Source organism: Rhinopithecus roxellana, chromosome 7 (assembly GCF_007565055.1).
Source record: "Rhinopithecus roxellana isolate Shanxi Qingling chromosome 7, ASM756505v1, whole genome shotgun sequence".
Taxonomy (NCBI): Eukaryota; Metazoa; Chordata; class Mammalia; order Primates; family Cercopithecidae; genus Rhinopithecus; species Rhinopithecus roxellana.
In genome coordinates this window covers 81,540,900-81,664,532 of record NC_044555.1, presented here as the reverse complement: position 1 = coordinate 81,664,532, position 123,633 = coordinate 81,540,900, and the positions used below count along the sequence as shown (strand labels likewise).

General features: G+C 40.5%; 2 protein-coding genes and 1 pseudogene across 8 annotated transcripts; 1 reads left to right on the top strand and 2 right to left on the bottom strand.

Annotated features, from left to right (window-relative positions):
• Positions 1-17,952: 17,952 nt before the first annotated feature.
• On the bottom strand, positions 17,953-18,380 carry LOC104657302 (annotated as a pseudogene). The gene has a single exon (XR_747267.1). The product of XR_747267.1 is annotated as a 28S ribosomal protein S17, mitochondrial pseudogene (transcript).
• A 35,875-nt stretch (positions 18,381-54,255) lies between these two features.
• AP1S2 (adaptor related protein complex 1 subunit sigma 2) lies at positions 54,256-84,576 on the top strand. Of its 5 annotated transcripts, XR_004058314.1 has the most exons (6): positions 54,256-54,577; positions 56,743-56,921; positions 63,619-63,727; positions 64,639-64,776; positions 69,839-69,933; positions 83,016-84,575. XR_004058314.1 is itself a non-coding variant. In XM_030933697.1 (5 exons), exons 2-5 carry the CDS (start codon positions 56,743-56,745, stop codon positions 84,399-84,401), a joined length of 429 nt encoding a protein of 142 aa, XP_030789557.1. In that variant the 5' UTR covers positions 54,256-54,577; the 3' UTR covers positions 84,402-84,576. The 5 variants fall into 5 exon arrangements, 4 of the variants coding, with proteins under 4 accessions (XP_030789557.1, XP_030789555.1, XP_030789556.1 ...); XM_030933697.1 differs by lacking the exon at positions 69,839-69,933 and having other exon boundaries at positions 84,399-84,576; XM_030933695.1 differs by lacking the exon at positions 69,839-69,933 and having other exon boundaries at positions 83,016-84,574.
• A 2,562-nt stretch (positions 84,577-87,138) lies between these two features.
• On the bottom strand, positions 87,139-122,290 carry ZRSR2 (zinc finger CCCH-type, RNA binding motif and serine/arginine rich 2). 2 transcript variants are annotated; one of them, XM_010357058.2, is made up of 11 exons: positions 121,075-122,290; positions 120,592-120,671; positions 111,657-111,738; positions 107,533-107,641; positions 106,827-106,913; positions 102,210-102,248; positions 101,115-101,233; positions 94,534-94,747; positions 91,787-91,842; positions 90,112-90,221; positions 87,139-87,542 (listed from the first exon to the last, which is right to left on the bottom strand). In XM_010357058.2, exons 1-11 carry the CDS (start codon positions 121,113-121,115, stop codon positions 87,157-87,159), a joined length of 1,323 nt encoding a protein of 440 aa, XP_010355360.1. In that variant the 5' UTR covers positions 121,116-122,290; the 3' UTR covers positions 87,139-87,156. The 2 variants fall into 2 exon arrangements, with proteins under 2 accessions (XP_010355360.1, XP_010355359.1); XM_010357057.2 differs by having other exon boundaries at positions 87,139-87,656; positions 121,075-122,288.
• Positions 122,291-123,633: the final 1,343 nt, after the last annotated feature.

The following is a 123,633-nucleotide window of genomic DNA, read 5'->3' as shown; positions in this document are numbered from 1 at the left end:
AACTTTTGATTGATCTACAACACACATGCAGGAAAGTGCACAAATTATGTAAGATCAGCTCAATGGATACTCACAAACCAATTACATTCTTTCAATCAGCACTCAAACAGGAAATGAAGCGCTACAGCATCCCGGAAGCCCCTTTCGTACCTGTTTTCAGTCACTATTCCCCAGGGGAATGACTATCCTGACTTTTAACACTCCACAGATTAGTGTACTTTCAAACTTTAAATTATTAACACCAATTTTTTTAAGTTGGGTGTTTTTTTTAATAGTAACTTAAGGATCCTAATATTGAAGTCTTTTTTTTTTAGGCCAGTCCAATTGCTATGGACCAAATCATGTCCCCCCAAAATTTATATGCTGAAGCCTCAACCCCTCAATGTGACTGTATTTGGAGTTAGGGACTTAAAGAGGAAATTAAGGTTAAATGAGCTCATAAGCGTGGAGCTCTAATCAGATAAGACTGTGACCTTTTAAGAAGAGAATAAGAGAATGAGATTTCTATCCTCCAACCCCCACCCCCACCCGAGTGAAGACACTGGGAGAAGGTGGCCATCTGTAAGCCAGGAAGGGAGCCCTCACCAGCAACCAAATCTGCAAGGGCCTTGATCTTGGACATCCCAGCCTCCAGAACTGTGAGAAATAATATTTCTGTTGTTTAAGGCACCCACTCTGTAGCACCTATTTTTTTAAAAATGTATTTTATTTTCTAAATTAATTTTATTTTTTGACATTTCTATTTGTTTTAGAGAGAGTCTCAGTCTGTCACCCAGGTTGGAATGCAGTGGCATGGTCATTGTTCACTGCAGCCTCAAACCACTGGGCTCAAGCAATCCTCCTGCCTCAGCCTCCTGAGTAACTGTATTTCACTTTTTTGAGTAAAAACTTTCGAGTAAAGTTTATTACCAAAGACCAGCCTCTACATTTCAAAATACCACATTGGTTTTTGTCAGTATTAAGAGAAGTCGGCACACAAAATTAATTTAATACTGTTCAGTAAGACAAGTGGTTTTATTAGATAAACATAATGAGACCTATGAGCAAAGTGCTGGGGTACAAAGGCAAGATCTCTCTCTTCTATGAAATTCATGCTTTACTTGGAAAGTTTCCATTATTCCACATCAATGGCAGGTATTAATGGCATTTCTAATGTAGATTTAGGTGCCCTGACTTTGAAGTAATGCAATAAAACCTGTCCTTGCCACTGCCTTTGAAATCAGGGTGGTAGCTGCAGTGCCTCACACTAAAAGTAGATATCCAACACATGTTGTTGATTAAAGAGGTGCCTGGAGGATTGTGAAGTGTAGCTGGAGTGAGAGAGGCGCCAAGAGGTGGCTCTCTTTAATTAACACTCTGTTGGGAAGAATTCCGCACTCCCAGTGGAATCACCCGTGGTACCCAACGAGAGTGCAGTGATTCTATTTGCAAGCCAGTGTGATGAGAAGTGTTTCCACTGAGTTATATTTTCAAAAGCCATCGTTTTTCCCTCCTGTAAACAAACACCAATTAATGTGTAAGATGTAACTTTCTTAGAGTTGAATAAAAATAACATAGCAATCGGGTGATATGCAATTTGCCACTTGTACTTTTAATTTACAGACCTATTGCATGCCACTTGTGTTGGTTAAAGAAACAAGAAATAATTAGAAAGGTAGGCTAATAGGGAGAATAAGATGTTTGTGATATCTGGGTCTTCCTCATAGCTCAAAAGACACTGTTTATTATACTACATCCAAATATAAAACAAATGATCTGTCTCCAACATAAACTATTTAGACTGAAAACTAGCCAAATGAAAGCAGCTGCCACTAGACTAAAAAGTCATTTTCTCAGCCAACTCAGATTAAAAAACAAACATTTTATGAACATATTTCTTCAACTCAAGCAGATTTTTATTATTCTCTGTTTCAGCTGCACATAAAAATAAAAACAGCATCTCCTGGCATGACCATTTGCTAGAAATTTAATTTCAGATAAACAGATGGTGCTGAACTAAAAATATTAGCAGGGTATCATCTGTAAAATTCAAATCATTTTAGTATATGTTGTCTTTAGTCTTTTAAAAAAAAAAAAAAGCAGAAGTTTCTTTTTATAAATCGATTACACTAAAATGTAGCAAATATTTATCTTCAAGAATGTTGAACAAGGGGCAGTTGGTATTTCTCTTGTGCCCCCTACCTCTAGGGGCTCTTTAAAAGAAATACATTTATAATATACTCTTCCTTTTCTTACTTCAGGACCCTGAGATAAATCTGGGTACAACTTTTTAAAGGCCACAAATTGAAGTTAGAATTCTCTTTACTGGTTGATTTACTTGCTATTAAAGGCTTGGACACATTTTGTGCACCTGGGGACCCAAGTTCTATATGACCAACTTCAGTGAAATGCATGGATGCAGATAAAGGAGAAAAAGGCTGGCACTGCAAAGAGCTGAAAGACAGTTCCCCAAATTCCATTAGGAATTAAAACAAAAAATTAAAATGGCCTCTCCAACTGCTCAGCAAAAGTCCTAACCCAGGACCAAAAGCTACGGCAACTCTGGGGACCAACGAAGGCTCTAACTCTAATTTGAAGCATGAATTGGATTAAAGCTCATTTTCATTTTGTGCCATCTAACTGCACAGCATACATCAGGTCAAACCATGTTAAATTGCCAGTATTCAACCAGTTTTGACCACCATATGATTCAACCTGATATCTCGGTTGCTTCCCAAGACCACTATTTCTAAGCCTGCCCGTAGTACAAGAACATTATTCAATGAACATAATTAAAGACAATTAAAGACTCAAATCTGAAATCAATAGTCTATGGTCATAAATGCTAAGGTATTTTTTAAAAATTGAGTCAACTTTTGCTGCCACCAGCATCCATTATTGTGAATTAACTAGTCCAGATAAATAAAGAGCTTTAGCATTATATTCCTGGGAAATAGAAAAAGACAAATCTTTATATGGAAATGTATTGCTAGCCTCAAAGGGATTAAATATGTATATGTATATTTAATATATATATAATACTTCTGGATGTATACTATCTTAGTATAAATAAATGTTTTTTTTATACTAAGTGATTTTTAATGCAAATTGAAGTTAGAATCCTCTTTACTGGTTGACCAGCGAAAATTTTATGGCAAGGTCGCTTAACTTTGGTACAATTGTCATTTTGGATCAGATAATTCTTTGCTGTGGAGCTGTCCTGTGCATTGTAGGGTGTTTGACAGCATCCCTGGCCTCTACCCACTAGATGCCAGTAGCACCACCTCTCTCCAGTTAGGATGCCAAAAACATCTTCACACATTGCCAAATTCCCTTGGTGGGTGGACGGGGCACGTCCTTAACCCCTTATTAAGACTTGAGAAGATTTCTTTAAGGTCTTTACTCAGTAACCAACCTATTCCATGTGTTTCTCTACCTTATGAGGGGGACAACCTCACCAGAAATAATATTTTTTCAAAGATTTTTGTTTAGGTTTGCCAGGCTTAGCAAATTAAAAATAGAGGATGCCCAGTTAAATTTGAATTTCAGATAAACAACAAATAATTTTTTACTATAAACATGTTCCAGGCTGGACACAGTGACTCATGCCTGTAATCCTAGCACTTTGGGAGGCCAAGGCAGGAGGATCGCTTGAGCCCAGGAGTTCGAGAGCAGCCTGGGTAACATAGCGAGACCCTGTCTCAACAAAAAAGAATAAAATAAAAATTAGCCAGGCATAGTGGTGCACACTTGTAGTCCCAGCTACTCAGGAGGCTGAAGTGGGAGAACCACTTGAGCCCAGGAGTTTGAAGCAACCTACGATTGCTCCACTGCACTCCAGCCTAGGAGATAGAGTGAGACTCTGCCAAAAAAAAAAAAAAAAAAAAAAAATGTTCCAAATATTGCTTAGTGTTTAATCTGGCAACCTTATTTTCAGTGAACTGCTAATACCATAAAAAAATTACTATAAATAAATCACCAATTCATGACAGAGGAAAACAGGATTAAACAAAATGACAAAGATAACAGTTCACAGTTAGTGAGTTATAGTGAAAACAGCACATATTTTGGAGCCAGGTATCTGAGGTAGAACCTGACTCTGCCATTTTGGAGATAACTTAGGGCAAGCTAACTTACCTGAGTCGCCCTTTCATCTTTTATTTTTTAACAAATGGTGGGGATTGGGGGTGGGAGAGGGAATTATAATTCTCTTACTAGTCACTGTTAAGACTAGTAAGATATGGCCGGGCGCGGTGGCTCAAGCCTGTAATCCCAGCACTTTGGGAGGCCGAGACGGGCGGATCACGAGGTCAGGAGATCGAGACCATCCTGGCTAATACGGTGAAACCCCGTCTCTACTAAAAAATATAAAAAACTAGCCGGGCGACGAGGCGGGCGCCTGTAGTCCCAGCTACTCGGGAGGCTGAGGCAGGAGAATGGCGTGAACCCGGGAGGCGGAGCTTGCAGTGAGCTGAGATCCGGCCACTGCACTCCAGCCTGGGCGGCAGAGCAAGACTCCGTCTCAAAAAAAAAAAAAAAAAAAAAAAAAAAAAAAAAAAAAAAAAAAAAAAAAAAAAAAAAAAAGACTAGTAAGATAATTACTTACTGGTATTATTATTATCATTCAAATCGCCTCCTAAATACGAATTGTATGATAAAGAGAGGTAGCTCTTTAAAGATGATGTGAATAGTATGTACCATTTTCTAAGCACTTGGTACTCTTTGGATATGGTGGGCCGTAGACCCAGACATAAACCACAACAGATGGTACATCGGCTGGCACCACACTGCCCCAGACGTAATCTAATAGGCTACAGGCAACACCTGCTGGGGTCAAGAGGGGAAGAGGAGAGATCTGAGGGTCCTGTCCGCTCCTCCCTGCCAGTCATGCCTGACTAACAGCATCTGAACCACCCACTCAGGGCCCTTTGAATAGTACTGGGAGCATACACTGAGCAGAGAGGCAAAGACCTAGAAAAAGAAACAACCTGCAATTGTAGGGCCATGGGGTTCTCCTCTTACAATTACCTTGCGGTTGGTCTGATAATGTTGAAACTTTATTAAAGCTCTTTTTTGAAAACAGTACTTCCCTAGATTTCTGTTTCTTCATCTGCTAAAGGAAGAGGTGGGGCAGATGAACTCTAACGTCCATTTCCACTTTCAAAGATTATGTGACTTCTCCCTTTGAAGACCCAACAAAAGTCTCACTTCCTCCTGAAGGGCTCTGCTATGGAAATCCTGCCAACACTAATCTCTCCCTTAGCTTTTACTGTCTTTACCATCCATTAAAGAAAAATAAAATACACTTTGAATATATGACTTGTATTTGTCAATTAAATATTTGTAAAAAAGCACAGTATGATAAAAAATTTTATGTTAGAATGACTAAATAAAAAAGCTCACTTTGTTATGCAGTAAATCAGAGTAATTTACAAGGGCATATCAACAGCCAGTAAATAGTGAACAAAACTGAATTAAAAATAATATTTATGGCAGGGCGCAGTGGCTCATGCCTGTAATCCCAGCACTTTGGGAGGCTGAGGCAGGTGGATCACCTGAGGTCAGGAGTTCAAGACCAGCCTCGCCAACATGGCAAAACCCCGTCGCTACTAAAAATATAAAAAAATTAGCTGGGCATGGTGGTGTGTGCCTGTAATCCCAGTTACTCAGGAGGCTAAGCCAAAAGAAGTGCTTGAACCCAGGAGGTGGAGGTTGCAGTAAGCTGAGATTGTACCACTGTACTCCAGCAGAGGTGACAGAGAGGGCCTCCATCTCAAAAATAATAATAATGATGATAATAATATTTATAAAAACAAAATGAGCCATGTGCAGTATCTCATACCTGTAATCCCAGTACTTTGGGAGGCTGAGATGAGTAGATTGCTTGAACCTAGGAGTTCGAGACCAACCTGGGCAACATGGCAAGACCTCATCTCTACAAAAAATACAAGAATTAGCTGGGCATGATGGTGTGCACGTGTAGTCCCAGCTACTTGGGAGGCTGAGGTGGGAGGATTTCTTGAGCGTGGGGTGTCCAGGCGGCAGTAAGGAGCAATCACACCACTGCACTCCAGCCTGAATGACAGAGCAAGAGCCTGTCTCAAATGAATAAATGAAACAAAAACCAAAACTACCGTGAATTACTTCATACAATTAGAAGATTATATTACACATATAAGGTGATATGTTTTGGCTGTGTCCCCATCCAAATCTCAAATGTAATTCCCATGTGTTGTGGGAGGGACCTGGTGGGAGGTAATTGAATCATGGGGGCAGGTCTTTCCTGTGCTGCTGTCATGGTCGTGAATAAGTCTCATGAGATCTGATCATTTTATAAGGGAAAAATTCCCTGCACAAGCTCTCTCTCTTTGCCTGCTGCCATCCATGTAAAATGTAACTCGCTCCTCCTTGCCTTCTGCCATGATTGTGAGGCCTCACCAGCCACGTGGAACTGTAAGTCCATTAAACCTCTTTCTTTTGTAAATTGCCCAGTCTCGGGTGTGTCTTTGTCAGCAGCATGAGAACAGACTAATACAGTAAATTGGTACCAGTAGAGTAAGGCACTGCTGTAGATACCAGAAAATGTGGAAATAACTTTGGAACTGGGTAGCAGGCAGGAGTTGGAATAGTTTGGAGAGCTCAGAAGAAGACAGGAAAATGTGGAAAACTTTGGAACTTCCTAGAGACTTGTTGAATGGCTTTGCCCAAAATGCTAATAGTGATATGGACAATAAAGTCCAGGCTGAGGTAGTCTCAGATGGAAATGAGGAACACGTTGGGAAGTGGAGCAAAGGTGACTCTTGTTATGTTTCAGCAAAGAGACTGCTGGCATTTTGTCCCTGCCCTAGAGATTTGTGGAACTCTGGACTTGAGAGAGATGATTTAGAGGATCTGGTGGAAGAAATTTCTAAGCAGCAAAGCATTCAAGAGGTGACTTGGATGCTGTTAAAGGCATTCAGTTTTATAAGGGAAGCAGAGCATAAAAGTTCAGAAAATTTGCAGCCTGTCAATGCTATAGAAAAGAAAATCCCATTTTCTGAGGAGAGATTCAAGCTGGCTGCAGAAATTTGCGTAAGTAGCAAGGAGCTGAATGTTAATCCCCAAGACAATGGAAAAATGTCTCCAGGGCATATCAGAGGTCTTCATGGCAGCCCCTCCCATCACAGGCCTGGAGGCCTACAAGGAAAAGTGGTTTCATGGGCCCAGCTCAGCCCCCATGCTGTGTGTAGCCTGAAGACTTGGTGCCCTGCATGCCAGCCAGTCCAGCCATGACTGAAAGGGGCCAATATAGAGCTCAGGCTGTGGCTTTAGAGGGTGGAAGCCCCAAGTTTTGGCAGCTTCCACATGGTATTGAGCCTATGAGTGCACAGAAGTCAAAAATTGGGGTTTAGGAACCTCCACCTAGATTTTAGAGGATGTATGGAAATGCCTGGATGTCCAGGCAGAAGTTTGCTGTAGGGGCAGGACCCTCATGGAGAACCTCTGCTAGGGCAGTGCAGAAGGAAAATGTAGGGCTGGAGCCCCCACACAGAGTCTCTACTGGGGCACTGCCAAGTAGACCTGTGAGATGAGGGCTATTGTCCTCCAGACCCCAGGATGGTAGATCCACTGCCAGCTTGCACCATGTGCCTGGAAAAGCCACAGGCACTCAATGCCAGCCCATGAAATCAGCCAGGAGGGAGGCTGTACCCTGCAAAGCCACAGGGGTGGAGCTGCCCAAGACCATGGGAACCCACCTCTTGCATCAGTGTGACCTAGATGTGAGACATGGAGTCAAAGAAGATCATTTTGGAGCTTTAAGATTTGACTGCCTCACTGGATTTCAGACGTGCATGGGGCCTGTAGCCCCTTTATTTTGGCCAATTTCTCCCACTTGGAATGACTGTATTTATCCAATACCTGTACCCCCATTGTGTCTAGGAAGTAACTAACTCGCTTTTGATTTTACAGGCTCATAGACAGAAGGGATTTGCCTTGTCTCCAATTAGACTTTGGACTGTGGACTTTTGAGTTTATTCTGAAATGAATTAAGAGTTTGGGGTACCATTGGGAAGGCATAATTGGTTTTGAAATGTGAAGACATGAGATTTGGGAGGGGCCAGGGACAGAATGATATGGTTTGGCTGGGTCCTGACCCAAATCTCAACCTGAATTCCTACATGTTATGGGAGGGAACTGGTGGGAGGTAACTGAATCATGGGGGCAGGTCTTTCCCATGCTGTTCTCATGGTAGTGAATAAGTCTCACGAGATCTGATGGTTTTATAAGGAGGAGAGTCCCTGCACAAGCTCTCTCTGCCTGCCACCACTGATGTAAGACGTGACTTGCTCCTCCTTTCCTTCCACCATGATTGTGAGGCCTCCCCAGCCACGTGGAACTATAAGTCCATTAAACCTCTTTCTTTTGTAAATTGCCCAGTCTCAGGTATGTCTTTATCAGCAGCATGAGAACAAACTAATACATAAGGTATACAAATTAATAAAACAAATATCTGTGTCCACCACTCAATCCAAGAAACAATATGTTACCAATGGTTTTAGGGTCCCCGTGGCATCCCACTCATCCCCAGCAGTAACTACTATCTTGAAAATCTTGAATTTTGTGAATTATTCTCTTTTTATTACTCATTTTCTTTTCTTTTCCTTTTTCTTTTCTTTCTTTCTTTTTTTTTTTTTTACAAGATATGATCTCCATATGTTGCCCAGGCTGGTCTCAAACTCCTGTGCTCAAGGGATTCTCCTGCCTTGGCCTCCCAAAGTGCTGGGATTATAGGCATGAGCCACCATGCCTGGTGTATTCATTTTCTTAATAGCTTTAGAACATATATATGTATTCCTAAAGAATACTTATTTAGGCCGGGTGTGTTGACTCATGCCTGTAATCACAACATTTTGGGAGGCCAAAGCTGACAGGTCACTTGAGCTCAGGAGTTCAAGACCAGCCTGGACAATGTGGCCAAACCCTGTCTCTACAAAAAATACTAAAATTAGCTGGACATGGTGGCATTCCCCTGTAGTCCCAGCTACTCGGGAGGCTGAGGTTGGAGGATTGCTTGAGCCCAGGAGGTTGAGGCTGCAGTGAGCTGTGATGATGCCAATGCACTCCAGCCTGGGCAACAGAGTAAGAGACTCTGTCTCAAAAATAAATAAATAAACAAACAAATAAATATCATTTTTAAAAAATACTATAAAGAATACTTGAAAAGTTGCTTGCTTTTAAATGTTGTATATATATTGTATATGTTTTCAAATTATACATTCTGTGACTCTTTATTCAAGAGTATATTTATGACGTTCATCCTTGTTGATGGGTGAAACTCTAGTTCAATCATGATCACTTTTTTACAGTATTCCACTGTGTAAATATATCACCATTTATTTATCCATTTATTCTATCAGTGGACTGTTGGGTTGTCTCTAGTTTACTGCTATTTTGAATAATACCATGGTGGACATTTTTTATGTTTCCTAGTGCACAGAGACCAGAATTTCTTTAGAGTGTAGAAGTAAGGCCATGGGTTATGTGCATTTTCACTTCTCTAGATGATGCCAAATTGTTTTCCAAACGGGTTTACAAATTAACATCCTTGCCAGCAGAATATCAGAGTCCTCTTTGCTCCATGTCTTCTACACTGGATATTGTGAGGATACATTAAAATGATTTTCTTCAATGCAGCTTTATTCACAATAGGCAAGATAAGGAATCAACAAAGTATCCATCAACTTAGGATGAATAGATAAAGAAAACGTGGTATATATACAAAATGGAATAATATTCAACCTTAAAAAAGAATGAAATTCTGTCATTTTCAACAACATGAAATTATATTAAGTTGGCATCACAACTGGAGGACATTATGTTAAGTGAAATAAGCCAGGTACAGAAAGACAAATACTTCGTGATTTCACTTATATGTAGAATCTAAAAAAGTTGAACTCATAGAAACAGAGAGTAGAATAGTGGTTATGAGGGGCAGAGGGAGAGGGATATTGGGAAGATGTTTGTCAAAGGGTACAAAGTTTCAGCTAGACAAGAGGAAAAAGTTCAAGAGATCAATTGTACAACATGGTGACTAAAGTTAATAACAATGTGTTGTAATTTTGTTTTTGTTTTTTCTTAAAGACAGGGCCTTACTCTGTCACCCAGGCACAGAGTGGATCATACCTCTCTGCAGCAGTGCAGTCTCTACAGTGATAAGATTATAGTTCACTGCAGCCTTGAACTACTTGGCTCAAGAAATCCTCAACCTCCCAAAGCACTGGGATTACAGGAATTAGCCACCATGCCCAGCCTCTTCTATTTTTTAAATAAACGTAGAAAATATTTTGGAATAATTTTAGATTTGCAGAAAAATTGTTAAGATAGTATAGAGAGAATGGTGTAGTCACTATGGAAAACACTATGCAGATTTCTCAAAAAAATTAAAAAGTAGAATTACCATATGATCTAGCAATTCCATTTCTGAGTATATATCAAAAAGAATTCAAAGCAGGATCTCCAAGACATTATTGGCACACCCATGTTCATTACAGCATTATTCACAATAGCCAAGAGGTGGAAGCAACACAATGATGGAAGAATGGATTAAAAAATATGTGGTATACCCATGCAGTGGAATACTATGCAGCCTTAAAAAGAAAGGAAATATCGACATGTGTTACAACACGGATGAACCTCAAGGACATTATGCTAAGCAAAATAAGCCAGCAACAAAAAGACAAATACTGTATGATTCCACTGACATGAAATAGCTAAAGTCATCAAAATCATGAAACAGAAAACAGAAAGGTGGCTGTCAAGGGCTGGGGAAGCAGGGATAGGGAGGGGGAAGTAGTGTTTAATGGGTATATGGATTCAGTTTTTCCAAATGAAAAAGTTCTAGGCTGGACGTAGTGGCTCACGCTTGTAATCCCAGCACTTTGGGAGGCTGAGGCAGGCAGATCACAAGGTCAGGAGATTGAGACCATCCTGGCCAACATGGTGAAACCCTGTCTCTACTAAAAATACAAAACTTAGCTGAGTGTGGTGGCACGCACCTGTAGTCCCAGGTACTAGGGAGGCTGAGGCAGGAGAATCACTTGAACCCAGGAGGTGGAGGTTGCAGCGAGCTGAGATCACGTCACTGCACTCCAGCCTGGTGACAGAGCAAGACTCCATCTCAAAAATAAAATAAAGTAAAATAAAATAAAAGTTCCAGAGATCTATTGCACAACTATGCGAGTATACTTAATACTACAGAATCATACACTTAAAAATGGTAAGAGATGGTAAATGTAGTGCTATGTGTTTTTTACCACAATTTTTTGAGACAGGGTCTTACTCTGTTGCCCAGGCTGGAGTGCAGTGGTGCAATCACAGCTCACTGCAGGCTTGATCTCCTAGGCTTAAGAAATCCTCCTACTTCAGCCTCCCAAGCAGCTGCGCCACCAAGCCCAACTAATTTTTTGTAGAGACGAGGTCTCACTGTGTTGCCCAGGCTGGTTTCAAACTCCTGAGCTCAAGCAATCCTCCCACCTTGGCCTCCCAAAGTGCTAGGATTACAGGTGTGAGCTACCGCACCCAGCTTAACAACAATGTTTAACCCATTTAAGCCTAGTGTTCCATTATTGGAACGCTAAACCTGTGGGAGTTATGTGTATCCTACTGCTCAAGGTCATTGCCAAGGTCTGACTTTTCACAAAAAAATTTTGCAGCCTCCGGCATAAATGGGTTAAAAAAAGAACACAGAAGTCAGTCTGGAAGTGTTCTCACTGGCAAAAATATGGGACAACTTGAATATCAAAAATTATAATGATAGTAATAGCCAAACCATATAAAAATACTAGTATATTTATTTATATATGTAAAAGATAGTATAGAGAGTTCCTATATATCCCTCATTTCCACCCATTGGAAATTTTTATTTAGTTTAATATTCAGTATCTTGTATTATTTGCATGTATATTATGTATACTATACATATTTGCCAATATAAATTTTTGTTTCTGTAAGTGTCTGAGGAAGGTGTTCCTCTAGGATTCAGTACTTAGTATAGGCCTTAGTTATGGGGCGGTGGGGGGGGGGGGGGGTGCAGGGGAAGGCACTAGCTGAGGTGACAGAGGGGCAAATTGCTCCTTAAGAAAAGGGAAGGAATTTGTGTTTGGCTCCTGAGAGAGACAAACCAGAGAAGCAGCAGCAAAGAGAGAGACCTGAACAAGGAAACAAGAAGCTGATGCTGAGTTGCAGAAGGGGCCAAAGAATCATTTTAAGAACCTGCATATCCATTGTTAATTTTAACTTTTGTCCATTGTAAACCAGGGGTGCACAAAATGCACATTGTAGCTACATGCCCAATGGCCCAAGCCAAGGCCAGAACCAAATATTCATGCTAGAATGAACATCCGTACATAAAGCTTCATTGTAAAATATTACAATTTTAATATGGAGAGTTATCATCATCATTTTTTAAAGTATGCCATTTTACTGTAGCTACAAGAATATCAGCTTGAGTCACTGCTGGGTGGCTCTTTCATCCAGCGAACCACACATTCGCAATTCTGTACCAAACGAAACATTCTCTTTCAATTGAAATTAGAAAAAGTGCATAATGGGTTTGGCCAGCACTGCCAGCATAGATTGTGCTGCTAGTGATGTTGCCACAGATTTATTAAGTTTCCTTCCTAATAGTCACTTACTAAGGTCAACATTTACTTTCCCAACTAAAAGGTTAAGTTGATGGTGACAGTGCAATTTCAGTGAAGCAGACTCACCAACCAAGCTTTGTGCAGGGCTCAAGGAAGATAATTTCTGAATATTTTCAGGAGCAACCTTAAGATTGTTTTTCTTGCTCCTTCTTTTTATTTCTGAAATGTGTGCTACAGTTACAATGCTTTACATGATCACTAGAGATAAATTTGTCCCCAAACCTTGGATCTGGAAATGTGGCATTGGAGCAAACAATTGGCTTTCAAGATGACAAAACTATCTATGAATTTCCACCTGCATCGCAGCTTTTCATTGCATTCACACCAATTTCAGCATCTTTGTTGGGGAAAAATGATAGCAGGATCTTTCCTGCAGGTCATGTAGGAAATACTTGCAACTTCAAGGCACATCAGTCTGGTTAACTGCTTCAGCAGCTTCCAGCAAATAAACCACCTTTGATGCAAGTAACCATTGGTTGTTAATAAGCCCAGCTATGTTGGAATTATTATCTGCAAAGTACAGTGTTAAAGTTCCATTATCCAAGTGACATTTTTAAAAATCAGTTTTTGCTTCTTTTACATCTTGTTTGGCCTGCAGTTTGTGGTTTGAAGAGCACTTCCAACAATACCTTGCACAATGTTAGGGAAGGAGTTATTGTTTATTAAAAACAACAATGAGTTAAATTTGTGCTTCCTAAACTTTAGTGATACTCAGAGATCCTGATTTAGCAGTTTGGGGTAAGACTCAAGAATTTGCTTTTCTAACAAGCTCCCAGGAGACAGCTGCTGATGAGGGGCTTACACTTGGAATAGCTCTGAGTCAAAAAAAACGACCTTGTTCCCACCGTCTTCAGTTTTATGTCTGGTTTGCTGAATGGATATTTGTCTGCTTTTCTTATTTTTTCCAGTTTCTAAGCTTCTTTTCAAGGAAACCATTCAGCCCCCTATCCTTTTTTTAACAGCTTTTTTGAGAGATAATTCACATATCCTGCAATTCATCAATGTAAAGTGTACAGTTCAATGGTTTTTAGTATATCCACTAAGTTGTACAGTTGCTATGGTTTGATTGTGTCCCCTCCAAAATTCAGGTTTTGAAACTTAATGGGCAATGTGATAGGATTACCTGGTGGGACCTCTAAGCTGTGATTAGGCCCTGAGGGGTCCTCCTTCATGAATGGGATTAAGACCCTTGTAAAACAGGCTTCATGGAGCCTTTGGCTCTCTTGCCCCCCTGCCTTCCCCCACATGAAGACACAGCGATCCTCTCCTCTGGAGGATGAAGCCCTCACCAGACAACTGAACCTGCTGGCACCTTGATCTTGGACTTCCCCACCTCCAGAACTGTGAGAAAATTGACTTACATTATTTATAACTTACCCAGTCTGTGGTATTCTGTTATAGCAGCACAAACAGACTAAGCAAGCGTCACCACAATTTTATAATATTTTCATCTCCTCAAAAAGAAACACTATATCCTTTAGCTATCACACCCCTGCCCCCTGGTCTCCTAGATCCCCAACTTCCGGCAACCGCGAATCTACCTCCTGTCTCTGTGAACTTGCCTCTTCTAGACATTTCATAGGAATATAACCAAACAATCACCTTCTGTTCATTTATTTGTTTCTATTTCTTTTCTTTTCTTTTCTTTCTTTCTTTCTCTTCTTTCTTTCTTTCTTTCTTTCTTTCTTTCTTTCTTTCTTTCTTTCTTTCTTTCTTTCTTTCTTTCTTTTTCTTTCTTTCTTTTCTTTCTTTCCCTTCCTTCCTTCCTTCCTTCCTTCCTTCCTTCCTTCCTTCCTTCCTTCTTTCTTTCTTTCATTTTTTGAGACACAGTCTCACTCTGTTACCCATGCTGGAATGCAGTGGCACAGTCACAGATCACTGCAGCCTCAACCTCCTGGGCTCAATCCATTCTCTCACCTCAGCCTCCTGAATTGCTGGGACTACAGGTGCACACCACCACACCCAGCTAATTTTTTTTTTTTTTTTTTTTTTTGTAAAGATGGGGTTTCATCCTGTTGCCCATGCTGGTCTCAAACTCCTGGGCTCAAGCGATCCGCACTCCTTGACCTCCCAAAATGCTGACATTACAGGAATAGCCACCATGCCCAACCTTTAATGTTTTCCTGAAGGGATAGGAGCAGAGCAATATTTGTCATGAACATGATTAGAAAAACAACAACACTGTCAGTCACCATTTTTAAAGAAATGAATTGCTTAGGGATGACATCTCTTCCTGAACAAGATGAGTGCTGTCAGTGGTGAAGGTTATTTGGATTTTGAAGGTTTACTACTTACTGTTGTGGTACTACTTATTTTACATAGTTAACACCCCATTTTCTGAGAAGGACTCACTCTTTCTCTTGGAAGATGTACCCTCACTGCTCCAACTGTGTGGTTTTAATGGCAGCTAATCATAATACCCATTCCCCAACCCTCGTCACCACTCCTCCACTTCCCACCCCCACTTTAATCCAATTCATAAGAGAGGATGCATGACCCAAGTCTGCTCTGTCGGAGGCCTGCCCTGGATGTTAAGAGAATCATTTCTTTTCAGGTGTTTATGCTAGGAGAATGTGAGCCCTTGAAGCTGCATAACAACCAAGGTTTCAACATTTTAGTTGAAACCTGCAAAGAGAAGCAGAGACAGGAGACAAGCAGAGTCTTGATGACACCAGGATTCCTATCTTGTCCCTGCGGTTCCCAAGGTGTCCTTGTTTCTTGCTTCCTCAAGACTCAGTTTGTTGAGCCTATCCTTTATTCTGGGAGCCTGGAATGGACTTCAGGCAGGCCTGAAGGCTTAGACCCAGAAACTGGTGGTAAATTAACCTTTTTTTTAAGAGGCAGGGCGATATTGTTTGGATCTGTGTCCCGACCCAAATTTCATGTCAAATTGTAAACCCAAATGTCAGAAGTGGGGCCTGGTGGGACGTGATTGGATCATGGGGGTGAATCCTTCATGAATAGTTTAGCACCATCCCCTTGGTGCTGTCTTGTGGTACAGTTCTCACGAGATCTGGTTGTTTAAAAGTGTGTGGCACCTCCCCTTCTCACTCTTCTTCCTGCTGCCACTATGCAAGATGGCTCGCTTCCCCTTTGCCTTTCACCATGATTGGAAGCTTCCTGAGGCCCCCCAGAAGCGGAAGCCGCTATGCTTCCTGCACAGCCCATAGAACCATGAACCAATTAAACCTCTTTTCTTTACAAATTACCCATTCTCAGGTATTTCTCTATAGCAATTCGACAACAGACTAATACACAGGGTCTCATTCTGTTGCCCAGGCTGGAGTGCAGTGGTGCAATGATAGCTGAAATGGTTTGGATGTGTGTCTGTCCCTACCCAAATCTCATGTTGAATTGTAATCCCCAATGTTGGAGGTGGAGCCTGGTGGGAGGTGATTGGATCATGGGAGTGGTTTCTGTTTCTCATAGTTTAACACCATCCCCCTTGGTGCTGTCTTGGCAATAGTGAGTTCTTGTGAGGTCTGGTTGTTTACAAGTGTGTGGCACCTCCCCCATCTCTCTTTTCCTCCTGCTCCCAGCCATGGGAAGTGTCAGCTCCCCCTTCTCCTTCTGCCATGATTATAAGTTTTCTGAGACCTCCCCAGAAGCCAAACAGATGCCAGAATCATGCTTCCTGTACAGCCTGCAGAACCGTGAGCCAATTAAACCTCCTTTCTTTACAAATGACCCAGTCTCAGGTATTTGTTTATAGCAATGCAAGAACAAACTAATACAATAGTTTACCGCAATCTCAACATCCTGGGCTCAAATGATCCTTCCACTTCTGCCTCCCAAGTAGCTGATACTACAGGCAAAAGCAAGTGTATCGACCTTAAATTAACTTTTGACGTCACCACCAGTCTTGTGGTAAACAGGAAAAATGTGCTGGACATTGTTTTGCTTCCATTTCTTAAACTGGTGAGTAGGCAAGCAGGTAGCCAGGCTCTTTGGTATGATTGAAGGAGCTAAGAGAGAAACATCCCAAGAGAAGAGGAAGGTGAGAGCTTCTTCCACCCAGCAAAATTCTCAATCTGTGCTCACCTTCCTTAAAGAGATCTCTGAAGAATCCAGGATGCAAGCTGCATCATCTCCTGCTTTGTGAGGCTGTTGGATACAGTTAAATTTCTGTATCTTTTGCTATCACAGAAAATATATTCCTTTAATTGTGTCTATGGGCATCTTTCCATATCACTGTCCTGCTGAGACAGACACATAATAAGTTATCCCAAGATCCTTCCAATAACTCCCTTTTCACTTAATGTCTTTTTTCCTTGCTTTGTCATCTGCTTCAGAAAATTCCAACTAATGCAACTATTGATGCTCAGAAATTTAATCATTATCCTGCTTATCTAAAGTGAATGCATTCACTATACTTTTGTGTAACATATGACTATATATAACCATATCCATATGGGAACTTTGGATTGTAAGGTACAGAAAACCCGACTCGAACAAAATTGGCTCACATAACTGAAAAAGTCCAGTAGTAGGGGCCCTACCTCCATTTATGTGTGACTCTTTTCTCTGCCTTCCCACGTAATACTGTCTACTAAAGATTAGCATGATTTAAATTTTTTTATTTTATACTTTTAAGTTGTACAACATGATTTTTTATTTTTAATTTTTTCAGATATGTAATAGTTGTACATATTTATGGGGTACATGTGATATTTTGATACAAGCATACAATGGGTAATGATCGAATCTGGGTAATTGGGGTATCCATCACCTTAAGCCTTTATCATTTCTTCGTGTTGGTAACATTCCAAATCTATTCTTCTAGTTATTTTGAAATATACAATACTTTATTGTTAACTATAGGTACCCTACTGTGCTGCCCAACACTAGATCTTATTTCTTCATCTAACTGTTACAACATGATGTTTTGATACATATGGTGAAGTGATTACTACAGTCAAGTAAATTATCATATAGTTACTTTTCTTCCTTTCATTTTCTCTTTTCTTCTTTGATGGTAAGAGCACCTAAAATCTATGCTTTTGGCAAATTTCCAGTACACAATACAATGTTATTAACTATCGTCCTCATGTTGTACATTAAATCTCTAGACCTGTTTTTCCTACATAACTGTAACTGTGTGCCTTTTAACCTACATCTTCTCATTTCCCCCACACCTGGTAACCACTGTTCTACTCTGTTTCTATAAATTCCTCTTTTTTTTATTTTTTATTTTTATTTTTATTTTTTTGTGATGAAACTTAGAAAAATTTCTTTTTCCATAACATAAACATGCCAATTTTTCCCTTTAGCTCCTTCTTCCACTCCCCCTTCACTGTGAAGAGATATTGAGTTCTTCCAGATTTTTGCTTAGCTGGGTGGTTTCCGAACTCAAAGGACTCTCCAGGTAGGTAGTTCCTGCACAGGGCTTTCCTGTCACTGGATCTATGACTTTTCCAACTTTGAAAACGATCTCGGCCAGTTCATGTTTCACATGCTTTGCTCGTGGAACAGGTAAAGCTCTGAGAAGCACAATATCCCCAACAGTGCACTGCTGAAGGGCATCATGAGCAAAGTAGGTTTTCCGCTTATTAAAATACTTTAATAAATAGGGATCCAGAACAAGCCTGGTCACTCTGACTTTGGCAGTCTTTTGCATTTTTGTCCCAATTACCTTCCCCACAATCCATTTGGCATGGACGGATGAACGAACTACAGACATTACTGTGGCTTTGGTCACCTCAGCCACTACTATGCAGCCTCCTCTTTTTTAAAAAAAAAAAGATTCTACATGTAAGTGAGATTGTGTGATATTTTTCTTTCTGTACCTACATTATTTCACTTAGCATAACGTCCTCTGGGTTCATCTATGTTGTGGAAAATGGCAGAATCTCCTTTTATAAGGCTGAATAATACTCTATTGTATATATGTACCACATTTTCTTTATCCAGTCATCTGTTGATGGACACTGAACTTGTTTCCATGTCTTGGCTATTGGGAATAATGCTGGAATAAACATGGGAGTGCAGATATCTTTACAAGGTATCTTGCTGATACCTCGTATGAAAGGAAATGAAATGCTGATTTCATTTCCTTTAAGTATATGCCCAGAAGAGAGTTTGCTGGGTCATATGGTAGTTATATTTTTAATTTCTTTAGGAATCTCCACTGTTTTCCACAGTGGCTGTACCAATCTACATTCCCACCAACAGTGTACAAGGGTCTTTTTTTCTCCACACCTTCACCAACACTTGCTATCTCTTATCTTTTTGACAAAAGCCACCCTAACAGTAGGACTCACATTCTTTATGGAAGCAAAATGAGTATAGAATTTTGTTTCCCCTGAAATCTCCTCTAACTGGACAGATTTAGCATTCATGAAATGAAGAGGAAGGGATTAAGGCCGCCACTTGCTGGCAGAGGCAACCTCAAGGTCTACCACAATGACCCAGCCTCTGTTTTGGCTTAGGTTGATAATTGATGAACTTCTACTTGTGTACCAGATATTGTTGATGAATAAACACAGTTCTTCCCAAAAGAAACTCACCGTCTACTAGTCAATACATAGTTACTTTAAATATAATATTAAATGCTAATTGAAAGGTAGTCTAATAAACCCAGAGGAGGGTACTTAGCCTAACATAGAGTGTTATAAAAGCTTCCTGTAGGCCGGGCGCGGTGGCTCAAGCCTGTAATCCCAGCACTTTGGGAGGCCGAGACGGGCGGATCACGAGGTCAGGAGATCGAGACCATCCTGGCTAACACGGTGAAACCCCGTCTCTACTAAAAATACAAAAACTAGCCGGGCGAAGTGGCGGGCGCCTGTAGTCCCAGCTACTCGGGAGGCTGAGGCAGGAGAATGGCGTAAACTCGGGAGGCGGAGCTTGCAGTGAGCTGAGATCTGGCCACTGCACTCCAGTCCGGGCGACAGAGCGAGACTCCGCCTCAAAAAAAAAAAAAAAAAAAAAAAAAAAAAAAAAAAAAGCTTCCTGTAAATATTTTACCTGCACTTGAAGGTATTTCCAATTAGGATGTAAACTCCATATAGATACTCCATGAGGGTAAAGCCTGACTTCACAGTATCCACTAATCTCTGACGGTGACTGACCGTCATGCCAAACTAAATCCCTTCCAGATGAAGCCTTTGCCCAATTGTATTTCATCCAGTTAGCGGGTTTCTTGTTTTCATTTTCAACTAGTTGTTTTTTCTCTTGTTATATTCTCTTTCATTAACTCCTACCAGAGTAACAATCCTATCCTGCCCTCCTCCATTTGTTCTTACAACTGTATCCTTTCCACCTACGTGTGAAAACTTAATTTTCATTTTCCAAAGTACAGAGACACAGTAGTACTTTTCTGAGCAAGTTGGCCGATGCTGGGAAGGTGAGAACTGACATTTATTAGGCGCCAACTGTGTGCCTGGCATGACAGTAACATTTTTCAGCATTCATTTAATTCATTTAATTCTCAAATAAGTCTGTGACATAGATATAATATCCCTGCTTTACAAATAAGGAAACTGAGCCCCAGAGAACGTATGCTACTCACAGAAAGTTGGAAATCTACACTCAAGGCCATCTGATTTCAAGGTTGTTCCAAAGTTATGCTTTCTTTGTTATCTTCATTCTTATGTGCAGTCATTTCAGTAATGGCTGCACATAAGAATCATCTGAAGGGTTAAAACACACACAGCCAAGACTTTGGCTCCACCCTAGAGATCCTACTTTAAATGAATGTGACCCAGGCGTTAGAATTTTCCTTCAAAGCCTTTTGGATGATTCTAATGAAAACCCAAGGTCAGAACAAATCATACTAGGATGTGCTGCCTCTCAAGCTGTATCAATAAATTTCATAAAACGTAGCAGAGGCTGAACAGCACTTCAATCCTGACATCTAAAAATAGCAAATCGTGGCACCAACACACAGTATTAGAGGAACTCAAGGTAATTTCACCTAGGATGCTGCACTCATGCAAACTGTTTATGTTAGACCTGGGCCCGAGATAGGCTGCACAAATCAGATCCCAGAAATCTGCTCCTAGCTTTGCTTCTGAGCTGTATATGGTAGCTGACTTCTTAGCACCCACCACAAATGCCCTGCCCTATATGCCCTTGACCCTGGGTTCCAGTTGCAGCTACTGTGGAAGCCCTGCACATGCTCCTCACCTCAAGCAGCCACCCTTGTCTCTCTGCATCTCTGCCCAACAGCTTTCTCTAGTACCTTCAGAGCTGGCTTAGCCTGTGCTCAGGGTGTCCAGGAAGTGCCAGGGATTTATCAATGCCGGGGCAGCCCTTAACCAAATGAAGGACAGAAGTCAGTGGCTAAATACCTCAGCTTCATTGTCCTCAGTGAGACAATTAGCAGGCTGCCTGGTTCCCCTGAGCTGCCTTTCTCCACAGTTACAGTTACTCAGTAATTCACCCTTTTTTGCTGACTTCTTCCCTCGCCTGTGTAATGCTCCCCAGTCCCTCACTAGGCTGCCTGAGATCACCTCCCCCTGGTTACTCCCTGTATCCAAATCCTAGTCTCAGTATCTAAGGATACTGAGGGGAACCAAACAAGAATCTCCAGGTGTCTCATTTTGACTTCAAATATAAATAAGCATTAAGCTAACAAAGACACCAATTTAAATATGAATAGTACTTTATCGCTTACAAAGAGCTTTCACAAACACTATCATTTTGATAAGTAATGAAGGATAACATCTTCTAACACCATTACAAGGGGGTTTCAGGATGGATGCAATGGGTTTTAATTTCTTGAGAGAAAAGGATACCATTATCATAATAAAGACAGGCATAGATTAATTTTTCCCTGTATGCATGTACTCTGCTGACTCCATTAGCGGGTTCTTCACAAGAAAAATAGTGTATTCAAGCAAATATTAGAAATAATTCTATTGTTTATACAGAGGATGCTCAAGCAATTAATGCAACATCGACGCTTTTTTTTTCAAGTTTTACCATGAATAGTCATTCATACTTCATTATGTAAAATTATATATTAAAAATATGTGTCGTGGAAACATTTTCCACCGAGATAAAAATAATTTGACATGGGTCACAAACTAAGGGTAATAGAGAAATTCAATATTTGTCTTCTGTCCTGCTACAATTTAAATAAAAATGAGATCGAAAGGGGGAGATTATGGGAGTTGCACAACAAAAAGTAATATACTTTGACATTTCTTTGCAACATGCAAAAGACTCTGCTGGATATTATAGCTTATAGCAGTCTTAGCTATAGGGAACTTTAAATAAAATTGACTGGCTCAAGGAAAGGATATTATTATTTTGAGAATAAGAATGAGCAAAAATGCACAGTTCTCTCGGAATCCAAATCCCTAACGAAATGGATAATCCTGCAGTAGAAGAATTTGATTTAAGCTATTATTGCCCCGTCTGTGCTGAGTCAGGGCTGGCCACCTTGCATGCTCCTTCACAGAAAGTACGGCTCCTTCTTGGTAGAATTGCAATTTTTTTTCTCTACAGTTTGAACCCTTTTACTGCTGGTTGGATTTCTATTACTCATATTTTAAGGAATTTAAAAGCACCTCTTTAAAAATAAGATTAGAATTTTTACGTTTATATCGGAGGGTACATACTAACCATGTCGTTAGGGTTCTTTTAGTTTCATATTTAATTTAATTTTACTTATACTTTTGTATTTACTTTTCAGGAAAATAAAAGCTGAACGGGCACAGTGGCTCACACCTAGAATCCCAGCACTTTGGGAGGCAGAGGCAGGTGGATCACCTGAGGTCAGGAGTTCAAGACCAGCCTGGCCAACATGGTTAAACCTTTTCTCTATTAAAAATACAAAAATTAGCCGGGCAGTAGTGGCACGTGCCTGTAGTCCCAGCTACTCAGGAGGCTGAGGCAGGAGAATCACTTGAACCTGGGAGGCAGAGGTTGCAGTGAGCCAAGATTGTGCCACTGCACTCCAGCCTGGGCGACAGCCAGATTCTGTCTCAAAAAAAAAAATTTTTTTTAATTTAAAAAAAGAAAGGAAAAGAAAAGCCATAACTATATATAATAAACACATATAATAATATATATTTTTTACTTTTATATTTACTTTTCAAGAAAATAAAATGTCTGAGCTATAACTATATATAATGAGCTACATAATTATATATGTGTGTGTGTATATATATATATATGCTATATAATGAGCCTTGAACTTTCAGAAATTTTTTCTCTTAATCCATTGGCCCTGACCTTAATTAAACCACACAATTTCATTCCTCTGACGAAGTGGGGTGCAAAGCTGGATGTTTCCTGGTAAGATGTGACAGTGAAAAGGGACAAATTGCTTCTGGGGAAAAAACAGGAAATAGTACTGATCCTAATTCACTACTGAGGGAGGAGGCAGGCCAGATACAGAAGCAACATCTGAAACATTCCTTGTGGCCACCCCTTCTAGACTCACTTAACAGAAGGGCCTGCAAACTGAAGAGGTGGTAATTTGGGGCCACTTGAAGAACTTTGAGGAGAAGGAAGCAGAGTCGGGGACAGTGGCCCACGCCTGTACTCTTAGCTTGAGCCCAGGAATTTGAAGCTGTAGTGCACTATGGTTGTGCCTGTGAATAGCCACTGCACTTCAGCCTGCACAGCATAGCAAGACCCCATCTCTTTAAAAAAAGCAAAAAGAGAGAGAGAGAGAAGAAAGCAAGTATGTAGAATAAAAGACACTGGAAATCAGTGGACTCCCCCCTCAGAAAGAGGATGAATTTGCCAGTAAATGCATATTTGATGTTCTCAATATATTCCTCATTTCTAGAAAACACAAACAATTCCTGTTTTAGCCATCAGTCCACTTATACCAGGACATTCTGTGTAGGGATGGGGAGACTAGTGAGTTGGGCTTGGTCTATAATCTGCCATTTTTTCATTCCTGATAATAATAACGCTATGGGGATGTTCATGTTAGTTAAAACTGTAGTAGTGTTCCAGGTCATGATACGAATTACTACCGCAGACTTAAAAATAGATTGCAAAAGGGTAGAATGTAAATGTATCTATAAATAAATTTACACAAAAATATATATATATAAATACATATATACATATATATATAGGGGACAAAACTTAAAATACGTTCATATCTTTTTCGAGGCAGGTTTATAACTAAAAGAGGTGATTATTTGTAATTCAGCACTCCAAAAATCTATTTTTATTAGGAGTATTGCCCTCATCTATGCTTCCTTTTGGTAACTTATCAAATACCAACATTCTGGCCTGGCAAGGTGTAATCTCAGCTACTCCAGAGGCTGAGGTGGGAGGATCACTTGAAGCCAGGAGTTCAAGACCAGCCTGAGCAACATAAGGAGACTCTGTCCCTACAAAAATTAAAACAAAACAAAATACCAACATTCTAGTCTGCAAGAAAGTTGAAGAGAAAAAACAGGTTTGAAATGAATAGGACTGAGATTAATTGAGAAGGCAACTTTGGTGTTTCCTACCTGAGTACTGTCTGAGACTCAGCTTACTTATTTTAGAATCATCCAATAGCCTCATACTGACTTAAATGTTATGTGTGCTGCTCATGAAAATGTCATATTCTCCAGATATAGCACTTAAATAATTTTACCCTGGATTTTAGAAAGATCCCTATTTTCCTCTCTGCTAGGATAGAAATAGGTTTTTGAAATATGAATTTGTTTTTTTGAAAAGTTTTAAATATGCAGAACTTACATTCGAACACTACCACATTACACAGAATACTTGTTTGTGTTTTCAAACACAAAATATTACTTTAAAATTGTACCTGCTGTAACGTTTAGATGAATTTCCTTTCAACACTTGAAAATTATAATATGCTTGGATGTATTATTTATCAGCTCCCTTTCTCCTCCTGCTGTTTGCATGTTGAAGGAACAGTACAAGCCAAAAGATTTAAGTTGAAGTCATGCAAATGATATAAATGGTGAATATTGGAATTGGACAGGTTGTACAAATATTCCTGGGTCATTTTAAGCAGATTTTTTTCTGCGTCTGGCTAAGAGTTATATTCTTGGATATCAGCTAAAATTGTCAAAATTAAACTCAGTTGTAAAAATTCAATCCTTAGGAGGCATTCTTTAACCGAAAATCTGTAAGTATGATGCTAACAATTTAGGCACCCAAGGGAAATGTGGTGAATAAGACTTTGCAAGAGCAGATTCGAATTTTCTAATGCATGTTTCCCTGTTGGAAACAAATCACTTTTATTACGTTTTTCATAGTTTTCATTTGCAATTTGTGGACTCATAAATATTATACATAGTTAAAAATTGAATGGAATTCTATAATTTACTTTTTCATAAATATTTTAAAAAGAAATTGGCTTGTTCTTTGGTGCTCTCATGATATTGAAGATGAAAAATATTATATTAGCATTTTGATAGATTTTGAAGTTTTAAAAAATTTGTGACTCTAGAGTAATATAGTTTCTGACTTGGTGGTGTAGGGGCAAAGGGAAAACTTCCCCTTTGCCCTCTGAAGGTTCACTGAAAATATACTCACAAAAGGCAGAGAAGGCATGCAAATTTATTTAATAGGAGAGAAGGCATACAAATGCATTAACAGGTACCGAGGAGAATCACAGAGTGATTACACCAAATATCCCAATAGAGCCCTGATACTTATTTAGTTTTGTTTTGTTTTTTTTTTTTAGAGAGTGGGAGGGAGATGGGGAGTACAGGTAATTCTATTGAGGGGCAATAAATGATTACTAGGAAGAATGAATAGATGGGGATCGGAGATTAACTTGTAAATGATTCTCTTCTTCCGGAAATTGAATGAGACATTATCTTGTGAAAGGGTTAGTTCAGGTGTAGTTACAATCTTCAGTCTTATTTTTTGCAATAGATAATGAGATAACAGATAGGGGAAGAAAAAACAATTGTTCTCCTTGGGGAATCTGTCTGGTTTTAGGGGAAAGTCTTCCAGTATCTGTTGATCTTTAAGGGCCTTTAATTCAAAATACTCATGATACTGTCAGAGGCAATCAAACCAGAGCAACTCCATCTTAAATAGGGGCTGGGTAAAATAAGGCTGTGACCTACTAGGCTGCATTCCCTGGAAGTCAGACCTTCTTAGTCACAGGATGAAGTAGGAAGTTGGCAGGACTGGTATCACAAAACACGGGTCATAAAGACCCTGCTGATAAAACAGGATGTGGTAAAGAAGCCAGCCAAAACCCACAAAAACTAAAATGGTGATGAAAGTGACCTCTAGTCATCCTCACTGCTCATTGTATGCTAATAGTAATATGTTAGCATGCTAAAAGACACTCCCACCGGTACCATGACAGTTTACAAATACCGTGGCAACATTCAAAAGTTACCCTGTACGGTCTAAAAAGGGGAGGGATCTGTTGCAGGTGAGCAGCAACTTCCTGGAGCTGGTAAAGAAGAATTTACCAAGACAGTTGTAGGTAAAGAAAGGCAGATCTGTTAAAGAAAGTAGGAAAATACGTTGCAAGGTAGCAACAGGAAGACAGCAAGAGAGGAGCTGACTACAAAGACTAAGGCTTGCTGGGGATTTTACAGAATGGTGCTGTGCTGTGTGCTCAAGAGGGCTTTGTGCAGTACTGATAATGCCAAGGTTGCAGTGAGCTAACTTGCAGGTGTCTGGTGATAAGTTGGGCACAGGAGGGCTACATGTCTGGGACCATGAAGAAATGCAGACTTATAGCTTATCTGCTTTCTCTTTTTGCTTTCCCTTGGTCCTGCCAGCCCAACTCCCTCTCCTTAATTAGGACTCCACAGGACCCTCAGTTCTGGGAAATCTCCACCCCTTTCCTGGAAAACTCATGAATAATTCACCCCTTGTTTAGCATATAATCAAGAAATAATTGTAAGTATACTCAGTCGAGCAGCCCATACTGCTGCTCTGGCTATGGAGTAGCCATTCTTTTATTCCTTTACTTTCTTAACAAAGTTGCTTTCACTTTACTCTATGGATTCACCCCGAATTCTTTCTTAACAAGAGATCTAAGAACCCTCTCTTGGGGTCTGGATTGGGGCCCCTTTCTGGTAACAATAGCAAGAAGCCGTATTTTGGGGTAAAATGTTTTGGTTTCCTTCAGTGTCTAAATTGTGATTTTTCTACTCCCACTCACACCCCCATGTACATGTTCCATTCATTAATTGAATTACATATGGCATGGGGGTCAGGGGACAGGTTGGCAGGTAGAGTTCTTAGCAAAATCTGCTCCTACGAGTGGAGGAGAGATATCAGTACATCAAGCAAAATGTTTGGTAACCAGTGGCTTTTGAGTTTGCTGGTTTAGAAGAAGACATATTGCTGAAATTTTAGCATTCATCTGTTACGGATATTGGAAATAAATCCAAGTATTTTTATTGCATTCCTTGGTTTATTACTAGTGGGGTAGCCTCTGAGCTCTTGTTAAGAGCACTAGTAGCAATTTCATTGTTGATTTTTCTTAAGCAGATGCTTATTTTTTCTAGTTCTTTCTTACTCTTTGAAGGAAAAATCAAATCCTTAAAATTAATCTCCAATTCATACATATTTTAGTATTTCAACTGGCCTAGAAAACCTCTAAGTTTTTTCCACAGGTGACCCATCTTACACATTCTGAACTTAATGCTGTTGAGGTGTTCAGACACACTTGTAAAAGAAAAGAAGAGAAAAGAAAAAAGAAAGAAATCACAAATAAATGTCATCTGGTTAGGTTTTATTCATCTTTCTGGCTTGCTGCGGTCTTTCAAATCCTGATTCTGAAATTGGCATTCCTTTCATTCTAGTGTCATCTGAAAATGTGATCAGTTTGCCATCTCAAAAAGGGCAGTCTGCTGGACCACCCTGTGCCTCTCCTCAGGGAGCCTAGCAACAGGCTGTCTCCTAGAAATGACTGCAAGATTTTCTGCCAAGAGTCGTGGTTGCTATATGTAAATTTCAGATGGTTCACATACAGCATTAGGATGATCCTTACCTAGGCAAGGCCATTCCATTACCCATTAACCCATGTCCTTCTAATTCCTAATAACACATTCCCAGTCAGGTGTCCCTTACCCTCTCCCAACTTCTGTATCAGTACTGGGGAGCAGAGTCCTTCTCCTGGAGCCAAGCCTTGATGCTTCCAACCATACCCAGCCCCAAAACACTTATGCATAGAAAGAGAAGAGTTTAGGTAGGGGGAGGGGTGGCACAATGTATGTATGACATTGTCTGCCGTATATTTCATTGACATTCTATCTCTAAGCTTCCTCAGCCAATCTGCTCTACTCCTGCATTATGTGCTGTGTGTAGTATTTGTCCTTGCCCCAGGACGTAATGGCTGGCATTCAGTGTGGGGCAAATGCCACTTCACCTAATGCTATAGGTGTTTCTGTGCTTTCCAAAGACAGAAGGGTTCACTTGTGGGTGGGATATGTCTTCCTTGGGGTTGTTGTTGGCAAGTCACCTGGCTGAGTTGAAATGACCAGTGATTAGGTGGTCACAAGGCTTATGCCCAAAGACTGCAGAAGCCCTGGAGCAGGCTATTTGCAATGAAAGAAAAATGTGGGACAATAAAGATGCCCATAATTTCATTCCATTCCAGTTAAGAATGCTGAGCAACTCCTCAGAAGTTTGGAGAGCCTTTCAAGTCCTAAAGATGACAAAGATGTGGTAAGCAGAATAATGCCCCCCACCAAAGATGCCTGTGTCTGTCCTAATCCCTAGAAGCTGTGAATATGTTACTGATATGATGTGGCTGTGTCCCCACCTAAATCTCATCTTCAATTGTAGTTCCCATGATCCCCAGGTGTCATGGAGGTACCCAGAGGGAGGTAATGGAATCATGGGGGCGGTTACCTCCCTGCTGCTGTTCTCATAATACTGAGTGAGTTCTCAAAAGATCTGATGGTTTTATAAGGGCCTTCCCCCTCCCCCAACTTCACTCTGCTTCTTGCTGTTGTCATGTGAAGAAGGACGTGTTTGCTTCCCCTTCTGCCACGTTTGTAAGTTTCCTGAGGCCTCCCTAGCCCTGCAAACTGTGAGTCAATTAAACCTCTTTCCTTTATAAATTACCCAGTCTTGGGTATGTCTTTATTAGCAGCATGAGAACAGAACCCAGTCTTGGGTATGTCTTTATTAGCAGCATGAGAACAGACTAATACAGTAAATTGGTACTGGGTAGTGGGGTGCTGCTGTAAAGATACCTGAAAATGTGGAAGTGACTAGAACTGGGTAACAGGCAGAAGTTGGAACAGTTTGGAAGGTTCAGAAGAAGATAGGAAAATGTGGGAAAGTTTGGAACTTCCTAGAGACTTGTTGAATGGTTTTGATCAAAATGCTGAGACAGTGATATGAACAATAAGGTCCAGGCCAAGGTGGTCTCAGATGGAGATGATGAAATTATTGGGAAGTGGACCAAAGGTGATTCTTGCTATGCTTTAACAAAGAGACTGGCAGCATTTTGCCCCTGCCCTAGAGATCTGTGGAACCTTGAACTTGAGAGAGATGATTTAGGGTATCTGGTGGAAGAAATTTCGAAGCAGCAAAGTGTTTAAGAGGTGACTTGGGTGCTCTTAAAAGCATTCAGTTTTATTCATTTACCAAGATATGGTTTGGAATTGAAACTTATGTTTAAAAGGGAAGCAGAGCATAAAAGTTCAGAAAATCTGCAGCCTGATGATGCAATAGAAAAAAAAATCTATTTTCTGAGAAGAAATTCAAGCTGACTGCAGAAATTTGCATAAGGAATGAGGAGCCAAATATTAATCACCAAGACAATTAGGAAAACTTGTTTTCAGGGCATGTCAGAGACCTTCACAGCAGCCCCTCCCATCACAGCCCTGGAGGCCTAGGAGGGAAAATTGGTTTCCTGGGCCAGGTCCAGGGCCCTCCTGCTGTGTGCAGCCTATGGACTTGGTGCTCTGTGTCCCAGCCTCTGCAGCCGTGGCTAAAAAGAGCCACAGTACAGCTTGGGCCATGGCTTCAGAGGGTGCAAGCCCCAAGCCTTGGCAGCTTCCACGTGGTGTTGGGCTGGCAGGTACATGGAAGTCAAGAATTGAGGTTCAGGAACTTCCGCCTAGATTTCAGAGGATGTATGGAAATGCTTGGATGCCCAGGCAGAAGTTTGCTGCAGGGGCAGGGCCCTCATGGAGAACCTCTGCTAGGCCAGTGCCAAAGGCAATTTGTGGGGTGGGAGACCCCACACAGAGTCCCCACTGGAGCACTGCCTAGTGGAGCTGTGAGAAGAGGGCCACCATCCTCCAGACCTCAGAATGGTAGATCCACCAACAGCTTGCATCATGCACCTGGAAAAGCCACAGACACTCAGCGCCACCCTGTGAAAGCAGCCAGGAGGGAGACTGTACCCTGCAAAGCCACAGGGGCGGAGGTACCCAAGACCATGGGAACCCACCTCTTGCATCAGCATGACCTGTATGTGAGACATGGAGTCAAAGGAGATCATTTCAAAGCTTTACGATTTGATTACCCTGCTGGATTTCAGACTTGCATGGGGCCGGTACTCCTTCATTTTGGCCAATTTCTCCCATTTGGAATGAGTATATTTACCCAATGCCTGTACTCCCATTGTATTGAGGAAATAACTAACTTGCTTTTGATTTTACAGGATCACAGGCAGAAGGGACTTGCCTTGTCTCAGATGAGACTTTGAACTTGGACTTTTGGGTTAATACTAGAATGAGTTAAGACTTTGGGGGATTGTGGAAAGGCATGATTGTGTTTTTTTCTTTTTCCTTTTTTTTTTTTTTTTTTGACAGAGTCATGAGATCTGGGAGGGGCCAAGGGCAGAATGATATGGTTTGGCTATGTCCCCACCCAAATCTCATCTTGAATTATAGTTCCCATAATCCCCACATGTCATTGGAGGGACCCCGTGAGAGGTAGCTGAATCATGTGAGCAGTTACCCCCATGCTGCTATTCTCATGGTAGTGAATGAGTTATTACAAGATCTGATGGTTTTATAAAGGGCTACCCCACCTTCACTCTTCACTTCTCCTTGCTGCCACCATGTCTATTAGTCCATTTTCATGCTACTGATAAAGACATACCTGAGATTGGGTAATTTTTAAAGGAAAGAGGTTTAAAGGACTCACAGCTCCATGTGGCTGGGGAGGCCTCACAATCATGGTGGAAGGCAAAAGGCACATCTTACATGGCAGCAGACAAGAGAGAGAATGAGAACCAAGTGAAAAGGGTTTCCCCTTATAAAACCATCAGATGTCATGAGACTCATTCACTACCACGAGAACAGTATGGGGGAAACTGCCTCCATGATTCATTTATCTTCCACTGGGTCCCTCCCATGACACATGAGAATTATGGGAGCTACAATTCAAGATGAGATTTGGTTGGGGACACAGCCAAACCATATCACCATGTAAAGAAGGGCGTGTTTGCTTCCCCTTCTGCCATGACTGTAAGTTTCCTGAGGCCTCACCAGCCATGCTGAACTGTGAGTCAATTAAACCTCTTTCATTTGTAAATTACCCAGTCGTGGTTATGTCTTTATTAACAGCATGAAAATTGACTAATACAGTTACCTCACACAGCAAAGAGGAGTTGAAGTTGCTAATCAGCTGACTTGAAGACCGGGAGATTGTCCCCAATTACTGGGTGAGCCTGATGTCATCACAGGGTTCTTAAAAATAGAAGAAAGACGGCCAGGCATGGTGTTGCATGCCTGTAGTTCCAGCTACTTGGGAGGCTGAGGCTGGAGAATCACTTGAGCCTAGGAGTTCAAGACTAGCATGAGCAACATAGAGAGACTTCATTTTTTAAAAAAAATTTTCTTTTTAAAGTTAACCAGGCATGGTGGCATGCCTGTAGTCCTAGCTACTTGGGAGGCTGAGGCAGGATGATTGCTTGAGTCCAGGACTTTGAGGCTGCGGTGAGCTGTGGTCACACCACTGCACTTCAGCCTGGGTGACAGAGCAAGAGTAAGACCCTGTCTCTAAAAAAAATTTTTTTTTTTTTTTTTTTTTTTTTTTTTTGAGACGGAGTCTTGCTCTGCCGCCCAGGCTGGAGTGCAGTGGCCGAATCTCAGCTCACTGCAAGCTCCGCCTCCCGGGTTTACGCCATTCTCCTGCCTCAGCCTCCCGGGTAGCTGGGACTACAGGCGCCCGCCTCGTCGCCCGGCTAGTTTTTTGTATTTTTAAGTAGAGACAGGGTTTCACCGTATTAGCCAGGATGGTCTCGATCTCCTGACCTCGTGATCCGCCCGTCTCGGCCTCCCAAAGTGCTGGGATTACAGGCTTGAGCCACCGCGCCCGGCCTAAAAAAAATTTTTTTTTTAAGTGAAAGGAGGACAAAGAGTTAGAACATGTAGGAAAACCACATAGACATAGCCAAGGGAAGAGTGTGTGCAGAGGCTAACATCTCCTGTTCTGTCTGGTCATCACCCCAGACCAAGTCAAGCAGTTTCTACAAGGCTCCTGGAAAAGCAGCCAAGAGGCTTCTGATCACCTCTTGGGATTTTGTTTCAGTACTCCTTACCCATATGTGCATCAAGAGAGCTCTGCAGAGCTGCACAGTTGGTTCTGCATTACTTTTTGTAGCCTACCTATTCATACAGTGTCTTTTCTAATCTCTGATTTCACTGTAGAAACCCCACTTAAGGTCCAGTTAACTTCTGCCCCTGAAAGGAAGCTTGTGTTTAATGCTCGTGGAAGAAGGTCTGTCAGCTCTTCAGGCTGAATGGGTGTTGGGACGCCAACTCCCCTGGCAGGCTTCTGACAGCAAGATGTTCCTCTAACCAAGAGGTCCTTCCTCTGACTGACTGCCCAAGGCCTTCACAATTCCCACTGTTACATGATAGATAGAGTGCTCCCTGCCCCTTCCAACTTCTCCATGAATATGTAGAGTAGTAGCTTAGTAAGAATGCTAAAACTATAAAACTCTTAGAAAAAATATCTAAGGGTAAATCTTCATAACTCTGGATTTGGCAGTGGATTCTTAGACATGACACCAAAAGCATAAGCAATATAAGAAAAAAACAGATATACTGGACTTCATCGAAATGAAAAACTTTTGTGAATTAAAGGACACTATGAAGTGAAAAAACAACCTACAGAATGGGAAAAACGTTTTCAAATTGTATATCTGATAAAGTTCTAATATCAAAAATATAAAAATAACTCTTACAATCTAATGACAAAAAGACCAACAACTCAATTAAAATGTCAAAAAAAAAAACTTGAACAGGTATTTCTCCAAGGAAGATAAAGAAATGACCAAAAGGCACATGAAAAGATGCTCAACATCATCAGTTATTAGGGAAAGGCAAATCAAATCCATTATGAGATACCATTTCACATCCACTAGGATAGCTATAAAAAAAACTCCAAAAAACAGAAAATAACAAGTGTTGTTGAAGATATAGAGAAATTGGAGCCCTCATACACTGCTAGTGGGAATGTAAAATGGTGTCACTGCTTTGGAAAACAGTTTGGCATTTCTTCAAAAGGCTAAACATAGAATTACCATATGACCCAGCAATTCCACTCCTAGGTGTATACCCAAAAGAAATAAAAACAGATGTTCAAATAAAAATGTGTATACAGATGTTCATGGCAGTACTATTTTTTTTTTTTTTTTTTTTTTTTTTTTTTTTGAGACGGAGTCTTGCTCTGCCACCAAGGCTGGAGTGCAGTGGCCGGCTCTCAGCTCACTGCAAGCTCCGCCTCCCGGGTTCACGCCATTCTCCTGTCTCAGCCTCCCGAGTAGTTGGGACTACAGGCGCCCGCCTCGTCGCCCGGCTAGTTTTTTGTATTTTTTAGTAGAGACGGGGTTTCACCGTGTTAGCCAGGATGGTCTCGATCTCCTGACCTCGTGATCCGCCCGTCTCGGCCTCCCAAAGTGCTGGGATTACAGGCTTGAGCCACCGCGCCCGGCCCATGGCAGTACTATTAATTCACAACAGACAAAAGGTGGAAACAACCTAAATGTCCATCAACAAGTGAATGGATAACAAAATATGGTCTATCTATAAAATGGAAAATTATTCATCCATAAAAAAGAAGAAAGTACTGCTATAGGCTACCTCATGGATGAATTTTGAAAATAATTTGCTCAGTGGAAGAAGCCAGACAAAAAAGGTCAGATAGTGTATGATTCTATTTATATAAAAAGAATATAAAGAGAATTTATATTTGTCCAGAATAAGCAAATCCATAGAGAAAGAAAGCAGACTGGTGGTTTCCAGGGACTGGAGAAAGCAGGGAATGGGGAGGTACTATTAATAGGTATGGAGTTTCCTTTTGGGGTGATGGAAAATTCTGGAACTAGATAGTGGTGATGGTTGTACAATGATGTGAATGTACTTAATGCCACTGAATTGTATATCTTAAAAAAATTTAAATGGTTAATTTAATGTTATGCATATTTTACCGCAATAAAAAGCAAGAATGGGAAAAAAGAACAAAGCCATCTAACAGTGATCATGCAGAGCATGCTTGTCCATTCTGTCCATAAGGATACCAAGTCCTTGCCAAATGCGTTGGAGAAAACTGCACACTACTCGTACCACATTACTCTGATCAATCAGCCTAACATCATCAGTGAAGGTATAAGTAAAAGCAAATCTGATGATCGGATACGATGTTCTTTGAGACCCCTCTGTCCTCCTTCCACAGCTCAGTACTTTCCTGTGTGGGTGCTTGCAAATCATTCTTTGAATATCGTAATCCATTACCTGGGAATAACATCAAGTATGCTAGACTGTTATGTCTGATATTGTCTCCTTTTTCAGAATCACGACTCATCTCCTCCATTTCTCTGGTGTTTCTCCTACTTTCCAACTATAGGCATTAAGGGTCTCATTTGTAAGTTTTCTCTGATTGTTTATCATATTCACCGGGGCCCAAACTCATACTAACAGCCAACAGGTGCTGCATCTTTCGTCTGTGTTTTTTTCTCCTTTGTTTCATTTTTCTTTTTATTTTTTGTAGACATGATGTCTTACTGTGTTGCCCAAGTTGGTCTTGAACTCCTGGGCTCAAATGGCCCTCCTGCCTCAGCTTGCCACATCCAGCCTTTCTTCTTTGTTTCTGATCTCACTTCCCACCACCCTCCTCTTTGCTTGCTCTACTCTAGCCCATACTAGTTTCCTTCCGATTCCTTACATCAAATATGCCATGCTTCCTCCTGCTAAGCACTCTGTTCACTCTGCCTGGAAAGCTCATCCCCCACATTTTACCTGGTTCATTCCCTCACTTTCTTCAGATCTGTGCTAAAATATCACTTTGCCAGAGAGGCCTTCCCTGACCACTCTATACGAAATAGCAACCCCCACAGCCCCTCTCTGGCATCTCTCTTGCTTGAGATTTATTTATCACCTTCTGACCTATTTATTTATCTACTTATTGTGTGTCTTCTGCTGTTACTCCCTTCATCTTACCTCTTGGCACTTTTCACTACCTGACACATTTATGGGTTTATTGTTGGTTTGTCTGGCACCCCTGGCATGTCACAGGTGCTCAGTAATTATTTATGTGATAAATCAAGGTTGGGCTTCAACTTTCCCCTTACCCATGCAGTCAATCAGCCAAGAATTATTGAGCAATCTTTATTTTCCAGGAACTGCATTAGGTTTCCGAGATGCGGAGAATAAAAATACATGGTCCCTGCTTGTAAAGAGCCTCCAGATTAGTAGGAGTGGATGGACAACCATTTGTCATAGGAGGGGCCATGATGTGGGGAATAGCAAGGAGGCCTCACTGAAGGATTGAAAAGGACTGAGATGTTTCTGAAGGCCGAGGAAGGGCTCCACAGGCATTCACAGTCACTGAGGTGTAAGAGAACATAGCTTGTTCGGGCAACTTCAATATTCTGAGGCTGGAGCCCCAGATGCACAGGAGAGAAGGGTGGCACTTATCATCACTTGATTATTTGTTTACCTGTTTATCTATCCCCCACTCTCTTTCCCCTTACCTCTCTGACTTATCACGTTCTGAGCAAGCCCCAAGCGCCTGACCCCCAGCTGAGCACAGTGGCTCACACCTGTAATCCCAGCACTTCAGGAGGCTGAGGCTAGAGGATCCCTTGAGTCCAGGAGTTCAAGGCCAGCCTGGACAACACAGGTAGACCCTGTCTCTACAAAAAATAAAAAAAATTAGCTGGACATGGTGGCACACACTTGTAGCCGCAGCTACTCAGAAGGCTGAGGTGGAGGGATCTCTCGAGCTCAGGAGGTCAAGGCTGCAGTGAGCCGTGATATCACCACTGCACTCCAGCCTGGGTGACAGAACAAGACCCTGTCTCAAAAAAAATAAAAATATTAAAAAGCCTGACCCTGAAGGGCCACTAATTGGAATTTGACACCCACAGGTGATGGAGAATGTGGTCAAGAAGACAAAAAGGGGGAAAACAAGGCAGGGAGCTCAGCAGCTATGTTGTTTGTACAAAGCCTTCATTTTTTTCTGCTTGCAGATGGCCACAGTACTTAAGAAAGCTGCCAAGTCAGATTACAATCAATCAAGAATGTAGAATATGGGTCTTAAGTTCAACAGACAGAACTACTGGTGAAAGAGTTGTTGCCATACAAAGGCCTCCCTGTTTCAGCGTAGGTTGGAGTAGGGCAATGTTCAGGGAAAGGCTGGCTAACCACCCCAGCATGTAATTGAGTCTGTTCTTTTCTCTGTTCTACTAATGATTCATTAAACAGAGTGTACCGCTCACTGTGATCCAGATTCATGACTTCAAATCAAACAGAGGAAGCCAATTTCTGCAAAGTATGAGAAGGAAATACCAGTCCCTTCAGCTCAATTAAGGCAGGCTACAGAAGCAGGAACCCTGCAATTGCTTTTCTCTGGGCAAGATATTTTTAAAAAACTATAGCTTCAGATCTACACTGAGGACAGGTAGTAGAAAAAAGTCTAGGCTACTGATAAACACATCCCTTGGACTTGGTTACCATTGTGACGAACTTTTTAAACAAACCTAGAAATAAATATGAAGTATTTTAGCTGTAGTTAAATGGTTAGGTTAGAGAAAGAAATGAAAAGTTGACACTAAATATTTTGTTTTATTTTTGAGACAGGATCTCTCTTTCGCCAGGCTGGAGTGCAGTGGCGTGATCTCAGCTCACTGCAACCTCTCCCTTCCGGGTTCAAGCGATTCTCCTGCCTCAGCCTCCCCAGTAGCTGGGATTACAAGCGTAGACCACTAGGACTGGCTAATTTCTTGTATTTTTTGGTGGAGACCAGTTTCACTGTGTTGGCCAGGCTGGTCTCGAACTCCTGGCCTCAAGTAATCTGCCCACCTTGGTCTCTCAAAGTGCTGCGATTACAGGCATGAGCCATTGCACCCGGCCAGGCACTAAATATTTTAAATATAAATATTACAGTCTTAAGAAATTAAATTTCTGATACAAAATTAGCTGGACATGGTGGTGTATGCCTGTAATCCCAGCTACTTGGGAGGCTGAGGCAGGAGAATCGCTTGAACCCGGGAGGCGGAGGTTGCAGTGAGCCGAGATTGCACCACTGCACTCCAGCCTGAGTAACAGAGCAAAACTCTGTCTCAAAAAAAAAAAAAGAAATTAAATTTCTGTTACTTTAAGGAGAGCTGAGAATTGTCGGGAAGTTACTGTGTGGGGAATTAATACTAATATTCACATTCCATTGTGTCATTGTGTACCTACTATGTACTAAGCATCATGATGGGTCCTTGGCATACTTTATTTCATCTTCAGAATAACTTTCTCAAACGTATATATAATATTGATCTAATTGAATAGATGAGGAAATTGAGGTTCTGAGAGATTAAGCAAGCTAAGGTATGAGAAAAAGCCAAGATTTTAAGCCTGGGTCTGCCTGACTTGGAGGGCATACTGTTTTGTGTGGTGCCCTGAAAAGCTCTTTCTGGCTTTTGTGACAAATACCAAGTACCTTCCTAAACAAAGCCCTGTTGCAGAAAGAACAAATGAAAAATTAAATTAGAAAAGCGTATTTACTTACTGTGAATTTGCAGTGATGGAAATCACAGTGAGGAGTTACAGTTTCTAAAGGAGTTGTGAAGAGACATGATTCTCCACTCTTACATTGGGAGATACCCACAAGCACAAAAGAAGCAGTCGAAGGAAAGACTTTTATTTAAGAGGAAGAAAATGCCTCAATTCAAGGTTAAATCATGAATAGGAATTAGGTATAAAATAACAAAGTGGCCGGGCACGGTGGCTCACATCTGTAATCCTAGCACTTTGGGAGGCTGAGACAGGCAGATCACTCAAACCCAGGAGTTCAAGACCAGCTTGGGCAACATGGCAAGACCTCATCTCTACAAAAAATACACAAATTAGCTGGGCACAGTGGCATGCGCCCATAGTCCCAGCTACTCGGGAGGCTGAAGCAGGAGGATTGTGGAGGCTGCAGTGAGCCATGATCATGCCACTGCATCCCAGCCTGGGTGACAGAGCAAGACTCTGTCTCATCAATAAGTAAATAAATAAAATAAGAAAGCATCTTCATGAGAAACACAGAAAAGCCTCAAGAAAAGAGCCCCTTCATTGAGTGCTTGTGTGTTAGGTGCTTTGGGGCAAGTCAAAGGAAATTCTAGACACTGGTCTCACCCATTGTACCTGACTGTTCCTAGACTTCTGACATAACTCATGAAACACTTCATTTCCGTTAAGAGTGGAAGCACACACATGCACACACACATACACACACACACCCAAAGCAATAGCAGATTCGAATTAGGCTTTTGGGGATCACCAAACTGAAAGGACCCTTAAGGTTCTGACTGTCCAGCCCTTCCTTGGACATCTCCAACAACTAGGAAATCACCTACTTCAATTCCAGACTCCTATTTTTACATAGTACTTATTTATATTTTATCTGAAATCTACCATCCTGTAACTTTCATCCATTGATCTTTGTTTTCCTCTTGGAATGAAACAGAATTCTCTCTTATATCTCATCTCTTTACATTCTGTAAGAGAGTCATCTTTTTGCCCCTAAATATTTTATTTCCTGAACTAACTATTCTCATTCATGTTGGCTGTTGTTCATATGTCATGATTTATAGCACTATATGATATGATTCCTATGAGGGAGTTGAAGTTGGTCTATGTCTTTCATGAAATATGTTTCCCAGAATTGAACATAATAAATAAAAGTATAGTTAAGATTGATTATCAAAGCATAGAACAGTCAGAATATTACATTTCTTTTTTTTTTCTTTGATACTAGGTCTCGCTGTGTCACCCAGGCTGGAGTGCAGTAGCATGATCACAGCTCACTGCAGCCTCAACCTCCGGCTCAATTCCCCAAGTAGTTGAGACTACAGGCACGTGCCACCACGCCCAGCTAATTTTTGTATTTTTTGTAGAAATGGTGTTTCACCATGTTGCCCAGGCTGGTCTCAAACTCCTGAGCTCAAGCGATCCACCCACCTGGACCTCCCAAAGTGCTAGGATTACAAGTGTGCACCACTGTGCCCAGCCTATATTTCTATTTAAACAGTCCAGAAATCCTTTGGTTCCCCCTGCCCCTACACACACACTTGGTTTTGCAGTCTCATCATGCCCTTGGCTCTTACTGGATTCAGGGCACTAAAATCTTCAAGTATTTTTATCCACATACTGCTATTTAGCAAGTTCTCCCTACAGCCTTAACTTTAGTTCCAAGGATAGAACACTAAAACCTGTCCTATTTAAATTTCATTTTAATAAACATGGCCATTTATGCACGTATTTATGCATTTATCCCTTGCCTTATTTCAAAAGATACTAGGTGACTGATACATCATCCCTGGGCCAATGCCAGGTTGGATCTTGCTTTGTCATCTGATTTATTCACCCTCCCTCCCAGCTTCTTATTCTCCATCCACTGATAACCAGGCCCGTTCAGCCCATATCTAGAGTGCTTAAAGAAGTGTTGAAAAAGACCACGCTAGGAAAACAGCCCTGTTCAATACAGACCTTTGACAAAATTTCTAGATTTGACAAAGATAGATCCATTAATCAGCATTCTGGTTATGGAGTGGTTATGCTACTAAGTTATCTTATCATCCATCTAGTTTCTCCACCTTTTTCAGAAGGATGCCGTGAAAGAATGAAAAATGTCTTGCAGAAATACGGAAACTCTATGTCCACAGGATTCCTTTGATATACTAGTCTAATAAACATAGCACGAAAGAAACCAGGACCTGTCTGTCATGCTGTTTTTTCTTAGTAAATTCATGTTGTTTTTTTTAAGCATCACCTCTTTTCTCTCTGGAAGTTCAGACACCACCCATTTGATATTCTTAAGAGAGAATTAACATTGAAATTCCCAGTTAACATCTGTATCATCAACCTTCTCTCCACTTCTTTCTTTCTTGCTTTCTTGCTTTCAGAGACAGGGTCTCACTCTGTTGCCCAGGCTGGAATACAGTGGCATGATCATGGCTCACTGCAGCCTCGACCTTCGACCTCCCAGGCGCAAGTGGCCCTCCTGCCTGAGTCTCCCAAGTAGGTGGGGCCACAGGTGTGTGTCAACATGCCTGGCTAATTTTTTATTTTTGTAGAGATGGGGATCTACCTATGTTGCCCAAGCTGGTGTTGAACTCCCTGCCTTAAGGAATTCAACCTCCCACCTTGGCCTCCCAAAGTGCTGGGATTCCAGACATGAGCTACTGTGGCTAGCTTTCTTTCCCTTTTTGAAAACCAAGACACTTATCCATTTCCTGTCTTCAGGAAGTGCTTCTATTTCCCATAGATTGCAAATATTTTACAGATCTCTTTTGCAAATTGCTTTCATATTCTCAGATATGATTTGTCCAAACCGGAAGACTCATTTTTTTTAGTTTGTATTGTTGGAATGGGAGTGATGGTAGTAGAGGGAGAGAACAGTTTCTCCAAAGAATGGGGGTACTGTTTTCAAAAGGAGTGAGGGATAATAGGCAAACAAAAGAGATTCCCTTGCAGCAGTCAACCTTCAAATTCAGATGCCCTTCAGCAAGGCTCTGTTCTCTCTATCTAGTCTTTCTTGCATTACCCTTACAGGTCTATGCTGTTCTTGTGGTTTGAAATCTTTGATTGCTATCTTCCTCCTCCCAGGTTCTTATGTATCTTTTATAATCTGAGCTCCTCAGAGAGCCTTAGGCCCTCTTACCAGCAAATATAGTCTCTTGGATTACTTCCTCGATGCTATGGACTTGATATTCAGGTCCCCACCCCCCAGATTCAAATGTTGAAACCTTAATCCCCAACGTGATGATATTTGGAAATGGGGGCTTTTAGATGTCATTAGGTCCTGAGGGTGGAGCCTTCATGATGAAGTAAGTTCTCTTATAAGAGGAGGCTCAAGAGAGCCATCTTGTCCTCCTTTTCTCTCTCTACCTTGTGAAGATATAGTGAGCAGATGGCTGTCTACAAACCAGTAACAGAGTCGTCATCAGACACTGACTCTACTGGCACCTTGATCTTGAAATCCACAGACTCCAAAACTGTGAGAAATAGATGTTTGTTATTTAAGCCACCCAGTCGGTGGTATTCTATTACAGCCATTCAAACTGACTAAGAAACTCCACTATTATTATTTAAAGGCTCTAATTCCTCCATATAGACAACAGGCCCTCATGCTAGTTTGTAATTGACATTTCCTGGAGGTAAATGTATTCATTCAGTTCTGTTGCCTTTAGTAGGCCCTGATCCCATTTCCGCGGTTTCTGTTACCAGCGTGGTTGAAAATTTGTCAGAGATCAGAGAAGATGAAGCCATTGTGGGCTTCCAAGGCCAATAGGCTAGGAAATAAATTATTCCTATTATCAGGATGAAAATGGAATCCTCACATTAGCCTTCCTGATTGCTTGCTTACCTTGTTTTTATACTTTCTTTTTTTTTTTTTTTGAGACGGAGTCTCGCTCTGTCACCCAGGCTGGAGTGCTGTGGCCGGATCTCAGCTCACTGCAAGCTCCGCCTCCCAGGTTCACGCCATTCTCCTGCCTCAGCCTCCCGGGTAGCTGGGACTACAGGCGCCGCCACCTCGCCCGGCTAGTTTTTTGTAGTTTTTAGTAGAGACGAGGTTCCACCGTGTTAGCCAGGATGGTCTCGATCTCCTGACCTCGTGATCCGCCCGTCTCGGCCTCCCAAAGTGCTGGGATTACAGGCTTGAGCCACCGCGCCCGGCTGTTTTTATACTTTCTAAGTGAACAGGAACAAAGCCACTTGCTGCTGTTCTCATTAACACTAATGATCAATAAGTAGAATTTTTTTTTTTTTTTTTGCTGATTCTTATATTTTGTTCAACATTATGTATGCTTAATTTAGAGCTTATTAGGGCATTGCCAGTCTTGCTCATTATCTCCTCCACAAAATGAATGTGTTTCTTGGGCAAGTAGTTAACATGAAGCAACAATGACTGACTCCGTTTTCGTAATTAAGCAAGGCTTTCAGTTACATTTGCTGGGGGCGGGGAGGAAATAAGCAAGAATTAGCATTTAATATTGACATATTTTAGATACTCGAAAGAGAAAGGGGTACTTATAACAATTTCAGCACTGAATATTAATGACCGGAGCTGAAGTGGTGTCCAAGGGAAATGTTTGGCCTTGTATCTTCCCCTAAGCTCCTTTGAGGTTCTTTCCATCCTTTAAAATCATGCTTTGAAATGACATACTGATACATGCTACAACATGGATAAACCTTAAAAACCTTATATGAAGTAGAAGAAGCCAGGCACAACGGGCCACATATTGCATGATTCCATTTGTGTGGAATGGCTGGAACAGGCAAATCCATAGACAGGAAATAGATTAGTGGTTGCCAGGGATTAGGGGAATGGGGAGATAGTGGGGTGATGGCTAAGGGGTATGGAATTTGTTTTTGCGGCGATGAAAATGTTCTGAAATTAATTGTGGTGATGAATACACAACTCTGCATATACTAAAATCTATTGAATTGTATGCTATAAATGGGTTAATTGTGTGGTGTGTGAATTACATCTCAATATAAAGCTGTTTTTAAAAATCAAACTCTACTCTTCCTGTTACCATTACATATTCTCCTTCTTTGGAATCTTTAGAAACCGGATCACTGTTGCCTTTTCTGTCAGGTCCTATTACTATCCTAAATGACTCTGACATCCACATGGATGAGCCAGCACTCAACGCCCCAGCGAGTCCTTGGTCTTTGCTTCTCCAGTGACTTTCACCTCCTTTCCACTTGGCCACCCACTCCACCCTTGTTTGCTGCAAGCCTCACCTGACTCCCTCTCTCTCTCTACAACAGAAACAATGCATTCTCATCTCTCTTTCTCAGAACACAGCCTCTGGTACTTCCAGATGTCTCACTGAATTGCTCTAACTATAACCTGGACTTTGAAGGCACAGTCTTCCTCTTCCTCAACTCCATTACATTCTCTCTTTCTGCTCCATCAGCACCCACAACCTCCCTCCCTGAGCTGAAACTCCCCAATTTCATGTTTACTGCTTTCCTTGCCTGGCTTGAATTCTATGGTTTGTCACTTCAGTCTCTCATTCTTCCATCTCAGTCATCTGGCAAATCTCAACGCTATCAATGAGAGTAATTATAGAGTGACCCTGTCACAGATCTCATCTCAACTATACTCTCAGTTATCCTTCCATATTGCTCCAGAAGCCTCTCTCCAGTTCTCCAAGGTTTCTAGTAGAAATCTGCTCCATACTTCTCAATCCATCTCTACTTCCACCTCCCTCTTCATGTCCAGCAGATAATCTTTTTTTCTTTTCTTTTTTTTTTTTTTTTTGAGATGGGGTTTCACTCTGTTGGAGTACAGTGGTGTGACTGCAGCCTCGAACTCAGGTGATTCTCAGGTGATCCTTCCACTTCAGCTTCCTGAGCAGCTGGGACAACGGGTTCATACCACTACAGTGGCTAATTATTGTATTTTTTAAATAGAGATGGGGTCTTGCTATGTTGCCCAGGCTAGGCTCAAGCCATCCTCTTGCCTCAGCCTCCCAAAGTGCTGAGATTACAGGAGTGAGCCACCGTGCCCAACCTGTATATACATTTACAGCAAGTTTAGTTAACACTTCCCCTTACTCAGGCAAGGCTGTCATCTAGACCCTAGAGACAGGACTACTAGCATAAGAATAAAGGATCAGCATTTGAATACATTTGGAGGATATGCTTAGCTATAAGTAAACCACATGCCTACCTACATCCTTTCTTCCTCCCCTACTATCCATTGTTCCGAGCAAAATGGCAGAAATCCCCTTTGCTTATTTAAAGTTTCTCTACCTGTGCTGTAGCTTACATCACCTCTTCACTACTCAGTGTCCTTGTAGTATTATTCACTCCCCAACTCATCTTCAGCTTTTCCCTCTCTACTGACTCCTTCCCGTTAGCATGTCTCTCCCTTCTTAGGCAACAACAGTGCCTCTAGCTTGAGTCCACATCCCCTTATCCAGCTACCTCTCTATTTTTTTCCTCCCCTTTAAATGCAAACCTCCAGTCAAGCACGGTGGCTCACGCCTATAATCCCAGCATTTTGGGAGGCTGAGGCAGGCGAATCACTTAAGCCCAGGAGTCCAGCCTGGGCAACATGGTGAAACCTCATCTCTACTAAACATACAAAATTAGCCAGGCATGGTGGCGCACGCCTGTAGTCCCAGCTACCCGGAGGCTGAGGCAGGAGAATTGCTTGAACCTGGCAGGCGGAGGCTACAGTGAGCCGAGATTGCCACTGCACTCCAACCTGGGTGACAGAGCGAGACTCCATCTCAAAATAAATAAACAAATCTAAACCTCCTAAAAGAGCTGTCTTCACTTCTTCCTTTCCATTTTTTCCTCCATATGTGACAATCAGTATTTCTACACATAACTTCACTCAAATGGCTAAAAAAATTCAATGAGCCCCTTTGGTTCCTACTTGAATTATCACCAATATTTGTCATATTTGACAACTTTCTCCTTCTTATCAGGATCTCTTCCTTTAGCTTCGTGACTCTACATATTTCTGGATCTCCTCCTGTATCTTCTTTTGTGACTCTTCTGCTGTCTGCCCCCTAAAAGTTAGTATTCCTGAGTTGTGTCCTGAGTATTTGTATAAGTGATCTATTAATAGATAACAAATTACCACAAATTCAGCAGTTTAAAACACCATCCACTTCTTATCTCTCAGTTTCTGTGGGTCAGGAGTCCAGGCACAGGTTAGCTAGGTCCTCTGCTCTGCTTTCACAAGGCTGAAATTAAGGTGTCAGCTGGCTGTGCATTCTCATCTGGAGCTCAGGGTCCCCTTACAAATGCATTCAGATGGTTGGCAGAATTCAGTTCTGTTTTTGTTGTAGTTGTTGTTGGCTGGGTTCATTTTCACCTCCTAGAGACTACTCTGAGATCCTTCCATGTGGCCCCTCCATCTGAGCAATGGAGAAGCTCCTTGTTGAACCTCTCTTATGCTCCAATCTCTCTGACTTATTTTTCTACCAACCGGATAAAATTCTCTTCTTTTAAAGGGCCCATATGATTAGGTTAGGCACGCTTGGATAATCTCTTTATCTTAAGGTCAATTGATTAGTAAGTTTAATTATATCTGCAAATTTCCTTTTGTCAGGCAACTTAATTGTGAGAATAACACCAGGTGGGGAACGTCATGGTAACCATCTTATAATTCTGTTTTCCACAGTTTTTTAAAAAAATATATTATTATTCTATATATTCTCCTGTAGTGATCTCATCCTCCTACTCAGCTTTATTTACCAGCTCTATGCTGATGACTCACAAATCTCTAACTTCAGTTCCAACCTCACTCCTGAGTCTTTAGACCTGTATCAACAACTCCCACTGTTTACTTAGACGCCCCACAGATATTTGATTTTAGAGGCTGAAAAATGAGTTCATCATTTCACCACCAGCCTGCCTTCTTCGTGGGTTCTCTCCCCCAGGGAATCATCTCCCAGTGTCATCTCTGACTGTATGCCCACTCCCCCTGCTACCACATCAAAACAACTTATACCAATCAATCCAACCTCCTAAACGCTCTCTAGTATACCTCCTTTTCTTGATTAATAAAGAAAAGGAGAAAATAAGAATAACTCTGCTTATTCCCTGTTTCGGCTACCTTCACCTCTCATGTGAATTATTCAACAACCTCCCAACTGGTCTCCTGGCCGCCAGTCTTGATCTCTGCAATGGACATTTGGATCTGCTTGTTCAATATCCATTCCAACCTCCTTGTGTTCCTTTTGAAAAATTAAAAACTACATGTCTTAGCTAGGCTTCTGGTTGCGATGTAGATTCCAACAACCAGGTGCACCCATGCAAGATTTGGAAGGTGGAAGTGATGTATCATGAACAGGGGGCCTGCTTCTGCTATTTCTGGGGCAAGCAGGGTTATGAAAGCATTTGGCTTTCAGTAACAGTTGTAGAGGGAGTCCAGTGTCCAGTCCCGAGCTACATGAGTGAAAAGCAGCAGTGAAAAAAGGCATCCTCTTTGCTGGCAACAGCTTTCTGATTTCCAGATCATGGCAGGGAAGTGATAGTCCTGGAGCCAGCAGTTACATGGAAACAGTGGCTTAATATTCCAGCTCACTGATCACAGCAGAGGCATCAGCTCTCCAGCAGTCAAGTTCTGCAGTGCTATTCTGGAAGGTTTTCCTGGAAGCTCAGCCCAGATTTTGCTCCTCCAGCAATTCCAATCATTTTTAAACTGCTTCTGTTTGTATGGTTTATTTTATCTACAACTGAACTCTGACTACAGTATATCCTATGATTTACCACATTTCATCCAGAGTGAGCTCTCTGAAACTCTAGAACTCAAATCCAATAATGGCATTGCCCTTGCTTAAAATCTTTCAATATCCTTATATTTTATTTATTTATTTATTTTTTATTTTTTTTGAGACGGAGTCTTGCTCTGTCGCCCAGGCTAGAGTGCAGTGGCCAGATCTCGGCTCGCTGCAAGCTCCGCCTCCCAGGTTCACTCCATTCTCCTGCCTCAGCCTCCCAAATAGCTGGGACTACAAGCGCCTGCCACCTCGCCCGGCTAGTTTTTTTTTTGTATTTTTTTAGTAGAGACGGGGTTTCACCATGTTAGCCAGGATGGTCTCGATCTCCTGACCTCGTGATCCGCCCGTCTCGGCCTCCCAAAGTGCTGGGATTACAGGCTTGAGCCACTGTGCCCGGCCTCAATATCCTTATATAAAGTCCAAATGTTTTAATCTTGTTTGAAAGATCCTGCATGACCTGGTCCTCCTATTCTCTGCAGACTCATCTTTACCCAGGAACCCTCTGGCCACACTAACCTTCCATTCAGGTACCTAAGATATGAACCCATCTGTTTGTCTTGGCAAATGTCATTCTCCCTAAATGGAACATTCTTGCCCTGTCTTCTCTTGAGTATCTCCCCCATTATTTTCCGATCTTGGCCTAAGGGCTTTGTCCTCCAAGAAACCTTGTCTGACTCCACCACCCACCACTACCGCGAAAACTCTGGGCTAGGCACTGTCCTGTGTGTTCCCACAGGTCCCTGGCCTTCCTAGTTTGAAACATTGTACTATTTGAAACTTCCTAGTTTGAAACATTGTATTGCATTGTACTGGGATTGCTGATTGTATACTGTGCCATCCCTCTTGTCCCTATTATAGTTTAAGAACCTGGTGAAAGTTTCCATGTCTAAGTTGTGCTCTATTTTACCCCCAGTCCTCAGTGAGCACCTGGCACATGTGTGCAAACTGAATGAAGTAATAAAGAAGGTGAAGCATTTTAAGCAGAAGGTTTAATCTCTATTGGATTTATGTTTTAGAAAAGCATGTGGCCATGTGCAGAAAGAACCACAATGGAATCAAGTGGAGGGAATGAGCTGAGATATAAAGTTCAGTTTGTTAGTCTGACCTAGTGCAATATTAGTGGGGATAGAAAGAAGGAGAATACTCCAGAAAAACTGATAACACTCAAGAAGTAATGAGACAGGGTCCATTAAATCTTATTTTTTTGGGGGGGGGGATGGAGTTTCATTCTTGTTGCACAGGCTGGAGTGCAGTGGTGCGGTCTCGGCTCACTGCAACCTCCACCTCCTGGGTTCAAGCGATTGCCCTGCCTCAGCTTCCCAGGTTCAAGTGATTCCCCTGCCTCAGCCTCCTGTGTAGCTGAGATTACAGGCATGCACCATCACGCCCAGCTTATATATATATATTTGTATTTTTATAGTAGAGACAGGGTTTCACCATGTTGACCAGGCTGGTCTCGAACTCCTGACCTCAGGTGATCTGCCCGCCTCGGCCTCCCAAAGTGCTGGGACTGTAGGTGTGAGCCACCGCACTCAGCCTAAACCTTCTTTTGGCACCTCAATTCAACTTAATTAACATTTTAGAGTACTTACTCTATGCAAAGCATTGCATTAGGTTATGTCATAAAGCATTTCTTAAGGTATTATCCCAGTTTCGGAGATCGCAAGGGTTTCAGTCAGCTAGTAAAGACATAAATACTTTAATACCAGGCAGAGAGGCAAAAGGAAGTAGAATTGAAGAGTTTATGTTTCAAGGGTAAGCAAGTGTGGTTTTTCAGTTTATTTATTTATTTGTTTGCTTGTTTTCGTCTAAAGATAACGGGCTAGTAGTTTCTGGGCAATAGACAGTGTCCCATGGTGGCAAGAACATTGCCTGGAGACAGAATATAGGAGTCTTACTTCTCCACCTGCCACTAACTGGTATGATCTTGAACAATTTGCTTAACTTCTCTGGACTTGGTTCTTCACTTGTAAAATAAAATTTTTGAATAAAATTACCTTTAAAATTCTATTATCTTATACATGTGTTAGATTTAAAATGTGTACAATATTTCTAAAATTTTTCATCAAATCATCTAATTAAAATGTTCATGTATTCTAAATAGTGCTTTAGGATAAATATTTTAACTTAGCTTTTTGTATAGTATTTAGAAGACAAGGATATAATAGAGTCAAAAATAAATCTCAACCTTTGGTTTTTTGATTCTAAGAGGTTGATGTTAATACTGTATTCACTTTTGTCAGTTAGGGACACTTTACCCAAATGTGATTGCCCACCATCCCACTTCACTTCCTCAGCCCTGTCAGCCTTATGATTTTTAAAATTTTGCCTTATCTATTGCCTATTATGAATGCTAGGCTTTGTCAGAGGAATGTAAAAAAGAGCCTTGAATCATTCTTTTTGCCCTCTTTGATAGACAAGTAGTTTAAAATTCTGTGCTCAGACTGTTTAACAATTCTTCTCAAATTTCAATGGAAGGGAGACATATAAAAGAGTGCAAAAAGCAGGATTAGAATCAAGTATCCACTTGAAAATTCACTTGCTCTTCCCATCACTATGCATGGCTCCTTCTCTTTGTAACTAAGTATGCAACAAGCTTTCAATAATGAACAGGAATGCTAGCAGCTGTAACAAATGAACCTCCGGGGGGGAAAAAAATCAGTGGCTTAATACAAAGTTATTTCTCATTCATTTCAAGTACAATTGGCAGTAGGAGTGATGATGGTGGTGGTGGTTTGTGTACTCCTCTTCCTTGCAGTCATTTGGGAACTCACCCGGGTGTCATCATCCAAGTGGCAAAAGCAGGTCAGGGGAGGGAAGGAGGGAGGAAGGAAACAGACTTTCCTGTGGGAGGTTTTTATGGGCTAGACCTGTCACTTTTATTCCTAGTTCGTTGGCCAGATCTCAGCTTCATGGGCACACCTAACTGCAGAGGAAGTAGTGCAATGAGGTCTAGCTGTGTGCTAAGGAAGAGAACGGGCAGGTTTTGATTACTACTTAGCAGTCTCTGGTCTCTGCCTTACCCCCAGGGCACATTGATTCTCTCTAGCTGTTCCCTCTGGACTTCTTCCTTTCTACCCCATGTCTTTAGTTGTTGACAAAATATTTCAGAGGTGACTCCTACTTGCCATGAGTAGTTGGGAAATATTTTTAAGGTAGTGATTTTCATCAAGTAAGCATCTGACTTTTATGATGCAACCTTCAAGTTTCCCTAAGCACTCCAATTTCTGCCTTAGAATATTACAGTGCGTTAGTTTGTGCAGGACATAGAATGACCATATGTCATTCTCAGTTGTGCATGTAGATTTAGCTTCAGGTGAATATAACTGGGAATATTACTCTTCTAATGTCCTTGGGTTTCATGAGGTCAGCGATTAAAAAAATATTCAGATCTCAAGTTTCCTTTAGACCATGAAAATTATATCACAACTTTCTAGTTGGATATCACAGCTTTTTTTGGTATAGAGCAATGGCTCTCAAAGTGTGGTTCCCAGACCAACAGCATCAGCATCACCTGGAAACTTGTTAGTAATGCAATTCTCAGGCCTCACCTCAGGCCTCCTGAATCAGAAACTATGGGAATGAGGCCCAGCAACCTGTATTTTCACAAGTCCTCTAAGAGAATATTCCAGAACCACTGGTTTAGCAATTTGGAGTTGAGTTAGATCATTGTTGAAGCATTTCACTTCAAGGATCGAATCAAGACATTATTTGAAATCGTTTGTTTAAAACATACAGAATCTTGTCTCTTATATTGCTGTGAATTAAGAGTGACATAGAAATTCATTGAATGAAAATATTGTGAAGAGCCCTGGGAGGTCATGAGAGCACATAGTTTTCAAACGTGTTGGTTACAGAAATCTAAGGTTCTATGAAGCATCTCTAGGGGTTTCCTAAAAGAAAATGTTCATACATTTGGTTGATGACTATTCTTTGACCATCCAGGGTTTGTCTCTAAAAGACTTGAAATTCTGTGTCAGAAGAAATAGAGCTTTAGGACCAAGTCAATATCTTATTTGTCTTTTTATTTTCATTACCTTACAGAGTGCCCCAGCATAAAGCAGATACCTAACAAACATTTACAATATATGGATGGATGGAATAGGCATCTCATGGATTCAAGTGCTTAAGTAACTTTTACTAATATTCTGGGGTCATTTTTAAAAAAATCAATTTGGATAGTTTATTCTAGTTGCTATTATAGAATACTGACTGCTTTATGTATGCTGCCAGTCTTTTCAGCAGTTTAGGATTTTATCTAGCAGATATTAAGAACAATGCCTCCAACTCCGAGAAAGGGGGGGGGGCAGAGAGACAGAGAGAGAAACTTATATGAAGATAGTGTTTGTTCCATTTCTTGAAATGTTTATAAAAATATGCTACTGCATGTTAATCTTTTCAGTGACTAACCCAGGACTTCTTCCTCAACCTTGGCACTAGTGACATTTGGGGCTGGATCATTCTTTGCTACGGGATCTGTCTTGCACATTGCAGGATGCTGGGCAGCATCCCTGGTCTCTGCCCACTAGATGCTAGCAGCATCACCTACTACTCCTAGTTGTGACAATCAAAATGTCTCCAGACACTGACAAGTGTCCCCCGGGAGGCAAAAGGGCCCAGGCTGAGAATCACTGCTCTATCCTAATGTTAATAGGGCAGTAGTAATTTTCCTGCATTTTATTCAAAGCTATGGAAACAGGCTTCGAGAAAGAGCATATGTTCCACATTTCTCTTTAGCTCATTGTTGAGGACTTTGGCAGTGACAGCTCTATCTATTTTGAAATGATTTGGTTCACAAATCCTCATTATTTTAGGCCATTTTTCTCCCTGGAACAACTTTATCTTTGGAGATGCAAATTCACAAACTCTAAGCATCTTTTTTACACTTTCTGTGATCTTCTACAAGTCTTCAGCACTGAATTCCGTTATTGGGCATTTTTATTTAATAATTTCTAAATAATCTATAGACTGGCTAAAGGAACTCTGCATAAGTCCATAATACAGAGCCAGCAACTAACTGAATGGTTTTTATCTCCTTCGTTACAATAGTTTAAAAAATTATTTAAGAAAAAACCTAAGTAAAATGTAATAATACCCTTTATTACTTCCTACGGCAAGATTCTGTCCATGGAAAGAAAGTCACCATTGCTTCCGGGATTTACTTCCCGGTATCTAAAGAATATGCTAACAATTCTAGTTCGTGATTTATTTTAGACTTTATCTATTTTCTTCCCTTTAGCACATGAGGATTTAGCATTATTTCAACCTCCCCTCACTTCTGCTCCTCCATAATATCAATATATTACAATTTTTCTTTAAATGTTTAAATGACGAGCTGACAGTGTATCCTGACATCCTTATCGACATCCTCATGTAAATGTTCCCTCTCTTATTTTCCACGTGGGTATGTGTTTTAAATAGTCCCTTTTAAAACAAACAAAAAAAAATTTAATGGTATTTTGAGAGAGTGAGAGGATAAAAGTATCTGGCCATCACACAATTAATAGGAAACTAAAATTATTTTTGAAAACTTTGGAAAGATTACATAAAAGTCTCAAAATGTTATTGTTAGAAGGTAAAGATTTCTATTTTCCCCTCACCTCTTACATTTAGCATAAATGACAGTGAAGCATTTTTTTCAAATCTAAGAAACAAGCATAAAATCTGATTTTTAATTTTTCATGAAACGAATTTTGTATATAATTCTTGTATCATTATTAATACCAATAAATCAGGACCATCTAGAAAACAAAAACAGAGGATTAGAAAAGATAACCAATTGACATGACAGATGAAGAAGATACTAGGTGAGAAGAAACATGTATATAACAAAGCCTACAACTGGGAAATTGTGGGAATCAAAGTCAAGCAGTTAATTACTAACAAAGATGGCAACCATGTTTCTTTTGTCTTTCACAGTGAATGCATAATTAGCACTTAATACTAAGACTAGGGAATAAACCATCTATAATCTACTGAAAAAGACCATCTGCTTCTATAAATTTTGTTCTCATACACTTGCCAAAAGAAGAGAACATATTAACAAAATAATGGGCCCTGCACTGTTAATTGCTAGGTTGTTTGCAGTTGTGCTGCTGCTATTAGAATTTAATAAGCCATTCCTTCTGCTAAATTAATAAGCAGCCAAGATTATGTAATAGCTGCTTTCAGCTGCTAATTATTTTTCCCACAATTCCTTCCCCTCCCTACCCCTACCCCCACCTTTTTTTGGCTAGGAGTAGGAAAGGAGACTGCCAGTATGTCATCAGCAAGTCTCCCGTCCTCATTTTCAGAGCCACAGAGCAACATTAGGAGGATAATCAGTTTAAACTTGGAGGTGGCTATCTCAGGAACCTTGAGGATGTAAGTGTTTTGTACAGAAAAAGAGAAAAGCAGCATTTGGATTCAGAGGGCGAGTTTTCATTGTGTAGCATTAAAGCTATCTTTTAACTGGTTAATGGCATCTGTTTCTTGTAGTAAGAGAGAAATGGGACATTCGAAAGTACCTTTGGGGCATGACTGGGTAGGGAGAAATCTGGTGGGGGCGAAGGGGACCTAAAGAACTACAGAAAGTCAGCTCTGTGCCGTGTGTCATCCGCTTTCTTTAATATTCCAGTATACATTAATCATACATGTTAGTAGGAGACTTTCCAAGCAGCATAGTAGTGCTTGAAAAGGGGAAGTATTACACACTTTTTTGTTTTGTCATACAAAGGCCTTTTTAAAAATGCCCCCCAAACTACTGTCTTAGTTTCATAGATACTAAAATGCACACAAAAAGAATATAATCCCTAATAAAGGATTCCTTTACATTGATTACATTTAGCTTCGTGAAAAAATTAGCATTTCTTTTTTTTACTTTAGGTCATTAAAAAAATTTTGGCGACTATACCCAGGAACCTCTGCAAAAGGGACATGGCCCAACAAAAGCAATTTTCTCGCTTCCTTTGTAGGAACCTAGGTGACTCGGATAATGAATAGCATGCGATATGGGAAACCCATGGCTCTTCAAGGAAGGTCACCTAATCCTGCGGGACTCCCCTTATCTGTAAATGACTAGATGATTCATCCATTCTATCATTCAGAAAATTATGAACATCCATTATGCCCCGGCATTACGCTCAGCATTACAGCTCTTAAAAAATTTATCATTTTATAGTCTTTATCAGTCAACTCACATTTATTGTTATACACCAGGCAGTGAACTAGACTGGGATGCAAAATGAATACAACTTAAGGTGTGCTCAATAAAGGCTAACGGGCATGTGGGTGAAAGAGGGAATCGCTCTTACAGGGTTTTAGGGTGAGGCTTCATAGGAGATGTGACATTTGAGAGCAAGGACATGCCAGGCACAGCAAGTCGTCGGCAGTGCTAAACTGGAACCCAGGCGGCTGGTGGGGCGACCCAGTGTGAAGGAAGCGGGATCTCGAAGGTGAGGTGCTGTCCGGGCTTTTCAGCCGAACGGATGGTAACTCATCCAGTCCGCAGCACCGAGGATGGGCGAGGCGAGCCCAGGGAACAGACTCCCGCGAAGCTTGGGGCGAAAGGTGTCTGGGCTAGGGCTGGAGCAGTGCAATGGGAAGGAGAGGCCGGATTCCGGACAATTTTGAGGCAGAATGATAGCAAAAGGCCCGTGAATGGGTGACGAGCTCCACGGAAGAGCTGACTTGTTTTTCCAGAGTTGCAGCACTCCCTCGTCTCCTCCCACCCTTGTCAGCCGTCACACCTCCCCGACCCACCCTCTGGGGACACAGAGAATCATTAGAGCTCAAACGTGGCTCTTCGCTGTCTGGAACTTCCCGGCCCCGCACCTCCGGCTAGGCTAAGGACGCTGCAGAATCCCGTCCTCCTATCATTAGACAGGCAGCATAGCCGCCCGCGCGCATCCCGGAGGCACCAGCAGGAGTGCGCGGGCGCGCGAGCCCAGCAGACGCCGCTTCCGGGTCACGTGGCCCGGCTTCCGGTTCGCACCACCCCCTCAGGGAAGAAGCCTCCAATCGGCTTCCTTGGATTCAGCGGTTACCTGCGCTGCCTCCGGTGCCGCTGGCGACTGCTGAGCCGCTTCCCGCGCGTCGCCTAGCCCGCCCCTCAGCTCGCCGCAGCCCCGGCTCCTCCCTCGTCCGGCCCCTGGGGCGGGGTCTGTCAGCTCGCCCTCCCCTCTCCGCCTAAGCCTGCCCTCCGCCAGCCGGGTCCCCTCCCCACAGCACCACGGCTTCTCTTCCTCAGCACGGCGACAGGGGCTTCCCCTTAGCCGCCGCCGCCGCCGCCGGCCGAGCTCCGCCGCGCCCGCGGCCCGCGGCCGCCGTAAGTCCCTGGGGACAAAAGGGGGCGCCGGGGATGGAGAGGGGGAAGGAGGGCTGGGCGCGCCCCCCGCCACCCCGGGCGCGCCCCGCGACCCCACCCCGAGTCTGCCCGGCCCGCCACTGGGTCGCCGCGCCCGCAACTCACTTCTCTCGGGGTCTGCGCCCTCCGCACCACTCCGCGCCGCGCCCGGGGATGTGGGGGCCAGTCCCGGGCTCCGCGACAGCCCCGCGGCACCTGTGGTTCGGGAATCGCCTCAAGTTTTGCGGGGCGTTTTTGGGAGGGGCCGGGGGCGGTGGCGGCCGAGGACTCTTGGCGCCCCCTGCGCGGCGGCGGATGCCATTGTCTGCTCCGCTCCTTGCCTGTCACCTCGCCCGGGCTTGGTCAGTGATGGAGTGTGGCCACGGGAGTGGGGGGGAGGCACCGGCGACGGCCGGACCCGAGGAACGCTGGCCCCGAGCCCGCGCCGCGGCTGAGCCCATTGTTTTTAATGCCAATCTCGAGGAATTGTGGTGCCCTGTGATTTGCGGCAAAATCAAAGCGTTGGTTTTTAACACGAGGGAAGGAATACTCGTGCCTTGCAACCGGGTTTCGTTCCATGTTAGGACATAATTTATTTTAAGGAGAATACATTGATTTTTCGTCCTGCAAAGTGGTAGGGCGGGTACAGGACCCTGCTCCGGACAGCCTTGAGCCCATACTCTTTGCAAGCAAGCCCTCACCCTTTCTGGTCACCAAGATCTAGGAATACGGGGTCCATTCTTTTCCAAGTTCTGGGAACGGGTTTGCAGTAAATGTCCAGTTGATGCTTCACTTGCTGCCCCCTTCGAATGCCGCTATCTTCAGGACTTGCACGGGAGGCACTTTGGTATCATCTAATAATGTCCTTGTATTTTGTTCCCCTGACGCATTTTAAGTGAGGTAATAAGACCATTTTAACTTTACTGAAGTTGAATTGCCACGTCATAAATTTCTAGATATCTTGTTGATACCTTTTTGGGTGGTTATAAAAAACGACGATAATTTATTACCGAAATTTAGGGCCCATTTTTATTCTACATTGGTTCTGTAAATTTCCCCTCCCCGTGTTCAAATTCAAGATGGTGTGGTGAATCTTGAGAATCATGCTTGAATCTTACTTGCAGTAACGCTGTTAAAGGAACTTACAGTGGTTAAAAGAAAAAAGGATACCTATGTGAATTCTGGCTTTAAATTACCTTTGTAGAAACGATACTTCTGTTTGCAGTTGAGATGACCAATTGAATTACAAAAAGCTTGGCGTTAAAAATGAAACATGCAGACTAATCAACACATTTGCAGATCACAAATAAATAGATACAAATTAAGTATAAAACACACTAGAATTCAGCATCCACTCTATCTGTAGATACTATTTTTTTAAAGTATTTCATGTAATGTTTCAATACTAAATCTTACTTAGCAAGTGTAAATCTTATTGTGGCCTTTTAAACGTTTGTTTTCTTTTTCATAATACTATATTAACTCAGTTCTAGATGTTGTACATATTTAAGTTGGAATGTTTTAAAAGTAAGATGAAAACATACTTTTTTATTAAGGAAAATTTGTAGTTATGGGATTTTTCGGTTAATATTTTGGATCATTCTGTTTTGCTTGAAATATGCCATCATAAACCGACGAGAGCATTCCAAGATATAAGCTACTGTCTACAAGTAGTTCACCCTGGAACTAGAACGGCCTCAGGGTGAAAAATAGCCGGTCTTCCGTTTCTTTCAAAAATACCCAAACCAATTGATGTCTACCATTCTCTTTTGATGCATATAGAGAGTGCGCAATGTATAGCACAGGTAGAAAATAGTTTCTTAAATTGAAAGAGAATAGTTTCTTAAATTGAAAGAGTGGTCTTTATTTTTCTTCAAAAATTTCACTTCAGCTTATTACAAATTTTTCTTTTTTCTCTTGCACACTCACCTCCAAACTTAACGTGGAACAGGGTGGGACTGGAAGGTTTGCATCTAGAGAAGATCTGTCCAAAAGAATTTCTTGCTATTTTAATTGGCATAGAAATATTGATGGCTAGTAATCATTTGTCATTTAAATGCCCCATCCCCCAAAGCTTCTCTGTGAAACACATAATCTTTATTGATTCAAAGTATTACATGTAATCTTGATTTTATTTATCTTAACAGATGCAGTTTATGTTGCTTTTTAGTCGTCAGGGAAAGCTTCGACTGCAAAAATGGTATGTCCCACTATCAGACAAAGAGAAGAAAAAGATCACAAGAGAACTTGTTCAGACCGTTTTAGCACGGAAACCTAAAATGTGCAGCTTCCTTGAGTGGCGAGATCTGAAGATTGTTTACAAAAGGTATAATTTTTATTTGTCATAAAGGTGAAATAGAATCAAATGTTAGGTCATTTAGGAAATTGCAGACTTTGGAGTGATGACATTTATAAATAATGATTAATAAAGATTTAGATGAAATAGGTTTAAGGTAAAACTTTGTGTTTTTAAAATAACTGGTGTTTTCACTGGTAATTACTGAGGCTGGAATGATAAAGGCAGGGAAATCATTTGAAAACTAGTTATATAATTGAAGGCATAAATGATTATTCATGCTTAATCATCTTTATAGAAGAGTTTAATGAATTCATTTCATTGCAGGGGAAAGTAGGGTCAGTATTTTAAATTGTGTGAGTAATTATCTGAATTTAGACAAGTATAGATAGTCTAATCCTTTTTCCCTGAAAATCTATAAAGCAGTGACTAATATTTGTCATGCCTTTTATCTGATTTTTAGAATCTTACGTATAAATACCTTGAATATGTAGACTATTTCAATCACATAAATGTTTTAAAAACTTTGTGTGTATAAGAGATCTGTTTGTGAGTAGTGTTTATTAACTTTAAGTACCCTTGTTGCTATGGTGGGGGTGCAGTTAAATATGACAGATAATTTTGCCAAGGACAGATTTTTTAAAATTTTGATGTTACAGAATTACTCATAGATTGGCTTTTAACACTGAAAATTTTTTCAATGCTATACATCTTTATTTTATAAACATCTGAATCCCTGAATACCCTAAAATAAATTTCTCAAGATTGTTCTAAGTAGGCTAAAAGAAATAAACTTTCTTCTTTTACAGAACATTTTTTGAGGGGACATTAACTTCATTCCCCATTTGTTTCTTTTTGAATTATTTACTGAATTTAAGATAAGAGCATTTCTGCATATAAAAAGTTCCCTTGTGTGGGGAATATGCATGGAAGTAACAGTTTGGGATAAAATGAGAGTGGGAGAGAAGTCTGGTTTTCTTCTAGGCTTCCATTTATTGCACTCCAGATACGGGTTGGATATTTTGTCAGGGAGATGGCTGGGAAGAAATGGAGATTACAAGACATTGAGAGTTTCTTAAATATTGAGGACTCCTCTTTATTATTGAATGATCTTTGGTGATTTAGTATCTTTGGGTGATTTTGTATCCAGTGTTTGGTTTGGTCTTATTAAAGATCATAGAAAAATCATATCATTTGAGAGGTGAGAGATGTTTTACAGTAATCTGGTCAGGTGATTTTGTTTTGTTTTGTTTCGTTTTAAGCTTTTTGCCCCATGGGTAGAACCTTAAATAAAATGACTGGAAGTGAGGCTGCTCCATGTGAAATCAGAAATGAGGATCCTGTATCCTGGCTCACTTGGCCTTTACCCCTCTGCACAGGAGACAGTTCCTGAGTTTAAAAACTGCCGTTGTTGATCAGACTTCAATTTTTTAATGAATGCGAATTTGGGAGAGGTGACTTATCTAGGGCCATATGCCAGTTGGTGATTGACCTGTGGCTGCAACTCAGATCTTAAGCTTGGAGGCAAAGATTTTAAACAGGGCTGGAAAAAGATCAGGTTTACATATCTTAAAAGACTGAACTGGGACAATGGATGAGGGCAGGAGGGGCTGAGACTGGCACCTGCAGAATCAGTAGGAGACTATTTGAGATCCTGAACCCAGGCGCTGGAAAGGAGGGCTATTACTAAATAGCCATTATCAAATAGGTAGGTTTGATAAGACTTGGTCACCTCTAGAAGTGGGAAGAACATGGGAGGCGGAGGCAGGAGAATCGCTTGAGCCCAGGAGTTAAAGCCCAGCCCTGGCAACTTAGTGAGACCCCGCCGTTTCTACAATAAAAACAAACAAACAAACAAAAATGTTAGCTGGGCATGGTGGCATGCACCTGTAGTCCTAGCTGCTCTGGAGGCTGAGGTGGGAGGATTGATTGTGCCTGGGAGTTCAAGGCTGCACTGAGCCCTGATTGGGCCACTGCACTCCAGCCTGGGTGACAGAGTGAGACCCTCAACAACAACAACAACAAAAAGTGGAGAGAGCAGCGAAGGAAAGGGAGGAGTGGTGTGATCTCCACATTTCTGGTTTGCTGATGGGGTACAAGGTGTGCTAGAGAACTCAGCTTATTTTGGGGCAAGTTGATTTGGGGATGTCTATGTGACTTTCATTAAGAGAAGCCTGATTTTCTGGTGGGATGTGGTTGGCATAGGTATGGAAGTCTGGGGAAAATAAGACAAAGTATTAGATCACCAGCATTCAAGTGGCAGGCAAAGGAGGTGAAGAAGGGACCTTCAGAGTGGAATGAGAAGTTTCACCAGTGCCAGATGTTGCATAAAGTTCAATGAAAGTGAGGAAGGAATCTGGTAGATTTTACGGTGAGCATTTCATATAATGCCCTTTGCCAGATCATTTTCAGTGGAATAGTGGAGATAGAACTCTCGATGTAATGGGGCGAAGTGTGAAGAGGTGGAGAAATTTAAATAGCATGTGTAGACTATTTTGGGGAACTTAGCTGTGAAGGACAGGAGACGAGGTGGTAACCACTCATAGACATAGGAATAGGGGACAAGGTTTTTTAAAAAGGTGTGAGAGGCTTAAGCTTATTTCTAGATAGGGGAAGGAGTCCCCCGTGTGGAGGAGGAAAATACCAGCAAGGCATTCAATCCCAGGAATGGGCTGTTATGGGAAGAAAGGAAAGCACTGCTTGGTGTTCATGCAACTGTCACTCAGCCTGTCCGTCCGTGTTGAGCCACTGCTTTTTCTTTTAAAAGCTACAAAGGGTATCCAACCCAACTCTGATACTTATATCAAGCACGTTTAAATAAAAGGTGGATTTAAAAAAATAACAGCTTTGTTGAGATATCAGTCATATACAAAAGGTGGAATTTATCAGCTCTTTCTCTATATGTTCCCCCTTCCATTTCATACTGAAAACCTCATCTGCTCTACCACTTATGGACATTTTTTTTGTGGTATAAAGAGGTGATTTGTTTTCCCTACTGGTGGAAGCGAAGAGCTTTTTAAGCAAGAGAATTACTGCTTAGCTCCTGAGAAATTTTGGACTGGGACTTTTGCTGTTCATATCAGCAAGTGATTTTTGTTGTTTTTGTTAAATTATCTCATCTACATTCTTCATCCTGAGTATTTGGCATACAAATTCCCCCTTTTGAGGGGGGAATGATGGATAAGAATAATTAATATTAGCTGAAAAGACAGACTGAAAATCTGGGGACTTAAGTTTTGTTCCCTTTGTAACATTAGCTAGTTTTATGACTTTAAACAAGTCACTTTGTTTCCTTATCTCTAAAATAAATGTTCTTAAGGATCCCTTAAAGACAGAATACTATGCTTTTTTGATTCCTGTTTTGTGTAGCATTTTCTGGAAGAGTCACTGGATTAAGGTCTTTTAAAATTAATTTAAAAACGTATATATCTCCAAATTACTAGCTTGAGAATTTGTTAAAGAATAATTATTGGGCCGGGCGTGGTGGCTCAAGCCTGTAATCCCAGCACTTTGGGAGGCCGAGACGGGCGGATCATGAGGTCAGGAGATCGAGACCATCCTGGCTAATACGGTGAAACCCTGTCTCTACTTAAAAATACAAAAAACTAGCCGGGCGACGAGGCGGGCGCCTGTAGTCCCAGCTACTCGGGAGGCTGAGGCAGGAGGAGAATGGCGTAAATCCGGGAGGCGGAGCTTGCAGTGAGCTGAGATCCGGCCACTGCACTCCAGCCTGGGTGGCAGAGCAAGACTCCGTCTCAAAAAAAAAAAAAAAAAGAATAATTATTGATTTTCTTTACTAACAGAAGAATTTTTAATGACATACCAGTGAGTATTGAGAACACTTTAGCTACAGTCACCCACAGTCAGCTGATATTTAGCTGATATTTAGCTGACTGCGGAGAAGTCATGTGTTTTGAATATAAGAATAGGCACTTTCAGATGTTATCTGAGTGCCAGTAATTAGAGTAAGCCTTAATCCACTGTGCTAAAAATAACCGAACATACCTTTCTTCTTACTAGTCTATTATTAATTTTACTTCAGATTTAGACTTACAAATAGGCACTAAGAGAACAAAATGAGCTCATTATTGAATTTTTAAAAACCATTTGGTCCTAAATATAGGAAGTACACTTCAGGTTCTCTTGGTAATCTTTTACTAAATCAGTATGACATTTTTTATTTCTCTCCTCTTCAAAGCTCTTAAAATATTGTTTTGAGCATATTTTAATTTTTGCCAGCTATGGGATTACTTTAATGCAATTGCTGGCTATAGTTTTTAATGTAAAACTTGGGCTCTAGAGTCAAATTGCAGTTCCTAGGCAGGTTACTCAAACCTGGGTCTCTTATCAATGCAAGTAATAATGGTATCTCATGGATACGGTTGTTGTGAGGATTAGAATGGTAAAATATGCAAAAGCCTTAGCTAACATTTAGTGTCCCATGTAGGGTGAGGATTCAGTGAATGGTACTTAATTATTATGCTTCTGTTTTTTCTTTCCCTAAGCTTTCTGGAAAGAGGTACATTATTATCCTGATAGCTATCTGTTCACCTACACCAAAGAATTCATTAATTTGATTATTCTTTTTTCATTCTGAGTGAAAGTAAACATTACTGGCTGGGGCTTAGACACATCGTTCCTGATGATTTTTAAATTAATGCTTCCAAGTGATTCATGCAGTTTAGGACCTTTGACTAGTGTTTAAGTGCTTTTTATTTGTAAGGAAAGAGACAGTACTGTGGATAAGGAGCAAGGATGGTAAGAGCATTAGATTGTTTAATAGTAGCATGAGGAAATCTTAAATAAGAGTAAAAGGAATTTTACTTGAAATTGTTAGTAAACTTTGTATAATAAATTATTTAGCATTCTGTTCCTATCAGCTAGTCATATCGTTTTTAATCTACCATTTTTATGTCAGTCCCTTTAATCTTTAGTTTTCTTAAATCAGGGAATCTCATGTATCATTTATCAGTTTCCCCAAATTCAAAGTTCTATTTAATGAGCATGGGTTAGGGAGGATGGAGAGTTGGAATACTCCATTCTCTTTTAAATAGATAGACAAAAACAGAGTAGTGATGGGAAAGAGAGGGAGCACTTTGTTAAAGTTGGCATTGATGCCCTGTTTTGTCTTCCGTGACTTATTCCCTTCAAATGATGATAAATGAACACATGTGAATACCTTCTCTCAATAAGACTGCAGGAGCCCCACCGTTTTAAATAACTTACTGAGTGTGGAAGACACGTAGAGTAGACATGCACAAAGTCATGATAAATATGCCAAGTGAGTTTGTATGATACAGTGGAAAAAGGCCTGGAGTTAAGGTCAAAAGATCAGGTCTCTTTATCCCACTGCTAGCACTTGTAGGCGCTGTACTCTTAAGCCTCATTTTTTTTTTTTTTTTTTTGGTCTTTTTTTAATCTGTAATCAAGGATGAAAGATAGTACTTGCTGTTGAAAACATCAAATAAGATGAAATGTTTTAATAATGAAATTAATGCTGTTGTGTGAATACTAGTTATTTTCATACTAAGGAGCAAGAATTCATTGAGACTCAAAACAGGTTGTTCGTGTTATTCTGTATACAGTATTATTTTACATTAATGCTACGAGCAGTAACTGCCCATTGTGTTTTCTAAAAATCAATTAAGTGATCTTAAGTGAAAATTATAATCTCCACTGAGATATTCTATGTTTAGCCTGTCTTAGGTTTTTATTTTCTTTCTTTTCAAAAGGCTTAAGTACATGTAAACCATTTTAAAATGCCCTTTTAATCCTCCTCAAAGGACTTGCTGTGCCTCAAGGTTGAAGTTTTGCTTCCTTGGATCAAGCATCACCTGATTCCGTATGCTAGAATCCTAATTTGAAGGAAAATATAAGTTTCCCAACCTTATTCCCTCTTCTAGGGTAAATAAACTACACTTCAGTTCAACAGTGTAGAACTTGGTAAATTTGAGGACAGGTCTCTGTTTCCCTTAAGTGATAGGAACTTTCTGTTCTCTTTCTCTAACTTCTGTAATAACGTGGAGCTGTTGTTCTTTTCGTGTGGTTTATTCCACAATCCTAGAAACCTTTTTAAAAACAATTATATGCTGTTAGAAGTCAAGAGCATAGTTACCCTTGGGGATGGGAGGTTGTGACTGGGAGAGGGTAGCAGAGGAGTTTCAGGGTTCACTAGTGTTCAGCTTCTTGATCTGGGTACTGGTATATAGTTGAGTTCACTTTGAAAATTTATTGAGCTTGTAGGACTTAAGGTCTTCTCTGTGTGTATATTATACATATTCCAATAAAATATCCCAAAATATTGACCTCATCTTGACATTATCTTCAACAAGTCCTCCTTCAGTTGAAAGGTTTTGTTTTCTTCTCTGTACTTATAGTTTGAATTAATCTGTTATATATTTTGTTTTAATTAAGTAAACTTAGGAAAAACCTGGGTCTACTGTGTTTTAAAATGTTTATAGAAAAGAACCTGAAAGGAAGAAGGGCAAAATCACTTATTCTTTCTAAGTGGTATGATTATTTTGTTTTTTTCTTTTTGCTTGCCTATGCTTTTCAAAATTTCTCTTATGCATTTATTACTTTTGTAGTGTACGAGAAAAATCTGTACTGTTGTGAAAGAAGAAATAAACTGTATAAACTTGGGGCCTTTCATAATAGGATATGAAAATATATTTAGAAAACATGATTACAGGGTAACAGTTTTTTTCACATTTGTACTTCGTTACAGATATGCTAGTCTGTATTTTTGCTGTGCTATTGAGGATCAGGACAATGAACTAATTACCCTGGAAATAATTCATCGTTATGTGGAATTACTTGACAAGTATTTCGGCAGTGTGAGTAGTATTTTATTTTAGGAATTGAATGCCATAGTATTTTTTGGAACCTTTTCTCTAACAAGTTTATTATTTGGTTGTCTTGGGGATTCTAACCGTAGGAGAGGGCGGGAATGATTATTTCTTGTCAGTGGGCCTGGTCAGTTCCTAACTTTCAGAATTGCTGGCCCTGCAGACGTAACTCATTTAATTAAGATGGTGAGGATGAGGTTTAAAATAGTGAAATATGAACAAGTCCAACGACAAACATTAATATCCTGTAAGTGCTTAGTATAGAATTTAGATTTGGTTAGCAGTTCTGATCATGTTACCCAGGAAATATATGTTTAAAGATCAGTTTTTATGGCCGGGCGCGGTGGCTCAAGCCTGTAATCCCAGCACTTTGGGAGGCCGAGACGGGCGGATCACAAGGTCAGGAGATCGAGACCATCCTGGCTAACACGGTGAAACCCCGTCTCTACTAAAAAATACAAAAAACTAGCCGGGCGAGGTGGCGGGCGCCTGTAGTCCCAGCTACTCGGGAGGCTGAGGCAGGAGAATGGCGTGAACCCGGGAGGCGGAGCTTGCAGTGAGCTGAGATCTGGCCACTTCACTCCAGCTTGGGCGACAGAGCGAGACTCCATCTCAAAAAAAAAAAAAAAAAAGATCAGTTTTTATTACTAGAAATTATTAAGTTGCCCACATTGGGAACATGCAGAGCCCAATCTTATTTAGCTGGCAGGAATATGTTTTCAAGTACTTGAGATTTGGAAATTAAGCTTATTTAAACCGGTGATACTTAGTCATATTTAGAAAGAGTTAAGATTGATTCACTCTGATTCGATTTTATTCACTACCTGGTAGTGAATAAGCATCTTCTGCTTCTGCAAGTTTTAACAATTTTTTCTTTCCTTTTTTTTTTTCCTTTTCAGGTCTGTGAACTAGATATCATCTTTAATTTTGAGAAGGCTTATTTTATTTTGGATGAGTTTCTTTTGGGAGGGGAAGTTCAGGAAACATCGAAGAAAAATGTCCTTAAAGCAATTGAGCAGGCCGATCTACTGCAGGAGGTAAGCTACTTGTTCTCTTCACTAGGCACTAGCATGTTTTGCTCTTGCTGGGGAAGTCTCAGTCATCATTCTTACAGTTTCAGAAATTACTCTGAAGCATGCTTGGCATGTAGTGTCCATCCATTTGCAGTTTATTGACTGGAATATGTGTCAGTCACGTCAACTCAGTTATCTATGGATGGATGGTTCAGTTTGGAGATGGTCTGTCGGTCAGGCCTCTTCCCGATGGCCCTTTTTGGACCCTTAAACACTGGAGTCTAAACCTTTAGAGGACAGACTACTTGAAGAAGGGAAAAGATTGGCTGAAAGTAGCAGTAGGTTGAGAACTCTCCGTCTGTTGCTTCAAATTGTTTAAGATAACCCCCTTTTTCATTAGTGTAGATAATCAGGAGTTGACTGTGAGATTATGACATTTTAATTCCAAATTGGCTCATATTTTTACCTCATGTCCATTAAATGCAAAAGTAGCCAAGCAAATGATAGTGTTTTCTAATTATACTTTTTGTAGAAACTTCTAGTTTTTTTTTGCGTTAGCAAAACTAAACAGTATTTGCATTTCTCTTTGCTCTTCTTAAATAACAAACCATGTTCTGTCAAACTGCATTTTTGTCTTACCTCCATATCCCCAGATGTGTAACTCCCTTTTCTTTCTAATTACCATAGTCATCTTGGGTTAATCGTGCAGTTGATGCTGATGTACCTTCTATTTCTGAAGCTTAACATTTCATAGATAAGACTACCTTTTTCTAAAAACTTACTGATACCTTAATTTAGATACCAAATTGAATTATGCTTTAGAGCTAATTGTGATTTTTATCATATGGAAAGCTTACAGCATGAGAAGTGATTAGTAAATACTGAAAAATGAAATGTGTTTTCACTAAAGTAGTTGTTAAGTGTGTGTGTGCATGTATATAAAAGTCTTGAATATTTTTGGCTCACTGGTTCATTTTCCAGAAGCATTGAAAATATGGTTTTGTATTTCCAGTTTATTTTAGTCCCTTCTTTGTTACATACTTGTTTATCAGTTTGTTCTTGTCTTTTTTTAGTCACCAAAGGAGACTTTAAGTCCCATTTTTTAGCCTTGGATGCATTCAGTTTTAAGGGAATGAAATAAGGGGAGAAGAGTAACTTACTTTCTCCATTTTAACTTCTTAACTCTTGGACTCTTTGAGGAAGGGAAAGCTATTTGAGAATCTCACTGCATCAGTCACTGACTAGGACAGTTGTGGGGATTGCTTGAAGCTGAGATGACATCATCTGAATAGACATCTACTAAATGTCAGACAATACATTGTACACTTAATGATCTTGTAGTTATCAGAAGAGTGGTTAAGGTGCCTGCAAAGGTGAAGTATTAGATTGGCAACCCTCATGCCATCTACTCTTCAGTAGTGAAATGAACACAGACCCTTTGCCTTGTGTGTACAGTTTGCGACAGTGGTTTACCAATTGATTGAAAATGTTATTCTAGAGGTTTGTTTTTAATATCAGGTGTGCTGACTATAAGCATATACTCTACTATTGTAAAATTGGTTTTTAAAGTTAGTATCTCCTTATTTTGCTGTTCACTTATCAGACTTTTTTAAAAATTAGGTCAAAACCAGGATTAGAAATTGGGAATTTTTCATATATGTCTTCCCTTGATTACTTTCATATTTTGTCACAGATCTGTATTCTGCTCTGTCAGAACATGGCATTTCTTCCAAGTTTTCCCATCATTTTCTGATTAATTACATTTGCTTTAAAATGTATTTAAAGTTATTGAAGTTCAACTTTTAATTTTAATATTTTTCCTGGAGAGTAAATTTTTGTTTGTTTGTTTGTTTAAGATGGAGTTTCGCTCTTGTTGCCCAGGCTGGAGTGCAGTGGCACGATCTTGGCTCACTGCAACCTCTGCCTCCTGGGCTCAAGCGATTTTCCTGCCTCAGCCTCCCGAGTAACTGGGGTTACAGGCTTGCACCACCATGCCTGGCTAATTTTGTACTTTTAGTAGAGACAGGGTTTCACCATGTTGGTCAGGCTGGTCTCGAACTCCTGACCTCAAGTGATCCGTCCCCCTTGGCCTCCCAAATGCTGGGATTAAAGGCATGAGCCACCGTGCCCGGCTGTGCCTAGATTTTTAAATGCTACTGGGAAATTGCTGTAGACCTTAGAATATGACAGCAATGTTAAGTTTACCATAGAGCATATATTTAGTATTTAATATACTAGAGGATAAAAACATTATTGCAGATCCATATTTATTTGTGTGTGTATATGTACATATGTATATATATTTCCCTATGGGAGTATTTTAATAGTTAATGTTGTCCTTCTGTTTGAAGTACTATTTTTATGTCTTTTTTTCTTTTTTTGAGTTGGAGTTTCGCTTATCACCCAGGCTGGAGTGCAGTGATGCAATTTCGGCTCACTGCAACCTCCGCCTCCTGGATTCAAGCAATCCTCCTGCCTCAGCCTCGCAAGTAGCTGGGACTACAGGTGCACACCACCATGCCCAGCTAATTTTTGTATTTTTAATAGAGACAGGGTTTCACCATGTTGGCCAGGCTGGTCTCAAACTCCTGAAAGGTGATCCACCCACCTCGGCCTCCCAAAGTGCTGGGATTACAGGCGTGAGCCACCGTGTCCGGCCTATTTTTATGTCTTTAATTGGAGAAAGTAAGTGTAGAAAGAAAAGCATAGGATGACTATGGTTGGTTCCATGTAAAATTTTCCTTACCCCCTTGTAACCTTTGTTTAAAATAAAGAAATGACGGCCGGGCGCGGTGGCTCAAGCCTGTAATCCCAGCACTTTGGGAGGCCGAGACGGGCGGATCACAAGGTCAGGGGATCGAGACCATCCTGGCTAACATGGTGAAACCCCGTCTCTACTAAAAACTACAAAAAACTAGCCGGGCGAGGTAGCGGGCGCCTGTAGTCCCAACTACCCGGGAGGCTGAGGCAGGAGAATGGCGTGAGCCCGGGAGGCGGAGCTTGCAGTGAGCTGAGATCCGGCCACAGCACTCCAGCCTGGGTGACAGAGCGAGACTCCGTCTCAAAAAAAAAAAAAAAAAGAAATGACTACTGTTAATTACAGTTCTCTTGTCTTTAGAAGAAAGCTGTGGTCCTACTTCTCTTCTGTGACTACTTTTACATTGCTTTGTACACAAACGAAACTGAGTACTACATTGAGACATTGTCTATTTAGCAGTCTGAGTGAACCATTTTTCTTAGCCATGTAGGTCTTGGGGAAGCAGTAGGTGGTGGTCCATTCTGAATTTAGAGTGAGAATACATTGTAGGTTAAGGCCATTATGAAGCCAAGCTCAAGTCTGTGTGGAGCAGTAAGGCTTCAGGTTATTCTGTTCCCTTAATCAACATACTCTGAAAAGAAATGCAGGAATGACAAGATGCATGTTTCCTAAAAATAGATTCATTTATATTTTTGATGCATGATACAGGTTTACATCTGTGGGAGAGTATTTGAATATTATGTTCATAAAATAGCGAGTGGAATAAGAGAAAAAGCACTCCACAAACTGCTGGAAAACTTTTTGTTTTGGATACCATGACAACAAAAATAATTATGATGGTAACTAATGCTTGAGTGCTTGTATGTGAGGTCCTGGGCTCAGCAGTTTGCTTTAAGCATCCTGTGCTAATCCTCAAGACATCCTATGAAAGGTTAGAGGTAGCCTAATGAGAAAGTGGAAGCTCAGTGAGGTTCCATGACTGGTCTGAGGTCACCTGGTTAGCAACTGGCAAAACCAGGATTCTAAACCCAGATCTACTAGGCTTCACAGCTGTGTAAAATCTTAACCACTGTGTACTCCCCCCAACCCCAGTTATGTATTGTCTTGGTATATATATTTTAAATGTTCTGTTTTAGATATGAACTTCTTTGTTTCTCAGTCATATAGTGAGAAATTCATAATTCTCCCAGAGGTTTTTCTATGTGGAAAAGACAGTGCCATCTTTGACTTCTTAGACTGCAAAGTTTTATTGTCCAGATTATCAGCAGTTGGAATTTTTTATTGGATATGTAGATATAAATAATACTTTTCAACCTATTTCTTGTTGGATTGATCAAAATGCTGGATTTATAACTTTTTTGGTCTTACAGTTTGGGATATAGCATTCACTTAATCAATTTCGTGAAATGATTCTGCTTCCAAAATTGTAAATATAGCTGTGAAGATCTCAATTCAGACTTACATTTGTAGTAGAAGTCCTAATTGGTTAATTTTAATCTAATTTTTCATGTATCATGATTTTTCCACTGAGTGTCAGGTCTTTTACTTGAATTGATTATTTCTAAGCACCAAAGATGACTTTGAACTTATATCTGTTGGCTTAAAGGTATATGCAAATCTCAGTGATTTTGATTTTTTAAAAATTTGTGAAATATACATTTCTATCCTTAAGAATGCTTATTTTCTTCAGAAAAAATTTTTTAAAAATGTCTCTTACCCAATTTGTATAAACACGTAGTTTAAGGTAGTCCTTCATTTTATAGCCAAATAGGGAAGAGGGTCAGTGGATACAGATTTTCTGTTAGCCTATTACAGTCAGTAATAAAAATGTAACATTAAATGTATATTCAAATAATAGTTGCTAAAATATTAGCAGACATTGTGATTAGATAATAAAGATATCTTTTTTTATTTTACTTCATTACTTGGTAAATAAGGGATTAGTTTTGACATTTCTAGACCAAACTTCATGTTTATTCCTTTTGGTGTTTGGTTGTATGAATACATAATTAGATTTGGGGGTAGAGCCCAGAAATTGGCCCATTATCCATTTTTTAATGTTTGGCTGTCTTAACATGCCACTGGTACTAAAGTTGATTCTTAAAGTACAACATGCTGAAATTCCTAAATTGATATTCTTTGCAATACTTGGAATACTTTTCCCCACCACCTATTTTAAGCTAGATTTTTGGAGGGATAGGGTGGGGGTGGGATGTAGTTGGATTTGTTTAAACATACACATGTATAATGAGAAAGGAAATAATAGCATGGCTTTTTTTCTGTAAAGTCAAGCACTTACCAGTTTTTCTCTGCTCCTTAATTTTATAGAGCCAGAATGAAGAATGGGGAGGTTTGTCTGAGGATATCTTATGATAAAGAGCAGTCTAAGGCTTTAGTCCCTTTGATCCCCAACTTATTTATTGGTAACTACTAAATTTACCATTTTTGTGGCATGGATAAAATGGAGTGCTATGCAAATACTGTTGCACGTGAGATGATTTCTAAGTCCTTGCTTGATCCGTGAAGATCAAATAGCTAAATACTGGGCATTTGGGCTTTAACCCTTAGCGGTTGATGCATGATGATGTTGATTAGCGCTTTGAGATGTGTCAACCTTTCTTTTTTATACTAACAGCATCATTTTGAAATTTGTGGTGTTTCTTTCTTTTGAGCTTTGTTTGCTGTTGGTATTTTTTCTCACTAATCTGTGAAATGCAAAATAAGTGAGGTACCAAAAGCAAGCATTATACTCATGAATTTGCTTTTACTTTGAGATGATCCACTTTATGAATAGATTTACTGGATTTGCAGCTGTTTATCTGCCTCATCTAGAAAGTGGTACTCTACGGAGGATTAGTGCTGCTAAAATTGATTTGTTTTAGTGCTGGGGGCTGCATGATATATCTTAGTACTATGCTCTATTTTTGTGAAAGTAATAATCTGTGGGACTGCATACAAATGGAAAGGTAAGACTCAGGAGAAAAGTGATTTCTTTTAAAAAATGAAGCTTTTGTAACAAAATTATTTTAATAAGTACTTTTTGAAGTATTGAATAACATATCTTTTAATATGAAGTTTTGGTTTGATATAATTAAGAGTATTTGGGCTGAGCCCGGTGGCCCATGCTTGTAATCCCAGCACATTGGGAGGCTGGGGCAGGTGGATCGCTTGAGCCCAGAAGTTTGAGACCAGCCTGGGCAATGTGGTGAAACCCCGTGCTTACAAAAAGTTAAAAAAAAAGACTAGCTGGGCATGATGGTGTGTGTCTATAGTCCCAGCTAATTGGGAGGCTGAGGCGGGAGGATTGATTGAGCCCAGGAGGTCCAGGCTGTAGTGAGCCATGATCATGCCACTATATACCAGCCTGGGTGGCAACAGAACTAAACCTTGCTGGAAGGAGAGGAGAGGAGAGAGAGAGAGAGGAGGAGAGGGGAGGGGATGGGAGGGGAGGGGAGGGATATTTGGGTGTGCTAGTCAAACTCGAGAATATCTTAAACTGTTTTAAAAAACGAGATGCTTCCAAATATATACAATAATGTCATTTAATAGCAAAAAGCATTTTGATATAAATCCTCTTAGAATTTGCTTAAATAAGACAAACTTGTGTAACTCCTTTGTAATTACTACAGTTCATGTTAAAACCTTCAAGCCTAACTCTTTCTTTTAACTTGGGTTTAAAGTTAACAAGACTATAGTCTTTTATTGCCAGTGTACTTTAGTTTTTTATAGGTAAACTCAATCAGGGTTTATTATAACAAATTCTGGATAAATGAAGTTTGATTACATTAATGCTTGAAATGGAAATGCTTGAAAAGAAGGGCAGAAAGCAGGACAAATGTTGCCTTTCATTTTACATTTAATAAGAAACAATTTGGCCAGGCACGGTGGCTCAGACCTGTAATCCCAGCACTTTGGAAGGCTGAGGTGGGCAGATCACTTGAGGCCAGGAGTTTGAGATCAATCTGGCCAACATGGCGAAACCCCATCTCTACAAAAAATACAAAAATTAGCTGGGCGTGGTGGTGCACACCTGTAGTCCCAGCTACCTGTGGGACTGAGGCACAAGAATGGCTTGAACCTGGGAAGCAGAGGCTGCAGTGAGCCGAAATCTGGCCACTGCACTCCAGCCTGGGTGACAGAGTGAGATTCTGTCTCAAAAATAAATAAATAAAATAATTTGGCCAGTGTCCTTATTCACTGGTTCTCAGGTTGTAATCATTTTGCTTTGTTTGTTTTTGAGCCTTTTTTCTTTGTATGCTTTTCAAAATTTTGAGGATTTTCCCCTTGCTATTTCTATTCTACTTTTCTTTTCTTAAATGCTGATCCTGACCTAGTAATTTGAATTCATGAGCCCTAGGGTTGGAACCTGCACAGGGACCTGCAAAGAGAATAGTCTGTGGTGTCGGCAGTGATTTTTTTTTTAAATAAAAAATACTTTCTGAAAAATTTCAGGTTCGAGTCCTTTTTTCACCTACTGACATTTTCTTTTGTTTCCTCTGATGCCTTTTTTAAAAACTAAAAATTCCCATTCTGGAAAAATTAGCAAATACAGGCAAACACACTAGAATATAATCTTACCCACCAACTAGAGCCAATTAGATTAACTCAGTGGTTCCCATGGGGTGGGAGTGGTGCAGTTGTGCCCCTCTAGGGGACATTGGGTAGTGTTTGGACACATTTTTGGTTGTCACAACTGGGGGTGCAGTGCTACCGGCATCCAGTAGGTAAAGACCAAGGATGCTGCTGAGAATTCTACAGTGCACAGGATAGCCCCTTTAGAACAAGGAATTATCTGGCCTCACATGTCAGCTGTACCCAGGTTAAGAAGCCTTGGTTTAACTTAACACTGTGGAGTAAAGATTCCATTTACATTTATAGACTGCTATATCTTTTCAATATTATATGTAGGCCACAGTATAAATAACTGGCTAAAAATTAATCTAAAATGCAAAAATTCAAGAAAGGATAAATGTGCTTAAGAACACACAAATAGCTATAAAAATCATTCCTAGGCCGGGCGTGGTGGCTCACGCCTGTAATCCCAGCACTTTTGAGAGGCCTAGGCAGGTAGATCACGAGGTCAGAAGATCGAGACCAACCTGGCCAACATGGTGAAACCCTGTCTCTCCTAAAAATACAGAAATTAGCTGGGCATGGTGGTGTATGCCTGTAATCCCAGCTACTTGGGAGGCTGAGGCAGGAGAATCACTTGAACCAGGGAGTTGGAGGTTGCAGTGAGGTGAGATAATGCCACTGCACTCCAGCCTGGCGACAGAGTGAGACTCTGTCTCAAAAAAAAAAAAAAGTCATCGCTGTGATTCACCAAAATTACCTCTACGTAATGACCAGTTACTGGGGAGATAGTCTATGGTTGACTTTAGAATCCAACCTACAGCAAGGCTTGTAGGATGTCACTGTATAATTTAATTTCCTCAACAACAGCCAAATCTGTTAACTTCTATTAAGGTAATTGAGTTTTTATGTGGAAACTGAATTGAGTATACCCTGCAGACAGAACACGTTTGAATTTTCTGCCAGTCTCGCCAGCCACTTTAGGGATTTGTTAATTTCTTAAAGGAGAAATAGTTCAAATGACGAGAATTTACATATATAGACTTTTGTTGCATATATAGACTATTTTGTTGTTGTTGTTCTCTGGCATCCTATTAGCCTTAAAGGTTTTACTTAGTAAAGATATTTAGAAGCATTTGAGTATTTGAAATTCTGTGATTCCAAGAAATCTTTTACCTTTGGAAAACCCTGATTAAATTTAGGGTATTCCAAGGCAAATACAATACAGCATGTCCTAAAACATGCTTAAAATATTTCTTTGCAGTCTAAAATTATATTTGCTAGCTGGGCACAGTGGTACACTTCTATAATCCCGGCTACTTGGAAGGCTGAAGTGGAAGGATTCCTTGAGCTCAGAAGTTTGAGACCAGCCTGGGCAACATAGTGAGACCCCTCACTCTTAAACAAATTATATTTGCTAAGTTAATTATTCTGCCTTTTTTTGTTTGTATATTTGTTTTGAGACAGGATCTCACTCTGTCACCAAGGCTAGAATGCAGTGGCGCCACCATGGCTCACTTGCAGCCTTGAACACCTGGGCTCAAGTGATCCTCCCACCTCAGCCTCCCTAGTGGCTGGGATTACAGGTGCACACCACCATGCCCAGCTAATGTTTTAAAAATTTTCGGTGAAAGTGGAGTCTCGCCATGTTGCCAGGGGTGGTCTCGAACTCCTGGGTTCATGCAATCCTCCCACCTTGGCCTCCCAAAGTGCTGGGATTACAGGCGTGAGCCAGTGCACCTGGCCTCTTCTTTTTTATTTTAAAAGCACAATTAACTGCTAAAGTGATTTGTCTTTAGTATTTGATAACTAATGGGTTTTAGAGCGTTGTTTATAAGATGTAGCAAATTATTTTCATCATTATTTTTAAGACAAATTTATAAGACAAATGTAATAGAAGTAGATCAATAGCACAATAGAAAAAGATGGCAGAAAACATGAATATGTAATTCACAGATGAAGGTAAAACAAATGGTCTTTTTATTAAGGGAATGAAAATTTAAAAATCAACTAGACCCTTTTTTTTGTTTGTTTCTTCTTGGATTGGCAAAGATAAGCACTTAAAAGTTGTATTTTCTTTTGGATGATTAGTTTAGTTATGTCTACTAATGACTAAATGTGTGCATACCTTTTGACCCATTAGTTATACTTCAAAGAATTTTATGCAACAAAAATGTACTGAGACACACTGCTTAGTATAATAAGCCATTGAAACTTACCTAAATATTCATCAATGAGAAATAGGTTAAGAAAACTATGGTACAACCATACATGAAACTGATGTACCTGTAAAAGAAAGGAGATCAGTTTTTTTTTTTGTAATAATATGGAAGGATACTCAAAGTATATCACGTGAGAAAAGATCTAGGAACAGGATATTTATATTATTTATATTATTATTATTATTATTATTTTGTTCTTTGTAGGGACAGGGTCTCACCATGTTGCCCAGGCTTAGGAGCAGGATATTAGCTAACTTGTGTTACCTCTGAAAATCTTTGAAGTTCCCCCTGCTCTTTTTTCCAGAAGTGTAAAAACAAGCATATATTTAGTATTATACATTTTTAAAAAATGGAAAAATGCTGCTGTGTGAATGAAAGAGTATACATCGTGTTGCTCCAGATGGTAAAACTAGAGTAGAATTTACTAAAATAAAGTTTCAGCACGTAAAGTACAGCACTTCTCTGCTCTTGGCCATTTTAGACACTAACCATCTGGAGCAACCATGTAACTCTTGCCACACATTGCTAACTTAATGTAAAAAAAAAAAATCGCTTGAGTTTCTTAACACTTCACAAATGCTTGTAAGACTGACACCGGGAGCCCTGTCATCTAAAAGGCACCTTATAGAGTGCTTTCAATTCTTCTGTTTTTTTCATTCATTGCTCAAAATAGATCATAGTAAGATTAGATACTCTCTGGCCTTCTTGGTCTTTGACACAAGGAAGAGGGTTCCAGAGTTGAGAGTAAGGACTTTGCATCCTTTGCTATAGAATTCGATTAGGGTCAATAAAAAGGACCATTGTGTTCTAGAATGTGAAGGACGAAGGATACCACTTTATAGTGCAAGGAATAAGTGAAGAAGTCCTTTTATAAGGAAAACTGCAGTAGAGCAATAACTTGAAATTACACTTATTTATATTTACTTTTCATTAAATGTAAATTATTTTACTACATTGTACTAGTAGAAAGAGAATCAGCAGTTTAGGCATTCGGTCATGGATATTCAATACCATTGGTTTACTTAAGCACTTCTCATGTCAACAAGACTCAAGCCTGCAGATAACTCCTAGTTTATCAGTGTTCATTATAGCTTCCCGGTTGGTTTTACTTGTGAGTCGTAAGCCTAGTATGGTGAATATCTAGGAAATTTCACGGTAACAGGGCTTGTCTTAGGTTTTGAGAACAGGTGTAACTTGACTTCTCTCTGCTGTTTGTCATCCTACACTTCCCACTACATCTGGTCCTTTTTTTAGGGTGCTGAGAACAACATTTTTCTTCATGCAGGGGAAAGTAGAAGTGCATGTCTTCTAAGAAGGACAAATAGGAATAGAATAAAAGAAAAAGTATATTGGGGCCGGGCGTAGTGGCTCACGCCTGTAATCCCAGCACTTTGGGAGGCTGAGGCGGGTGGATCGTGAGGTCAGGAGTTCGAGACCAGCCTGGCCAAGATGGTGAAACCCCATGTCTACTAAAAAAAAAAAAAAAAAAAAAAAATAGCCAGGTGCAGTGGCGGGTGCCTGTAATCCCAGCTACTCAGGAAACTGAGGCAGGAGAATTGCTTGAACCCGGGAGGTGGAGGTTGCAGTGAGGTGAGATCATGCCACTGCCCTCTAACCTGGGTGACAGAGCAAGATTCTGTCTCAAAAAAAAAAACAAAAAACAAACAAACAAAAAAAAAACAAGTATATTGGAAGGGAGAATGGGAATGGAATCAAAATCATTGGTCTTGGATGAGAAGAGTCTCCTTGGTTTTGTGGTGATAATGGGGTAAAGCTGTAGACTTTTTTTTTTCCTTTAATTCATGAGTAAGATGAGCAAAATTGAGAAAGTGTCATTTTCTTGGCCTTGAGAAATGACATTATCTAAAGGAGAATCGTTGGGACCGGGGAGAAGGGGAGGGGTGTATAGCTTGAAGACAGTGTGAGGAGTTGGCAGTAGACTTAGTGGGGAGCAAATTAGTGAGGAGCAAAAAAGATTTCCTGGGATTCAAGTCCTGTTTCAGGTTGAAATAATACATTGTCATCCTTATTCAAATAATAGGTTTCCAGAGAACCTGTACTAAGGACAATATGTAGTTTATAGTTATATAATACAATTAGATTAAAAAATTTTTTTCTTACTGTTTTCATTCTGGCCTTTATTCCCACTTAATTGAAATCACTGGGGTTTTAGTGTTGTAAGAAACTGATAGTTATGCTAAGTATTATATGTGACTGTTTCCTGCAGGTACCCAGGGGAAGAACAAAATAGTAGGCCTAGGCCGCACAGGGTCCCTTGTGTGCTATGACAGACTTTACTCTCACCCTTCCTAATTCCTAATTGATATAATTTGTATGTGACTCACAAGAGGTACTGGTGGTAAGAGGGAGATTCAATTATAAGCTGGAGTTTGTAATTGAATCTACTTTCTTTGTATCTGAAAGAAAAATATTTTTGTTAATTATGGGCATATCATTTAGCTAAAAAATTACCTTAAATGTTAAGTGGTCCTTAAGGCATTTATAACGGAATTTTTCAGACCCTAGCAGTCTAAACTGGGAAATTATTTAAAATGTTATTAAAGCAACTTAAAATGGTAAAAATAATAGATTTATTTTTGTGCATTTTAGAGTTTATTTTCTTCTTGAAGGATGTTTTTCCAATGAGGGGTTTCTCTCTATGAAGAATATTCTCAATTAATAGATGCTAATTTCTTACTTAAGTACAGTAATATGGATCATTGGCTGTAAAGAATAGTTTGGCTTATCATCAACCCTTTTCTTTCCTAAAAGTGGTAAAAGGTGTGTCAGAGTGTAAGTGGTGGAAATGCCTGGGTGGTCACATTGAGAATTGTTCCTGTAGAATTGTTGGTGTAGTTCACAGTAAGTCTCCTGGGGAGGAATGGTTGCGTACTCGGCCCTATTTGGGAAACCACCTCTTTTAATGAGCATAAGCTCTCGATGGTTGGTTTTTACATAGTATGATAGAAAATTAAGAGAGAAAAGAAAAAGATGAAAAACTATAATATAAAGCCTCAAAGAACGGGTATTATTTAGTCAAAAGGTTATTTGACAGATTGGTATTATTTAGGCAAAAGGTTATTTGACAGACTTAAACTTTTCTTGTTCTCTCCCCAGAAAACAGAGACTATGTATCACAGCAAGAGTTTCATTGGGTTTAAGAAAGCGTACTAGAATATGTGCTGGAGTACTGACATGCATCAAAATGTAGTAGGATATATAAATTCAGTTTGTAATTACAATTTTGTCAAGTTTGTTATTTATATTTTAGCATTACCTGAAAAGTCTAATTACATTAAATCCCAAGGGATAGTCCCAATTACTTCATTAAACTGATATTTTCATAGGGAATTTTGCTTGGATAATGATCCATTATTGGGGCTTATAATTTATTTTTTACACAGAATATGGAAATAGGTTCAGAGGTTCATTGACAAAAAAGCATTCATTAAATACTGTGAATCACTAATGCCATTGATACAGAAGAATTTCCCTATGAAAATGAGAGCTTCTGTAAGAAAATGAAGTAGTTGGGAGTTTAATTTCTTATTAATATGATTTTAACTTGCTGCTTCATACCACTATATTCTGAGTCGGGGGAAAAGGGCAGCTATCTCTTTAAAATATTTAGGAATTCTTTGAGGATTAAAATGTAACTGGCTTTTGTCCTCAGATACTTTTGTAATTAATGGTTGTGTAAGTTTAGGGATTTGTTAGATATTTTTCTTGGAACAGTTTACATGATTTTGTAGTTGAACATTTCAAAGTTTCAACTTGAATAAATATTAAAATGAGGATACTTTAAAGACACTCAAATAAGCAATTTTAAACTTGCTTTCTGATGGGGTTATAATCCCTTTGCGAGTCTGAAGGATGATGGGCCCTCTCCCCAGGAAAATTTGTACATCATTTTGTTTCTAATTTCAGGGAACTCTCGGAGCCCCTAGAAGTCCTTCTGTAGACACTCAAATCTGTTTGGAGAGTTCATTAAAATCTGTCTTGAGGATTTTTTAAAAAGTAATATCCTCAGTCTCAGTCAAATTTTTTGCTTTTGTAGGTATAAGTAAACAGTCAAAAACCTTCATTGCTACTTAAAATACCAGATGAGTGACTACTTTTCCACTTTTTACTGGGAAAGATTTTTCTCTAGGTTCTTTAGTTTATATAATACAAATGAACTAATGAATTTAAACACTGTTGGAAGGGGAATATTCTAATTGAATTTTTGGTCAACTCAGTATTGACCAGATGACTTACACTGAAAATCTTTTCATAATATTAGTAATAAATATAGTGTTTTAGGATTCTGTAAAATTTCCGGAGGATGTCTGTCATCAGTTTGAACACTATATAAAGTTAGAAAAAAATGAATCTAAAGTCTTGGGCATTGTTTAGAAGTTAAATATTCAGCCTTAAACCAAAGAATGAAAGCAAACAGAAACTTAAGTTTTAGTTATCTTTACTGTGAACTAAATGTTCTAGAAATCTGATTGTGTCTGTGTCAGTTTGTATACTGTGTGTAAGAATGTATGCATTTCTTTTGTAGCCACGTCATGAATATTTTAATGTCCCTGTGTACTAAATGACTACTCATCGAGTATGCAGAATTTCACAGAGGAAATAGAATGCTGATATACATATGAAAGAAAATATCCACAGCATGGTGATTTATTTTGTATAATAATAGTAGAACATTTCAGAACTAGTACTTTTATGATTGTATTTTTTTCCTGTTCACATTCCAAACTTTTCTGTTTTATTTCATTCTATATGTGATCTTGATACAGCTCATTCCTCTCTGCAACTGATTTAATCTCATCTTGACAAAATATGACCTAGAAGTGTTTTGAGTAATATTAAATCTTAAACACATACATACTATCATTAATGAACCATCTGTGATTTATAAGAGGAAAACATGACAATCATTAAAATGTTTACCAAAGAAAATATAGCTGAAGTGCTAGGTCAAAATAAGCAGTGCTGTAATATATAGTATGGTTTGGTCTTCAAATATTGAGGTTAAAAAAAGAAACTATTTTGTGTGATTATCTTACAATCTGTATGAGCGAATGTGTTCTAATGTATCACATAAAAGTATATGTGAAAATAATACAAGAAACTAAAATTAATTTGTACCATTATATAACATTTAAGGTTAAAACATTCAGTGTTAAGAAATTCTGTAGTGCCACATTTATGGAATCACATTTGTGCTATATAATAATATCAAACAGTCCCTTTAAGAACTTATTAGAGAGCTATGTCTGAAGTCTGTTCTGCGATATCTGTTGCTTAATAACTCTTTCAAAGCATTAATACTGAGTTTATATAGTTCAAAAATTCTAATACTCAGTTTTAATACCTAAATACTTATATTTTACTAGTGATGGCATTCTAATATATTGATTCCTCATTTAAATACTTAATGCTTTGTTAACTGTGGCATTATATTTCTGAATTTTAAAACCTTTAATATTGGTAACTGTTGCATATTCTTTTAATAAAACATGCAGCCTATTTTATTATAAAAGGAAAACAATTCATTGTTTATATCTAGCGAGCATAAAGCCTAAGTAAGTTATTAAACAATAATTTCACAAGATGTTCAAATCGATTTACCACTGAAAGAAGATTTATGAAAATGTGTTTTGACCAAACTTAGTATTAGGCAGGTACACAGATAAGATTTTCCATTCTTAACATTCTCACTGTAATGCACTACATTTGAAGCACCTGGATGTGCTATCAAATGGGAAATTTAGCATTATATATTGGAAGCATTGAGAAACATTGGTCTTTCATTTCTATTTTTCCCCTCCTTTCCTCCTCCTGCCCCACAATATGTTATTCATCTGGTTTTAATGCTACATAAATATGCATTGTCTCATGCCTGTTTGTGTTGGATGCCTTGTGCTAAGCTGTAACAAAATGTTGCTTCTTTTGCTATCTGTATACAGCTGCTTGCTTTAAATTAGTAGATTCTGAAATAGCTTTCCTTGCATGTCTAAAATAAAAGTATTGCATGTACTTCGTCTCATGTGAATGACTTTTTTTCTTTTCCATCCCTCATAAAATAACGTTTTGTATGTTCATTTTCTAGGCAAATTTTTAAAATTGTGGTTAAAAACACATTAACACAGAATTCACCATCTTACGCAGTTTTAAGTGTACGGTTCAGTTGTGTTAAGTATATTCACATTGTTGTGCAGCAGATCTGCAGGACTTTTTCGTCTTGCAGAACTGAAACTCTGTACCCATTAATCAGCAATTCCCCATATCCCCCTCTCCCCCAGCCCCTGGCAACCACAATTCGACTTTCTGTTTCTGTAAATTTTATGACTTTAGATAACAGTTTTTCTCCGTAATTTTGAGCTGCAATTTCAGTGTGAACATGTGTAAGTTCCATTTTATATTATCAACACAATTTATTTTAAAACTCTACGTGTACAAGTCTCACAATAATAAAATATGTAAATAATTATTTGAAACTAGGCCTTTTAGAAAGGACAAATATTTTCAATAATGCATATTTGATAAGCAGTATGATTGATTATCTTCAGGAAATGCTATATAAGATTGCAGGCAGTGAGCACATGGGGAAAAGTCTGACCAGCTCCAAGGAGTAGCTGTGGGACATTTTTACATGGAGAAGCTGAGAATGTAAACTGTGTAGAATTCAATGGAGGCATTATTTAATTGATACATTCAAGGCTACATGAACTTTTAGACTATTTAACATTACATGGAAATAATTATTTTAAATTTTTCTTGAATATGTGATTTAGATGTCATTCTCTCAGTGTATTTAATGCTTAAGGCTAAATATAAATGAAAGAGATTGGCTTACATCACTCTTGGGTGTTGTATCATTTCCACTGGACTTTCTTAAAAAACTTAATCATGAAAACTTCAAGACTCACGAGTATAGGAAATAGTATAAAGAACCCTTGTGTACACATCACTGAGCTTCAAGAACCATCAACTTAATACTGTTTACCCAACCACTCCCCGGATTTTTGCCTCAGTATCTTAGAGCAAGTCTTAGACATCTTGTCAGTTTGTCTTTAATACTTCAGTCTGTGTCCCTAACAGATAAAGTACCATGCCCCACAAAATTAACAGGTATTAATAATTAATATCTTGTGCCTGGCTCAGTTTTTCCTAATTGTCTGAAAAATGCCTTTTTATATTTGGTTTGTTAGAATCAGATTCCAACCAAGACTCTCACGTATCTGATTGATGTGTCTTTTAAGTCTCTTTTAATCTTTAACAAGTCTTCTGCTTTATCCCCCCTTGCCATTTTTTTTTTTAAAAACCAGGTCATTTATGCTGCAGGATGTCTTACCTTATGGATTTGGCCATCGTATTCATGTGGCAATGTTTAGCTATTCTTATATCCCTCATCTCTGTTTAGATCTGTAACCTGACTAGATTGAGGTTCAATTTGAGGGGGCAAGAATACTTCATAGGTTAGACTCTTTTTAAGAAAATACCTTTTTCACTAAAGCTGATTTTTACCCATTTTTATTACTATGCAGACATACTAAAAGGTCATCATATGAGCTTTATAAGTAGAATTGGTATATGGTACTTGCATTTAATAATAAATGCTAAATCATTTAGATTTCCATTGTGTAACTATATAACCTAACATTTTGGAGCACTTTCTATAAATTAGGCAGAGCCTTAACTCACTTAATCTCAACATATGAAGGTAAGTACTATTATCCACGTTTTCCAAATAAGGAAACAGACCGTAGAGTTTAAGTAATTTACTTAAGATTACACCATGAAGTGCTTGATTGCAATTAATATTCTAAAGATTTATGGTTTAATATAATTTCTCTTCTCCTTGTTTTGTGCTGTACCATGATTAGGATGCAAAAGTAAGTTTATTACTGGATAACAAAAATGTATATTATTTTCCCTCATTAAAATATAGTGTTGCCTTTTAATTACAAAATTCGTTGCTAGTAATACCTGAAAGTTGGCCTCCTTGGTCCTTTATTTTGTGATTTGCAAAAAAATCAGCCACTTCGGAAAATTTTTAAATATTTTTTTTCTGGATATGCTTGCTTTGTTTTGAACTCCTTTGACATTTAAAAACCAGTATTGGTTGCTACATAGAATAAAAATGCCTTTGGCCCAGGGCATTCTTTCTATATGTGGCCTCTAGTGATGCCATTGGTTGCACTGGGGAGGTCTGGGAAGATAGCTGTTTCTGAAGACTTGCTGCTGTGGACACAGTTAACTAAAAACTCCAAGAGGAAGACATTTCTATAAATGCATGTGACAAAAAGCATGGAACACAACATTAGGCTAAGAACTGTGGGAACTCGGAGGGAAGAGGTTTTGAATTTTACCACTAAGATAACTTATCTTTCATATATATGTGAGTAGCAGTGATTTCATAAATTGCCAACTGGTTTGCATTGGGCTTGACTGCTTTTTGCATGACAGCAATGGCATCTAGCACATCGGTAGGTAATTAGCAGGTACTTAATGAATGCTGAAAACGTCCTTTTGTGGTCTCCAATGTTTGGGGCACAAAACCCTAAATAACCAATGACTGTCACTAGTAAAATGCTACAGTGACACAAAATTGCTTTCTTGAGTCTCTAAAACAAGCATGTTCTTCCATGTCAATTTTTCACATTCTCAAGACTCCCTGGATCTGCTTACCAGAGTCTCACATTTTCCCTCCACAGGAAGCTGAAACCCCACGTAGTGTTCTTGAAGAAATTGGACTGACATAACTCTCCTCCCTTGTTGATGACTTCTTGTGGCATTTCACACACTGTAGATGGTCACTCCCTTCATGTCCATGTTAGCTAATGGTGTAAGATGATGTCTTGTCAGTATTACTGTTTTGCTAAGCCGCTTCATTCATGCCTACACAATTTTTTTTAAAGGGAACTTTAGTTAATTAAGTGATAAGGGACTTAAATATGAATTAGAACGGTGCAGAAAAAGATCCTTTTCTGGATATTTTAAGGTTTAAAGGTCAGTTTCTCTTAATCTGATTATGTGCACATATGAAAATGGCACATATACATGTAAAATCAATCAGGCAGTATACATTTATTATTGCATTTGACCAAGGAAACTCTTAAATTATAATGTGAAACCTGGTTTTATGAAACCAAAGACTAGTGCAGCATTTCAGTATATGAAAAAAAAAAGGAATTGACAGGTCACATATCAAATGAATGGAAACTTAACTTCTTTGAAACTTTAAAAAGCAAATTTACTCCAAAGACTTGTATTGGAAATTACATACCTTTTTTTTTTTTTTTTTAAAGGAATACAGATTATTTTTAATGACTAAATTGGAATACTTCCTACACTAAAAATTATTTCTTAGGCATTCTGAATCTGGGATGAGAAACAGGATTGTTTCACAGTAGTAAGCACATAATTTTTAAGGCCAAGGCACATTCGACTCCTGAGATGAATTTTTTGTGGTCATAATCACATACTTAGTTGAGTTGTTTTTGATGCCCCAAAATAAAGTGAGAATGTTAATTTTCCAGGAATTCTTCATAACAGTATCTTACAAAAAACGAGTTGCTGTCTTCACAGTGTTATGTATAAAGTCATTGTTTAAAGCATGAATGTTCCCTCTGGGGTATTTGTTAAAGCCAAATTTATTTTGCTTCCCTCCACTTAGAAGTGCTGCACACTTCACAGCAACTTCCTTTCTTTCCATGGCACTGCCTAGTTAACAGAAGTCTTATAAAAATTTAAAAAGACACGTTTCATATAAAAAAGTGAGAGTTAAATGAGGTAAAATGGCATTAGTTGGCTCTATTTTTTAAAGCTATATAATTGTTCAGCGTCACTTTTCTAAGTACCTATACATATCTAAACATGTCTTCACGGTTTATATTTTCACTTGTATATGCTGGGCTGGATTAAGCTTTGTTGTGATTGTGACCAATATTCAGGCCACGTGAGCACTGTCTTATCACATCGCCAATTAGTTGTAATAAATGTTCAACGTATAAACACTGGAGTGTGTTTTTATCTCTTTCCAAGTTTGTCAAACTATGGAGAGCTGCTGAAGGAAGAATTTCTAATTTTTTTTTCAGTAAAATGTTGAAAATTCCCCTCCATTTGAATATGGTGGTTGTTATAAGCACACACAAGATACATGGTGGAAGATCTAAGGAGTCTTCATGTACTTCATTAAAAAATAACGTGGATTCCATGCTACTGAGAGCTTATCTACACATTTATTTTCAATAAATGCTGCTTTTAAAACCTTGATGCAGTTGACTTTTCTACTCTTTCTGAATGAACAACTTAGATTATTACTCAAAAGGTATTTCAGATCAACTGGATTCCTCTTACCCCCTTGTGAACTGAAGGTGCTAGCACATGCAACAGAAAGGGACTAATATTTGCAGACTGTACTACCTAATCTATGCAACAAATCAAATATATGGTTATCATGATAGTTAAGGGACCTCCTATTACTACAGATAGGAAATGTTACATTCTAAAACTGGGATATTTAAGAAGGAGGCAGGAACTACCATCAAATTAAGTTGCTAGTTTATTGGAAAAAAAGACATTTATAGGTTTAAAAAGCCTCCAACATACAGCTAGCTATTCACTGAAAACAGGCCTGTGGGCTTCTGCCAGCAATGTATAGTTGGAATTTTTGAAACATAAATAGTCATCAGGCAATATATACAAAAAACATTAATAAATGTTCAAGATGGACATGTATCAGGATAATGAACCAGTCAGTGGTTTAAAAACTTCCTGCACTTCTACCCTGCCTATTAATATTTGAGGGGAAAGTCATCAACATCTCAGTTGTCTTGAGCTCAAGATGGTGGTGGTTTTCTTTCTTATCTTCCATGATCTATTAAGACTTCAGCTTTGCAGACCACATTTAATTGCATATATCTTGACTGTATTTAGAAAAGTATTAAAAAATACTGAATTTAATGATAATTACTCGGCGTTACTGAAATCAGTAGATAGTTCTAGGGCAATCATTTTCAGGGTGAAGCAGGCATTTAGAGTCTGGAACAAATCCAACTTTTTAAAGTGAAATTATCCTGGACCACATGCATGATTTCTTTTATTCACTACACATTAAAGAACTCTCATCCTTAACAGATATCATGCAGAAATCCCAATTTTGAGGAAACTTTCTTCCTATTTAAATTTCGTTAACGTTTCAGTATTTTATGTATGTTTTAAATCCTTATTCCCAAATCTCAAATTGACAAATGTCACATACTCCAAAATTCAAGATCCCAAGTATGTCAATGGAAAGAAAGTTACAAAAAATAGATAAAGCTGGGGAGCATCTTATTTATGATCTGAAATCTAGGTATAATATTTTGCCCGAAGCTTTTTCTGCATTAGGTTCTATTCTCTGACCATTCTGTTATGATTTTTATACCAGGATTGCTTTAACACTAGGCATATTTAGTACCAATGACCCTAATATTTCTGGAAATGACAAAAATAAACTTTACTCCTATATAAAGAACTTGCCAACACACTATTTTAAAAAGTACACCATGACGGCCCCCAGCTGAAGAGTAGGAGGAAGAAAATGGACTTTGCCCATCAGTACTTTAAAACTGAGAAAGTGACCTTTAAAGCAAAAAAAGCTGTTCAGCTATTACATACAGACAAATCCAACAGATTATTAATAAAAGGCAAACAAGCAGGGCGCAGTGGCGCTCACCTGGTAATCTCAGCTATTCTGGAGGCTGAGCCAAGAGGATCACTTGAGCCCAGGAGTTTGAGGCTATAGTGCACAGTGATCATGTGAACAGCCACTGCACTCCAGCCTGGGCAACACAGCAAGACCCTGTCTCTAAAAAAAGGGGTAGGGGGCAAACAAGAATCAAAAAACATTAAATATGTGAACACATAAAATTTATCAAATTGGTAAGGATTAAAATTACTTAGCATTGTGGGAGCAGTGAAGTTTATTGTTGACGTAATTTTTTTGTAGCCTTCTGGCAGGCAACTTGGAAATATTTTAGTATTCATCTCCTTGATACAATTTATCCTAAGGAAATGATCAAAAATATGTGGAAGTATTTAAGAAAATCCATCACAGGATTGTTTTCAGCACAGGATTCTTTAATAGTACAAAATTAAAAATCTAGCAATGAGGATATGGTTGAAAAAACTGATAGATCCATATTGTGCAGTGAATAAAACGAAGAATAGGGCTTGATGAAATATGACAATGCTTCTTGTGAATAAAAGCATATTCAACTGCATTCATATATGTTCTTTGTATAAAAAGATGTGTACATAGGGCTGGCTGTGGTGGCTCACACCTATAATCCCAGCCCTTTGGGAAGACAAGGTGGGAGGATCACTTGAGTCCAGGAGTTCAAGACCAGCTTGAGCAACATGGCAAAACGCTGTCTTCACCAAAAAAATGTTTAAAAATTAGCCAGGTGTGGTGGTGTGTACCTTGTAGTCTCAGCTACTTGGGTGGCTGAGGTGGGAAGATCACCTGAGCCCGAGAGTTTGAGGCTGCAGTGAGCTATGATCATGTCACTGCTCGTGAGAACCTATCTCTAAAAAAGAAAAAAGTGTACACACTAAAACAATGCTCCGATGTTTAGTTCTCTCTCAGGGTTAGGATTACAAGTAATTTTCATGTTGTTATTTATGTATTTTATGTTTTCTATACTAACCATACTTCATGATTATAAGAGAATAAAAAATATTTTTAAACAGAATCCCAGGCTACATAGGGTTCAGCCAGACTTGCAAACCCATCTGCGTTCATAGCCTTCTATCCGAGTATGTAGCAACCATAATAAATAAGATATACAATCATTTAAGAACAAAACTAGTTTATTTAGATTTGGGACTCTGAACAGTTCTGTCTTTATTACCCGACCTCCTCCTGCCACGACTTCGGGACCTAGAGGAACTTTGGCTCCGGCTGCGGCGGCTCCTGCGGCTCCGGCTCCGGCTGCCCCGGCCGCGGCTGCGGTCCCTGCTGTGGTCCCTATTTCTTCCTCTGCTTCGTGAATTGTGCCTCTCCCGACTCTTTGATGTGCGTTTGTGAGATTTCTTCCCCCTGTGACTACTCCTTTTCCTCTCGGATTCCCCATTTCTTTTGTAGGAGTGGTCTGGACTAGGGTTTCTCCTTCCCCGCAGCCTGCTGTAGTAGTCGTCGTGGTGACCCATCCTCTCCCTCCTTTCGGAGTTCTTCCCAAAGGAGGAGCCAGTCCGATCTGGAGACAAGTAGATGTCTCTATTAGCTTCCCAGAATTCATTGTTGGGATTTCTGAACACATGAAGAAAGTTGCAGTGCTTTCCTCTTGGACATTGTTGTATTTCAAATAACCCTGCAAGGGCACAGTGATGAAACAGCACTTATCACGGCATATTCTGAAGATGCTACTTTATCCTTTTCAGAAGGTACATTTCTGATGTTTGGATATGCTAGAACTATTTTCTACTGTGTATTATGTAAAAGGGGCTTACATAAATTGATGTCATAATTTGGTTCCCACAATGTCAAACATGCTCTAACAAGTGACACTCTGAAAGGTAACAAATCAGAAGTTTTCATTAAGCAGAATAGCCCGTGCCCCTACTGGATTATGGTGCAGACTGCAACTGAACAAATGGTGACCACGTTATCTTTTCCAGGTTTCACCTTCCCACTGACTGGCGATTTTGATCCCTGATTAACATCAAATAGCCAGCTCTTTGGGTCCCTGTGGTAGCATGGTTTGATGGCATGGAGGTGACAGGCCAGAACCACTGGTCAAAAGAGAAGGCCTGGCCAGTCGTGGTGGCTCACACCTGTAATCCTAACACTGTGGGAGGCTGAGGCGGGCAGATCACCTGAGGTCAGGAGTTTGAGACCAGCCTGGCCAACATGGCGAAACCCCACCTCTACTAAAAATACAAAAATTAGCTGGGCGTGGTGGCAGGCGCTTGTAATTCCAGCTACTCAGGAGGCTGAGGCATGAGAATCACTTAAACCCAAGAGGTGGAGGTTGCAGTGAGCTGAAATCATGCCACTGCACTCCAGCCTGGGTGACAGAGTGAGGCTCACTCTCAAAAAAACAAAAAAACAAAAGAGAAGGCCTGTTAAACATGGAGGAGTCTATATTTTGTTTACACTTTAAGATTATAAACATTACACTAATGCTTCAAATTCACTAAATGCTTTTAATACAGAAGACTCCTATCAAAGATAAAATCTATTTGAACAATTTTGAGATCTTTGGGGTTCTCAAACGTTTTTTAAAAGCAGTAAATTCCCCAGATATGCACAACAGTTAGAAGTGAAATACCTCCGTACCACATACTATAGACAAAAATTAACTCAAACTGCATCCAAGACCTAAATGTTAAGAAATGAACTATGACTCTGAAGAAAACATACAAGTAAATCTTTGTGACCCTGGGCTAAGCAATGTCATCCTAGATGTGACACCAAAAGCACAAACACAAAAATAGGTAAATTGAACTTCATCAAAATTTAAAACTTGTATTTCGAAAGAACACGAAGTGAAAAGACAACCTACAAAATGGGAGAAAATATCTGCAAATCACATTTGTGACCAGGTACTTGTATGGAGAATGTACCAAGAACTCTTACAACTCAATAATAAAAAGACAAAGAGCCTAGTTAGAAAATGGGCAAAGGATCCAAAAAGACATCTCCCCAAAGAAGACAAACAAATGGCCAATAATGAGAAGATGCTCAGTATCTTTAGTCAATAAGGAAAAAAATGAAGCTTTTTTTTTTTTTTTTTAAATGAAATAGTCCCCTGCTTTGGAGGAGTCAAGGCGACACTCAGAAGCTCCTCACTGAAATCACACTGGATTCCCAGGAACTGACAAAAGTAACTGCCTTTATGGAGTGAACAATTCCATCTCTTTCTTCCCCCGAGTCTTTAAACTTCAAGTGTAATGGTTCTTCTAGTTTCCCTTAGCAAGGAATCCTAAAATCTTTCTTTTCCCTTCATAAATGGTTTCAAAATGACAGCATCCAGGAAGACAAGCTTGCCAAAGATTCTGTTAAGCAGGCATGTGTAGAGCAAAGAAACATAAGTAAAGGGTAAGATAAGTGCTCCCCAGAGGCATTTAGAGTTCATCTGTTTTCACCTGGGGAACAGCCCACTGAGAGAAATCACAACATAACTAGGCCTTCAAAACTGCTGGCTGCTCTCTGCACAAGACTGGATCATTTCCTGATTGGGTTGCCACTGTCCGATGTCAGTCTGACTGCATGCATGTTTAACTGATCCCAAGCCTACAACTAGCCTCTAGGGCACAGAAGCATGTATTCCAAGTAAGGCAGGAAATGCTATGGGTAAGGTAATGTAGGTGGTGATGACAGAAGATTCATTAGGGATAAAGATGGAAAGAAAGAAAGAAAGAAAGAAAGAAAGAAAGAAAGAAACAGCTCAAGTGAGGTGAGCCAATGAATAGAAAATACCTCTGAAACTGCAACAAGGGAAATGGGGCTTCCACAGACGTAACTCCTTAGGCTTCCTGATTTGTCAGACACAGAGCCCAGGACTGAAGACTGGAAGACTGGAATTCTAGCCCCAACTCTGTCACCAATACGTTGTGACCTCAATCACTTCATCTATCAAGTAACTCATGAGGTCGGTTACAGATCTAAACTGTGGTGTTGTTTCTATAAAGTTCTCTGCTCATCTACTGTGTGAGGCAAAAAGCTATGCCTCACCACTTTAAAATACTGGGTTTTCCCCAAAGAGTATCCCTTTATATAGCAGTGGAACAATTGAGGAAAAAAATCATCACTTTGTCTTTTACCACAAATCGCCATTTTCCACCGGGTCACTGGGCAGAATTCACACTGCAGCTGTCGTCCCGCATACCATCGCCCGTTAAACAGAGAAAGGGCTGCTTGGCATTCTTCTTCCCTTTAAACCAAAAATCAAATGATACGCTTTACAGTAACTTCCTGATATGTAGATTAGCCCGACTATTAATTAATCCCGTTATTAATTTATTGTAGGACCACCAAGTTCACTGATTTTGTACCTAGGGAAGAGTCATTAAAATATTCAAGCTCCCGAAGCTCACAGTTTATTCAGGAACCCTTTTTACTAACCCTCGGAGAGGTTTCAATGCATGGAAATTGGCTTGAATGAAAGCTTCTTAATCCAAAAGACTGGACCATTAAAAATGCAGAAGTGTTTTCCACTGCTAGGGCCTATTCTTTCTCAGACAGGATTGCTGTTCTTCTTATTACACTGGTTAATTTAACCCATTAGCTATAGTATGGCCTAGGCAAACAGCAAGATAAGCAGAAATGATACAGTAATTGCTCTCTTAGCTGGTCAAATGCACACTAAGATGATTTTGGGCTTCAATCTCTGCCTCTTTCACTATAAATGCTTTTATGTTCTCTATTCTAGTTATCCCTTTTTAGTTTGTATTTTAATTATTAAAATTATGAGTAATAATATAACCACATTGTAAAACATTCAAAGCTATGTAAATAGACAAAGAATGAAATATAAATGTATTATTTTTTCTTTTTGAGATGGAGTCTCACTCTCACTCTGTCCCCCAGGCTAGAGTGCAGTGGTATAGTCATACCTCACTACAGCCTCGACCTCCTGGGCTCAAGTGATCCTCCTGCCTCAGCCTCACAAAGAGCTGGGACTGCCAGCACATGCCACCACATTCGGCTAATTGTTTTATTTTTTGTAGAGATGAGGTCTCTCTTCAAGTGATTCTCCTGTCTCAGCCTCCTGAGTAGCTGGGATTACAGGTGGCTGCCACCACACCTGGCTAATTTTTTGTAGTTTTAGTAGAGATGGGGTTTCGCCATGTTAACCAGGCTGGTCTTGAACTCCTGGCCTCAAGCAATCCTCCCACTTCAGCCTCCAAAAGTGTTGGGATGACAGGTGTGAGCTACCATGCCCAGCTTATGTTATTTTCACATCCATTCTATATTTCTGTTTCAACTCTTAATATTTAAGTTTTAAATATTTAGATTTATTTAAATTTTAATTTTATTTAAATATTTTAAAATATATGAAAGCTGGGCCAAGTGCGGTGGCTTATGCCTGTAATCCCAGTACTTTGGGAGGCTGAGGCAGGTGGATCGCCGGAGGTCAGGAGTTCAAGACCAGCCTGGTCATCATGGTAAAACCCCATCTCTACTAAAAATACAAAACATTAGCCAGGCATGGTGGCAGGCACTTGTCATCCCAGTTACTCAGGAGGCCGAGGCAGGAGAATCACTTGAACCTGGGAGGTGGAGGTTGCAGTGAGCTGAGACCACGCCATTGCACTCTAGCCTGGGCAACAAGAGTGAAACTCCATCTCAAAAAAAATAAAAATAAAAATAAAAATAAAAACATTAGAAATAAAATATATGAAAGTTATATATCCAGTGGAAAAATCCCAGACATCAACAGAAACAGAACAACAAACTGTGACAAATCAGGAAGACACTCACAAGCAGAATACTTACGACTGGTACTGAACGTATACATTGCCCCTCAGGTGAGGTTCCAAATTGCAGCTGACCTAGGGAGCAATGAAGAATGCTATCATAAACAATTCCAGAAAAGAAACCAGCCATTCATCAAATGTTTGTCCAGGCTAACATTCCCCAAAGCAGTTACCAATCAAAGATTCCAAAATAGAGATACTAGCTGACTCTGGCATCTATTTAAGGCGTCCTTGGCACATGGCAATGTGCCTGATCCCTGTTGGTCCAGGTCTGTTTTTTCCCACAAATATGAAATGTTTCACACATCCATAAAAATACAGAAGATATCAATCAGCCTATATACACACTACCCAGATTTAACACTAACGTTTTCCACTTTTGAATGAGAATTTTTACATATGTAAAACATTAAAGATCCAGTTGAAGCCCTTCTATCCCATTCTTCTCCCTCCTCCATCACAAAGCCGAACACTCTCCACAGGTTGAGTGTAGCCTTCACATTCCAAACACAAACACACATATTACATACATAGACCTACACAGACACAAATACAAATACACAGATGCAGGCATATATACATATATCATATGCATGCCAAAACCCACACATATGTATCATACATATAAATGTCTATTATTTATAATGGGTATACACATATTTATGTATACATATGCAAAGAAACAGGTAATATGTATTGATAAACAACATAGTGTTGCTTTGTATGTTTTAAAATTTTATAGAAATAGTATTTATTCCATATTCTTTTTTCAAGATGTAGTCACATAAACTTAACTACTGTATACTGGATATACCAAAAAATAAAACTTATCTACTCCTCTAGAATGATGGTTTTTCAAGATGCTTCCAATTGTTCATCCACAAACAGTACTGCAGTCAGCATTCTTAAACAGGTCTCTGTGGGTATAAAGATCTCTCTACTGTGCATAGCCAATTTATAGATTACACGTACCTTCACTAGTTATTGACAAACTGCTCTCTGAAGTGGTTTTACTAATGTACACATCCTCATCTACCCTTGGTATTAATAGAATTTATAATTTTTTGCCTGATAGGTGTGAATATCATCCCATTTTCATATGTACTGTTCCTATTACTAGTTAGGTTAAATATTTGATCATTTGCCTTCAACAATGACAAATCTGATTTGTTTTTACATAATAGTATATAAAAAGGTCCTCGAATATTCATACTAGTGTTTAGCATTTATGTTCAAAATGAATCTATAATTTTACAAATTTGTCCCAGAGTATTTTCTTAGGGTATCCAAAAACGAGCGGGATCCATACTCAATGACAATTTGTAACACCACCCTTAGAAGGAAGAATAAAAGGCCTCGGGAGTGCATGTCAGCTGTGCAAGCTAGGGTGAGAGAACTCTGAACAAAAGAAAAACTACGTTGAGGTGGTTGTGGTTTGTGGGTGCAGCCTGTTGCAAGTAAGGGTGCAATTTCCATGAACTACTCTGAAGTTCTGAAAGCAGCCCTCCCACTACCACTTCACAGAAGCAGTGTAATCAAGAAACCCTACGAGGAAAACCGCTGATGTAATCCAGTCCCCTCACTTTCAGGATAAGGAAAAGGCAGGAAGAAGTGGCAAGGCCAGTCAAACCACATGGCCTCCTCGTCCAGTGCTTCTAACATGGTATTGTGTGGGTGTGACCAGGCAGTTCCACTTCAGCAGTTATTGCTTGTGCTGACAAGTAGTGTGAAGACAGAAAGGCATATGCCCCAGAAACAAAAGGTTAAGGAGGAAAAAAAAATAAAAAAGAATTTTTAAAAATATTGAAATCAGTTGATAGAAGTATAGCCTTCAATGTCAGGAATATCTTTGTTTTTTGGGGGGTGTTCCAACTTTTCATCATCATTTGCAACTTGCAGGAAAAAATTCACAGTATTATTCCTGTCTTTTCCCAAATTATGGGACAATTTCCCTGCCTTACCATAACCAAGGCATTCCAGTTCAGATCTGACGAAATCACAGACAAGGCAGGAAGCTTCACCCTGTTAGAATTCAACGAATGGGTCCTGGGAGCAGCAGAGATTACATCTGGCCTTACCCTTGCACTAAGGAATATTTTAAAATAATTATGTGTCATCTGAATGCCTTTTTCACCAACTATGCTGCATCACAGACCATGGTTTGTATAATATTATATTCAGTATTGAAAGTATCCAATGAATAAAAAGAATGTAAAAAAAGCAGTGGAGGGGGTGGTGGAATCTAGGTTTATGTGGTTTATGTTCCTGTGTGGCTCCAGAAGAAAGAACATACACCTTGGGTGGAAGCTAAGCTGGTACTGTCAACACAATGAACCAACAAACTTAGTGAGTGAAGTTGTGTCACACTGTACATGGAAGCCACCTACAGAGGAAGGAAGGGAATGCACCGTTTGTCACATGCAGCTTCTAAGTGAAGTACTGGATGGCTATGTGCAGGGGACCTGATACAGAGAATGCATGTGCTGGAAAAGAACTGGAGCACAAAGCTCCCAAATAAATGAAAGATCCTTTGCAATCTAGACCCCTAGCATTCAGGAAATACCATGCTAATACATGTTTATGATTTCATGTGGTATTGACGCGACATTGGCAACGAGGTAGGGGGTGGAAAGAGAGAAAGAGGGAAGTCACAGTTACAGAGTGTCAGCATGCCTGACCCCAGCTGAGCCTGTGTCCCAGCTCTCTTGGGCCATTAAGTACTGCAGGGTGAAGCAAACCAGTCCCCTCCTCCACACGCATGCCCACCTTGAACTGAATCACTTTCCCCACGTTCTTGAACTCGGGCAACACATCCTCATAGAAATCTAGGAACTGCTGGTAGGTTTCTTCCTCGCTGTACTCCAGGCTTGCATCAGGGTCATAGTCATCCCTTCTGCACTGCTCCATTCCAAATGTTGTAAACATGCTCTTAATAAGAAGGGTAGGACTGGATGTTGGGAAATTATGTTTACGTGAACATCTGCATATGAAAGAAAAACTTAAATTCACTAGACCAATAGTTGAAAATTACACACAAAACACCTGCTTTAGACTAGGCGTGGTGGTTCACGCCTGTAATCCCAACACTTTGGGAGGCCGAGGCGGGCGAATCACCTGAGGTCCAGAGTTTGAGACCAGCCTGGCTAACATGGTAAAACCCCAATTCTACTAAAAATACAAAAAATTAGCCGGGCGTGTTGGTGTGCGCCTGTAGCACCTACAATCCCAGCTACTTGGGAGGTAGTCATCCCTTCTGCACTGCTCCATTGTAGGGTAGCGCCTACAATCCCAGCTACTTGGGAGGCGGAGGTTGCAGTGAGCTGAGATCGCACCATTGCACTCCAGCTTGGGCAACAAAAGCGAAACTCCATCTCAAACAAAAAACAAACAAACAAAAAAAAACACTTGCTTTAAATTTTGAGATAGAAACTCATGTCATTTAGTTGTTTTGACTTAACTGAAAGAGAAGAAACCCCACTCAGATGCCAAGTTTCAGCGCTTAAGGGGATTTTTTTTAAGTGCTGAAACTTGGCACTTGCTGTTTTAATGTCAAGCTGGAAACATTTCAGAGTTCATATACCATTCAGCTGCCTTTGAATGAAGTTCAGGAAGCCTGTACATGTTGAACCATAGGGGAAAAGAAGGCCTGCTGATTGGTGTGACAGGATGTGGTGATAGGCATGAAGATGTCACATGCGGGACTGCTGAGAGGAAGGTGGGAACTAACAATGCAATCCTGGTTCTGTACAACCGTCAGTGGACTCCATGTTTACACAATATAGTAATCCAAGAATTTAGAATTTCCAGTTAATGAAGCAATTCAATCTGATCTGTGTACAGCATCTTGTAGCTTTCATGGCATTTTTACATTTTTCCCCTCTGGTCCTTATATCCCTTTAGGACAGTGGGGACTAGTATTTTCTCCACTTTGCAAAGAAGGAAGCTGAGACCTAGAAAAGCACACTTGCCCAAGTCACATGGCTTGGAAGAGAGGGATCCAAGACATCTGCATTAATCTACTATCTGGTGCCTGTCCATGATAGGGTGTAATAAATATAATTTGTTTTTGAGACAGGGTCTTGTTGTGTCATACAGGCTGGAGTGCGATGGTATGACCATACTTCACTGCAACCTTGAATTCCCCGGGCTCAAGTGATCCTACTGCCTCAGCATCTTGAGTAGCTGGCGCATGCCACAGGCGCATGCCACCATGCCTGGATAACTTTTTTATTTTTGTAGGGATGGGGTCTCGCTATGCTGCCCAGGCTGGTCTCGCACTCCTGGCTTCAAGTGATCCTCCTGCCTCAGCCTCCCAAAGCTCTGGGATTACAGGTATGAGCTACCATACCTGCATCATTTATTTCTTATTTAATGAAGGTGGCTAACCATTATGAAGAACGATTTTCTTTTCATAGTTTAAACTAGACCAAGGCTAAGCTGACTAGACTGTACCTGAGTAATATTTCAAAAATCCTTCATATGAGTTTACTTTCTTACTTACTTCCTTCTCCTAACATACAATGAGGAGGAAAAATGTAGTTCAAGGTTCCAAATAAACAAAATTTTCCTGGTTAGGTTGCTAGTCAAAAATTGGTAAGAAAAAAACTTTTTTTTTTTTTGCTGGGGGAGTCCACAGAATTTAGGAAGAAAGAGAGTTGAAGAATAGGACATGTTGGGAAAAAATAACACTGGTCCTAAAATGACTAAATGTTTAATCACACTCACTTTCCACATCTGTAATGTCTATCTAAGCACCTACTGAGATAATGCTTACAGAACGCCCAGCATACACCATGCTCAGCTCAGAAATGCTTAATCAGTGTTCATTAATGTGAAATTTTCTATTTTCCAAATGACCTCCTGGATGATTCAATTAGAGACCTTGCAATGAGATCCCTCTTCCCAACTACTGACAGAACAAAGAGCAAAGACTCAACCTGGCTGGCAACACTAACAGTGAATCAAAATGTTATAAGTATGAAGCATGCACAGAATTAAACAAGGAACCAATTTAATGAGGTTAAAATTCTGCTCAAGGGATTCTTAGATCTGAATGAACTTGGCCCTAGTTCCCAGGATGTCAAATAAGCATTTGTCAGTTTTGGAATAGAACTGAAGTCCCTGTCTGGGGAAAACTCCCACCTGGCCTAAAGACAGTCCTTATAATCTAAGTGTATACAAAAGGCCAGCCCTAGAGTTTTTACTGAAAACTCAGCTAAGGGAAGTGACATTTACGAAGGCAGCCTAAAGCTGCCGTTCCAAGCCTGTGTGGTTCTCAGAATTACCTGGGAAGAACTGAGATTTCTTACTTCCTACCCTAGACCATCTGATCAGACCTCAAGGGGTGGGGGACCCATATTTTCAAAGTAGCTCCCTACCTGGTCCTGAAGATCAGCCATATTTGGGAACCACTGGTTTCGGGCATACTATTTACCCATTATTCTGATACTTAAGTCAGTTTGCTGCAAAAACCCACAGTTGTTGGATATTACCTTAGGCCAAGAATGGCCAATAAATGGTGTGGGTATCCAAATGCCCCCTCAGGTATAGCTAACTGACTACTCCTCTTTTTCTTCTTCTCAAGGAGGTACTCCTGGTACCCACTACCTTTGCGCTACATAGAATCCCCACATTGCACATCAAAGTGCAGCTGCAATCATTTATCGAAGGTCACTGCAAGAAACATTCTCATGAAAATTACATATGCAACTGTTATAAAGCATCTATTCAAGTTATTGTCCACCTTCCTATTTAATATCTTTGTAAAATATTCCATGGGAGAAACCTTTAGAATTGGGTGCCAGGGAAATTTTTGTCTTTCTAGAGATATCACTGATTCTTCCTTTTTGGTAAGAATTACAGCTTATTGGCCGGGCGCGGTGGCTCAAGCCTGTAATCCCAGCACTTTGGGAGGCCGAGACGGGCGGATCACGAGGTCAGGAGATCGAGACCATCCTGGCTAATATGGTGAAACCCCGTCTCTACTAAAAAATACAAAAAAAAACTAGCCGGGCGACGAGGCGGGCGCCTGTAGTCCCAGCTACTTGGGAGGCTGAGACAGGAGAATGGCTTGAACCCGGGAGGCGGAGCTTGCAGTGAGCTGAGAGCCGGCCACTGCACTCCAGCCTGGGCGGCAGAGCAAGACTCCGTCTCAAAAAAAAAAAAAAAAAAAAAAAAAAAAAAAAAGAATTACAGCTTATTATCTGCTTGAGATGCATTCAAATACGGAGAAATAAAAACCTGGAGAAAATAATTCACTTTCTCTTCCTTTCCTTGCTTTCAATTTCCTTTACTTTCTTTAATTTAATGCACCAGATCACGAACCTTTAAGTCACTTTTGGAAGTAAGTGAGGTATAAATAGACCACTCAGTTTTACCTTCCATTAGTAATTATTACCTTTTAGGAGACAAACAAATAGATTCCCCTCAAAGCTGTGACTCCAAAAAATACCAATTCCACCACGGCTCTAGAATTGAACTCTGTACTAATTACAAAAACAATCAACCAAAGAAATGCTTAGATTATGGAAGCGTTCCTCTGATGGTCTCACAAAACTTAACGACAGAGCAGAACGGCTGCACGATCTGGAGCAAGTCACTGGGGCTCTCCATAAAAGGGGAACAGAGCAGTCTACTTGTCTAAAGGGATGGTGCTAGATTTTGTAACTGCTAATTTCACAGAATTTCATGTCACAACTTATCACCTGAATGATGAAAATCTCCACATTGCTCTCATACTTTGATAGTTGTGATGGCAAAATTTCACATGCCTATGAAAACTGTAAGAAATGTTCACAAACTAATTTGACCACTGTCCATATTTCCTTGAAATGACTTGAGGAGAGATGGGGTCTGAGAGCATGACGGGCCATTCCCTCTTCCCACAAGGAAGGGCCTATCAACCAAGTTCTCGAAATCGTTTAAGACATCCCCCCTCCTCTCACTTTTGCCCAACAAAAGGAGAATCAGGCCAGGCGCAGTGGCTCACGCCTGTAACCCTAGCACTTTGGGAGGCCGAGGTGGGCAGATCACGAGGTCAAGAGATCGAGACCATCCTGGCCAACATGGTGAAACCTCGTCTATACTAAAAATACAAAAAAATTAGCCGGGTGTGGTGGCATGTGCCTGTAGTCCCAGCTACTCGGGAGGCTAAGGCAGGAGAATTGCTTGAACTTGGGAGGTGGAGCTTGCAGTGAGCCGAGATCGTACCACTGCACTCCAGCCTGGCGACAGGGCGAGACTCCGTCTCAAAAAAAAAAAAAAAAAAAAAAAAAAAGGGAGAATCAAGAATCAGGCTACCATGGGTCTTAAATTTAGAGGAAATGTTAGAGATAGAGCCTACGTGAGGGATCCTGCAGCTGGAAAACATTAAATGCAATTTGGTTCAACTACCCATGCAAATGTGAACTTGCATGGAGTCTCAGTTGTCTCTGAAAGGGAATTCCCAGTGCATTTTTCTTTAGTGGGAAGTTTTTTACACCAATCAATTATTACCATTTCTTGTTCAGATTAAGTGTATATTTGAGAAACACTTCTAAAGGTATCAAAGGGAATAAAGTCTCTTTCTTTTCCTTAGTTCCCAGTTTTTCAAGAGGAGGTTTTCTACTAATTAGAAGATCCTGTGACTCTTTTCACAGACATTCCGGACATCTGCAATCCCACCTCTAAAATACAAAAGGACATACACACTTGACATTAGTGGCTGTCAATCCTAGGGCACACTAGAAACACTTGAGGACATTTTGAAACTAAGGCCACCCAAGTCCCTGGTATTCTTTTATTTATCTTTTTTTTTTTTTTTTTTTAAATAGAGACTAGGTTTTACCATGTTGCCCAGGCTGGTCTCAAACTCCTGAGCTCAAGCGATCTGTCTGCCTTGGCCTCCCGAAGTGCTGGGATTACAGGTGTGAGCCACCGCACCTGGCCCTGATATTCTGATTTACTCAACTTGAGGTAGGACATAACTTTTTTAAGTTTTCTAGATGACTCTAATGTGCATCCAGAGTGAAGAACCACTGTTCTTAAAAAATGAAAAATGGTGTGAACGCTTAAATTCAAAAAGAAAAAGAAAAGAACCATAGAGAAGGATATATTTTCAAAGAAGAAGAAGAAGAAAAAACCTCACAACATGAATACTTTTATGAATAAAGTAAAGCTGACAGATGACATATGGTTTCTGATTAAATACATCTGCATTTTACTATTCATATCCCTTTTCAGGATTAATAGGATGTTAAGGTTATGATTAGATCTTCTCTTCTGCAGAATGTATGGTGATAATTATTAGATTTTGTCTCAGATGGACTCATTCACCATTAGGAATTATTTACCCACTTTAAGTTGTTCGTTCATAAACAGGCCAAATTATAAAAATCACCATTACCTGGCATATAATAGGTGTTCAAATACTTGCTAAATGACTGAAGAGATCAACACTAGATTTCCACACGAATGTCTTCTTTCAAAAACATTGACCCAAAAGGGGCAGGGAACAAGAAGAGTGTCTCCCAGAATAACAGCAAGAGTCACAATAATGCAAATGTCAGCAAGCACTCCAGGGGCCCTGTTCTACGGGGGTGTGTGCTCATTTCAGCCTCACAGCCCCCTCAGAAAGATGAGACTATGTTTAATCCCATTTCATAGATGAGAGAATGAAGGCACACAGAGCTGAAGAAACTTTCACAAAGTGGCAGCCACTGAAGCCCATTTTTGCACCCAGCGGTCTGTACCTGAGTCTGAGCACGCTCACTGACAACAGAAATTAAAACACTTTTACTCTCCTCATTTGGATCCTGTCTTTCACAGATATCCCTTCACACATGCCAAGTTTTTTTTTTGTTTTCTTTTTTGAGACAGGGTCTTGTTTTGTCACCCAATCTGGAGTGCAGTGGTGCGATCATAGCTTACAGCAGCCTGGAACTCCTGGCACATGCCAAGTTTTAAAAATTAAAAGCCTGTTTTGGGGACAGTGTTTGCCCTTCAAAAAATAAAGCCAAACTGCTCCAAGCTCTTGAAATATATTATTTCCCCATCCCAGTTGTGCACCATGGACTAATGCAAGCTCAGGAAGAAACCAACAAGCAGAGTGGCTTCCTAAAGATGCGGAATGCGAAGGAAGCGCCCTCAGAGAATTAGGCTAAGCCCACCCAGGGAACAAGGATAGAGGGAACAGGGATGGTCAAAGCAGAGGATGATCAGCTGGGAAAACGAGAGCAGCAGCAAGAAAGCAGCAGATGTCTGATGACGGACATTTTAAATGAAAGCCTGCCCCTCCCCCAAAAGGAGAACTCACAAACTTCAGCATTTTGAATCACTTCATTCTGACATGATAAGACAAAATGAGTTACCTGTCTCCAAATCTGCAAGCTCCTGTTTTACTGTAGAAGGGACAGTTAGCTCGATCCTTCTCCATTACTCTGAAATCCACGGGTGGTTCTGGGTTTTGCCATGTGGTACCATTTTCCAACTGTTGAAAATAACCATGACTTTACTGGTGGAGCAAAAACCCATGAAAGACGAGATGTTTCAAAGTATATTAAAATATTTTCCTCAAAGATAAACATGGTTTCATTTAAGAATGCAAACATTTAAGTTGCAACAGGCAACGAAGACTTTACAAACAACGGTACTGAGACATGAGCTCCATGTCTCTCTTGGCTCCTGGTCACTTTCCTTTATCTGGTATCACTACTGCCACCAGGGGCAGTTGCCAAGGTTTCCATCCATTCTAAAAAGGGTCCAAGAAGGCCAGGCGCAGTGGCTCACACCTGTAATCCCAGCACTTTGGGAGGCCAAGGTGGGTGGATCACCTGAGGTCACACCTGTAATCCCAGCACTTTGGGAGGCCAAGGTGGGTGGATCACCTGAGGTCAGGAGTTCAAGACCAGCCTGACCAACATGGAGAAACCCCATCTCTACTAAAAATATAAAATTAGCTGGGCTTGGTAGCGCATGCCTGTAATCCCAGCTACTCAGGAGGCTGGGGCAGGAGAGTTGCTTGAACCCAGGAGGCAGAGGCTGCAGTGAGCTGGGATCGTACCATTGCACTCCAGCCTGGGCAACAAGAGCAAAACTCCGTCTCAAAAACAGAAAAAAAAGAGAAAAAAAGGGGTTCAAGAACTTATTAGGGAACCACCACATTCAGAAATCAAAGTTACTCTGATTCAAGGTAAACTGTCCACTGGAGGCTTACAGTATGTGATGTCGCTTAAGCACACTGTAAGGACTCTAAACAAGTCCAGTCCACAGGGGTCATGAATACCATCTGTATTTGTTCATCAATAAAGTTTGTTGTTGTTGTATAAATCAAAGCACCACAAACACTTTTTCAGATATCCAAACATGATCTGAGTAACCTACCACAAAACTAACATTACTGGAAGTATTATTTCTAAGTAAACATTAATTGGTCTCAAATTCTCAATGAAAGGTTTTAAAAATACCTCATTTTCAGCCTGATCCAGCATCTTCTGCAAAGCTTCCTAAAAATGGTGCAAACACAGGACTAATGAAAACCCAGAAGTCAGGTAAGTCACATCTGGTTTCTCTGGTTAAGAATCTCAAGTGTAACAATTAAAACACATACACACACACACGAGCACACACGTTCTAGTTTTCTTTTCAATCACAGATCTTTTGAAAAGCTTTCAAACGATATATAGCTGAGACTTTTCTCTTTTTTTTTTTTTTTTTGAGACAGGGTCTCACTCTGTCATCCAGGCTGGAGTGCAGTGGCGTGACCTCAGCTTACTGCAACCTCCGCCTCCCAGGCTCAAGTGATCTCCCACCTCAGCCTCCTGAGTAGCTGGGACTACAGTCACGCACCACCATGCCTGGATAATTTTTCTATTTTCTGTAGAGATGAAGTTTCACCATGTTGTCCAGGCTAGTCTCAAACTCCTGAGCTCAAGCAATCCACCCGCCTCGGCCTCCCAAAGTGCTGGAATTACAGGTGTGAGCTACCATGCCCGGCCCATAGCTGAGACATTCTATTCAAATAGAAAATTTACTAGATCCCATTGCAAAATATTTAAAATAGTCTTATAAGAGTTTCAATAATAGTAATACTTAGTATATTTGAGTATATATAGCATGTCCTAGTTTGTAAAAGGGAGTATTAGTGAATATAAAACACAATGCTAGGCCGGGCATGGTGGCTCATGCCTATAATCCTAGCACTTTGGGAGGCCAAGGTGGGTGGATCACTTGAGGTCAGGAGTTCTACATCAGCCTGGCCAAGATGGTGAAACCCCGTCGCTACTAAAAATACAAAAATTAGCTGGGTGTGGTGGCGCGTGCCTGTAATCCTAGCTACTTGGGAGGCTGAGACAGGAGAATCGCTTGAACCCAGGAGGCGCAGGTTGCAGTGAGCCCAGATCACGCTACTGCACTCCAGCCTGGGTGAAACAGCAAGACTGCGTCTAAGAAAACGAACGAACAAACAAACAGACAAAAAAACCCAAAAAGCAATGCTAGATGAAATCATAAACATTTAGCAGAAGCTAAAATATGACATGACCAGTGGTAATTAGCACTTAGGAGAAAATTCTAACTTTTTAATAAGGCAAAGGAGGTTCTGCAATATGCCAGTAAATTTCTACCTAATTGGCATTTGAGCAAGTTGTACCTATGTTTAACAGTCTTATCTTCCCTAGCCCCTTAAAGCATTACATAAGACTCGTATGTCTAGCTGCTTATTCGTGGTGCTCAAAACAGAACTCTTATCCTCTACACTCCCTGGCCCACATCCACCTGAATGCTCCCTCAGTGAATAGTGCTGCCAGTCATCTGTCTATTCAAACTAACAACCTAAAAATATGACTTGAATTCCCCTCTCTCTCTTTGTCCTCCCTCATTCAATCTACTAGCTAGAGTCCCACTGACTCTGCTTTGACACACCCCAAATCTGTGTACTTATCTTTACTTGGAATCAGAGGCCTTTTAACTGGTCACTGTTCCCCATTCCTCATTTTTTATAGTAAGTAAAAATGATCTGTTAAAAAGGTCTGGTGCAGTGGTTCACACCAGCACTTTGGGAGGCCGAGGCGGATGGATCCCTTGAGGTCAGGAGTTCGAGACCAGCCTGGCCAACATGGTGAAACCCTGTCTCTACTAAAAATACAAAAATTAGCTGGGCGTGGTAGCAGGCACCTATAATCCCAGCTACTCAGGGGGCTGAGGCACATGAATTGCTTGAACCCGGGAGGCAGAAGTTGCAGTAAGCAGAGATCACGCCACTGCACTCTAGCCTGGGTGACAGTGTGAGACTCCATCTCAAAAGAAATTTTTTTTTAAAAGAATGATCTGTTAAAAGGTACAGATATAAATGAGATAGAGTCATTCCCTGCTTAAACCCCTTCAGTGGCTTACCATTATAGGAAACATAAAATCCAAACTCCTTGTTCAAATCCAGGAAGCCCTACATGATCTGACTCTGCTTACCCTCCACTCCCCACCCTCCCCCAGCAACCTCCTCCACTTCCCTTCTCTCCTTTGGACTCTAGATTTCAGGCTCCCCAGCCTTTTTTCAGCCTTCAAGCTTCAGGCCTCTTCCCGCTGAGATCTCTCCACTCAGGTGTCAGCTCAAACATCACCTCCTCAGAAATCTCCTTGAGCAGGCAATCTATAGAAGCACAACTCTATTCTCATTACTCTATCACATCACTCTACTTTCTTTTTCTTTTTTTTTTTTTTTGAGACGAAGTCTAGCTCTGTCGCCCAGGTTGGAGTGCAGTGGCTCAAGCTTGGCTCACTGCAACCTCTGCCTCCCGGGTTCAAGTGATTCTTCTGTCTCAGCCTCCTGAGTTGCTGGGACTACAGGTGCCCGTCACCACACCGGGCTTTATTTTTTGTATTTTTAGTACAGACGGGGTTTCACCATGTTGACCAGGCTGGTCTTGAACTCCTGACCTCGTGATCTGCCCGCCTCAGCCTCCCAAAGTGCTGGGATTACAGGTGTGAGCCACCACGCCCAGCCTGCTTTATTTCTTTATAGCACTTAATATGATCACATTTTGAATGATCTGTTTTGCTTACTTATCATCTTACACTCCCATATAAAAAACTAGCTCAATGAGAGCAAAGACTGTGTCTTTCACTGCTCTGTCTCTGTCCACTAGCGAAGTGTCTAGCATACAGCAGAAACACATACTGCCGATTCTTTTTTATAAGCTTAGAATCTATTTCATGTCCCTCATTTCTCCTTAATGTCTCACAGATTTCCTCTGAAACAAAAGCATTTAAAGGAGGCCTTAGCTGTTACCGAATTCCTGAAAGACCTCAGTTGAGGAACACTCTACTGTTAAAATAGGAATTAATGCCTCTCTATAAAAAAATGACAAGCTCCAAATAATTTTTCTCCCCCCTAAAAACCTAGCATGATCTTGCCTCATCTGGAAAGAAGTGCTCAAATAAAGGTGTTTAAAATCTGCATTGAAATTAACAGATGGCCTGAGATACAAAAACAAAGATTGTGGAGGCTGCTTCTGCCCCATATTGACTACGATGTAGACACATGCATTTTTCCCAATTATAAGGTGATTATCCAATTTTATGCTATTTAAATTTAGCTATATTACAGAAAAGACAAATCCTGATGAATCAGTCAAGGGAAGATGAGCTGTGATACCTCAGAAATAAATATACTGTTAAGGAATAGCAGCAAAACAAACCAAATAAATATTTTAAAAAGAATCCTGGAAGATAGAGAAGATGCATACATACATATGCCTCACAGATTTTTTTTTTCTTTTTTTTTTGAGACGGAGTCTCGCTCTGTCGCCCAGGCTGGAGTGCAGTGGCGTGATCTCGGCTCACTGCAAGCTCCGCCTCCTGGGTTCACGCCATTCTCCTGCCTCAGTCTCCCTAGTAGCTGGGACTCCAGGTGCCTGCCACTACGCCCAGCTAATTTTTTGTATTTTTCATAGAGACGGGGTTTCACCGTGTTAGCCAGGATGGTCTCAATCTCCTGACCTTGTGATCTGCCCGCCTCAGCCTCCCAAAGTGCTGGGATTACGGGCGTGAGCCACCGCACCTGGGCGATTTTTTTTTTTTTTTTTTTTTAATAAGCAACTGTGTATTAGCTACAATTGTCTTCATAGCCTAAGTGGAAGAGGAAGTCAAGATTTAATACAAATAACAAAAACTATTTCCTAGTTCCTCAATATTTGAGTTCCTGATTTCTTTAAATCCTCTAATTCTTGCTGACATGTTGTAAAAAGTTCTCTTATGGGCCGGGCACGGTGGCTCAAGCCTGTAATCCCAGCACTTTGGGAGGCCGAGGCGGGCAGATCACGAGGTCAGGAGGTTGAGACCATCCTGGCTAACACGGTGAAACCCAGTCTCTACTAAAAAATACAAAAAACTAGCCAGGCGAGGTGGCGGGCACCTGTAGTCCCAGCTACTCAGGAGGCTGAGGCAGGAGAATGGCGTAAACCCGGGAGGCAGAGCTTGCAGTGAGCTGGTATCTGGCCACTGCACTCCAGCCTGGGCAACAGAGCGAGACTCCGTCTCAAAAAAAAAAAAAAAAAAAAAAAAAAGTTCTCTTATGACCTAAATAAATGTGGAAACAAAACAAAATATTATTCTCTAAAGAAGTCAACTCACATACAGCAGAACCTCAGAAAAACACAACTTGCTATAAAGCAAGCGTCAGCTGCCTGTTTCGTAAAGAAAGCTTTCCTGGAACACAGACATATCCACTCATCTACATATTATTGATGGCTACATTCAGGGTACATTGGCAGAGTTGGATGTTTGCCACAGAGACCAAACCATAAAGCCTAAAATATTTACCATCTGGCCCTTTAAAACATTTGCCAATGCCCAGTATAAAGGGTAAATAAGGTAAAGCTGAAGAAAACTTTAAGGAATCTGCCACTGCACGGACCCAAAGAAGAGAGTCAGAAGGGAACTCTGGTGTATGTCTAGACTGAAATATGATTCTTTCCAAACAAACAAATGAAGTGACAAGAAAAAAGAAAAAAAAAACCCCAAACTCTGACATGCCTACTGCTTATTCTTCAAACTCATCACACAGCACATCCCAGGACAGGAATCACCTCTTTTTCTTTCTTCTCCTGTCGCTTCTGCTCCTCCTCTTCTCTCTCTTTCCTCTGCTGTTCTTCCCATTGTTCCTTTAACTTTCTCTTTAAAGGGGAAGAAAAAGTAACTTTGTTTCAGACACTTTTTAAAAACATTTCACACACAGGACACAGATGAAAAACTTTTAAAACACTGGCATACTGAATAAGATCAGTTTTGCTTTTGTTTGTTTGTTTGTTTGTTTGTTTTTTGAGACGGAGTCTAGCTCTGTCGCCCAGACTGGAGTGCAGTGGCGCGATCTCGGCTCACTGCAAGCTCCGCCTCCCGGGTTCACGCCATTCTCCTGCCTCAGCCTCCTGAGTAGCTGGGACTACAGGCGCCCGCCACCGCGCCCGGCTAATTTTTTTTTTGTATTTTTAGTAGAGACGGGGTTTCACTGTGGTCTCGATCTCCTGACCCTGTGATCCGCCCGCCTCGGCCTCCCAAAGTGCTGGGATTACAGGCGTGAGCCACCGCGCCCGGCCAGTTTTGCTTTTTTTTAAGTTCAAGATAGGCAACTCTTTTTTTTTTCTTTTTGAGATGGAGTTTCGCTCTTGTTGCTCAGGCTGGAGTGCAATGGCGCGATCTCGGCTCACTTCGACCTCCCAAGATAGGCAGCTGTCCATGAGAGTTACTATGGTGAAGTAATCAGTTTGTTCACTAGTTACGTGACTCCTACCGTACCTCTTGTTCTTCTTGCCGTTTTTTGGCCGCCTCTTCCTTTTCCTTCTTTATTCTGAATTCTTCTTGTGCCTTCTGCTCTCTTAGCAACCACTCCTCATGTAATCTTTGCCTATCAGTATAATGATGTAATCAGATAAAAGAAATGGGCATTCATCCACAAATACACACACACATGAGAGCAAAATGACACATTTTGGGACTGATTCAAATATCACAAAAGCTATTTTCTATTCAAGCAGTCAAGTGGGTGTAAGAGAACGAGAAGAGTAGAGCTTTTAGAAAAGCACCACGTGTCAGCAACTATCTTCCTAATGGGCAATAACTTAAAATCCCTCTTCCATTTCATAGGTATATATGGCTGTGACATACTTTACAGAAAAAAAGGACACTATGACTTTCCCTCTAGACTGATCACAGTGACGTTTAGGTGCCAATAAAATGGGTAGCAAGTTTCAAAGCAGCATCTACCTTTTCACATTCAGAAAGCATTTCCCGTCCTATTCTATGCAACTATTCTTATTTATTTATTTATTTTGAGACAGAGTCTCGCTCTGTTGCCCAGGCTGGAGTGCAGTGGCGTGATCTTGGCTCACTGCAACCTCCGCCTCCTGGGTTCAAGTGATTCTCCTGCCTCAGCCTCCTGGGTAGCTGGGATTACAGGTGCCCGCCACCATGCAAGGCTAATTTTTGTATTTTTAGTACAGAGAGCGTTTAACCATGTTGGCCAGGCTGGTCTCGAACTCCTGACCTCAAGTGATCCACCTGCCTCAGCCTCCCAAAGTGCTGGGATTACAGGTGTGAGCCACCGCAGCCAGCCCCTATTCTTAAAAGCAGCAATTCCATGATGGCAGCACGCTGAAAACCCGTTATCCTCTGCCATAAACATTTGGACTACTACTCCACACAGTTAAGAGACTCCTGTGGTTTGCCTCCAAACACCTAAACTGCCAAAAGAAGGAAAATAAAAGTACATTGTGATCATGTTTTTAAAATAAAGCTACAGGTTTTAAGAAATGAAGTTATAAAAATAAATTAGTGAGGGCCGGGCACAATAGCTCACACCTGTAATCCCAGCACTTTGGGAGGTCATGGTGGGCAGATCACCTGAGGTCAGGAATTTGAGATCAGCCTGCCCAACATGGTGAACCCCATCTCTGCTAAAAATACAAAAATTAGCCGGGCGTGGTGGCAGCCGCCTGTAATCCCAGCTACTTGGGAGGTTGAGGCAGGAGAATCGCTTGAGCCTGGGAGGCGGAGGGTTGCAGTGAGCGGAGATCATGCCACTGCACTCCAGCCTAGATGACAGAGCAAGACTTTGCCTCAAAAAATGAAAAAGTAAAAATAAACTAGTGAGTTTTTTAAACTAGTCTGTTTTTTATATGACCAATTATAATGAGTGGTATTACCTTAAAGTGGCAAGTGTCTCAGGCATCCAGTATCACAAATTTCTAATATAAAGCGGGGCTTACATTTCCAAAGTCTACTTGCCAATTAGCTGTTTAGAACCCCAAATTCATTTTTCCAGTGAATTTATGAAAGGGAAATGAAATATGAGAAACTGTTCTGTATTACTTTAGCAGCATTAGGATCCTAGTTCAGTAAAGTTTTCTGTCTAGTCTGGGGACCTAACCACAATTTTAAATAAAATATATTACATTTCCAAATACAGATTCCAGGAACACATCTTTTAGCCATGGCAGAGGCTGGGACATTGCATGTATCAGTGTTCCTATGCCATGTGTGAGGGTACCATACGGATGTTTCAGTGTGCACAACTCTGATTTACGAATCTTTGGAAAAACATATCATTGCATATAACTGAATCAAATGATATATAAATTAAGACCACAAGAAAGTAAAATGTTAAAAATTTTAAAATTTAATAACTTGAATATACATCTGCTTTGAAACAGGACATAAAGTCATACAGTATTTTTACATAATTTTCTTGCTTTTCAACAATAGTATGCAACTCAAAGAAATAAAGATCTAAGGAGCACAAAGATACATGTATGTGATTTAAAAGAAGCATTTCAAATAAACAGGAAAAAAATTACTTTCTTATTTAATACCATATCTATTGTCTTCATCATAACAGAAATCTATAATAATAAGAACTAGAGCTATCACAGCACCTCTTAGCTGCTGACACTGTGTTAAACACTATACATCCATCACCTCATTTAATCTCCACAATTCTGTGAGGTGGATACTATGATTGACTTTATCTCCATATTAAAGACAAGGAAACAGAAGCTTAGAGACATTAAGAAATTTCGGCTGAGCGTGGTGGCTCACACCTGTAATCTCAGCAATTTGTGAGGCCGAGGTGGGCGGATCACGAGGTCAAGAGATCGAGACCATACTGACCAACATGGTGAAACCCCATCTCCACTAAAAGTAGAAAAAAAATTAACTGGGCATGGCGGTGCACGTCTGTAGTCCCAGCTACTCGGGAGGCTGAGGCAGGAGAATCGCCTGAACCCGGGAGGTGGAGGTTGCAGTGAGCTGAGATCACACCACTGCACTCCAGCCTAGCGAAAGAACGAGACTCTGTCTCAAACAAAACAAAACAAAACAAAATTTTAAAAAAACATGTATCCCATGTAATCCCAGCTACTCGGGAGGCTGAGGCAGGAGAATTGCTTGAACCCAGGAGGCGGAGGTTGCAGTGAGCCGAGATTGTGCCACTGCACTCCAGCCTGGGTGACAGAGCAAGACTCCATCTCAAAAAAAAAAAAAAAAAAAATTCTGTAGTTTTGTACAAGATGAGACTTAGCCTTGGGTACTTCTTGCTGAAGCTTTAATGCTTTGTAAATAAAATCGGATGTTTATTTAAAAAAAAAAAAACATGTATCCCAAAAGAGAAAGGTGTGAGACTTGAGCAATCTACAATTAGGTAATAAAACATATAAAAAGATACTCTTCCTAATTCAGAAATGTTCATTTGAAACAGTGAAATATAACTTTCCATTACAGGAGTTGTATAAACTGCCAATGCCTAGTATGAGTGAAGGTACGGGGAGATGGGCCCCTATATTCACTACCAGAAGGGCTGCAAACTGCAAACCAGGAAGCCCTTTCTACCTGGCCATCTACATTTTTACATGAACTTACGCTTTGATTCCAACAATCTCATTTTTAGTCATCTTCTTAAGGAAATAATTTGACAGTTACCAAGGATATATACACATGGATGCTTACTGCAACTTTTTACATATGAGTAAAAAACCAATATAACCTGAAAGTCTATCAGTAGAGAACTATAAATTACGAATGAATAAACTACGAATAGCAAATAAATTATGCTACTTCTGTACAGTGGGTACTGTATTGCCACTGAAATGGTTGAATTAGATCCCTGCATCAGGACTTAAATAAATGCACTATATATTTAGCAGGAAAGCAATTTATAGAAAAATATGTATAAATATCATGCCATTATAGAAAGACCCATGTAAAGTACATTTATACTTTCCTTTTCTCTTTCTTAACAGTGGCTATCTTTGGGTGTGTTTCAATTATTAAAGCCCTTTCCCTTTTTACATTTGTTAATTTTTTTGTTTTTCTTCTGTTTTCAAAAACAATTACAGGCCAGGCGCAGTGGCTCACGCCTGTAATCCCAGCACTTTGGGAGGCCAAGGCAGGCGGATCGCTTCATCACAAGAGATCAAGACCACCCTGGCCAACACGGTGAAACACTGTCTCTACTAAAAATACAAAAATTAGCTGGGTATGGTGGTGCACACCTGTTGTCCCAGCTATTTGGGAGGCCGAGGCAGGAGAATCGCTTGAACCCGGGAGGCAGAGGTTGCAGTGAGCCAAGATCACTACCCTGCACTCCAGCCTGGCAACAGAGCGAGACTCTGTCTAAAAAAATAAAAAGAAAAAAAAAAAAAACAATTACAAATTAGTAAAAACAGAAGAAAAGTACTTCCATTTTTTAAAAAAAATAACATTTAGTTTTAGCCCATCAACCACAGATTTAAATAATTTATACAGGGTATTTTATAAGAACTATTTTGTATAAGATTTTATATAGAAGACTGGTACTGGTTAGTAAAGGCTGAGAATATTCCAATAAAGTAACTTCATTCACTTTAAGTGTTTCAATTAGCACTGACCTCTCTCTTTCCAATAGCTTCTCTTCTTCTAGTTGTTGTTCTTCAATAAAAGTGTCCTCCTCTTCCTCCTTCTGTGAGAGTCCTAGGGAATTTAAATGTTTTATTAAACTGAGCACTGCAAATCCTTGGTCAAAAATTCAGGAAAAAAATACATGTAATCTTTAACGTATAAAATTATGGTAAAAATCTTTTTCTTAAGCTTTCTAACAAGAAAGTCTCTGATCAACCTTCTTTGATACAACGCAAGCATGAAAAAGGACAATAGTGGTGGCGGATAGCACATTACATTAAAACTAATCAACAGTTCCACAATTAGACTTAAAAAGGAAATTAGCTTGGCATGGTGGCAGGCACCTGTAATCCCAGCTACTCGGGAATTGAGGCAGGAGAATCACTTGAACCCGGGAAGCAGAGGTTTCAGTGAGCCAAGATTGTGCCATTGCACTCCAGCTGGGCAACAAGAGCGAAACTCCATCTCAAAAAAAAAAAAAAGGTGGTGGGGGTGTGGAAAGGAACATCCATCTTAATAGAAGAATGGCAACTAAAAAATGCAGAAAAACGTAAGTAGAAAAATCATCACTTTTGCAACCCCCACTGTAAAAATTTAGACAAAGACATTAAAAACATTGAATGAAAGCTCGCTGGGAAGAGTATATTCACACTATCTCAACATATCACCCCAGACATGAGGACTAATTAGAAAAGAAAAAAACAATGCAATGCTTTCCAATGGAGCGATCTGGGTGGGTAACACTTTTTTTTTTCTTTTTTTTTTTTTGAGATAGGAGTCTTGCTCTGTCACCAGGCTGGAGTGCAAAGGCGCGATCTTGACTCACGGCAACCTCTGCCTCCCGGGTTCAAGCGATCCTCCCACATCAGCCTCCCGAGTAGTTGGGACTACAGGTATCCGCCACCACGCCCAGCTAATTTTTGTATTTTTAGTGGAGACCGGGTTTCACCACGTTGGCCAGGGTGGTCTCGATCTCCTCCTGACCTTGTGATCCTCCTGCCTCAGCCTCCCAAAGTGCTGGGATTACAGGTGTGAGCCACGGCGCCCGGCCCTGAGCGGGTAACACCTTAACCACAGTTAGCATCACCGGGAGTGCAACAACCTGGCGTGATAGGTCTCATGATTTATGCAATAAGAAGTTTACAACATCTCCTCTGTAATCCTTTGTGCTAAAGAGTGTTGTCACCTGAAATTAATCATGAGAAGACAGAATAATCCAGAATGCAAGGCATTCCACAAGATAACTGGCTTGAGTTTTTCAAAACAATCAATCCTGGTTTGGGGAAGTTTAAATACGGCCTGTATGTCATACCACTGAATTACTGCTCATGTACTCAGGTGTAAGTTTGGTATTGTGGTTCTGTGGGAGAATGTCCTTATTCTCAGGAGTTGCAGGCTCAAGAATTTAGGGGTGAGGTGCTGCTATCTGCAACTGCCATCCAAAAGGTTCAGAAAAAATGTTCTATGTATGTATCTCTTTAAATAAAGAGAGAGAAAGAAAGAAAGGCCAAACGTTAACAACTGGCAAATCTTGCTGAAGGGTTCATGGATATTTATTGTGCTATTTTTTTCAACTTTCTGTAGATTAGAACATTTTCCAAATAAAAACATGAAAAAATAATTTTAATAGAAGAGACATTTACATCCTCTCCTATTCAAAGCTTGGGGAAAAAATCAGTGAAAGTGGAAGAGAAATGGAAGACTGAAATAATCTTAATGTTACAGATGTCAGGCTTAAAGAAAAAAAGAGTCTGTGTTTGTCACAGGTGTTGACTACAGTTCTAACTGAAGGCTCATCCAGTCCTAGATAATTACAATAATTTACTTTTCTTAAGTAAGTAAACTTTATTATTTCAGCAACTGGAATTAAAATGGGCAACAAATGTAGAATAAGTTCTCAATCACATAAAATAATATCTAATTGTTCAGATAATTAAATGATCGAATGTACTTAAAGGGCCAGAGAACCTGGCACAGAGGATATGACCTGACTTACTAGCAGAGGTATGCCCATAGATTAGACAGGGCATAGACACAGCTGACACTCACAAACACCTATTGACTGACTCACTCGACTCCCCATCGCCTCAAAACCAAGCTCATATACTCCATAGAAGTGATTGCTAACAGTTCTGGGCACAGCATGTTCCCCATGTGTACAATCAGACATATGCAATACATATAGATACAATACAGTTGACCCTTGAACAACACAGGTTTGAACCGCCTTGGTCTATTTAAATACAGATTTTTTTCAATAAATACACTGGAACATTTAAGGGAGATCTGCAACAATTTGAAAAAAAAAAAAATACCAGGTAAGTGGCATGGCCTAGAAACACCGAAAAAAATTAAGAAAAAGGTATGTCATGAATGTATAAAATATATGTACATACTAGTCTATTTTATCATTTGCTACCATAAATATAAATCTATTATAAAAAGTTAATGCAGGGCTGGGCGCAGTGGCTCACGCCCATAATCCCAGCAGTTTGGGAGGCCGAGGCAGGTGGATCACCTGAGGTCAGGAGTTCGAGAGCAGCCTGGCAACATGGTGAATCCCATCTCTACTAAAAATACAAAAATTAGTCGGGCGTGGTGGCAGCCCCCTGTAATCCCAGCTACTCAGGAGGCTGAGGCAGGAGAATCGCTTGAACCTGGGAGGTGGAGGTTGCAGTGAGTGGAGATTGTGCCACTGCACTACAGCCTGGGCAACAAGAGCAAAACTCCATCTCAGAAAAAAAAAAAAAAACAACTTAATGCAGATACCGTTAAGCAATATTGTGCTGGCTTGAGCAGCACATATACAGATACCGTTACAATATAAGTTAAGTGTTTTATTGTTGTTCCCTTGCTTAAAGCATTTGAAACAGGCCAGAGAACAGTGGCTCACGCTGGTAATCCCAGCACTTTGGGAGGCCGAGGTGGATGGATCACTTGAGGTCAGGAGTTCGAGACCAGCCTGGCCAACATGGCAAAACCTCATCTCTACTAAAAATAAAAAAATTAGCCGGGTGTGGTGGTGCACGCCTGTAATCCCAGCTACTCAGGAGGCTGAGGCAAGAGAATCGCTTGAACCCGGGAAGCAGACGTTGCAGTGAGCCAAAATTGTACCACTGCACTCTAGTCTGGGTGACAGAGTGAGCCTCCGTCTCAAAAAGAAAAAAAAAAAAAAAAGAGCATTTGAAACAAAATGATCTCTGACTCCATTCCATTGTAAGACAGAGAAGTTTGGTCTCAAACATTTTTCCTTGAATATTACCATGAAAGTTGTGCTACAACATAATCATTGACAACTTCTTTTAAAGTTAAAATTTATCAAAACATATTTATAGACCATATATGGCACATTCACAGTTGAGAAAAAATGTAAACAATATAAATATGCAGTATTAAATCATAACTGCATACAATTAACTGTAGTACAAAATAAGGAAAAAATGCATCCAATGAGGCACAGAAGAAAAAAATTAACTGTAGTACATACTGTACTATTGTAATAATTTCATACCACCTCCTGTTGCTATTGCAGTGAGCTCAAATATTATGAGTATTCACTTAAAATGCCTTGTGACACTAATCATCTCTGCATGAGCAGTTCATCTCTTCAGTAAATTGCGTGTGGCAGTAAGAAGTCATCTCTGGCGTATTTTTCATTGTGTTTACTACAAAATGGTAAACCTTGAATAACATCACGAGACTCACACAAAGTGCGACTAGTGATGCTGGAAGTGCTCTCAAGAAGCAGAGAAAAGTCATGATGACCGGGCAGTGTGGTGCACGCCTGTAATTCCAGCAACTAGGGAGGCTGAGGCAGGAGAATTGCTTGAACCCGGGAGGCAGAGGTTGCAGTGAGCCGAGTTCATGCCACTACACCCCAGCCTGGGCAACAGAGCAAGACTCTGTCTCAAAGAATAAAATAAAAGAAAGAAAGAAAAGAAAATCGTTGAGGAGAAAGAATATCTGCCTGAATAGGACGCCCGGCTAATTTTTGTATTTTTAGGAGAGACAGGGTTTCATCACGTTGGCCAGGCTGGTCTCGAGCTCCCGACCTCATGATCCACACGCCTTGGCCTCCCAAAGTGCTAGGATTCCAGGTGTGAGCCACCGTGCCTGGCCTGAACAGGTTTTGAATGCAGATGAAAGCATCCTGTTCTAGAAAAGCACCACAAAGGACATTTAGAAGGCAGAGAAGCAAGCAGCAGGATTGAAAACAAAAAGAGACAGGCTAACTCTACTGTTTCATGTAAATGTAATGGGGTTTATGATCAGAACTGCCCTTATCTATAAAGCTGCTAATCCCCACCCCAATCCTTGAAGAGAAAAGATGAGCGCCAGCTGCCTGTCTTTTGGTTGTACAACTAGAAGTCCTGGATAATGGAAATCCTTTTTTTCTGAATTGGTTCCACTGATGCTTTGTCCCTGAAGTCAGGAAGTACCTTGCCAGTAAGGAACTGGCTTTTAAAATTCTTTTAATATTGGACAATGCCCCTGGCCACCCAGAACCCCATAAGTTCAACAATGAAGGTGTCATAGTGGTCTACTTGCCCCCAAACACAATGTTTCTAATTCAGCCTCTAGACCAGGGGGTTGTTAAGAACCTCTAAAGCTCATTACACGTGGTACTCTACAGAAAGGATTGTCAATGCTATGGAATAGAACTCTATCACAGAGAGCATCAAGAAAGTGTATAAAGATTATACCATTGAAGATGTTACTGTCATTATAGAAAAAGCCATGAAAATCATCAAGCCCAAAACAAAGTCTTGCTGGAGAAAAAACTGCGTCTAGATATTGTGCATGACTTCACAGGACTTAAGACAGAGCCAATCAAGGAAATCATGAAAGAGATTGTAAATATGGGGGAAAAAAGAGGGCAGGGGTGTCGGGGTGAAGGGTCTCAAGATATAGATCTTGAAGAAATTCAAGAGCTAACAGACACAACAAAGTAGTTAACAAAAGTCAATTTGATTGGGATGAGTCCTTCCAAAGCAGTGCAAGGTGATGAGGAAGAAAACTTAGGTGAAGCAGTGCCAGAAAACAAATTGACACTAGACAATCTGGCAGAAGGGCCAATTATTCAAGATTGCTTTTGACTTCTTCTATGAACCCTTCTAAACTGAAAAGTAATGCATTTAAACGAAAGCAAATGGTGGAAGAATTGGTACTGTAGAGAAACATTTTTAGAGAAATGAAAAAGCAAAAATGTTAGACAGAAATTATAATGTATTTCTGCAAAGTTACACCAAGTGGGTCTACCCTCTTGCCTTCCCTTCCACCTCCTCCACCTCTTCCGCCTCTGCCACCCAAGATAGCAAGACCAAATCATCCTCTTCCTCCTTGGCCTACTCAACATTAAGACAAGGAGAATGAAGACCTTTATGATGAACCACTTCCATTTAATGAAGGGCAAATATATTTTCTCCTCCTCGTGATTTTCTTAGTAACATTCCTTTCTCTAGCTTACTTTATTATAAGAATATGGTATATAATACATATAACATACAAAGTATGTGTTAATCAACAATTTATGTTATTGGTAACGCTTACAGTCAACAGTAGGCACTTAATAGTTAAGTTTTGGGGGAGTGAAAAGTTATATGCAAATTTTCGACTATGCAGAGGGGCGGGGGCGGTCAGAGTCCCTAACTCCCACATTGTTCAAGGATCAAATGTATATCCAATGGTATTATACAGGTTGATCACTCCAAATCCAAAAATCACAAATATTTTGAGTGACAACAATGCTCAAAGGAAATGTTCATTGGAGCATTTCGAATTTTGGATTTTTGGATTTGGGATGCTGAACTGGTAAATACAATGCAAGCATTTCAGATAAGGGATACTCAACCTGTACATGTTAACTGTACACACAGAATCATGCTATAGTTTTGCAACTTGCTTTTAATATCTTAATTTCTGATGAGGTAGCTTGTTTCAGGTTATCTCAAGTAGAACTGGGTGCCAAAGAAGCTATCTGTAATTAAGAGCTCACTAGTCCAGAAATCATTTGCCAAGGCGCTCCAATCATTTGCCAAGACACTCTCACAGTAACACTCAACATTCTAGCCTTCTGGCCATCCAATGTGTGCTACAATGAACAGCAGTGTTCCTGGCCGGGCACAGTGGCTCACGCCTGTAATCCCAGCACTTTGGGAGGCCAAGGCAGGCAGATCACCTGAGGTCAGGAGTTCAAGACCAGCCTGGCCAACATGGTGAAACCCTATCTCTACAAAAGTACAAAAATTAGCCGGGCATGATAGTGGGTACCTGTAATCCCAGCTACTCAGGAGGCTGAGGCGGAAGAATCACTTGAACCTGGGAGGCAGAGGTTACGGTGAGCCAAGACTGTGCCATTGCACTCTAGCCTGGGCGAGAGAGTGAGACTCTGTCTCAAAAAAAAAACAGGACCGTTCCACAGTCTACAGTATTCATGAAGCACCACTAGGCAAAGAATTGTGAGTTGGAGTGGGCAAAACTAGGAGCAGAAGTGCAGAGACAGGTGCTTAGTCTTGGATATGGCATTAGTTATATAATCTTGACAGACCAGTGACCTGGATCCTTTAATGGACTAAACTACCATGGGACACGACTTGCCTGACTCTCCACAGAGGCTCATTCTGAACACATTTTGCTAAGTAAAAAGGGAAAAAAAAATCAAAACAATACAAATACCAGCTGTTACAGGATTTAGTGCAGGAAAAGAAAAAGAGGAAGAAGTTAAAAAAATTTAGAATATATAATATTTAGAATAAAACAGGTTAAATGAACAAAGTAAAGTAGCTGAAAATTTCAAGGAGGGAGAGAGGAAGTACAATAAGGGCCTCAATAACTCCAACCCATCCTAGTTTTCCTTTTATCCCTGATGCTTGGTTCTGCCTCTAGTGGATGAGTTGTCAACTAATAAGACAGAAATGCTAACATAGGTTGCAGGTAAACACATTGCTCCTTCCATTCTAAATATCCCAGTACTGACGCTAAAATAATTACTCGGGAACTCCAATGGTAAATAAAACCTCTATGGCTATGTTTCTCAAGGCCCAAGAATCCTAGTTACTTGAGGCCATGGTCTCTGGATTTCAAGAATTGTCTAGGATAATTTCATAAGCATATTCTGGAGAATGTGAATGACAATCATTATAATCCAGTACTATTGTGTGATTTCAGTGCTCCCATCTGGATTTATAATTACTACATAATTTTATAACTAAGTCCTAATTTTATTGCATTAAGCAGGCAGATTTAATACATAAATGTTAGGTTTGCCATGTGAAGGTCAAACGACCAGCTGTACAAATAAAGGTTCTACAGTAATTTCGTAGAAAAAGTGGTAAATAACCATAAGGCAACATTAGCAGAGGCATTCCAAACTCTCATCAGTGCCATGTACATATTGTGAGGAGCATTGGTTTCACATCATTACTAGCATTATCTCATGTGATGGATCCATCTGTCTTGGCTTCCCAAAGTGCTGGGATTACAGGCATGAGCCACCACGTGCCCAGCTCACATATTGTTTTATAGTCAAACAACGGCTTCAGGCCAGGCGTGGTGGCCTGAAGTTGCCTTCCCTCTTGCCTTCCTGCTTGAGGCCAGGAGTTCAAGGCCAGCCCAGGCAATATAGTGAAAACCCATCTCTACAAAAATTTTAAAAATTAGCCAGGTGGGCCAGGGGCGGTAGCTCACACCTGTAATCCCAGCACTTTGGAAGGCTGAGGTGGGTGGATCACCTGAGGTCAGAAGTTCAAAACCAGCCTGGCCAACATGATGGGGTTTCACCCCATCTCTACTAAAAATACAAAAATTAGCCGGGTGTGGTTGCGCGCACCTGTAATCCCAGCTACTCGGGAGGCTGCAGCAGAAAAACTGCTTGAACCCAGGAGGCAGAGGCTGCAGTGAGCCAAGATCGTGCCATTGCACTCCGGCCTGGGCGACAGAGCGAGACTCCATCTCAAAAAAAAAAAAGAAAAAGAAAAAAGAAAAAAGAAAATTGGCCAGGTGTGGTGGTGGATGCCTGTAGTCCCAGCTACTTGGGAGGCTGAGGTGGGAGGACTGCTTGAGCCTGGGAGGTGGAGGCTGCTGTGAGCCATGGTTGTGCCGATGCATTTCCCTCTTGGGCGACAGAACAAGACTCTGTCTCAAAAATAAATAAATGAGCTTCATAACTAGTATTATGTTGATATATATTTGGATAACATAATAATTTGGGTAAACAAAGGGTCTCATATTAGTCAAGTTTGAGAAAAACTTGCAAACCGTCTAATACTTTCAACTCCTGCTGGTTTTATGAAGAAAAATATTCACAGAATACTTACTATGTGTGCAAGGACTGTGCTAGCTACTGTAATTCATGAAGCTTGCAACTATAATTTTTTTTTTTTTTTGAGACAGAGTCTCGCTCTGTCGCCCAGGCTGGAGTGCAGTGGCCGGATCTCAGCTCACTGCAAGCTCCGCCTCCCGGGTTTATGCCATTCTCCTGCCTCAGCCTCCCGAGTAGCTGGGACGACAGGCGCCCACCACCTCACCCGGCTAGTTTTTTGTATTTTTTAGTAGAGACGGGGTTTCACCGTGTTAGCCAGGATTGTCTCGGTCTCCTGACCTCGTGATCCGCCCGTCTCGGCCTCCCAAAGTGCTGGGATTACAGGCTTGAGCCACCGCGCCCGGCACAACTATAATATTAGATACTTTATAAACAGTTACACCAAATCAATGGGCGATCATTCACCAAGACTTCCTCTTCCTGACTTTAGTATGCTAACATTGTTTCTGACAGGTGTTTCTAAACAACTACTTGGCGGGCAGTAGTCACAGCTATTTTTCCTCCGACACAGTATTTGACTTCCTTCTGACACTGGGGCTTCAAGTTAGGGCTGGAGTGGACAGAGCAATTTCACAACACAGAAAACAGGATAGAGAGTCCATTACCTGAGTCTCTCAGTCGAGCAAGTTCCTGCCGACGTTTCTTTCGTTTCTCTTTCTTCAGGGCGGCCCTGTACTTTTTGTGGCTGGAAGATTAAGACATACATACACGACGATTAGCGGCTACACTGCAGCGCTGCCCGAGCTCCCCGCTCCTCTGTGCCCAATGAAAGGAAATAGTTCGGGTGCTGAGGAGAGAAATCTTGATTCCTGTATTTTAATTACAGAACAGGCATCTATCATCCCCTCATCCTCCCACTCCCAGACGGCAGTTCTTCTCCATCCGCCAACCTGATCCTCTCCTCGCTTGCCTGAGCCCACAGCCGCCCGTGAAAGTCCGGGGAGGGAACCAGGGCGCGCACTAGGAAGGAATCGAGCTGCCGCGGTGGCTCACTTAGCTTGGCCTAGCTTCCCTTTTCTTGCTGCCACCACATCCTCCATGCCCACGATCGGCCTGCTTGCCTGCTCATCTCCCCGTACGGAGCTTACCTTGGTTTCTCTGGAAACGTCATTTTCTCGGGCGCAGCCATCTTGCCGGCACCGCCCCGCCCCTCCAGGTCTGGCAGGAAAGGGCGGGCCTAAGAGCCGAGACAGGCACGCGCAGGCGCGGGTATCGAGCAGCCTCCACACGCGCGGAACCAGAAACGGAAAGCCGGAGGTACCCTTCGGTGGCTAGTCTTCCAAATACCTGCTCAAATAAATATCTCCTTCCCGCAAAAATCCTCTGGAGCTTTTACCCTGCCCTGGAAGTAATTGTCGCTTCAGCACTTGCCCAGTGCTTTATCACTGTCTCCCTCCTTGCCCTAGCAGGACGTGTTGTGGCCAGGAGGTTAAAGTCACAGTCTCCCGCTTTTCTCAGCATCCACTCATAAAGTCACGTCCCGCACAGAGCTGCTCTCCCGGCTTTATTTCCGACTTTTCCAGGTTACGCGTCCTTCCGCCGATCTACCTATCAGCGCTTCAGACAACGCTCCAGACTCTGCTCCCTGCCAGTCACACCTGTTCTAGTCCCTTAAGCAAACCTAACTCCCGGGGCTGCAAAGCTGTTACCTCTGCCCCTGAGGAGTTTACAGTCGAGGGGCAGAGAAGAACCAATACATCATATGTTGCAGGCAAACATGAAGTTTACCTAACATAGTCCACCTAGGGATTCAGGGAGAGCTGTTTTTTTTTTTTCTTTTTCCCAGTATCACATGTGACTCAATTGCAGTATCAGGGAGAGCTTTCTGATGCTAAGAGTTGAGTTTGGAAGGAAGATGCCCTTTACCCAGACGGAGAAAGGTGGGAATGCGGTTACAGTCAGATCAGCATAAGCAAAGGCACTGAAAGGTGAAACTGGAATATGCTGGGAACAGCAAGAATTTTGGCAGTCGAATTTATTTATTTTTTCATTTCTTACATATTAGAGACAGGGTCTTGCTCTTTAACCCAGGCTGGAGTGCAGTGGCGCAATTAAGACTAACTGCAGCCTCGACTTCCTGGGGTCAAGCTATCCTTCCACCCTCAGCCTCCCCGAGTAGCTGGGAATACAGGCGCGAGCCACCACGCCCGCCCAGCTATCCAATTTAACGTGCAATTCGAGGCGGGGTGCTGTGGTTTACACCTGTAATCCCAGCGCTTTGGGAGGCCAAGGCGGGTGGATCACCAGAGGTCAGGAGGAGTTCGTCAGCCTGGCCAACATGGTGAAACCCCATCTGTACTAAAAATACAAAATTAGCCAGGTGTGGTGGCGCATGCCTGTAGTTCCAGCTACTCTGGAGGCTGAGACAGGAGAACTGCTTGAACCCGGGAGGTGGAGGCCGCAGTGAGCCGAGATGGTACCACTGCCCTCCAGCCTGGGCAACAGAGCACGACTCCATCTCAAAAAAACAAAACAAAATAAAGTGCAATTCGAGAGTATCAAGGAATACAGTTGTAGTGATGGGCTGGGAGGGCTAGGTTAAGGAGGAGGGCCTGATGTGCCATGTTAAGACGCTCTGTTTACATTCTGTAGAGACAACAGTGAACCGTTGAAAGCTTTTAAATAGAGGCTTATTTTGGTTGTGTTTGTGTTTTAGGTAAATTACTCTGCTTTGCAATGTAAAGGATTGAAAGATAAAACTAGAATATCACAATAATCTAGGTGAGAGGTGATGAGGAATTAAACTGGGGCAATAAGAGTAGGGATTGAGAAACTAAAAATCATCCCAACTAATAATCAGACTGTAATGTACACATACAAGGCCAGGGTCAAGGCCAAGCAAAAAATGTTCCTCACAAGGATACATTACAGCTGTAAAATGACTAACAACCTCTATCTTTTGAGTGACTGAATAGCTTCCTTGGCCTAGCTTTGTTCCGTTCTCCTCCAAATTAAAGTTGCTGAGATACTCAATTACTAAACTGCCTTGCTTCCCCTAATCCCTCCTTAGAATTACTCAACTGAAACCCAAACTCTGCATAAAACCTCACCCAAATCTCTCTTATACCGACACACTTGGAGCAACATATATTCCCTTCAGCCTCAAGTTGACCTTGTCCAGCTCAGTGCATCCGTTGGATCTTGAGTAAATTCCTTAATGTCTACTCCTGTTTTCTCGTCTGTAAAAATCAAGATAGTAATCATAGTTCCCATCTCATAACACTTTTATTGTGAAAACTAAGATAACCCATGCTATATGCTGATACAGTGCCTAGCAATAGTGAATGCCTCCAAAACTTTAGCTATTACATCATCATCACCATCATCATTAGTGTGAACACCTCCTGACCCCCTCAAGAGGGGGTGAGGCACTGTATGCATTTCCAATACAAGTATTCCACCTTTTATAACATCTATCATGGTTTACTACACATTGTCACTTTCACCTTTCTGCTTCTTGACTAAATCTTTTTTTTTTTTTTGAGACGGAGTCTCACTCTGTCGTCCGGGCTGGAGTGCAGTGGCCGGATCTCAGCTCACTGCAAGCTCCGCCTCCTGGGTTTATGCCATTCTCCTGGCTCAGCCTCCCGAGTAGCTGGGACTATAGGCGCCCGCCACCTCGCCCGGCTAGTTTTTTGTATTTTTAG

Coding starts and splice junctions, on each gene's coding strand:
- AP1S2 (XM_030933698.1), top strand. CDS start 56,743: ATGCAGTTTATGTTGCTTTTTAGTCGTCAGGGAAAGCTTCGACTGCAA. Junction 56,922..63,618: donor CTGAAGATTGTTTACAAAAG/GTATAATTTTTA, acceptor ACTTCGTTACAG/ATATGCTAGTCTGTATTTTT. Junction 64,777..77,421: donor AGGCCGATCTACTGCAGGAG/GTAAGCTACTTG, acceptor TTCTCTCCCCAG/AAAACAGAGACTATGTATCA.
- ZRSR2 (XM_010357057.2), bottom strand. CDS start 121,115: ATGGCTGCGCCCGAGAAAATGACGTTTCCAGAGAAACCAAG. Junction 107,642..111,656: donor AAGCTATTGGAAAGAGAGAG/GTCAGTGCTAAT, acceptor TTATACTGATAG/GCAAAGATTACATGAGGAGT. Junction 101,234..102,209: donor TGGATCAGGCTGAAAATGAG/GTATTTTTAAAA, acceptor TATTTTCAACAG/TTGGAAAATGGTACCACATG.